General features: G+C 42.4%; 1 protein-coding gene across 1 annotated transcript; it reads left to right on the top strand.

Moving 5' to 3' along the window:
* The first annotated feature begins 46,587 nt into the window (after nt 1-46,587).
* Nucleotides 46,588-134,387, top strand: GLDC (glycine decarboxylase). The gene is made up of 25 exons (XM_063081034.1): nt 46,588-46,922; nt 47,455-47,533; nt 65,333-65,468; nt 71,616-71,780; nt 74,456-74,533; nt 75,539-75,686; nt 76,074-76,270; nt 77,936-78,032; nt 83,146-83,251; nt 84,429-84,568; nt 85,165-85,245; nt 86,919-87,016; nt 87,525-87,609; nt 87,789-87,830; nt 88,837-88,979; nt 103,579-103,654; nt 108,695-108,820; nt 110,224-110,373; nt 111,641-111,753; nt 112,856-112,997; nt 115,243-115,354; nt 128,638-128,733; nt 131,690-131,862; nt 133,120-133,200; nt 133,753-134,387. Exons 1-25 carry the CDS (start codon nt 46,668-46,670, stop codon nt 133,894-133,896), a joined length of 3,063 nt encoding a protein of 1,020 aa, XP_062937104.1. The 5' UTR covers nt 46,588-46,667; the 3' UTR covers nt 133,897-134,387.
* Nucleotides 134,388-144,179: the final 9,792 nt, after the last annotated feature.

The raw sequence follows: 144,179 nt of genomic DNA, 5'->3' as shown, positions 1-144,179 counted from the left end.
TAAGTCACAAATTAATTGGAGACCTGAAGGATAAAGAGTCATTAAGTAAGTTGTGTAGGGAGCATTATTTGCACAGGTCCTGAGGTTGAATAAAACTCAATATCTTTGAGAAACTGAAACAAAGCCAGTGCCAGTTCAGCATTCCGAGCAAAGAAGAGAGTTGCCAAGATGAGTCTGGGAAGACAGACAAAGCCCAGGTCATATAGGGATTTGTGGACAATGTTAAAGAATTGTGACTTCATCCTGATAATAGAATTATTAGAAATGTTTTAAGCTGGAGAGAGATGTGATCATATCACTGCAGCTGCAAATGTAGGATGGGCATGGGTACAAACGATTAGACTATTGTAGGTGTCTAATGACAGATGAGGGCATTTTGAACTGTAGTGATGATAGTGAAGATCTAAAGAAGCATACAGACTCACAAAGAATTTAAAAGGCAGGATCCATAGGATCCTTGGGGTGTGAGGTTGGATTCAATATGATGAGATGATCAAGAGAGCTGCCAAGCTTTGCTGAAGGAATCCAGATTCTTTTCACTTCCCCCAGGAAAAAAAGATTTTTATTCTCTCTCTAGAACAAGACTTACTGTAGCTCCCCCTTATTTGCAGTTTCACTTTCTGTGGTTTCAGTTATACCCAGTCAACAGCAGTCTGAAAATATTAAATGGAAATAAATCATAAGTTTTTAATTGCACACCGTTCTGAGTAGTGTGATGGAGTCTTGTGCCCTCTGGTCCCACTCCACTGAGACGTGAATCATCCCTCTGCCCAGTATGTCCAGGCTGTCTACACCACCTGCCCATTAGTCACTTAGTAGCCATCTCAGTTATCAGATCCAGTCATGGTATTGCAATGCTTGTGTTCAAGTGACCCTTCTTTTACTTAATAATGGCCCCAAAGTGCAGGAATAATGATGCTAGCAATTCAAATATGCTGGAGAAGCCACAGAGTGCTTCCCTGAAGTCAAAAGGTAAAAGAAAAAATAAGGAAAAGTAAAGAAAGAAAAATTATATGCAGAGGTTGCTAAGATCCACAGTAAGAACAAATCTACCCATGAAATTGTGAAGAAGGAAAAATACTTCTGTGCTAACTTTCAAAGAAGCTAGGATTCTGCCATGTGGCCTGAGGAGGGAGTTGCAGGGGACCACCCAGAATAGAGCTGCATCCACCAGGGTTAAGGGAACTACAGAGAGGGAGCAAGCATGGATGCCCCCTTTAACTATCTGCCAGGTGCATAGGGCACAGATCCATTCAGCCAGGTCAGACTTTTAGCCCCTGCCTCTCCCTCTCAGTGCTTGTGCCCAGAGCCATCAGCAGGATCAGTGGAGAGGATGGGAGGAGAGCAAAGAGCTACAGATCACTCCTCCCTTCCCCAGTGCAGGCTCCTTGGCTTAAGCCGGGCAGAGCTGGGAGGGGAAGAGGCTTAAAGCTACAACACGTGCAGATTATTTGTTAAGACACAGGATTAGGCATTATAATTACTTAATTGAGATTGTGTTTGTACCTTAAACCAATTATAGGACTCTTAACTAACCCAGGCTTGCTGCAACTTTTCACAGCAGAGAAAGAGTACCCCTCAATCACTAAAGTTTGGAGGGGTGATAAGAGACAAGAATAAAGTTGGGCGTGAATATTTTTTAAAAAGAAGAAAAATTTGTGCTAATTTTGATGTCACATCTCAAATTGCAAAATTTATGGCCACAGTATGTGACATGAGGGCACTTCAAAATGGAGAGGGCCGGCCTGTGGCTCACTCAAGAGAGTGTGGTGCTGATAACACCAAGGCCATGGGTTCGGATCCTATATAGGGATGGCCCATTAGCTCAATGGATGAGCATGGTGCTGACAACACCAAGTCAAGGGTTAAATTCCCCTTAACTGTCATCTTTAAAAAAAATTTTTTTTTAATTATCTTCTAATTCTATTTTTCCACCAACTTTTTGAAGTACCCTTGTAAGTGCTTACTTGAGATGAAAAAGCATTAAATTTGTGGGTGGAAGACATGGACAGAAACATATTCCAACTGACTGCAGTCAAGTTCAGTACTATCAGGATCCAGGCATCCACTGAGGGTCTTGGAACGTACTACCCACAGTTAAGGGGAGACTACTGCCCTATTCAGGAAGCAGAATGTAAACATTGAAAGTTTGATCAATATGCAACTTAACAGGGAAACACAGAGAGGAAGAGACAGGGGAGTGCCTCTAAAAGGAGGTAAATAAAAACTGTATAGCTTTGGAGGCTTTTGGGGAGAATCAGAGGAGTTAGAGGAATTTCTGTTGAGAACCTGTTACCGAGACCCCAAAGGTCTGTTTTCTCACTGCCCAAAAGCCAATAATCAAGAGACAAGAGTTGGTGTAAGGAAAAGTAGCCTTTAATCAGGAAGCTAGCAGCCTGGGGAAATGGAGGATTTATGTCTCAAAGACCATTTCTGCCTCTCCCATGTTTGCCAAAGGGTTTTATAGGGGTCTGGGGTGGAAAGTTGATCCATGGTGACGATGCTATAGGCGTTGGGAGAAAAAAACACCCTTGGAGACTGATATAGAATGTTGGGCGTCTCCAGCAGCCGCACGGGAACCCAACAGGTTTTTCCTTTCCCTAGAGGGTTGGGGCCAAAGAGATTGCCCTTTTCTCCCCACCTCAGGATGCGGGGTGAAGAGATTCCAAGAGATGGGTGAGCACGCCGTTGCTCTCCCAGATAGGGAACAAACACACACACACAGTGGGGGTTCTGTCACGCAGTTCTGTTTATTGTAACACAAAAGATCATATTTATATGCTTAGCAGGCAGGGATTTCCAAGCTTAGGCCAATCCTTGAAAAGGTCAAATGTGCACGTGCCTTGCCTCTCTATGCTTAGCCCTCCCCCTTAACTTCCCTTGGGCACCACCTTTTATCCGTTTAGGCCATCTGCTGTTTTTGCTTAGAAAAGAGCACAGTCCCATAGTTTCCCCTTTTTAATAGAAGGCTTGTGTGGTTGTGCCTGTCTTAGGTTGTCCCCCCCCCCCCCCCCGCCATTAGGGGATCTTACCCATCATTGACTATCCAACCAAGCTGAGGCCAAACAGGAGATTACACCTTGGTGTTAATTTTTTTTTTTTTTTTTGGAAGGGCCAAATTGACCCACGGGTCTTGGGGGTGTGGTTCATTAGCTACCTTTTCCACCACCTGGATGAGTATGGCCAGGGACCCTAGGTTGCACCTTATAAGGGCCGTTAGCCGACCCCACATGCATGGAGGGCCTGTTAAGGCAGATATTAGAGTGGTGAGCCAAGGGTGTTAAGAGACACCCCAACCCCTACTGACCTTAACATATGCATTCTGCTTCTGTACAAATCGCTTGCTAAAATAAATGGGGAATCCAGGATGGGGAGGGGCTACAGGGCTAACCACAAAATTGCTTATGTACCATTGGCTTGCTTGCATTGGCTAGATTGTGTGAGGTGTGAAAAATTCCTGCCTAGCTAAAAATAAAAGCTGCAAGAGGTTTCAACTGGGTGCTGCGCTTCTCGATTGGCCTGCATAGCCCTGGCTGCCAGAAATAAACTCTTTTCCTTTTCCTATCACCCAGTTCTCATGGACAAATTTCTTTTACCCGTCGGACGTTGGCCATAACATTTGGGGGCTCGTCCGGGATCCCGTAAGCCTCTTGAGAACTGTCCTTTTGGCTCTGAGACTTTTTGGATCTCTAGGGGGGAATTCCTGAAAAGACAATCTTCAGCCCAAAAAAGACAAACCCACTGCAGGTGCCATCGAATTTGGTGAGTCGACTCCTTGGTTGGGAAAAAGGCTAGGCTGGACGCAGCCATAGACGCCTCTTTCCCTGGATCAAACAAGACGTCGTTCTGATCCGTTGGGATTATATACGTATTGTTTGTTAATTTTGGTCTGTGTTTAAGTCCTTTTGTTTGTCTAGTTTCATTTTGTGTCGTCTGCTATAAGTGTAGCTTGGCCATTTCAGCTCCACAGGACATCGTGGGACAAGGATCCTCCAGACCAACTGTCCTCCAATGTTTTCTTATGAACTTTAACACCTTCTGCGAGAAGGCTGCAGACTTTGTGGCCCCTGTGGACCCCGAAGTCTTGCAAGTCCTTTCTGAGATTGATTGGCTGGCCTTCCATGTCAGCTGGCCAACAGAGGGCTCGCTTAGCCTCCCCTTAGCTCATCTGTGGGACAGGTCATCTTCGGAAAAGCCGGACACCCTGACCGGATACCTTATATTCTCATTTGGATTGAAATTCTGTCTTAACCTCCTCCTTGGTTAAAAAAGATGTTTTCCAGGGTTAAAGAAAAATGCTCACCACTGAAGGACCTCCGCCATTCTCCTGACAAAGCCGCGCCCTGATTCTGCCCCTAAGCATGAGGAAGCCACACCCTCATTCTACCCCTAAGCAAGTTTTATCAACGGCTCCAGAACCTGACCTGCCACCCTCCACCTTATGCAGAGGACCCCACCCAAGTGTCTAACCCACTTATCTCTTCCCCACACCCACTCTGGGGCCTCTTATCATCTCCAGAGTCCCGCCCCACCAGTGTCCCCTCCTTCCTCTGCTTCCCCTTCTTCACCTTCCTCAACTGCTTCCCCTCCTGGACTCTTCCCTTTGTGTGCGGCAGCAGGGGCAAATGGCCTTTTTATGGTATTTGTTCCCTTTACCACCAGTGATCTTTACAACTGGAAAAACCAGAACTCTTCCTTTTCTGCCAATCCACACAGTCTCATTTCTCTGCTTGAGTCGGTCTCTCATACTCACCAGCCCACCTGGGATGATCGCCAACAATTGTTACAGACTCTGTTCACTTCTGAGGAATGTGAACGAATCCGCCGAGAGACCCAACGGGCTGTCCTGGGCCCCAATGGTCTCCCCACGGATGACCCAGAGCGATTGGCTGCTGTTTTCCCCACCCGCCGCCCTGATTGGGACCCAAATAGTAATAGAGGTAAGGAGGCTCTCGACCAGTTTCACTAGGTCCTGTTACGAGGGGTTCAAGCTGAAGCTCCCAACCCACAAACCTATCTAAGTTTACTGAAGTAACCCAACAGCCCGCCCAATCTCCAAGGGCATTCTTAGAGCGCCTCCTAGAGGCGTACTGGATCTATACACCCATAGACCTGGAAGCACCAGAAAATCGAAGGGCAATTAATTTGGCCTTTGTAACTCAGTCTGCACCCGATATAAAACGGAAGTTGCAGAGATTAGAGGGATTTGAGGGCAAGGTTCTTTCAGAGTTGGTAGAAATAGCCCAAAAGGGTTTTGCAAATCGCCACCCACCTGAAGATAAGCAGCTTAAAAGACTAATTAAGGTTCTGCTGGCCACACAAGGCCAACCCAAGAAACCTCAGGCCCCTAAAGAAGCAGTCAACACGGGGGCGAAAAAATGCCCACCGTTAGACAAAGACCAATGTGCCTACTATAAGGAAAACCAGTATCATCTCTGGTGGACCCGAGGGTATATACTCTGTACTGCAAAAAAACAAACAAACCCAGAATCACCTAGTAATAAGCCCCCATTGCCATTCAAGGGGCCACAGGGAAAAATAAATTTTGTTCATGGACAGAAGGGCGACTCACCGACTTAGGCAAGAACAGTCACTCATTCGTTCATTTTAATGCCTGACTGCCCAGTGCCTTTATTGGGCAGAGATTTACTCCACTAAGCTTGGAGCAACCTGCCACCCTTTTGGTGACACTGCCTTTGTCCGAAGAATATAAGCTCTTCCCAGAACAATTGCAGGAGGATAAAACCTCCAACTATCCAAGAATTGCTAGCTTATTACATGAAACTTGTGCCCCACGTCTGGGCTGAGTCCAATCCCCCTGGGCTAGCAAGGCACCAACCTCCAATAGTGGTCCAGCTCATGGCAACTGCCACCCCCATCAGAGTAAAACAATACTCTCTTCCGTTAAAGGCACGACAAGGGATAGAACCTCACATCAATGAATTAAAACAAGAAGGGGTACTAGTGCCTTGCAAGTCTAGCTGGAATACTCCCCTGTTACCGGTCCAAAAGCCAGGGACAAATGACTACAGGCCTGTCCAGGACCTCTGGGAAGTCAATAAGAGGGTGGAAACTATCCATGCAAGTATACCAAATCCCTATATGTTGTTGAGCCTGGTTAATCCCCTCCATCAGGTTTATACAGTGTTGGATTTAAAGGATGCCTTCTTCAGTCTGCCCCTAGCCAAAATCAGCCAGCCTCTGTTCACATTCGAATGGGAAGCCCCAGATGGAAGCTACTGTGGTCAACTAACATGGACTAGACTGCCCCAAGGATTTAAAAACTCACCTACACTGTTTGATGAAGTGCTGAGCCGAGACCTCCAAGATTTGAAGGTAAAGTGGGGATCAAATAGAACACTTACAATATGTCGATGACTTGCTATTGGCTGCACCCACCCTGGAGATTTGTAAACAAGCCATAGGGGATTTATTAAAGACCTTACAATACCTGGGATACCGGGTATCCACTAAAAAGCCCCAACTTTGCTCCCTGATGGTGACATATTTGGGATATATCTTAAGCACAGGGGAAAGGAAATTGTCCCCTGACTGCATACCAGCCACCCTAAATATACCAGAGCCAAAGACTAAAAGGCAAATTCAAGAATTCCTAAGAGCCACAGGATACTTTCGCTTATGGATTCTCAACTTTGCTGAAATGGCCCATCCCCTCTATGAGGCTACTAAGGGACCAGGGGATCAAATTACTTGGACTGAGAGACTCCAATTGGCATTCAACAACATAAAGGCCGCTCTTACGCAGGCCCCAGCTCTGGCACTGCCCAATCTAGAAAAGCCTTTTACCTTATTTGTGGCCGAAAACAAGGGCATTAGAAAGGGGGTGCTAACCCAAGATCTAGGGCCATGGAAATGTCCAGTGGCTTACCTGTCACACAAGCTGGACCCAGTGGCCACCAGCTGGCCCACATGCTTATGAGCTACAACTGCAACTGCACTCCTAGTTAAAGAAACTAATAAGTTAACCTTGGGCCAGCCCCTAAATATTGTTACCTCTCATGGGGTAGAGACTATACTAAAAACTCCACTAGGAAAATGGATTTCAGATACAAGGTTAACTCATTACCAGACCCAACTGCTTGGACCCAAACATATTACATTCTCCAACCCGGGTGCCCTAAATCCAGCCACCTTGCTCCCTGACAGTGACCCTGACCGCTGCGAAGTCGCACACGATTTCCTTGAATTCTTAGCCGCCTTCCAGGGCACCCGAACAGGGTTGCAAGACACTCCTCTCAAGGAGGTGGAGCTAACTCTTTTCACAGATGGCAGCAGCTACATGGTTGATGGAGTCAGGTATGCAGATTCTGCAGTGGTTACTCCTGAACAAGTACTATGAGCAGAAGCTCTCAGGTCCCAGACCTCAGCCCAGTGGGCAGTACTTATCGCTCTCACAAAGGCCCTTCAGCTTAGCGAAGGTAAGACTGTAAATATCTACACTGACAATAGATATGCCTTTGCTACTGTACATGTACATGTGGCCCTCTACAAAGAAAGAGGGTTACTCCCTTCAGAAGGAAAGACAATTAAAAATGTTCCTGAAATTCTGGCACTGTTAGAAGCTATTTGGCTTCCAACAAAGGTTACAGTTATTCATTGCAAGGCACACCAAAAGGGAACAACTGTAGAAACTGAAGGAAATAAGTTCACTGATAAGACTGCTAAAACAGTGGCACTCCAACCAACCGTGACATCAATCATAGCACCTTTGCTACCACAACCTCATTTGCCACTAAAACCTGAGTACTCTCCAGAAGATGTGAAAAAGCACAGTGCTTCCTCTACCCTGGTCAGGTAAAACTTTGTTTCCTGGTTAATAGCTACCAGTTACTGAACATCCGCTCCCTCCATGCCATCCACGTTACTCCACATGGAAGCTATCTTATCTCATTCAGTGCTTCTAACGACTTTGAGAAAGAGGCATTATCACTGTTTACATCTCGAAGATGAGGAAGTGTGGAAGGATGAGGGTTAAGGAGTTCAAGCATTTGAGCCACGGTCATAATTCCTGTAATTGTCAGATCTGAGGTTCCAACACTGGCCCACCCAAATGCACATCTCCTACTTCACAGGGGCACTGTGGCTGGTTTAGTCTTTTTGCTTCTCCTCAGAGTATTACCTGTGCCTGTGTATGTGAACTTGTCTGGAAACATTACTTGAATTCCTGATGAGGCATTTGGCTTGCCATTCTTGGGCTGTACCCTGATTCCTTCTAACTTTTTGCCATGATGGCACACAGGAAGGGCCAGAGCCTTGCCTCAGAGAAGACAATAACTGTCAACTTAACTTGAACTGGAAAATTGAGGACACGAGGAAAAAATCCTTGGGCAGCTTTGCTGTTTAGTCTACTTTACTGTTTTGTTATTTCCCTATTGAGTCTTTGGCTTCACCCCTTGCTTTTTTCAGGACTCTGTCTTGATTAAAGCCACTTTCCCTTTTCACTGCTACCTTCCTCTGAATGTCAGTGCAAACAAATATGTTAGGTTTATGTATGCAGTTGTTTACCCCTGCATTATCTTGTATTGGTAAAAATCTGAAATAAATCAAATGTCCATATCGAGTTTGGTTAAATAAAATTTGGTTGCTGCTTTGCCTCCCATGGATTTGTCACCCCTTTTCCCCAGGGTGATGGAGCTGCCAAAGATTACTCAAAGCCCATCTGTTCTGAGCAGTGAGAAGCCCCAGAAATGGGTTAATATCCCAGAACTTCCTCAAGCACCAGACATTTCTTCCATTTGGGAAATTAACCATGAATTGGGGTTCTCTTCCTGCATTTGTTCTTCAGACCAAGAAGTTACAGGAAGAGACATAGGTGGGGTTTTGCTAAGTACAGTTTAACAAGTTTTACAATAGAAGCTGGTAACATTCAGTAAAAACAAGTCAGATGACATTCGGTTAGGCAATTAAATGATCCACTGACAAAGGCTTGATTTAGCGGACATTCCTTTTCCCTCTAGCCGCTTTTTAGTAACTTTACATATCAATTAGTAACTTGTCTGTCTTAGAACCAGCAGCCTTGCTGTGTTAAGATTTTTATCTTGCAACAGAGACTCAATGACCTGAGGGAAATTTCCTGTCCTTTGCAAGGTCAATACTTGAAACTGCAAGGCTTTGGAAAACCAGGCCCTGTGAGGTACATTTGCTTTATTAATCCTCTACATATGGTAATTTATAAAATAGGATGCCATAGAGCCACTTAAAAGTTATAGGATGATAATTTGTCTAGAAAACCAGTATATCTCAGTTAAAAAAAAAGTGAATGTTTGCATTTTTAAAATAATGGAGATATATATATACACACACACTCATGTACACTTAAGACTTTAGATGTTCATCAAAATATTGAGAAGTTATTGGACAGAGTGATTGAACACTTCCTCATTTAAAAAACTTTTCATCGTTGTGAACAAGCTTATTTTTTAAGTAAATTTTAATGTCTGTGATGTTCTACAACACAACAGCTTGTTATTTGGTTTCTATTCTCACACAGTTAAGGGTTTAGGGTTCTTTGGTGAGGGTTAATATTTTATTTATTGGTCACTTTCCCTTCAAATCACCATCATCTGATTCAGTTCTCAGAAAGTTGAATCAACAAAGTCGAATCAAGTTGATTTGCACTTAACATCTACTGTTTCTAACATATTTGAGAGTCTTGGCTCAGGTCTCAATAGTACAATTTATTTCAATGACATTAATATGCAGAGGGCTTTGTGTTTCTTTAGTGCCATGGTTCTCAACAAAGGACACCATAGAAATCTATGAGGATATTATCTAGAGTCTGTGGGACATTTCTGGGATTTCCAAAATTTAATAGACACTCCAGTATAGAGGAAAAAGCATGGAGCTTGAAGATGAAAGGCATGAGTGAAAACCGTAATTCTTCTCTTAACTAGTTTCAAAAAGAATAAAAAAGGCATTATTAGGTCATATGAGAACCCTTTCGGCCATGCCCCATCATGGCGCTGGCTACCCTTCTCTTCCACCTTCTCCTTCCCGCTGGCATGAATTGCACGCCAATCAGCACAGGCTCCCTGCTCCTGGCCCCTTAGCAACACAATCCATCCAATCCCTGAATGCCCCGTGTCCTCAGCAAACCTATCAGCTCTCTTCTAACCCTATAAAAGCAGATGTGCCCGCTGAATAAAAAACCTTCTCCGGCAAGCTGCCTTGCATTTGTGTCTCATCCTTTAACTGGTGCTGAATTTTATTCCTTTCATTGGTGCTGAAACCCGGGATGGGATTGTCCACTGTGGACCCCGTCTCCATCTCAACCACGGCGGCTCGCCCTCGTCCACCTTTTTGGGCACTGGCTCTTCGCACTCACCACCGCTTCCACCCTTAGGTAAGTCTCTCTTATAAGGCTGCCACTCTCCTCTGGGCTACAGCAGAGCAGTTATCAACCAACTAGACTCTGATGCACTTAAGAGGTGTAAAGTTACACCCCATTAAGACTTTTACAGTCGTGACGGACTCTCCGGCTATCCACTCCCTTCTCTCCAGGAGCCTTTGAGTGTGAGGGTTCAGGGTGGAGGCTCCTTTTGCTTCTCTCTCTCTCTCTCTCTCTCTGGGCACTAAAACGGGTTCTAAAAATCCTAGTACTAGGTTCCTCGTGGCCTCTGGCACTGTGCCTCCTGGGAGCTTGAACTCTGGGTGATGACCCTCACTCTCCTCCTAATCCAGTTCCTATGGAACCTCCATGGCTTACAAACTCCTCGAGGGATGCCGCCTGGATTTTGCTAACCCACTTCCGGCCTGGGGATCCATTTCCTCATTTTCTCTTTTTCTCTTCCTCTTGATTTCCTTATCTCTGTCCACTTCACAATGGGAGCCTCCTCATCCCTTCCGGAAACCTTGCCCCTCAAATGCTTACTCAGAAACCTTACTGTACTCTCCCTTACACCAGATATTAAGCCAAAGCTCTTGATCAGATTTTGCGCTCAAGATTGGCCCCAGTACTCCCTGGATAACCAAAACCATTGGCCTTTTGAGGGATCCCTAGACCCAGACCTACTTCATGACCTTTGTAACTACTGCCAGCACCTCAAAAAGTGGAAGGAGATCCCCTATGTGGAGGCCTTTCGCCTCTTCAGACAAAATCCCCATCTTTGTTCTTCATGCTCTCCCTCCCAAGTCCTCCTGGCCTGTAAGTCTCCACCCCTTCTTGACCCTCCTGCTTTTGATCCTGCAGATGAACCACCCACATATCGCCCACCTCCCTCCGCTCCAACTTCCCACTCTGCCTCAGTTTGCTCTCCGCCATCTTCCATTTGAGCTTCCCCTTCCACTCCAATTCCACAGCTGCCCCCCATTTCCCCTCCTCCCGCAAAACGTTTTAGTCCTCCACAGACTAGATCACAGGGGCTCCCTCCATTCCCTCCCACTATTGTACCGCTTCGAGAGGTGGCTGGCCCAGAAGAGGTAATCAGAGTTCATGTACCTTTTTCCATCTCTGATCTCACACGATTAGAGAAGAAACTGGGCTCCTTTACCACTGACCCCACCACCTATGTTAGGGAGTTTCAGTGGATCCTGCAGGCTTACAGTCTCACACACCATGACATTTACATGTTGATAGCTAACACTCTTTTTCCTGAAGAGTGAAGGCATGTATGGGAATTGGCCCGAGCCCGTGCAGATAAAACACACAGGACTAATCCTAACCACCCTACCAATGCAGTTCCAGAACAGGATCCCCAATGGGATTATAACACACCTATTGGCATAAATTCCCGTGATGTTTTTGCTTCCTGCCTTGTAGCCAGCCACAAATGGGCTGCTCGAAAAGTTGTGAATTTCCAAAAGGTGCAGGAAGTAATACAAAAAAAGGAAGAAACCCCTTCTGAATTTTTAGACAGGTTAACCAAGGCCCTTCAACAATATACCAATCTAGACCCAGAAACCCCAGATGGTTGTCATGTTTTAATGACCTATTTCCTAGCCCAGAGCTACCCCGACATTACAAAAGCTAGAGCAGGGGCCCACTACTCCTCAGACTGAAATTCTTACGGTGGCTTTTAAGGTTTTTCATAATAGAGAGGAGGAAAAGGAATGACGCAAGCAGAGAGCTGATCGGGCAAATTTTCAGATGCTTGCACAAATAATCCAAGGACAGCTGCAACCCAGGTGCCCACAAACCCATAAGCTGCCCCCTGGAACCTGCTTTAAATGTGGAAAAGAGGGACATTGGGCAAAAGCCTGCCCCTCTCCTTGGCCTCCAACTGCTCCCTTTCCCAAATGCCACAAAAGGGGCAATTGGGGATCTGATTGCCCTGCCACCCAAAGGGGAGAGGGGCCAATCACCCCACAATCTAAGCCGGACCTGTTGGAACTAGCAGGAGAAGATTGACGGGGTCCTGGGTCTCTGTTCTCGACCATGACCATCATGACACAGGAACCCAGGGTGCGGCTTGTGGTGGATGGGCACCCCATTTCCTTCCTCTTAGACACCGGAGCCACTTTTTCGGTCCTGAGGGAGTTCTGGGGCCCAACTACACCTTCCACCTCTCCTGTTGTCGGGGTAGGAGGTAAACAGATTTTCCCTCGTGAAACACCCCTATTAACATGCACCATGCAAGATGTTTCCACACCCTTCTCACACTCCTTCCTTGTCATGCCCCAATGTCCCACCCCTCTACTGGGAAGAGATATTCTCTCCCTTCTCAGGGTTACAGTCAGCATCACCTCCCATTCCTCGCCTACCACACAGTTTTTTATAGTACTTCTGGCCGACGACTTGGACTCACGGCCTCCTTTTCCAACATTAACTGAGCCTGTCAACACAGTTGTCTGGGACACGTCAAGCCCCTCCACTGCAAAGTGTTCTCCAATACACATTAGGCTTAAGGACCCCACTAAGTTTATATGCCAGGCCCAGTATCCCCTGACCACCACAGCCCTTCTTGGCCTTTACCTCATCATTCAGAATTTACAGAAAAAGGGCCATCTCCGGCCCACTCACTCGCCTTTCAACACCCCTATACTAGCTGTAAAAAAACCTAACGGGACCTATCGCTTGGTGCAGGATTTGCAGCTCATTAACTCCTCTGTCATCCCTATCCATTCCTTAGTGCCCAATGTCTATACCCTCCTTTCTAACATCCCAGCCACCACAACCCATTTTTTGGTTTTGGATTTAAAGGATGCTTTCTTCTCTATACCTCTAGCGCCAAGCTCTCAAGATATTTTTGCTTTCACTTGGACTGATCCTCACACCCGACACTCCCGACAATTTACCTGGCCTATTCTCCCACAGGGATTTCGGGACAGTCCTCACATCTTTGGCCAGGTTTTAGCCCAGGATCTCACTGATTTTTATGCCAACCACCCCGATTCCAGGCTTCTTCAGTATGTAGACGACCTTCTCTTGTGCAGCCCCTCGTGGGAGCAATCTCAAACAGATGCCGCTCACCTATTACATTACTTAGCTAATAAAGGATATCGGGTCTCCCCACATAAAGCCCAAATTTCCCAGTCAACGGCAACCTACCTTGGCTTTCTCCTTTCCGCAGGGAAAAAGTCAATTACGCTTAACAGAAAACTTCTCATGGACCTTCCCATTCCCCAAACAAAGGCTGAAATATTGTCATTTTGGGGATTAGCTGGATACTTCAGAGCCTGGGTCCCAAATTATTCCCTCCTGGCCAGACCTCTGTACAACCTAACTAAGGGTCCCCCTGATGAACCCCTACTCTCCTTCCCCCGCCATCCCTTTTTAAAATTGCGACAGACCCTTGTACAGGCGCCGGCACTTCATCTCCCTGATCTCTCTAAGCCTTTCTTCTTGTACGTCCATGAGAAGGGCGGACAGGCACTCGGGGTGTTGGGACAAAATTATGGACACACCTTTGCTCCCGTAGCATACCTTTCTAAGCAGTTAGATGCCACCGTCCATGGATGGGCACCCTGCATAAGGGCCCTAGCTGCCGGACAGCTCTTACAAAAGGAGGCATACAAATTAACTTTCCAGGCACCATTAACTATCCTTTCCCCCCACCACTTAAAGGATCTCCTGACATACAAGGGACTTCAATCCCTCCCTCCATCCAGGGTTTTGTCCCTTCTCACCTCCTTCCTCGAAAACCCTGACATCACCTTTCTTCTGTGTCCCCCCTTTAATCCTGCCACTTTACTTCCCATACCTTGTCCTTCAGGTATAGGCACCCCTTCCCATGATTGCCTGGAGGCCCTAGAAAACTTCCTGCCCTGTCACTCCTCTATTTCAGAAGGACCTCTCTCTCATCCTGATTACATTTGGTTTACGGATGGAAGTTCTTTCAGACAGGACTCTGCCCATTATGTAGGATACACCGTAACCTCTCTCACCGAAATCATAGAAGCCAAACCCCTACCCCCAGGCACTACCAACCAACAGGCTGAGCTTATAGCAGTTACAGGAGCCTGTATTTTAGCTCAAGGTTAATCCCTCACGCTTTACACTGACTCCAAATATGTTTTCCACATCCTGTTGTCCCATGCTGCTGTGTGGAGGGAATGGGGCCTACTCACCACAAAAGGAAACTCAATCACTAATTCATCCCTTATCACCAAACTTATAGAGGCCTCTCATCTGCCCGTCCGGCTAGCGGTAGTTCACTGCAAGTGTCATCAGAAAGACAACTCCCCTATCACACAGGGCAATTCCAGGGCTGACGCGGCTGCACGAACAGCGGCCATGAATCCCGAACATAAACCTGCTCACCTTTTAGCCGCCCTCACTGACATACCCCCCACGGACCATATGGCCCTGTTCCAGCTTCTAAATGCTCTCTTCCACACTGGCCCCCAAACTTTAACCATCTTTTTACAAACTTTCTTTACGCTCACCCCTTTAGATAAAGCCCTCCTACAGGAAATTTCCCTTACTTGTAAAGTCTGCCAGCGCTCTAACCCCAACACTCCTTTAAAATCTAAACCTTTCCCCTCCCACCAGGCCAGAGGTCACACACCTGCAGCTGATTGGCAGGTGGATGTCACTAACATGCTACCTGTATGACGCACCAGATATCTCCTAGTGTTCGTAGATACTTTCTCTGGATGGGTAGAGGCCTTCCCCACATCTAATAAAAGGGCTATTACAGTGGCGTCCATCCTACTCTCTCAGATTATCCCTAGGTTTGGAATGCCCACTTCATTACAGTCAGACAATGGTCCTGAGTTTATCTCTCAGATTACCCAGAAAGTTTCCCAAGCTCTCTCTTTTCAGTGGCACTTACACTGTCCATATCGTCCCCAGGCTTCCGGAAAGGTAGAGAGATCCAACAGAACTCTTAAAAATATTTTAACAAAATTATCCTTAGAACTACACCTGGCCTGGGTTCAGCTACTCCTGTTGGCCTTACTCAGGATAAGGGCTCTTCCAAAAAACCCTCTCTGTTGTCTCCTTTTGAAATAATGTACGGGCGTCCCCTCTTACCTCCAGGGCTCACTCCCTCACAGGGTCCAATACCACCAGACCTCAATTTACCTCTCCTTTTCCATCTCCGCTCTGAACTTTGGAAATTTCAAGATTGGCTTCTTCCTGACTCTGCTTCCTCTCAAAACTTCTTGCCTCTCCACCCTGGACAACTAGTATATTACAACTCCCCAGAAGAAAAAGGACCTCTCACGCCCAAGTGGGAGGGCCCCCACCCAGTTATTCTTTGCACCCCTACAGCCGCCAAACTCTCTTTACCTGGTAACTGTTTTACTCCCTGGATTCACATTTCTAGATTAAAAACAGACACCTGAAACCTCGTCCCCACTGGTGTCCAGGATATCTCAGAAGAGTCCCGAGGTTCCCCTGCATCTACTCCTTCTCCCTCTTATTCTTGTACTCCGGACCCATCTAATCCCCTGAAATTGCGATTTTCTCGCATTCCTGCCCTTCCTCTCCTTAACCACAAGGATGCTCCCTTTTAGTATTCTTAACACTTTTTATATCCTCCTCCTCTTTCTCTTTATACTTCCTCAAAGTTCCTCTTCTTCTCTGTCTTATGTATGGAGATTTAAGGTGAGAGAGTCATACACACACAAAAAAAACACCAAAGTCACCCATTTGGCTGCTACTGCGGACTGCTCCATCAAAGGTTGCTCCGAGGCTGTCACTATCACTCTTTCCAATTCCAAGTTAGTTAAACAAGCCAACCGCCCTTACCTGTGCTTCCTCTTTGATCAGACCCGCGATTACTGCCGCTGGTGGCCTGACACCTATGATGGCTGTCCGTATTGGTCATGTAAGATCCACTGGGGGTTAGGGTATATGGGACAGCCTACTGGTAGGAGACTTTTTCAGTGTGACAGCAAACAACAGTGTTCTTTAACCATCCAGGACCCATGGGAGAGCCGATGGGCTACCAGGGTCCTTGCTTCTGTTTACTGTAATGGCTATGCTTCACACCCCTGTGGAACTTTTGAAATATCCCATGAGTATGTTCCTCTTCACGACCCTATATCTCGTCTCTACAGACATAAAACATCATGAACAGAACATCATATCCTCTTTAGAAAATGCCCCTTCCCTTCATGCCTCAGGCTCCCCTATATATACTTGGTTACAGATCATCTCTGATACCCTGCCCTTTTTAAACCAGACTGTTCATTCCATTTCCCCCAAAATTGCTTTTTGTGCGCCTCCTTGGCTCGCCCCCTGCTTGCCACTGTCGCAGTCAACAACACTGACTCACTCCTTCATCCAAACCCTTCCCAGGCCCCACTGCTCTCTTCACCCCTACCCAATGTTCCTTTGTGGGAGCCTGAGGACGGCAACCACACCCTCCTCCCTAGAACATGCCTTTGTGGCCCCACTATTTCCAAATCTTTCAATGACCCCTTTTGCCAATACAGTCTTAACCTCACAAATACCACTCATGCATCGCCTGGAACCTTTTTTTTGCTGCAATGGAACCCTTATCACCACTTTCCTCCCCAACGTTACTTCTCCTTGCCTTCTTGTAACTGTTGTTCCCCAGCTCACCCTATACCCCAGCTCAGAAATGTTTCACCTTCTTAATCCCCCAGACTGACAGAAAAGAGCAGCTTTGCTCCCTATCTTGGTTGGTATGTCTTTAACCATTTCCATCGCCAGTGCCAGCCTCTCAGGAGGAGCCCTGGGCCACTCTCTGTGGGCTGTCAAAGATGTTAAATCCAGGTTAGAAAGGGCCCTCACATCCACTGCAGAATCTCTAACTTCCCTACAAAAACAAATAACTTCTTTGGCCCAAGTGACCCTCTAGAACAGGAGAGCCCTTGATCTCCTCACAGCGGAAAAAGGTGGCACCTGCCTCTTGCTAAGAGAAGAATGTTGTTATTATATTAACGAATCGGGTGTGGTAGAAAATAACATCATTAAACTCACTGAATTAGCTACCAGCCTGCGTGCCCCACCCGACTCCAGCCCATTCTCCTCTCTAATGTCCAACACTTTCCTAACCTGGGTTTGGCCCATCCTCGGCCCCCTCTCTGTAATCCTTCTGGTATGCCTTTTTTTACCTTGTATACTCAAGTTTTTACAAACCCAAGTGGGCAAAATCTCTAACCAGACTTTTAACCAGCTTTTACTTAGAAACTACCAGCTCCTAGCTACTGATGAACCCTCCGCCTCTTCTCAGAAACTCCTCCCCACATGCTGATGAAACCTACAGGACGTGATGGATTGCCTTCCTAGATGCCCTTTCCTCCGACGCCTGGCTACTACACCCGGGTTTTACACATCAGTAGTGGACTCAACAGACTATCGACTTATGGCTGCAGGGAACTTTCATCCATTTCACCACCCAGGAGGTTCTTTTATATTCCACCATATTATGGGGTCTCCTGACCATATTCCTCCGTGACACTCCAACCCCTTCCCAAATGATACCCGCTACCAGCAGGAAGTAGCCAGAAAGAGAAACTTCGCCCTTTTCCTAACAAAACAAAAAGGGAGGAATAGTAGGTTGTATGAGAACTCTTTCAGCTACGACCATCATGGCACTGGCTACCCTTCTCTTCCCCCTTCTCCTTCCCGCCGGCGCCACAATACCTTCCCACCGGCGCGCAAATCACACACCAATCAGCACAGGCTCCCTGCTCCTGGCCCCTTAGCAACGCAATCCATCCAATCCCCGAACGCCCCATGTCCTTAGCAAACCTATCCGTTCTCTTCTAACCCTTTTCTGGCGAGCTGCCTTGCGTTTGTGTCTCATCCTTTAACTGGTGCTGAATTTTATTCCTTTCAGACATGTTAAACTGTTTAGGCCTTATTTTCTCATCTTTAAAATGGGGGTAGTAATATTCACTGAGAAGGCTGTGAGGAGATCTGAATTAGAGTATGCCCATGGAGCAACTAGTGCATGAAAGGTGCTCAAATAAACAAGCAGCTGTGTTCTCATCACTCCCTCCACAACTGAAACCACATGCACTGGCACCTAGGAGTCACAGGATAAACCAAATCCCTCAGTTCTGTGTGACTTTGGTTGCAATTATATCAGTTCACTATGTGATCATTACTGTTAGAATTTTAGTAAAACTTCCAGTTTCTCATTACAGCCAAAAGCTCTGTTCTATCTTTGGTAATCAAAATTTCCCCAAACCTAGGATCCCATAGTGGGGAAGCACTGAATGTGTTAGGATGTAGCTAATAGTGTTAAATGGACACTAGATGGCAGCATTCAGGTGGGATTTTCTGTATCAGACCAAATAGGCTTCACCACCACCCCCCTACCCCCCAAAACACAAACCGAGTGATCCTCCTGATTGCTTCAGCTGGGAAAGCAATTGAGGAACACTTGGAAATGTGATTGTCAGAGGCTAAACTAAAAGAACTACACTTGGGAGGAGGGGAATAGTAGTAAAAGCTTATATAGTATGTACCTGTGTTATGCACTCCTGTTCTAAGCAATTTTACACATGGTTAAAGAAAGTAAATAAATTAACAAACCCCAGCCTCTTGTAGTACATGTATGAGGGTACTTCAGAAAGTTCATGGAAAAACTGAATTAAAAGATAATACAAATCATTCCATGAACTTTTTGAAGACCCCTTGTAAATACTTATGCCACATAATTATGTTTGGTTCAATGACAGACCACATATATGACAGTGTTCCCATAAGATTATGGCTATACCATATAGCCTACATGTTTAGTAGGCTATACCATCTAGGTTTGTGTAGGTACACTCTAGGATGGTCACACAATGACAGAATCACTTAATGATACATTTCTCAGAATGTATCTGTCATTAAGTGACATGTGACTATATGTATTTTTTTTCTGCCTTTTTTTGGGGTGGGCAGCTGGTAGGTACAGGGATCTGAACCCATGACCTTGGTGTTGCAAGGCTGTGCTCTAACCGACTGAGCTAACCTGCCAGCCCCCTGTTATGGCCAAGGTCCGACGGGTAAAAGAAATTTGCCCGCGAGAACCTGGTGATAGGAAAAGGAAAAGAGTTTATTTCTGGCAGCCAGGGCTATGCAGGCCAATCGAGAACCGCAGCCCCCAGTTGAAACCCCTTGCAGCTTTTATTTTTAGCTAGGCGGGAATTTTTCACGCGTGACACAATCTAGCCAATGCAAGCAATCTAGCCAATGCAAGCAAGCTAGCGGTACATAAGCTAATTTTGTGGTTAGCCCTGTAGCCCCTTCCCATCCTGGATTCCCCATTTATTTTAGCAAGCGATTTGTACAGAAGCAGAATGCATATGTTAAGGTCAGTAGGGGTTGGGGCGTCCCTTAACATTCCCCTCTGTTGTTGTAGCTATAGCAAATCATTTCTATCTTAGGGGTTGAATTTTATTTTTTTTTATTTTATTTATTTATTTATTTTTTAAAAGGTGACCGGTAAGGGGATCTTAACCCTTGACTTGGTGTTGGCAGCACCACGCTCAGCCAGTGAGCGAACTGGCCATCCCTATATAGGATCCGAACCTGGGGCCTTGGTGTTATCAGCACTGCACTCTCCCAAGTGAGCCACGGGCCGGCCCCAAGTAGGTTTTCTATTACCACAATATCTCTAGGGCCTCATGATTTATTCCTGATAGTACTGGAGTTTATTCCCAAACTTAAGTGTCTGGACCTTTCTTTGGATTTACTGCCTGCTAGAAGAGCCTCTGCCTTTAAAAAAAAAAAAAGTTTCCCTGAGGCCAAGCTCTGGCTATTGGCTATGAAACATAGCCCTCCCCCCATCTCCATCCCCCTGTCCCACCACTCCCAGTGGCTGTCACTGACAGCTAAACCTCCTAGATTCCAACCTCTCTAAGGAGTCCCACCCCCATGCCACCCCCTGAACTGTAAACTGGCCCCATGACCCTCCCCATCTCATAGGCTCTCCAGGCCCCTCTGTGGGAGGTCCCACTCTCACCACCACTAGCCAGTCCCAGTTTAATAAGGTGTTGTCATCTTGTATGTGTGAATGGTACCAGAATATGCCACCCCAAAACATGCCTCTTTGGCATATGGATTATTTTGAGCTAAAGGCCATTGAGAATCACCATATGCAAGAAAAGTTCTAAAAACAGGGCAAAGTTTTTCTTTTATAAAGGAAATTTACATTCCCCCTGTAGGGAAGAGGAAGACTCTCTTAACAACTTTTATCAATTGGGAAGGCACAGGTTTAAATCTGCATAACAAACATTACTAAACAATCCTGGTGTACTATACCTTCCTTGCTCACCTTTCCATACTTGCCTCTACCCTGCCCCCCAACCCCCTTTTCCTTTGTTTAGACTGAGATGCTATTTAAGCCTAACTCTAACCATCCCTCTGGTTTACTCATCAGGGTGTTCCATGCATACACGCAAGTTGCACATACTGATAAACTTCTGTTTGTTTTTCTCTTGCTAATCTGTTGTTTGCAAGTCTACTTACTGGGCTCCAGTGGAGAACCTAAGATGGGTACAGGAAAAAGATTTTTTTCTCCTCCACATGTATTTCACCCTGGCTCTACTCAGCCTTTGTCCTCTTCATTTTTTTGTGAGGACTGTGTTTGTCTGGGCTTCAACTTCCCAAAACATATAGCTGAGCCATTCGTCTTCTTGCAGTGTCTTTATGTCCAATGTACTCACTTTCCTAAATGTGTACAGGAGCTTCTGTGTGCTATTCCAGAGGTCATTTTTGCAGAGATAATGAGATTTGAGGGAAAACATCTATGATTTATTTGCTCTTTTCACAAGCTGGACACTGAGTGAACTTTGAAATTGACTCTGTGATACCTGTTGGTGTAAAACTCTGACCAGGGAGTGCTGGACTATACCACGATGGCCAGCACCTGCCAGGAAGCTCCATGTGGAAGAGCCTCAGGCGAGGTGACCATAGGAATGTATCACCTGACGTTGGGGATCAGGGTCAGTCCATTTTGAAACCTTTCTCTGGTTACTGTTCCCATGAACTACCACTGACTTTGCTGTCTTCTTTTATCACATGAAGCAGATGACCAGAATCAGGGCCTCCTGTCCCCATCACTCACTCACTCACTCTGTAGCCTGCCAGATCAGTCTCTGACCTGGGGTAACTGCTCTCTCAGAGGTCACAGGGACCTCCTCGGCACACACTCCCATCAATGTGTCTTTTCCTGTTTCTCTTCCTTTGACCCTCACTGAGGTGTCTGGCCACAGTGCCTCCACCTGTTCATGACATTTTCTCCTCTCTGGTCTCTAGGACTCTATGCTATCCTGTCTCCTGTCTCTCTCAAGTCTTTTCTTTCCTTCCTCTAGGGGCTTTGCTCTCTCTCCTCAAATATAGGTGACCCGCAAGGTTTAGTTGATTCTGTTTGGTTGAGTCCTTTCCCAAAAAGCCTGTTGGACATCAGTAAACTAACTCTTCTTCCTCCCACACCTGGAACTCGATAGCTCTCAGGCCCAGACTTGACCTCTGACCTCTACTCACATTAGCATTGCCTTGCTCTGTCCTTCCTCTTGAGTGCCCCCCTCTCAAACTCACCTTTATGGAGCTCAAGTCAGCTTCCTACATCCTGAGCCCCCTCTCTTCTTGGACAGCCCTTGTATTAGTCCGTTTCTGTTGCTTATAACAAAATATCTGGAACTGAGTACTTTGTAAGAAAATAAAAACTTATCACTTACAGTTTCAGAGGCTAGGAAGTCCAAAGTCCAGGGAACACATCTGTTGAGCGTCTTCTTTGGTGGTGGTGTTACAGCAATGCAGGGGTCTCACATAGAGAATGGTGGAGCAGAGAGAGATTGTTCCCCATGCTCTCTCCTTTTAAAGCCCTCAGAACCACACCCACACCCACCATTAAACCATCAACTTAATGGTCCTCTTCAAGGACCCACCTTTCAATTAATATAATAGGATTTCCCTCCCTCACCAGTGGGAATTAAGCTTCTAATATATAAAATTTGGAGGACACAATCCATATCAGCCCTATTTCCACTATGTCTGCTTACATCCTCCCATTTTTTAGAATCAAAACTCAGGGGTAGCCTTTGATTTTTCCCTTTCTCTGGTCTCTTATCTGTAAATAGTAAGGGTCTTTTTTTTTTTTTTTTTTTTTTAAATTTTATTTTGTCGATATACATTGTAGCTGATTATTGCTCCCCATCACCAAAACCTCCCTCCCTTCTCCCTCCCCCCCGCCCCCCCAACAATGTCCTTTCTGTTTGCTTGTTGTATCAACTTCAAATAATTGTGGTTGTTATATCTTCTTCCCCCCCCCCCGGTTTGTGTGTGTGTGTGTGTGTGTGTATGTGTGTGTGTGAATTTATATATTAATTTTTAGCTCCCTCCAATAAGTGAGAACATGTGGTATTTCTCTTTCTGTGCCTGACTTGTTTCACTTCATATAATTCTCTCAAGGTCCATCCATGTTGTTGCAGTAAGGGTCTTCATTATATCTTACTAATACCAAGTAATATTTTGCTTTTAAAAAAAGTTTAAACATATTTTCAGGAGTGTATTCCCCCACCACAATGCCCCTACTAATATTAGGTTTTTTTTTTTTTTTTTTTTTAAAGATGACCGGTAAGGGGGTCTTAACCCTTGACTTGGTGTTGTCAGCACCACGCTCAGCCAGTGAGCGAACCGGCCATCCCTATATGGGATCCGAACCCGGGGCCTTGGTGTTATCAGCACCGCACTCTCCCGAGTGAGCCACGGGCCGGCCCTAATATTAGGTTTAATAATATTATACATTTTATTTATTACTGGGTCAAGGTCTCCTTTCTAAGGTAATTGAATTATTAGCATTCAAATATGTAACAATATTTACTTTTTATTCTGCTTGAGGGTGTCCCAACTCCCTTCTTCTTGACCTGTCTATAAATACAGGGGCTGGAAAAGCAGAGCCTTCCGTCATGTAGGGGAGGCCATGAGACCCAGTTCTGACCAGTGAGATACAGGAGAAAGTTGGCTGACTCATCTATTAAGTGAGGGCTTAAATATCTGATGACTCAATTTCTTAATCCAGTTCCTATATTTTCTTATCAAAAAACAGAATGAATTCCCGCAGGGAGGTATATGATGCAACCATTTCTTAGTGTGGTCTACATCTAGTCTCTCACTTGAGACCAGAGAGAATTTCAGAGCATGCACACCTCCATGGATTTTGTAGGAGTGTTGCTTTGTGTTGCTTTGCCCCCCATGGATTTGTCACCCCACTTCCCCTGGGTGATAGTGACGCAAAGGATTACTCAAAGCTCATCTCTTCTGAGCAGTGAGAGGCCCCGAAGTGGTTAACTTTCCTTGGGAATGCTCAAGCAACAGGCGTCCCTTCCTTGAGAAATTAATCCCGAATTGGGGTTCTCGTCCTGCATTTATTTTCCAGACCAGGAAGTTACAGGAAGAGACATAGGTGGGGTTATAGTTTAACAATATAGGCTGGTAACTTTCAGTGAAACAAGTCAGATGACATGCCATTAGACAATTAAGTGATCTGATCTTACAGCAATTTCTCAGTATCTTTACATAACAATCAGTAACTAGTCTGTCCTTGAGCCAGCAACCTTGCTGTGCCACAAACCTTTATCTCACACCAGAGACTTTATATACTGAGGAAAATTTCCTGTCCTCTGCAAGGTCAATATTTGAAACTGCAAGGCTTTGGAAAACCAGGCCCTGTGAAGTACATTTGCTTTAAGAATCCTCTACATAGGAGGATATGACCAAGCAAGAGTGCCGTGGGCACAGAAAGCAGATTGCGATTACCAGGACTGGGTTGGAGGAGAGGGAAGGAGTAACTGCTAAATGGGTATGGATTTTCCTTTTGGGGCGATGAAAATGGTTTAGAACTAGTTAGAGGTGGTGGTTGCACAACATTGTGAATGTACTGGATGTTGCTAAATTGTTCACTTTAAAATGGTTAATTTTATGTTATGTAAACCTTACCTCAATTAACAACAACAACAAAAAAGGTTGCCACCAGCAGAAGCATTTATTCTGCTGCACTCTCTCCTCCCAGGAAGAAGAGGTATGGGGAATGGTGTGGCACCAGCAGCAGGTAGGTACATGAATCACACTAATGAAGACCAAGAATTCTGCACCCTTTTCTCTCCCATATTATTTAGAGTTATTGACTGTGAAATGGACTGACGTTATATCAGACCCATGGGAAGAAGTCTGTAGTGACTAAGGAAAATCACGTAGTAAAAAATATTTTCTTTATGATAAAAGGAGACATAAAATATATATGGATAAAGTAGTTGACATGAACAAAAAATTCATTGGTGTATAGTTTTATTTATTTTTTAATTTTTATTGAGACATAATTGATTATACATACTTTTGGGGTTCAACATTGACATATGTTGATCAAATCAATATTACTAGCATATTTATTGTTACAAATCGTACTTATTCTTTATGCCACTTGTCCAACCTCTCCCTATGCCCCTCTCCCTCCCCTCTCCCACCTCTAATTACCCTAGATTTCTTCTCTCCTTCTGAAAGATCAATGGTTTCTCTGTGGATCTGTTGCCTAGATGATTTGTCCAATGCTGAGAGGTGTGTATAGCTTTTTTTAATTATTAAAAATAAAGTTCCCAAATAATGCTATGGCTTATGTAATTCTGAGTAAGAGAGATACAGCAGTTCACCCAGAAAAATCACTATCATGACCACTTTCTTTTTATTCACACCATGAAGACCACTCTGTAAAGCCCTCATCCTTTGAGTCATTATAACAACTCTTAATGGTTCCCCAGCCTTCAAGATGACTACCTTTCACCAAAAGACCATTTGTAAACATGTTCCTCCATGCTGAAAGGAAGGTCCTGACTGATCTGAAATTTGTGTGCCTCTTCTCCCCACAGCTGGAACCAGTCACCCATCCCTGAAGGTTCAGCCTGGCTGCCGTGGTCCCTGGGACAATTCTAAAGTTTGGGCAAGAAGCAGGGCCTGCTGGAGACATGGTACACTCCACTTAAGCTAATAATTCGGAATTCCTTTTCATGTTTTTCAACATTTAATGGGAGCTACACTGGTGCCTTCAGGGAATGTTTGCTATTGTTCTTTTAATTTTCCCTTGTAGGAGTGGAACAAGGTGGGTTTTGGCACGTGTGTAGATGTTTCTTCATGGAAACCTGAGTAGAGGGGGGCCCTGGTGCTGGCTTATTTCTGAGGATTCCCTCCCCTAGGAAGAGTGTTCACGCTGGGGCTTGAATGGCCCATCCCATTCTAGATCTTGCAGGAGGAGTTTGGAGAACTTTTACATCTTTTTCAGTACCTAAGCAACTCAGCAGCAAATCAGCTTTGAGGCTGCTCATGATGGTATTTAATAATGGAAATATGTATTAGGGCTTAGGGGGTGGCTAAAGTACCCAAATATCCTACTAAAGCCTCCCTGACTTCTGTTATCCTGTTCCTGTCATTACTCTAAATTTATCATACTCTCAGAGCTTTTGAATGTTATGGATTTCTTTTTTGGGGGCAGCTAGCCAGTGAGGGGATCTGAACCTGTGAACTTAGTGTTATAACACCGTGCTCTAACCCACTGAGCAAGCAGCCAGCCCTCCTGGCTATTGTCATTTGGAATCCTGTGGGCATTTATGACGAGATTTTGGCCCAGTAAATGGCCATAGAGGTCTTGTTCCTATTGCATCATGTTGATTTACCCAAGTTAGGAAATTGTAATGAAAGCAAATAAAAATAGCAATCTCTTTAGATATTGGAGTTTGTGAGGATTAACACTTTGGTAGTACAAGAAGAGGAAGGGAAGGAAAATGAAGATTTAGTCATAACTCACAATGACTGTATTTTACAAATGAGGAACAGAGACAGAGCAAGGTTAAATGATCTGCTGCAACATATACTTTCAGTAAGTGACAGAGCCGGGACTCAGCCATAAGAATCTCTGTCAGAGAGCTGAGCTCCCCCTCTCACCATAATGGTCATTCACTTGGGGTAGCCTCCTCACTGGGCCAGAGCATGAATGTCTTCTGTGTGATTTTTCTTCTATTATAAAACATATTGTATTTTTTTAAATAAGTTTTATTTTTAGAACATAAATCTTCAGAGAGGAGAAATAGAACAAGAAAAGTCTATTTTCTATTGGATCTATAGAAAGAGCAGTACTTACTATTTAAGCAATGAAATTTACAAATCTGAACGAGGCAGTTCAGAACCCAGCAGTTGTGCTGAGCTGGTGGCCAGCCCTGCATTAAAATCCTGTTACATATACAAGAACAGCCCAGGTCTGGAAGCAAATGCTGCACACACATTGCCTGTCAGTAACCATACAACCAGTCTTTTCCTCTCTGTCTTTTCACACTGCTGTGTTGGTCAATGAGGACACAAAAGCCGATCCTCTTCCGATGCATTTTCTCTACCACCCATATTATCTTTCTGAATCCGCCTTCCTTCTGTAATCATAATAAATAAAGACAAGTAGGTATCTATTTCATATATTTACTCTTTGGTAAATCCAGGGACTCCAGCCTGACGCTTATAGGTCCTTGGTTGAGAGATAAATGGATTGTCTGTTTAAAGAAATTTGCACTGATTTGTTAATGAGGCTTGGCATGGAACTAATTGCTTTTAAAGGAGAAACTAGTTAACACAAATGTATCGCTCATTTGTGTGGAAAGGAATATTTTTGGATGGGGGCTACTGCTCCCTTACCCCACCCTTATAAAGCCAGGGGGAAACCTTTATGTACCAACCTTGCATCTAAATCCCTCTATAATTCTGCTTCTCTTGGGAAACAAAGCATCACCTGGAAGCCAGTCCTGCTTGGCTCTCTTATTGGAAATCAAGAAACTACATATGTCATAATCCCATCTTTAGTAAAAGAATCTGTTGTTTCACAGTATGGCATTATACCCAGTACTATAACATGGCACTCACTTAGAATCTTCCTCATTCCTGGTATCTCACACTCATTTAGGAGGACTCTTGGAAAAAAAGAGTAATGTGCCAGGGATTGTAGGGCTTAGGATCTAGGTGCTAATCCTGGCTCCCACCCCTCCTTCCTAGCTTTGTGATCTCAGACAAGTTTACCTCTCTGGGATTCATTAATGTATGTGAAAGTACTGGGCACACAGTAGTCCCTCTATAAATGTTATTTTTTTCCTGCCTATGATTGGGATCTGCCGAGAAACACATGCTCAACTCAGGGAAGGGGGATTCGGTGAAGAGACTTTCCCTGTTGAGTGCTGTAGGAGAAAAAAAAATTTTTCTCTCTACTCTTCATAGTTCTGTGTTGGGGTGAACCTTTGTAATAAAAGACATGTAAACAAGAGAAAAACAGACAGAAGTTTCTTAACCTGTATACTTCATGTATACACAGGAGATAGCCAAGAAAAAGTGAGTAAATCTTCCAGAATAGATCTCAAAGAAGTGGCCTTGAATTCAGGCTTAAATACCTGCGACAAAGAAAGAAAGTCATGGGAAAGATTATGGAGGAAGTGGCCGGGAAAAGCACCTTGAAGAGAAAGGCTTGTTAGGTAGATTTAAGTTCATGCTTTCTTTGTTGGTTGAGAGTTTCTAGTGACTATTTATTTATTTTATTTCTTATTATTATTTTTGCAGCTGACAGTATGGGGGTTGGAACCCTTGACACTGGTTTTATGTGCTCTAACCAACTGAGCTAGAGCATTTCCACTGATTTACAGTCATCCTTCTTGGTACAGACAGGAGCTACACGTACAAATGAAGATTTCCTGTACAGAAGAAGTACATTTCCCTTATAAAAGGGTCACTTCTACTCTATTTTCAGAGCTTCTGCTGTTTCCAGAATAACCAGCTCAAAACAATCCTTATGCCAAAGTGGCATATTTTGAGGTAACATATTCTGGCCTCCTACAGTCATATTTTGGGGTAATGTGTCCTGAATCCCATTAGTGCCCAATGTTCCCTCATCCCCCTCACTCCCCCGCATCATTGCATTGTTGACATGCATGTTTACTGGTCCAAATGTGTCTATGTGGAAGAATTCTTCACTTTAGTATCAATTATCTACTCCATTTATAATGGAACCCCATTTTTTTTTTTGCCTGGGCACATGGCCATCTCAATCCAGCTTACGTTTCCCAGCTTTCTTTGTAGCTGGGCATGGCCACTTCACTTATTTCTGGACACTAAGATGCAATGGAAGTTTTGTGTACATTTTTGGAACTGTCCCTAAATGAAGAGGCATACCCTATTTCTCTCATCCCCCCTCTTGCTGGATTAAATGCAGAAGTAATAGCTGGAACTTGGGCACATGTTGGAGATGTCAGAGCAAAAAAATGGAAGGAAGCTGGATGCCTGAAAATGGATTGTGGCATCCCTGGCCCGGACTGCCAATCTCTAGCACTCATTAGGAGAAGAAATGTTTATCTTCTTTAACCCACTGTTATTTCAAGTTTTCCATCACTCATCATCTAGTCTAATCCTAAATAATAATGTCTATATATCCCCAAAGACAGGAATTTTGGCGTGGTGATTCCGTAAAGCAATACAAAAGCAGTTCATTGAAACAAGATATTCGATGCTAAATCGAGTGTCATTTAGTTCTGACTGCAGAGCAAATCCTCAATATGTCTCCAAGCATATGCTATTTGAAAGTCTAAGCATCCTTAAGATTTAAAGGAAGAAGGAAAAACACACTTACTGAATGTTGATCATGTGCCAAGCTCTGTGCTAGGCAAATTAGAGATCTTCTCTGCATTTATTCTGCTTTGTGATTTCTTTGACTTTGAGAGCAAGAGCATAATAAAGAGGAGGGAAGGAGGGAAATGAAAACTTTAAACTATTTGTCCATGTGCTTCTCCTTAAGCCCTTTAAACCCAAGTAGTGTATTGCCTTTCTATTTCTACACATAACTTTCCAGATTGATTTACCAAGTGACCATGATTGGAGCTCCAGCTCCTACCTCTGTCACCCATTATAACCTCCCTGGCCAGACTGACAGGCCCATTTTTGTGGTAATCACAGATCTTTCAAGGTTTCTCCTCCCAATTGCAAAGTGGCTTTGTGCACAGAAATGCTCAAAAGAAACAAATTGCTCTTTGCTCTCCACCCCATTCCTTCACCCAGTCACACTAATCACTGCAAAATAAAACAACTTCTGCATCTCTCAAATGCCTCACCCATATTTATATAATTTAGTTTCATCAACTGCTCTTACTGCACCATCTCATTTACTTCTTACAGTAACTGCATGAGCTGGATACTATTTTTTATCTCTGCTTTATAGTTGAGGTGAGGGGGTTTAAATTCATCCAAGGTCACCAAGCTAGTGAACAGCAGTGGCAGGATTTGAATTCAGGCATCATGACTCCAAAGCCCGCACATGTGATCATGAGGCAATACTGACTTCCCAATGAAAGTGCTGAATTTCTGTGGATATAGACCCTCCAGGTCTCAGCATTACTATATAATTTAGTTTGGAAGATACTAGAGGATGATAAAATACATGAGTTTTTTTTGGTAAGAACACTGTTAGAGGAGTTAGGAGTTAGAGTACATGAGTTTCTAACAGTAATAAGTGAATATTAACACTAAGTAACACTAATATTAACACTTAGTGTTAACACTAATTATTAACATTAAGTAATATGTGAATATTAACACTAAGTATGTAGTTGGAGCTGATGTTGAGCATATTTTCATATACCTGATGGCCATTTGTATGTCTTCATTTGATAAATGCCTATTCAGGTCACTTGACCATTTTTAATTAGGATTATTTGGTTTTTTCGCTGTTAAGTGGTTTGAGTTCCTTGTATATTCTGAATATTAACCTCCTGTTGGATGAATAGTTTGCAAATATTTTCTCCCATTCTGTGAGTTGCCTCTTTATTCTGTTGATTGTTTCCTTTGCTGCACAGAAACCTTTTGATTTGATATAGTCCCATTTGTCTATTTTTGTATTCCTAGTGTTCTAAAAGTTCTACCCTTATTATTCTTTGTTAAAAAAAAAAAAATCCTGACAATTCTTACTTATAATTTCAGATAAAATTTAGAACTATTTTGTAAAACTCTAAAAATTACTACCGGATTTTTATTAGACTTCAATTAAGCCTACACATTACTTTGCATAGAAGTGATAAATTTTACTCTGTAGGTATTCCCAACAGAATTATATGTCTCAATGTTTATTAAAATGTTATTTAATTAGTAAAGTTTTATGTTTTTATAGTATAACTCTTGAATATTTAGTGTTAAGATTACTCCCAAGTATTTTATCATTATATTGCTATTAAGAATGCAATTTTTGTTTATTGTATTTTCTAAGAGATCATTGCTGATATGAAAGAAAAGCTATTGAAACCCTTAGAAGCTGTCTTGGACTCATTAGTTTGAGTAGCTTTTCAGTTGATTGTTTTGATTTATTTTTATTCTTATTTTTATTGAATCAAAATTGATTATACATATTTTTGGGATTCACCATTGAGATATGTTGATCAAATCAATATTCCTAGCATATATATTGTTACAAATCATAATTATTCTTTATGCCCCTTGTCCAATCTCTCCCCGTCCCCCTCACACTCCCTCCTCCCCCATCTAATTACCCTAGATTTCTTTTCTCCTTCTGAAAAAGTAATGGTTACTCTGTTGATTTGTTGCCTAGATGATCTGTCCAATGCTGAGAGGTGTAGTCAGGTCCCCCAATATTACCATAGAGCAGATACTTCTTCTGTCACTCTGAAATGGGCTTTGTGGAGAGAGAGACCCTTTTCTTTTCTTTGGTCTCTGCTGTTGACTCTCCTTGTGTCAATGCACTCTAGTGGCTGGCAGACCATCTGCATGGTTGTTGTGGCGTCTAGCCACTTTTGTGGCAGCCATGGTTATTGTGGTGGCTGTGGTGGGCTACCCACATGGAGGTGATGTTTTTGGCATGCTCCTTGGCGCTGGTGGTATGCCTGGTTGTGAGGAGTGTCCAGTCCCTGGCTCCATGCCTCGGGTCACCAGGCTGGCCCCAAGGTGCTGGCGTGGTGTGCCTGGTTGTGGGAGAGGGGTCTGGCCCACTTCTCCATTCCTCGGGTCCCTAGGCAGGCCCTAAGGTGCTGGCACCATGTGCCTGGTTGTGAGAGGGGGTTCTGGTCTCCAGATCCATGCCTCGGGTCACCAGGCTGGCCCTGAGGTGCTGATGCAGTGTGCCTGGTTGTGGGGTCTGGTCTACGGGTGCATGCCCCAGGCCCCTGGGTGGGCCCCAAGGTGCTGGTGGTGTGCCCAGTCACTGCCTCATGTCCCCTGGCAGGCTCCAAGGTGCTGGTGGTGTGCCTGGGCCAGAACTAATTTTTTGTCCTTTGCTTACTTCTTTTTTTTTTTTTTTTTTCTTTTCTTTTCCGTGACCGGCACTCAGCCAGTGAGTGCACTGGCCATTCCTATATAGGATCCGAACCCACGGCCGCTGGGAGCGTCGCTGCGCTCCCAGCGCCGCACCCTCCCGAGTGCGCCACAGGCTCGGCCCTTTGCTTACTTCTAAAATGGGGGAACTTCCTGTGGGAATCAGTACTTGAGCTGTGTAGTTGAGCTAAATTACTGTTTTACTGCTGTTTCCCTAGGGAAGGCATTTTGTGCAGCTCAGGGTTTAATGGTTGACCTTATAGGTACTTCTGGCTCTCCAGAGACCAGGTGGATCTGAGTTGTGTAGAAACTCTGATCTGGGCCTGAGTTTTTTCATCAAACTGCACCCCATGCAATTCTGCATTCCGGACTAGTCTCCTCTGAGTGGTCCTGCACTGATTGGAGAGCAGATCAGCTTTCCTTGCTGTGTCCCAGTGTTCCCCTGGTGGGCCCATCTCCCCCAGTGCCCGTGCTCCAAACACTTCTCATAGGACGGGCCCTGCGCAGGTCCCTTGTGATGACTAACCAGCCTCTGAATGGCTCCCCTTTTAGCGCTGTTCTGGCTCCTTGCTCCTGTGTGGGTCCATGGGAAACCTATTAGTGGTCTTGCTGTCCTGGGGGCCGTCAAGGCTCTCTTCTCCCCTGTTGCCTCCAAGTAACCATCTGAAGGGCACAGCTGTGGCTTCTGCCGGCTCCTGCTTTGTGTGCTCAGCAGTTCCAGCCTTAAAGCAGCTGCGGCCCAAAATGCTCGGAGCAATTCTTTCTTTCTCTCATCGTGGTTTCTCCTGCCTTCATGAACTTCATAGGTTTCTCTTCCTCTTCCCCTGAGCTCCATTGGCCCCAGCTTGGCTGATATTACACTTTTATAATTGTAAATTGGTCGATCTGTGGGAGAGAGTGATGCTGGGGACCGTCTATTCCGCCATCTTGACTGGAACCAGTTGTTTTGATTTTTACAAGTAGTTGTTCACAAATAAATATTTATTTCTCCTATCTGATACTTTTTATTTCTTAATGAATTTTCAAGCATTAAGATTAAATTTTCAAGCAATTAATGAGAGGTCTTCAAAAAGTTCATGAGAAGATTTGTATTACCTTTTAATTGTATTTTTCCATGAACTTTTTGAAGTACCCTCTCACAGGGCTGTGGTTTCTAAAACAATGTTAAATAAACATGTTAATTGTGAGCATCCTCGTTTGTTTCCAGATTCATTTCACAATAATTTACGATGTCTCTTTGTGACCAGTTCTTGTTCTCTCCACTCCATCCAGGATGCCTTTCTTTGGTAAAAACATCCTTTTATCTTATTGATTAGTTTACAAATACCTTTAGTTATATTTCAATTCTGAGAAAAGACATGACTGAACTTTTATGTTTCATAGGAATGCTACATATATGTCACATTCAAACATCGTCTAGAGCTGAATTCAAGGAAGCAACTAACAAAAGGTGACCAAGATGGGTCAACATTGAGATATTTTCTTCTAGCCATAAGAACAGTCTCAACTGCATTAGGATAGTGATCAATGAAAACTACATGTATTTTTATGAAAAACTCATGTCACTTAACATATTGTAAAGTTATGCTACTTTCTTCTAGAGTCTTAGATACATAAGATCCCTACCTAACGACTGTCGGTGAGGGGCTGTTAGAGTTCAAACAGTTCAAACCAACCATGCAGATACGATTTTGAAACTTATGCAGAAACTCTCAGCTACTAGGAATTACTTCTCAATTCATGGCTGGAATGAGCTTTAGGTGAGCTGGCTTGACATGCGAGAGTAGATCCATCAGGGTTCATCCAGGAAAACAGAAATCACTGTGTGTTTCAAACAGAGGGTTAGTATTGGGAATCAGGTGTTTGCAACAACACTGGAGAAGAGGAAGTCAAGGGAGGCTGCCACTGTTTTCCAGGTTTGCACTGTTGCAGTGATCCTGAAAATCAGTCAGTTGTGGCTGCCACACAGGTTAGGGATAGTCATTGCTGTTTTGTTGCACAGTGGCTAGTGACTAACAGTGGAATACCTGTGGCCATTACAAAACTTCCCACATGCCTCATTCCTCACACCTGCCCACTGCTGCCAGAGAAGAAAGGAATGGCTTCTGCCTCTCTTCTGCCTTACGAATATTGTGGGAGTGTATCCTGTGGCTGACAGTAAATCACATCCAGAATCCTGCAGGAACCAGTCGGAGAAACATACTTCCAAGACTCCACCCTTTGTGATATAGAGAAGAGCTTAGAAAGGAGTGAGAATGAATCCTAGATAAATAAAGGCAGCGCACCCCTTTGGCTACTCAGCAGCCATATAGACCTTTATGCTTATATTTAACATTACAAACAACAAGCACAATAATAGCACACTTCCTCCTAATGTAATACAACTATTCCTTGGACAAAGAAAGGCATACCTACCTTTTCCCCTAGAAGGGGACAACCAAAGTCCTGTCAGACATTGTCAAAAGAAAAAACAAAGTGTTGTTTTCCTACTCTTACATTCCACGCAGAACACTTCTGAGGCCAGGTGTGTGGGGTTTTTACCCCCACAAACCAAGCAATTCTCCAGAAGCGGATACCAACTGGGTATTCAATTCAATTCTGACCCTATCTACCTGGAGATAGTATCAGATTCCACAGGTTGAGGGCTCACCCACAAGACTGCCCGCACTTTAGATGCCAATCGCAAGTCCAGGTAACCTGTACTTTGGACGGACTGGCTGAAAACCCGGGTTTCAGTGATTCCCCTGCTCCCAGGTTTAATTAATTTGCTAGGATGTCTTACAGAACTTGGGGAAACATGTTTACTGGTTTATTGTAAAGGATACAGATGAACAGTCTAATATACAGGGCAAGGTCTGGAATGGTCCAAGTGCAGGAGCTTCTTTCTCCTTGGAATTAGGGTGCCCCACCCTCCAGGGCATGGATGCCTCCACCAACCTGTAAGCTCAGCAAATCTTGTAAGAGAGTTTTTGTAGAGCTTGATCTCAACCCACTTCCCCCAATCCTTGCCAGAGGTCAGCAGGGGGGATGGGGGGGTGGGCTGGAATTTCTAATCCTCTAGTCCTCTAATCACTTGGTCTCTCTGGTGACTGGTCCACAGACCAGGCTATCTCAGGACTCCACATTAGGTCATCTCATTAGCACAAACTCAGGTGTGATCAAAAGGGGCTTATTATGAATAACAAGAGACTCCTTTCACTCAGGTAATTCCCAGAGTTTTATGAACTGGGAATACAAACCAAACATTTTATTATACTCCAGTCCTTATATCCATCTGCGAATGACATTATAGTTGGTAATCTGTAAGGATTAATTTTTTTTTTTAAAAGATGACTGGTAAGGGGATCTTAATCCTTGACTTGGTGTCATCAGCACCACGCTCTCCCAAGTGAGTTAACCAGCCATCCCTATATAGGGATCCGAACTCGTGGCCTTGGTGTTATCAGTATCACATGCTCCCGAGTGAGCCATGGGCCAGCCTCAAAAGGACTAAATTTTAAGGATAACTACCACCAACACACATTATATAAAATAATATTGGAAGGGTAGAAGGAAAAAGAAATAGGTTGATAAATAAAGTATATACATGACAAAACATGGAGTATACACACACACTTCATCCTTGTTTCTACAACTGGCTATTAGACTAACGTATCTTCCATCATCCACTAGCTATACTAGTTCTGGATACTCTGTTCTCTTTTTCCTCAGCCAGCACCTAGGCTGGTCCTAGATCTTTACCTCTACTGGGATGACTCAAACCTCCATTTTTGAAGAGTCTGATCCCTTGGTGTCTCTATCTTTATTGGGTTACTATAGTTTTCCATTACATTTTTTACCAGTGGACATGAAAGTACTAAGAGGAGCTTCAGAAAATGCCTTGGATTCTGAATATACTCCTCCTTATTCCCAATGTAAAGGAATAAACCTTGGGGCCAGCCTGTGGCTCACTCGCAAGAGTGTGGTGCTGATAACACCAAGGCCACGGGTTTGGATCCCATATAGGGATGGCTGGTTAGCTCACTGGGTGAGCGTGGTGCTGACAACACCAAGTCAAGGGTTAAGATCCCCTTACCGGTCATCTTAAAAAAAAAAAAAGGAATAAACCTATTTTCCATTTATAATCAGCATCAGTTGTTCCAGCTGGTAAAATAATCACTTTGTTTGATGGTTGATTCAGTGGCATGAAGAATATCAAATGTCTAGGTGACGGTCTTATCTTCTAGCTCAATGGAGTCATTTTTATTTCCTGGAAGAAGCATTTCTTTCTTTGGAACTAAAACCTCTAAAATAGCAGAGCCAAAATCTGTGGAATGAGGGTGATCCCATGTTAGTAAGCCCATATTTAAGTTCATGACCATTTCAACATGAGCTCATTGAGCAAGCACTGGAGTGTTTGGGGAATGATTCTGGTTAACATACACAATGGGTTGTCTTGTTCACTTGATTACTGGGAACCTCGTCTGCAGGAATGGTGAATGTTCACATGGAAAGCTAGTATCTTCTCATTCTGTGTCATTCAAGAGGTCCACATACCTCTTTTGTTACCACTGATCTTCCTGTCTTGTTATGCAAAACCACATTAGAAACAAACCACTAGCCACTATACCAGAATGAGTAAGATCTGTATCTCTGGCCATTTCTCCTTCCAAATGAACTATTTCAAGTTCTGCCTACCTGGAGGATTTCTCTTTCCCACTATCCTGCAATAATATACAGTCCCTAAGGGAGACTATAGAGTAATACAAGTTCCTTTTGGTTTGTGTCAAATATCATGAACAACCAACTCTACATCAAGTCTAAATTTTTCCTCTCATGAGGCAATACATGCGGGTTGAAGGAGCGGAGGCACTGCAGCACAGGCAGGCACCGGAGTCTGAGCACTTGTTCGTACAACATTCTTGAGCTTTCAGAACCTGCCTCAACCCAATCTCCCAGTGGATGATGGAATGCATACCACTTCCACTGATGATGGAGTGCTGCTGGGCATGCCCAGCTTTAAAGATTCATGAGTCAGAAACATCTGGCTTATGAGGTAACATGGTTTCTTAGTGACTCTGTTAGATGTTTAATTTCATGGCCTAGTATCAACCCAAAAGCTTTTCCTCAAAAAGAACATTTAGGGGCCGAGCCCGTGGCGCACTCGGAAGAGTGCGGCGCTGGGAACGCAGCGGCGCTCCCACCGCGGGTTCGGATCCTATATAGGAATGGCCGGTGCGCTCACTGGCTGAGTGCCAGTCACGAAAAAGACAAAAAAAAAAAAAAAAAAAAAAAAAAAGAACATTTAGTTGCAGAAAAGGCATGACATTGGCCGACCCGTGGCTCACTCGGGAGAGTGCGGTGCTGATAACACCAAGGCTCCGGGTTCGGATCCCATATACGGATGGCCGGTTCGCTCACTGGCTGAGCGTGGTGCTGACAACACCAAAATCAAGGGTTAAGATCCCCTTACCGGTCATCTTTTAAAAAATAAAAATAATAAAAAATAATTTAAAAAAAAAGAAAAGAAAAGAAAAGGCATGACATTGCTTCAAAACCTTATGGGTCTACTCTGTGATTCTTTTGTTAGTGCTTGCTGGAGGCTCCATACAGCATTCTTATCTGCCACAGACTGACCACCGCTGGATTTACTGAGTCCTAAGTCCTGAGGGTTAGCTCTACCCTTGAGTGGGTTCTTTGGCTCCACTCAAAACTGGCAACCTTATGGGTAAATGAGCTGAAGCAGTATGCAGCAGTCCCCCTTATCTGTGGTTTTGCTTTCTGCAGTTTCAGTTACCCTCACTGCAGTACCATAAGACATTTTGAGAGAGAAAGAGAGAACATTTACATAACTTTTATTATAGTATATCGTTATAATTGTTCCATTTTATAATTATTTTATAGTTATTGTGGTTAATCTCTTACTGTACCTAACTTATAAATTAAACTTTATCATAGATATGTATGTATAGGAAAAAACAGTATATATATGTGGTTTGGTACTATCCTTGGTTTGGGGCATACATTGGGGGTCTTGGAACATATCTTCCATAGATAAGGGAGGACTCCTGTACATAAATATGGAATGTGCTGCCTCCAAAATCCAAAGAGGCCCACCAAGCATTGTGCCTCTTTCTTAGTTGTAGGGGGTTTAAGGTGGACCAAATTGTCTTTTACTTTGAAGTGGATAGCTCAACATGACGAAGACCACTAGAGTCCTTGGACCTTTGCTGAGGTAGTAGATCCCTGAATATTCAGGAGGTTTATCTCCCACTCTCTGGCATGAATCTTACCAAGACATAAAGCAAACTTGCTATATTGTGTTCACCAGGTCCTTAAAGCATGATGTCATCAATGTAGCAGACCAGCATCATGTACTGTAGGAGGGCAGGACAATCAAGGTCCTGGCACATTAGATCATGACAGAGAGTTGAAGAGCTGTCACAGCTCTGTGATAAGACAGGCAAGTGTACTGCTTGTACTGACAGGTGAAGTATAGTGCTTTTGGTGGTCTTTACTAATTGGAAAAAATAGTTTGCCCCGATTAATAGCCACATATCTGTTGCAAGAGGCTATGTTAATCTGTTCTAATAATTGGTAAGAGCAGTTCCAATTGGAATCACTACCTAAATAAATTGTTACAATCCATTATCAATATCTAAAACTGTGTCTTCTGTACAGATCAAGCAGGAGCATTAAAAGAGATAGAAATCAGACTTTTGGAAAAATGAAGTAGATGTACTTTCCCCTCTTCTTTCTCATGATTATAACTAAAATCCCTGGCTTACCAGAAGACTCTGAAAGGTGGTGAAAAGAAGGTGGCCTGGCTAGGCACTTTGGGACTTGAAAAATGACCCAGCAGTGGTTCTGAGGTTTTTATTTTGCCTCCTACCTATCCTGACCTCAGTGCAAGAGAAGCCTGTTCATACCAGCCAAAGGAATGGGAAAAGGGTGACCCTGTAGGACAAAACCCATTTGACTAAACCCACCCTACTCCGGGTGAACACCATGACAAAAGCCACATGCATCCCCGTTACTGGGTCTGGCCAAGACTGTGGGATGGAGCCCTGTGGACCATACCTGCCCTTCACTAACACAAGGAGAGGCAGCACACCCCTAACTCCACATTGTGGAGACTTTGGGGTGATGCACTTTTGGCCATCCATCCCGACCCTACTCTAAGTGAATATCAGCGAAGAGGCAACATGCCACCCCATCCCAACTAGAGATTTGGTGAGGGTTAGAGAGAGAAGGAAATGGGAGAAAGAAATTCCTTAAATCTGTGGAGGGAGTCTTGAGCAGATCCTCAAGCAGACCATGCATGAAACTGAGCATAATCAACATAGCAAATTGACACACATGTCGACTCCCACCCAGGTTTCAGATTGGCTTCGGGTAGCAGCCAAGTGGGGTAGGCCAGCATGACAGTGCAGAGGCCTTGAAAACTAAATTGACTTTGAACCAAAGCCTACAAAAGTGGGCCAGAACATGTATTCTGAGCCTAAATAGTTTAACTACTGGGAAAAACACACTCCTCTGCATTCTTATAGAACACTTGTGACACCAGATATATGGAGATTTACCCCTCACTCCAAGTAGTTCTCCAGTGGACACCAACTAGGTGTTCTATAATTCAGCTCAATTCTGATAATAACTGGAGATAGTGTCTGATCCCCCTGTTAAGGCTCGGTCCCACAAGTCTGCCCCGACTTCAGATACCAGTCTCAAATCCCAAGTTGTGACCTGTGATTCTGACTAACTGGCTATAAATTTGGGATCCCATGACCCACCTCTTCAGGTTTAATAATTTGCTAGGATGGCTCATAGTACTCACAGGAACACTTTACTTACATTTTCTAGTTTTTTACAGGATATAATAAAGGATACAGATGAGCAGCCAGATGAAGGGTACAAAGGCCAAAGTTCAGAATTGTCCCAAGCACAGTGGCTTCTGTCCTTGTGGAGTTGGGGTGTACCACCATGTCAGCAATGCCACCTGTTCAGCAACCCAGACGCTCATCAAATCTTGTTTTTCAAGAGTTTTTGTATGACGGTACTTCAAAAAGTTCATGGAAAATTTTGTATTACCTTTTAATTCTATTTTTCAATAAACTTTTTGAAGTACCCTCGTAGAGCTTAATCTGTAGACCCTGTCTCCTTCACCCCTTCCTGGAGGTCAGTGGGTGGGGCTGAACGTTCCAACCATATAATAACCTGGTTGTTCTGGTGACCAGCCCCATCTGGAGGTTATCTAGGGGCCCACACTCAGGTGTGATCAAAAGGGGCTTCTTATGATTAACACAAGACACTTTCAGCACTCAGGAAATTCCAAGGGTTTTAGGGGCTCTGTGCCAGGAACCAGGGACAAAGACCAAATATATTTCTTATTATATCACAAATGTCAAGATTTAAATAAGAACCACAGTCTCATAATACTCAAAATTATATGAAGAACCAGGAAAATCTCAACTTGAATGAGAGCTATAAAGAAGAACAGAATGGAAATTTTAGAACTAAAAAGTATAATGAATAAATAGTTTGAAAACCAATGGCTGGACTCAACAGCAGAAAGGCAAGGACAGAGGAAAGATTCAGTGAACTTGAAGGTAGAACAATAGTGACTACCTAACCTGAATAAGAGAAAGAAAATAGAAAAAATGAACAGAGCCTCAGGGACATGTGGAACTATAAAAAAAGATCTAGCATTCAGGTCATTGAAGTCATGGAATAGGATGATAAAGAAGGCAAGCCTGAACTAGCACACAAAGAAGTGATGGCTGGTACTGCCCCAAATTTGGCAAAGCAACAACAACAAAAACACACCCTTTAGATTTAAGAAGCTAAGCAAATACTAAACAAGATAAGCTCAAAGAAATACATGCCAAGGCACATCATAGTCAAACTTCTGAATACTAAAGACAAAGAAAAAATACTGAAAGAAGCAAAAGATAAATGGTATCTTATCTATAGGGATTAAACCATTTGAGGGACAACAGATTTCTCTTTAGAAACCATGGAGGCCAGCAGGAAACGGCACAACACTTTCAAGTGCTGAAAGAAAAGAACTGTCAACTCAGACTCCTATACACCACATAAATATCCTTCAGAAATGAGGGAAAATCGATTCATTCTCAGAGGAAGAAAAACTAAGTGTGATGTTTAGTTTTAGGTGTCAACTTGACTAGATTAAGGAATACCTAGAAACCTGATAAAGCATTAGTTTTGGGTGTGTCTGTGAGGGTGTTTCCAGAAAAGACTAGCATGTGAGCCTGAGTGGAATAGGTGGAGAAGATCCGCTGCCAATATGGACAGGCACTATCCAATCTTTTGGAGGCCCAGAGAGAAGTAAAACAAAGAAAAAGGTGAATGTGTCACTCTATCTGCTGGAGCTGGGATATACTCTTCTCTCCTGTTCTCGGACATCAGAACTCCAGACTCCCCAGCCTTTGGGTTCCAGGACTTGTACCAGCAGCTTTCTGGGTTCTCAGGCCTTTGGCTGAAAATTACACCACTGGCTTCATTGGTTCTGAGGCTTTCAAACTTGGACTAAGACACCTATCAGCATCCTGGGGTCTCCAGTTTGCAGAAGGTCTATTGTGAGATGCCCCAGCCTTCATAATAATGTAAGCCAATACACCTAATAAATACCCTCTCATATATCTGCTCTATACATCCTATTGATTCTGTCCTTCTGCAGAATCCTGACTAATACAGAAATTTGTGCCAAGAAGTGGGATGTTGCTTGTAACAAATATCTGAAAACACAGAAGCGGCTTTGGAACTGGGTAATGGGCAGAGGCTGGAAGAATTTGGAGGAGCAGGCTAGAAAAAGCCTAGATTCTGGTGAGGGCTTGGAAGACAAGAAAACTAGAGGGAGTTTGGAAGTTCTAATAGCTTATGCTGAATTATGGCAGCAAAGGCAAGGTGCAAAAGTGGAATTTATAATTAAAAGGGAAGCAGAACATAAAAAATTGGAAAATTCTCAGCCTGATCATATAAAGAGTGAAAAAGTGTTTTCTGGAGGGGAAACCAAGAATGTAACCCATGGCCATCTGCTAAGAAGATTAGTAGGAAGACAAGGGATTATCAAGAAAAAGGAAGAAAGACCTCCAAGGCACTTCAGAGATCTTTGAGGTTTCCCCTCCCATCACAGACCCAGACACCTAGGAAGAAAGAATGGTTCCAGGGAACAGGCCAGAGGCTCCTTCCAGGTGAGCTGGCTCCCCAGGGCCACCTCAGGATGCTGCTCCCCACACCCTGGCTGCTTTGGACACTCCTGCTATGGTTAAATTGGCCCCAGGTGCTGCTGGACCTATGCTTTGGAACATATAAGATGGAAAACGTGGTGGCATCCACGTGGTGTTAACACTGAAGGTTCACTGAATGCAAGAACTATGGAGGCATAGAAGCCTCCACCGAGATTTCTAAGCATGTATGGAAAAGCCTGGGGGCACAGAGTAAGCCCCCCATATGATTCCATTTCCTAGGGTGATCAGCCAGCTACTTGGTGGCAGGTTGATTATACTGTACCACTTCCATCATGGAAGGGGAAGCGTTTTGTTCTTACTGGAATAGACACTCTGGGTATGGATCTGCCTTTCCTGCATGCAATTCTTCTGCCAAAACTACCATCCGTGGACTCACGAAATGCCTTATTCACTGTCATGGTATTCCACATAGCATTGCTTCTGACCAAGGAACTTCTACTTCACAGCCAAAGAGGTGCAGAAATGGGCTCATGCCTACTGGTCTTACCATGTTCTCTATCATCCTGAAGTGCTGGCTTGATAGAACAGTGGAATGGCCTTTTGAAATCACAGTTACAAAAACAGCTAGGTGACAATAATCTGCAGTGCTGGGCAACGTTCTCCAGAAGGCTGTATATGCTCTAAATCAATACCCAATACATGGTACTCTTTCTTCCATAGCCAGGATTCACAGGCCCAGAAATCATGGGGTGGAAATGGAAGTGGCACCACTCACCACTAACCCTGGTGACCCACTAGCAACATTTTTGCTTCTTGTTCCTGTGACTTTATGCTCTGCTGGCCTAGAGGTCTTAGTTCCAGAGGGAGGAATGCTGCCACCAGTAGACACAACAATGATTCCATTGAACGGCAAGTTAAGGCTGCCACCTGGCCACTTTGGGCTACTCATGCCTCTGAGTCAACAGGCTAAGAAAGGAGTTATGGTGTTGGCTGGTGTGATCGATCCAGACTACAAAGGGGAAATTGAAATACTCCACAATGGAGGTAAGGAAGATTATGTCTGGAATACAATAGATTCCTTAGGGCATCTCTTAGTATACTACCCATAGTATAAGGTCAATGGGAGATTTATAACATCCCAGTCCAGGCAAGACTGTGAATCACCCAGACACTTCAGGAATGAAGGTTTGGGTCACCCTGTCGGGTAAAGAACCACAACCAGCTGAGGTGCTTGCTGAAGGCAAAGGGAATACAGAATGGTTATTGGAAGAAACTAGGTACAAATACCAGCTACAACCATGTGACTACTTACCAAACTGAGGTCTGTAATTGTCATAAGTATTTCCTCTCTATTTTGTTAAGAATATGTCTCTCTGTGTGTGTGTACACTGTCCATATATTAAGTAATTATCTTTGTTTTGTTTCCTCTTATTCTTTTTTTTTTTTTAAAGATGACTGGTAAGGGGATCTTAACCCTTGACTTGGTGTCATCAGCACCATGCTCACCCAGTGAGCTAACCGGCCATCCCTATATGGGATCTGAACCCGTGGCCTTGGTGTTATCAGCACTACACTCTCCCAAGTGAGCCACGGGCCGGCCCTGGTTCCTCTTATTCTTTATCATGTAACATAAGATCTATTGACTTTATATCAGTATTTAAGTATTGTTCATTTGGGGCCAAGCCCGTGGCGCACTAGGGAGAGTGCGGCGCTGGGAGCGCGGCGACGCTCCCGCCGCAGGTTCGGATCCCATATAGCAATGGCCGGTGCGAGCGCCGGTCACGAAAAATACAAAAAAAAAAAAAAGTATTGTTCATTTTACATCACAGGATTTGTATTTAAGTCATGGGATAGCAGGAGAAGAGTAAACATTACCTAAGGACTTCACCTCCTCTTCTGGAGAAGGGACTAATGCATTTCAGGAGAGTGGCAGCATGTTAGGTGGAACTATTGCTTTGTTATTGTCTCACTTGGAGATTAAGTATGGTTGAAAGAGATACATATGGGTGCCAAGTTGACATGAAGTGGACTTGTGATGGCTAATTTTAGGTGACAACTTGACTAGATTAAAGAATACCATGAAACCTGGTAACATTATTTTTAGGTGTGTCTGTGACGGTGTTTCCAAGAAAGATTAGCATGTGAGCCTCAGTGGAATAGGTGAAGAAGACCCGCCCTCAATATGGACAGGCTGGGGGTCTGCAGAGAACAAAAATGGACAAAAAGTTGAATCTCTATCTATCTGTTGGAGCTGGGATATACTCTACTCTCCTGTCCTCAGACACCAGAACTCCAGGTCCCAGGCTTTAGGTTCCACTATTTGTACCAGCAGCGACCTGGGTTCTCAGGCCTTTGGCCTCAGACTGAGAATTACATCATTGGCTTCCTGCTTCGGAGATTTTTCAGACTTGGACTGAGCCACGCTACTGGCCTCCCAGGGTCTCTAGCTTGCAGAAGGCCTTTTTTTTTTTTTTTTTTTTTTTTGTCTTTTTCGTGACCGGCACTCAACCAGTGAGTGCATCGGCCATTCCCATATAGGATCCGAACCCGCGGCGGGAGCGTCGCTGCGCTCCCAGCGCCACACTCTCCCGAGTGCGCCACGGGCTCGGCCCCAGAAGGCCTTTTGTGGGACTTCTCAGCCTGTATAATCTCATGAGCCAATTCCCCTAATAAATTTCCTTTCATATCCTATATAAATATCCTGTTGGCTCTGTCTCTCTGGAAAACCCTGACTAATACACAAAGAGAATTAGTTGCCAACTTAAAAAAATGTCTACAAGAAGTTCTCTAGGCAAAAGGAAAATGGTAAAAAAAAAAAAAAAAAAGGTTCCTATCTTTGGGGGTCAGTTTCCTGAAACCACTTTTGTCTTCAGTTGCAGTCTCTGTTTAGGTTTACTCAGGAAAACAAACAGAAAATACTCAAAAGTGTTTCAAGCAGAGGGGGATTAAACGCCAGTAATAGATGCATAGAAAACTCCTGGAAAGACTAGAAGAGCAAAAAACAGGAAATACCATCACCATCTTCAGGTCAATCACTGAAATTCTACTTCCGTACAGCAAAAAATTCCTATTGGGAAACTTCAGGGCATTTCCATTCAGGAACACAGTTTCCCTGCTGTGCCAAGGTGGGAGGCTGGTAAAAAAGCACATCATGTCTGTTGCAGTCCATGCATCTGTTTCCCTTGTTAGGGAAAGAAAATAGTTTCTTGCCTTTATTCCATTTCCCAATTTTCACATAAATATATCTTTTTGGCAGAAGGCAGATAACATCCAGCAACATGGAGGCAAAGGAATCTGGGAGTTTAGTTCCCTGGCCTCCAGTACCTGCAATGCCTAGAAAGAACATAGACAGAAATGGGGATAAATGCAGATTAGCTTCCCCTTCCTGCCTCCCATGCATCTAGCACCGCAGGCATCTCCAAACTTTTATGAAGGCTATAATTTCAATTCCAAATGAATGAGAAACTTTCCAGAGACATTCAACCCAGCCCTCCTAGCTCACCACCCACCTCCGCCTGCCATACATACACATTTTTGCCTATTGTTCTTTGTTGTATACTTTCCTGCCCTCTTTTCCATTTTTACTTTTCTGCCTCTCTGGCTAGTCTTTGTGCCTCTGAGCTTCAGAACCCAGAGTATGCAGAGGATGATTGAAGCGGGAAGCTAAGGGGAAGAGAAAGAAAGAGGATTGGTTCTAATTTTCTCAAGTCTAAGTACAAGTAATGTTCTGATGACTCTGTCCTTCTCTCTTCCCCATGTTAAAATAATGGGAATTTTGAAAGTTCATTATCTTCCTAAAACTCTCATGAGCCAGCTAGAGAGCTTAGATTTACCAAAAATCCAGGTCTAGATAGTTAATTTTCCAGCTAAGATGATAGATGTATCAAATGTATGATATCTTAATATCTTTTTCATTTTTACACATACAAACAGTATATATATTCACAGTGTACATATATATATGAATACATACCTACGAGGATATCTCCCAACTTTTTTGAAGGCTGTAATTTCAATTCCATATATATAAATAGAGAGAGAGTTCAAGTCTACTGTTGTGCCGGTGAGTTCCATGTGTTTTTAAAATTCCGTCCATCTCTGTGAGATGATAAACTGAAGCTCAGAGAGGTTGAGTGACTTGTCCACGATCTAACAACTATACAAGAACCCCTATCTGCCCATTTTGGTTTCCATGAACTATGACAGGACAAGATACCCTAAAATTAGTGAATAGAGACTAACCAAATCTTTCTGTCTGGCCTCCCTGTGAGAACCACCTCCCGTCTTGACAGTGTCCCAGGAACTTCTCCCGAAGTGTTCGGGCTGCCCGCTGTGACTCCTCGCCAGTGCGGATCCGCACCCCGGCAGGGGGCGCAGGGAGCATCCCGGCCCCCGCACCGGCCAGCGATGGAGTAGGCGTGACCGGGGGTGGCCCGCTCGGGGCTGGTGGGAGCAGGACTCCACCGCCGAGGGGGTGAGAGGGGGCAGGGAGGGGGAGGGCGGGGACTGCCCGCCCCCTGGCCCGGTCCCATTGGTCGAGAGCTTCCGGGCATTCCCATCCCACCGCCCGCCTCCAGGGAGAGGCTTAAAGTGTGCGGAGCAGGTGCCTCGGGGGGGCAGCAACTTTGCGCTGGTGTCCAGGCCGAGCGCGGCGCCCATTCATTCTCCCGAGAGTCCACCCATCTGCCCGGCCGGTCGTCTACCTGGGGAGCCAAGACCAGAAGAGGGGCCCAGAGCGCGGCTGAGCCGCGCGGGTTGGGCAGGGGACGGTGGCCGCAGCCATGCAATCGTGTGCCGGAGCATGGGGGCTGCGCCTGGGCCGCGGAGTCGGGGGCGGACGCCGCCTGGCTGGGGGCGCGGGGCCGCACTGGGCGCCGCGGAGCCGGGACCACAGTAGCGGCGGAGGGGACAACGGCGCACCTGGGGCCTCGCGCCTCCTCGAGCGCCTCTTGCCTCGACACGACGACTTCGTTCGGAGGCACATCGGCCCCGGAGACAAAGACCAGAGGGAGATGCTCCAGGCCCTGGGGCTGGCGGTAAGGATCGCTACCCGGCCCGCCCGGTTATGCCCGCGGGGCCTCCCGCCCCGAGCTCTGCTGCGCTCCGCGTGGCACCCGGCCCGGGACCCGGCCCTGGCGTGGACTCCACGCGAGCTCGCGCTCGGGGCCCCCTCCCTTCTCCCAGCAGCGTGCTTTCTCCTGCACCTGCTCTTCGTGCCTCAGAACTGTACGTTTCTAAACCGGCCCTTGAGCCCCGCGGATGAGCCCTAAGTTTGCAGGAGGAGAAGGGAGATTCCCTGGTTAGGGTGGGTTTATCCGGTTATCTCCGGTTGCCGACTGAAACCCAACCCGGAGTAGCCGAATCACCACCCAGCTCATGATTTTCTTTCCTCCAAATGATTTCTGGTTTGCTCAAAGTTTCCTTTTCTCTTGAAAAAGAAACCCTAATTAGGCGATTTAAATGAGGTTCCCACAAGCCTTTGTGGATGCAAAACACAGAGGCGACTCTTTTAACTCAGAGGCACTTTCCTCTGATTTTAGAGTTTACCGATTTGCGTTTTAATTTTAGAGCATTGATGAACTGATCGAGAAGACGGTCCCCGCCAGCATCCGCTTGAAAAGACCCTTGAAAATGGAAGACCCTGTGTGTAAGTGGGCCGGAGGGCTTTCTTACACTCGGCTTGCTCTGGCCTGTGTGCCTTCTGTGGTCTCTGCAGGTCCGATTCTGGGGTAGGATTGGCCAGGATTGGGGGTACATTGATTGACAGAAAACAGCAGTGGGTTTCGGGGTCCGGGAGAGGGTGGGCTCTTTGGTTCCCCGAGCAGCCAGTTCCGCACTCCAGGAGGCCGTGCAAACGAAGGGCCGTGTACGAGGACCCCCCACTTCCCAGGCACCCCTCTCACGTGCCAGGGGCTCGCATCCTTTGGCTTGAGAGGTGTCATCATCTCTTTGCAGATCGAGATACACCCAGAAAGGAAAAAGTAATTGCCTACGGTCAGGCAACTTCAGAAGTGACAAACATGGGAGTAGACCCAGACATCTGGCCTCCCTAGCCCAAGCTTCTTTATATCTCAGTAGCTTCAAAGTGTTCTCTTAGCTCACATCCAAATATTACTACTTACCTGCTGAAAGTTAACTGTACTTTTCAGGTCCAAATGGTACTTGTTGGTTATGAAAGCTCAGTTTATTCAGACCTTATTAGAATTTTATTTTATTTTAAAAATGTTTTTAATGATCACCCTTCAGAGGTATTTTTATGTGGGTACCTGACTACCATGGAGTGAGCAAAGCTGAAGAGTCTTTTTTTTTTTTTAATGGGAATGAATTATCTGGTTATCTCATTTTCTTTTTCTTTCTTTTTTTGATTATCTCATTTTGGGGGGGACCAGAGGGAGGGAGGTTGGCCGGGATGGGGATCTGAATCACTTTCGATCACAGAGATGCTTATCCCTTTTATTTCTGGAATCAATGCAATTGTTTTGTTTTTAGGATAGAAAGGATATGTAGATGGCAAGCTTTATTTTGTTTTAAAGTGGGCAACTTGAGGAATGGAGCCTGTCTGGCACCAGTTGGCTAATGCTGTACCTCAAGTCTGTTGAGAATTGCTGCCCTTGTTGGTTTCAAATCCGATGGCAAACTTACACATAGAAGAAAATTTGCACATTTTGTTGAATTGAACTGATTGAGACCAGGGTTGGCTGGAAGTCTTATCTATTTAAATTTTAGGAAATCAGAATCCTGACTCATTGGATGTTTAAAGAGTGAAGGGTTGTGTATTTTTAAAGCAAGCCTTAGGTGAGTATTTGAACAAGAAGATGACTTCCTGAGAAAGTCAGGGAATGTTTAGTTTAGCTTGTTTCACAGTATATCTAAAATAAGATGTTCTTTTAAGACCATTAGAGCTTGGGAAACATGTCAAAGTTGTCTGTCCTTTTTCTAGTTCAGCTACTTGGTTGCAGCTGAATAATTTGAACATCAGAGGACTCTGTTTCTCCTCTCTCTTTGGAAGCAGGCTCTTGATAAGTAATTTGCAACTTGAGTGTAAACTTTAAACCTAGCAGCTTCTGTGAGATTTGGGGCTGGTTCTATCTGGTTTGTGTGAAGTGACTATGAGAAACTATTGTCAATCAGAAGCCCCCCTTTCCCCGAAATGGACTGGCTCTTCAACAAAGCTTGCTTCTTGTAATAGTGAGCTGGGGTGGTGAGAGAGTGGGGGAGGATGTGTCTGCAAGGCATGAATATTTTACTCTGAAGTATGCACATGTCCTGGTTAATAAATGTTCTCCACGTGGGCACAGCAAATTGGTACATGTTACCTCTAGTAATCACATTTCCATTTAATAGTGGCACAGCATTATTAAACTTGGTTTCATGTTTATCTGTGTTCTATTGTAGTCAGAGAGGAATTCTGGACCAAATATTTATTTGCCACATACAGAGAAAACTGTAATAAGAGCTATTTATACAAGTCTTACATGCTCTTATTGCTGAGTAAAAAGATAGTGAGAGTTGTAAGCAGTGTGGAGACACTTGGGTTAGTTCTTGTGCATAACTGAATAATCTCAAACATTTACATAGGGCTTACCATTTGTCAGGCACTTTTTAAAGTGCTTTTCATGTGTTAATTTATTTAATCCTTATTACAACCCTACAAAGTAAGTACTGCTGTCACCTCCGTTTTAAAACGAAGAAACCATGGTATACAGAGGATGTAACTTGCCCAAGTTCACAGCTAGTAACCAGTAGAGGCAGAATTCAAACCCAGGCAGTCCAGTTATACTGTACACACTCCAGCCACTAGTCTACATTGTCTTCATTGTATCATCTGCAAAATAGTGGGTGTACGAAGTAGAAAACTTACGTCCTGACTCATCTCAAGTATCTAGTTTACAGATGTGGTGCACAAACCCAGTCATGCTGGAATCACTCTGCCAACTGCTCTGGTGAAAATATGATGGCATGCTGAGTGTGCAGGTGTGGGGCTGGAGGGGCGGGACTGAGACTGGGAATATTGAGGCGAGCTGGGGTAGGCTGCTACAGGCAGAGGGACCAGCACGTGCAAGACAGAGTGGCTCGGTAGAATCAGGCAAGTACAGGGGGTTCATCAGTCATGAAGGATGATCCTCTTCCCTTTGGACACTTCAGGAAGTGCCTTGAAAAAATACCTTGACTATCAGTTGGTCTCTCAGTAGGTCAGAGAAACCAGCAAAGCTACTCAGTTCAAAACCCTATTAGGGGCAGGCTGGTTAGCTCGGTTGATTAGAGCATGGTGCTGATAACACCAAGGTCCAGGATTCAATCCCTGAACTGTCCAGCTGCCAACCAAAAAAAGGGGGAAAAAAAACCCCTATTGGTTTCATCCTGTTCAAGTATATCCCCACCCCCATCCACATACACTTGCAAAAAAATAAAAAATAAAAAGACTAAAAGGATATATGTCAGTGGAAACATTGATTTCTCTGAATGGTGCCATTATGGGTGATTTTAGCTTTCTTTTTGATACTTTGCATTTTCTGGATTTTCTACAGTACTATGTATTCATTCTGTAATTAATACAAAATTAAAAAGTACTTTATGAGCCAAGGCAATCACTTTTAGCTGTGGTATGCCTTGCTGTGAAGTCTTCTCAGAGGAGTGAGCTCTGGGTAGCCAGACTGAACAAGACTGAACTAACTTTACAGAAGCTGCAGGGATTCAGTTTTACACAAAATTGCACATTGCTTATCATGAGCATGCTCTGGAAGAGAGAATAGAAACTAAACCCCCTAATGTTCAAATTATTCAGCTAGAGCTGAGGAGCTGAAATGTCAGAAAGAGATTTTGACGGACTTCTGAGAACAAAATGTTCTGAAGCAATTGTTTTAGAGTGATTTGTAATAAATGGTTAATGGAGGGGGCATTATGTAATGCAGCTGCAGGTAGTGACTTTGTCACCTGAGTCGGGTTGAACACTCCTGAATTGACCCCAAGGGCACCTAGAATGGAGCAGCTGTTCTCCAGCCTGTGGCCATCAGTTGTCTTCCAGCCAGATGACGTCCATCCTTGGATCCTGCCTGTAGACTCCTCAGTCTGGGACAAGGCTCTCCTTTGGCTGTGCTGGCTCCTTCAATTCCCAGCTTATGTGAATTATTATTTTATCCTTGACTAGGATGATTCCAATAGACTTTCATTAAACAACTGTGGAAATAAATGAAGACCAACCAAATGAGAAAAGCAAAAGCTATTTATTCTGAACTTGCTATGGCAAGGGAGTCCAACCTGCATTCTGGTAGAGGACAGGAAAGCTTTATAGCGGAAGAAAGGAAAAGCACTAGGTGTGCCCTGATTGAAGGCTGTTGACATGGGGACGCTATATGAGGGCTCACGAGACGTGGGGCATCTGATGTATTTGGTTAGGGGTACATATTTGGCCTTGTATTGTTGGTCCTAAGTTGGAAGTAGGACAAAAATTTAGGGAAGCTGCCATTTATTAATCAGCTCCTGGCCATTTTGGGCTGATTGTTATGGTAGTTATTGTTCAGTTTCCTGAATTGTCACTAGAGATAGAAATCTGGCTTTCTGCAAGTTTAACTTATAGCAGGCTAGCTTCCTGGGTTGTTTATTGTAAATAAAAGGGGTTAGTTTCCTGCACAGGTTGTGGATGAAAGTTCTATTTTTAAATACAGTCTGGCCAGTGCCCTTGTGTATATTCAGTCTCTCACAACAGAGTCTGTCATGTCTTTATATTTTTATCATTAATTCTTATCAGATAGAGAAGAATCTGTTGATCTGACATACCTTGGACAGTCACCCTGTTGCCTAAATTGTTAAATGTCAATTGACTATTATTGTAATCCACTGTGGGTACATACATATGAATAACCGTAGTCTCTATCCTCAAGGAGCTTAAATCTTACCTTCTTAATATAAATTGAGTCACAAGGTTAAAAAGTCCCAGGTGCCATGAGAACTCTGGATAAAATGTCGTGAGTGTTCAAAAATGGTGTGAAAATGAATGGAAATACAGGATTTCTGAAACAGAGTTAGAAATTGTAATATATCTTCTCTTCTTAGAAGCAAAGATAATATCTTTACATTGAGTTTGTTTTGTGTGTGTAAATATGTTACAGAAGAAGGAAAAAACTCAGAAAGGCAATACCTTCTTCACTGAGAAAAAGGAAATGGCAAAATGCAACGTGCAAAGCATAATTAGGGAAGTACTTGAGCATGTTGTGTATCATGCTTGGTAGAATCTTAGGGTAATTATGCTATCAATCATTTGGGGGTATTCAGAAAAATGTGGACTATATCCTGAGGGAAGTGGAGAGGTAAAAAAATACATGTATATTTTTTGGTAGCTGGCCGGTAAGGGGATCCAAACCCTTGACCTTGGTGTTATAACACCGTCCTCTAACCAGCTGAGCTAACCGGCCAGCCCAACATTTTTATATTAAAAGAGATGAATCCTAAAATAAATTATAATCAGTTTTTTTCCTTCCTTTTAGAATTAGAACACCAAAATAGAAATTTCTGTCTTTATAAAGTATTATTTTGAGCATTAACATTGTTTTGGGTTTTCTTATTTTTTGACACACAAAAGATACAAACATGGCAGACATATGATGATGAGGGGCCAAATAGGTCATGCGATTGGGAAGAAGAAAATGTAAAACTTTTCCTCTTCATCTTGTTAAAGGATCATTGGAATTAATATAGCGTCATTAAAGATATTTTATATAAAGGCAGTTACTTCTATAAGATTATTTATTAAATTGACTCTTTTTTTGGAAAAGCCATTGTATTATCTCTTGCTGCATAAGAAATGACTGCAAAATGGGGTGGCTTAAAACAATAATAAACGTTTATTATCCTCATAGTTTCTTCGAGTTAAGCATTCCAGAGCAGATTAGCCGGTGGTTCTGACTTGGAGTCTGTCGTGAGGTTGCAGCCACGTGCTGGTCGATGCTCAACCAGGGCTGGGGGACCCCTTCCCAGGTGGCTCACTCACATTGCTGGCAAATTGGTGCTGGTTGTTCCTCACATGGGTCTCTCCACAGGCTGCTTGAGTGTCCTCACAACACAGCAGCTGAATTCCTCCAGAGCCAGTGATTCAAGAGAGAAAGGCAGGCAGAAGCTGTCTTTTTTATGAAGCAGCCTCAGAAGTCCCAGAGCATCACTTACACCACATTCTATTAGAGTCAGCCACTAAGTCTGGCCTGCATTCAAGGAAAGGGGAATTAGTTTTCACCCTTTGAACTGAGGAAAGTAAACAAGTTTGCAGATATAATTTTTTAAAATAGACTTTAGTTTTAGAGCAGTTTTAAGTTCGTGGCAATTGAGCAGAAGATACAGAGATTTACCATATAAACCCTGCCCTCAAACTCCCCCATTACTAACATTCCCCTCTAGAATGGTACGTTTGTTACAATTGATAAACCTACATTCATACATCATTATCTTCAAAAGTCTGTAGTTTACGTTAGTGTTCACTCTTGGCGTTGTACATTTCAGGGATTTGAACAACTGTATAATACCATGCATCCATCATTAGAGTGTCATACAGAGTAGATTTCACTGCCCCATTTACAATTCTCTGCATATGTATTTTAAAACTACCACATTCGTTCAAATTTGTACATACTTTTTTCTTAAATTAGAATTTATTTTATTTTATTGTTTTTCTTCATAATGAATTTTATGTAACATAAAAAGTACTCAGTGCTATCAAAATGAAGTCAATTATACTATATTGTAAATATAGTGTTATGCTTAAGGACTGTTAAGGTACAAAGCACCATTTGCCCATACGTGAAATGCCCCAGACTACTCAGCTTTTTGGTTTTTGAATTAGTGTTTCCTATCACTTTTGTTACCAGTGAGTTATTGAGCTACTATTATCAAATTTGCTTCTGCAGTTTCCCCAATCTGCTTCCATTCTGCATTTATCAAGAGGTTTCTATGGAATATAAGATACTGTTTTATTTAGGCACTGGGTGTACAAGAGTCAGGAGGTAAAAGATGATAAAGATATGGTCCTTACTATATGTTACTACCGATAGGGAGATAGATATTGAATAGCCCTATGAGTCTGCAAATAGGGTGGATGCTTTGGTTGAGGTTATGGTATGAGCACAACATACAAATGTGGAAATACGGGGTTATTTGAAGGATGGTGAACAGACCATGTGGGATCATAATGGAGGGCTCAGAACCATAAGGGATTTGGGGTTTTTTTAGTAGTGGGGAGGCGTTAAAAATTATTACAAAGGGAAGTGATAGGATTTATCTTATGTTTTGCAGAGTGCCTCTGAGATCAGAGCCAGGGAAAACAGCTGGGAGACAGTTGGAGAGTTTAGATGTGAGATGTTAAATGTGCATTAGTTCAGGTCCACCAGAAGCAGGTGCCAGGACAGTATTAGATATGGAAGATATTTATCGGGGGTGCGAGCAGGAGAAGGCAGGGGAACCTTCAGACTAACGCAGTTCTGACCCTGGTGGAAAGGGAGAGAGATGGAAGGAAGATTGGGCAAAAAGACTCTAACACCATAGCACAGAGCTCAGAAAGTTTTGGTCAGGCCAAGAGGGGGGGACCTTGAGCTAAAGCTGTTCATGGGAGGAGTCCCATGTTTCAGAGTCTGCTTTAATTCTCCTGGTGGGCTTAGCAGGAGCCCGTCAGGCAGCCCATGGGAAGCATGGTTTGGTACAAACATGGTGGTTGATCCAGAGGGGCAGCAGATGGGGCTGTCAGTTCCTAGGCTGGGTTTCTTGGGGTGATGGTCGTGTCATTAACAGAGAGGGAATAGGGAAAAAAGAGGGTCCTGGAGGAAAGAGAGATTGAGTCCTGCTTGAGCAGAACTGGGTTGGAGGTGCTTGTGGAACATGCATTTGGAAAAGTTGAAGCAAGTCAAGGGGATACATTTTCAGGCAGGGGGCTGTGGACCCCACTGTCATATTCTGGACCTTTCTTAGGCACAAGAGGGAAGAAAGTCCACATAGAGACATAAGGACCCTCTCAAGTGGGAGGAGCTGAGAAGCTGCCTGCCTGGATCTCTCTGCATGAGAGACAGGAAGGGTGAGACTGAGCATTAGGGAAAAGTAGAGTTTTGGAAGAGCTATTGAGCACTTCTGGATGGTGAGGAACCTAGTTCCATCTGTATGGAGGACCTTCTGAGACTGAAAGGCATGAATCTGTGGGGTCAGTTAGGACCTCCTCACCCCAGCAGCATTTAGTGACCTGGAGCAAGAAATGAGGTGATTGGTTCAGCCGAGGTTGAGGATTGGCGAAGTCAAACACCAAAGACTTCAAGGTCCACTTGTCAGCTCAGGTCAACTGAGGTTTGGAGAGAGGTGTGGTGTCACCTGGGTTCGGAGAGAGGTGTGGCAGCCCTGTCCACATTGTGCCTGGAGGCTCAGTGACCAGCCTCAGGAGACCAGGAGTGAGGGCTGAGCCGCTTACTGGGAATCGATTCTAGAGCTTTGGGGCAGGTGTGAGATGGCAGATTGTGAGCTGCTTGTGGACAGGACTGTGTTCTGACTTCTATTCTTCATGTTCTCTCTCCACCCCACCAAATAGTCTCAGTTATACAGTGATTGAAGAACTGTGATCTCATTTTTACTGCTCAGGTTTGTTTTACATAGTAAGCCTAGTCTATTTTTACAAAAATGCAAACTGAGAATTTTAGTAAGGATTACCACTGCCTATATCATCAACATATTGATTGATTAAACAATGAGGAAAATAAAATTTCTGAAATTATTGTAGGCACTGCTTTATTTCACAGAACTTTCTTAATAGCTGTAGATTTCCATCTATAAATTTCTCTGAGGCTCATGCTCTTAGGTTGAACCAAATGTGAGAACATTTTGTGTTCTGTTTGTTTGAACCAAATGTGAGAACACTTTGTGTGTTGTTTGGTCATCATGGGTTCTGTGATGAGTGAGTTATTGGGAATATTGACCAAGCTGTATGTGAGAGTTCAGGTGAATTTTCTTTGCAACACATTGATCCACCTGTGTTTTCTGAGCTCCTGCCATATGCCTAGAAACCCACTATGCCCCAGCTCACAAAGAGATTATAATTTACTTGGGAAGATTCTGGACTGGACTGCAGATTTCTCCATATGCCTATTCCTTTGATCTGTAAAAAATCATCTTTCCACCAGTCGTGATAAATTGTTTAACTTGGACTCTTAGAACATACCCTTCCCTTCTTGTTCTTACTCTGCAGGCCATAGCAATATATCCACAGGGTAGCAAAGAGGAAAAACAAATACTCCAGGACTTCCATGGATTCTCATTTCAAACTAACCATTTGGCCTGATTACATAGGTCAACTGGTATTCCACATAAATATTATGAATTGCAATGCTTCTCTGTACCTTTCTTTAAAAACATTCATAGAAGCCTGGCTGGTTAGTTCAGTTGGTTAGAGCACAATGTTGTAACACCAAGGTTGAGGGTTCAGATCTCTGTACCAGCCAGCCGCCAAAAAAAAAAAAAAAAAAAAAATCATAGATTAAATAAAGAGAGGCTGTGTAGGAGTACTCCCACAGAGAAGAGTATGAGCCAAGTCCAGGAAATGAAACAACAGACACAGTGCCCCTCATCCCTCCCACTGTGGATGCTGTCCTGGTTTTCCTGCAGCTGGTAGATCCTGAAGCTGTGTGTCATTCAGGTGAGCAGGAAGAGCTGCAGGGATTGCTGCTCACCCATGTGGAGACAAGAGACCATGGAGCCATCAGAGACACAGCTAGGACCTGCCTCAGCTCATTTCAGGTGCAGATGTCCTGAGGAGGGCTCTAACCCAAGGGTCATGAAGGAAGAAGCGGGGTGGAATATTCATTGGCTGAGCAAAAAAACAGGAAAGAGCCTGGCAGTATTAGGGGAGGGGAGTAGGAACCCCGCATGATGCTGCCCTGACCACATGCCGATACCTGGTGCCCCTCAGCTAGTCTCCAAGGGCTTGCAATTCAGTTTCCATTCTACACTATGTAGAACATATGGATTGGCTTGGCTCTCTGGAATGAACAAATTCTGTGATCGTCAGCAGACTTTGGCTGTGACACCCTCCTCTGCCCAAAGAGGATATTTGACAAATAACAGGGTGTAGGGCTTATGGGCTGAGGAAGTGGGATTAAGCCAGGCAGTTATAGGGGAGGGAAGTGGGTGCTGTAAATGACTAGGTGATGTTAGGGAAAGGCTAAGCATTAGGATGGAATCTGTACTCAAATTCTGGCTTTCATTCAGACAAATCAGAAAATTCTAACATATGCTATCATTCATGGCTGTTTATCTTGATTGACACCCCCACCCCATGGTTCCTTGTGCAGTTTTGAAACCAAGGATCTGCATGTTGGCAAGAAAAATCTGCCCAGGCGGTCTCTGTCCTCACATTCTGGCCCCAGCTTTCCCCTTCAGCCTCTGGCAGAGAAAGGCCTTTCTCGAACTGGTGACATTGTCTGGGCAAATTCAAATATGTGTGTATTGGTTTTCAGCCGTGATGATTTCCTTGGAGACCTTTTCCTAGTGTCGTGCCAAGTGCATGGAGGGCAAGGAGTGGGAGGGAGGCCCTGACACTGGCTACCTACTGCTCTGTGCAAGGCGCTGCTGGCTGGGCTGCCCGGAAAACACCCTGTGGATTGCCCTCCAGTGGTGGGGACTGATAGGAGTCTGCACGCCTATATTTCACAAGGAAGATTTCATTCTAGGCATACATTTTAATTCTTGAATAAATAATATAGGCGCGTTGTCCAAAACTCAAATGCATGAAAAGGTATACAGGGAAAAGCAAAACTCCCTCCCACATCTATCATCAATTTCTTGTGAATCATCTCAGAGCTGTTCTGTTAATTTGTAAGCACATGCATATATCTGTTTATTCTTTTTAAAATATAAATGATAGCATAATATGTACACTGTAGAACTGTAAGCATAGCATTTTTAGACTGTCAAAGAAGCAAAGAATAGATAGATTTATCCATATAATTGAGGCAAAAAAAAAAACAAAACAATAGGGCTGTGTTTGGCGTAATGGATTAAGGATAGGGAACAAGGTGTGTATGTGTGTGTTTAGCGTAGCAGGAGTCTTGACTCATACAGCCTGCCGGTCCATTTCAATGACATTTTTCCAGTTATGTGCAAATTTACGTATATGGGAAATTAAAACCTAACTTTAGCAATGCATTGAGTATTTGAATCATCTTATTCCTGTTAAAAGGCATTTATGTGGGGTAGTGGTTGGTGCAAAATTCTTGATATTTTTAGTGAAAGTGGCAAGAGAGTTGCTATTAGAAAAGCTCTTACGTGGAACTAGGTAAGGAGAGGCATTCATTCTGAATTCTGAGAAGCAGGAGCAGTGCGAGTCGTCACCTGCGAATTCTTAGGGAGCAGTGCCAAGAGGTCACTGAACTCTGTCCTTGGTACATGAGGGCCAGGGCATTATGCAATGCTCTGAGGCAGAGGAGTAAATAAGGTCAGAAGCAAGCATTTATTCTGCAAGAAAAGAATCTACTGCTTAGGTTCCTGAAGGATTGCTTGAGTTCCTTCATGGCTGGGAGTGCAAAATAGCGCACAGCACCTGGCCGCCCTACAGAGCTGTAGGCAAGGAACTGGAAAATGACAGCTTGCCTCCAAGTGTTTCTTAATGCATGTTCCTTTTCTCGTTCTCTCTCATTGTCCCCGGGTTAGTTTCATTGTAGTTCACATTCAGAAAGATAGTTGTAGGAATTAGGCCTATGCACAGTAGCAAGCTGTTTTTGTCAAGTTGAAAGGAAACACTTGAGGAATGTGCGCTGCTGTGAGGCTTGCTCTGGGGGAAATCTGGTCTTCTTTTTCCTCTCTTCCCTTTGTCCCCACAGCTTCCTAGGGCCAGGCTGCCCAAGGTTTGGATGGCATAATCACCTTTTTATAGTGCTTCTCTTACTGGGTACGGGGAAAAGGCTGCCCCTTTTGGGATTATGGACCCCCACACAGTTTTCTCTAGAGTTCTTTTCCAAGGGAGAAGAGAAGTGCAGTGGTGGATACTCTGTGCTTAGGATTTGGAGTTTTATTTATTTATTTTTTAACTGGGGTTTTACTTAAACCTGAGCATGCGTCTGAACATGGGCTTAGAGACCCAATTCTGCTAAGTTCAATGTTGGGTAGGTTCGGCTGGTAGATCTCTGACTGTGGGCTTTTCTCCCCATCCATTGCTGTATTAGTCTGTTTCTGTTGCTTATAACAAGATATCTGGAGCTAGGTAATTTATAAAGAAAATAAAATTTATTGCTTACAGTTTTGGAGGCTGGGAAGTCCACAGTCTAGGGAACACAGCTCATGAAGAAGGCTTTGGTGGTGGTGACAGTGACCCAGGAGTCTCACATGGCAGAAAATGGTGAAGCGGAAAGAGAGATAGTTCCTCATGCACTCTCCTTTCAAAGCCCTCAGAATCGTGCCCCTGACACCATTATTAATCCACTCACTATGGCATGGTCCTACAATCTAATCACCTACCTGTTCAAGGCCCCACCTTTCAATGACCGTAATAGAATTTCCCCACCCTCAACAGTTACAGTGGGGATTAAGCCTCAATGAAGTTGGGGAGAGGGGTCATTCAATCTACAGCAATTGCCATCATGATATCTAAGTAACAAACTCTGGGCTCCTAAATACATACATTGGGTTTGTTCTTCTGCAGAGTTGGCCAAAATGAGATTTCATGAGTGGGTATGGAAATGGCAACGAGCAATCAAATATTTGAAACAATTCAGATACTCAATAAGCTGTGAATTTGGGGAATACTTTTCACGTGGTGGAGGAAGCCTGTGGTCTGAGATTTTATCACAGTAAGAAACAGCTTAACTCTGTCCATCAAGTCACAGACTGTCTTGATATCTGGCTGGGAAGCTTGGTCATGATGAGCTTCTCCCACCATGCATACTTTTATGGAAGGCAGCTATGCTCACCACTATACCACCAACGCACCATGCATACTTTTAGAAGCATGAGTAGGTACCTACCCTACTCTTGATGGCTCAAGAGTGTCGATTAGCTTTTTGTCCAGGGGACAGTTCATTCTATTAATTCACTTTTTTCTAAGCAGAAGGTAAAATTGGGCATAAAGATCAGGCTATGTTGAGGACCAATCAGGGAAAATTCGTATTAGCCCCATGGACAGGGGCAGAGTCCACAGGTGCTTGGGAAGTTTGCCTGGTCCTTTAGAGACTAGAGTACTGTACCTATGTATAAAATTAGAAACTTCTGTGTCTCAAGTTTGACCATTTTTTATGCTTCTGGGTCTTATCTATAGTTAACTTATTTTGTTCTTCATTTATACTAATTGGCCTTTAAAAAAATTCCTGGTGTTGGATTCGAGTGTGTGAGACATCAGTGGCTGCTCTGAGGGATGCTGATTTGTATCTAGAGACTGTAAACTGAGGTGGAATGTGCCAGTACGTTCTTGGCTGGTCCGGCATGGTGTCTTCTCATCCTGCTGTTGAAGGATAGGGGCAGGGCAGGACTGGGACCTGGGTGGCAGAAGTCAGCTGAAGGAAGGGAGACAGGAACTGGGCTCTAGTCAAGGCTCTCTCACAATGAGACTTGACCTTTTCTATCCCTTCTGGACTAGGAAGAATGAGAGAATTGGTTTTCTCGCAAAAGGGAAATTCAGAATCCTCCACCGTTCTAGTTGAGAGTCTAGGGCCTCCGGACACATCAGCATCCCCCATAGTAGCACTGATGATTTTCACACTTGAATGAAACACTTGAAATTTTTAAAAGGCCAATTAGCATAACAAAATAATTAATTATAACGACTCAGAAGCATAAAAATAAATGGTCAAGCTTGAGACACAAGTTCCTAGCTGAGAGAGCTCCAGAAAGAAGTTCTTAGGAGCAGAGGGGCAGCACTGGGCCCACTGCAGCCACCTCCTCGTGCCCCTGGAGTGGCTACCCTTTCTGAGGTTCCCATTAACTCACCTGCCACAGTTTGATTTTTTTAAGGGGGAAAATGAAAAACTTTTAATCACCAAAGGAAATCATAATAGAAAAAAGTCAAGCACAGAAGTAAGGCTTGTTGATCCTACAGTGTCTGTGCCCTATCCCACCAAGCTGGGAAAAGTTTATAAATATTTTGTGGGCTCCTCAGGCCTCAACTTCCCACCGGCTTCCAAGGGGTAGTTGCCATCTTGGTTCCTGAGCTTCTTCTGTCAAGTGGACAAAGCCCTGCAAAATCGTCATTCAATTCAGCTTCTTTTTTTTTTTTAAAAGATGACCAATAAGGGGATCTTAACCCTTGACTTGGTGTTGTCAGCACCACGCTCACCCAGGGAGCTAACTGGCCATCCCTACATGGGATCCGAACCCATGGCCTTGGTGTTATCAGCACCGCACTCTCCTGCATGAGCCACGGGCCAGCCCCCAATTCAGCTTCTTGACTGAGACATGTGGAGCGGTGGAGCTGACTGTCAGGACTGGGGTGGTGCCCTAGGGATCCCAGCCTCCCTCTTCCCTTGGGGAGACCTACCTACCTATCTTACTCCTTCCTCAGGAGATGGCCTGTGACAGACCCATAATAGAAACATTAACCCTACCTTTCATAGCAGTTGTAATTAGCATAGGCAGTGAGGGCTACTATCACAGGAGCAGGAAATAAAACAGTAGTAAAGAGAACTTCTAAAGGTCTACAAGCAAAATCAAAGCAATATGTTTGAGTACCTCCACATGGGCAAAGAGAGTGGATTTTTGTTCAAGAAAGGCAGAAGGGTGGTAGCTTGTGTTCCCATAGGGAGGATACCTGGGGTTTGGTTTTAATTTGGGACTCTTCTCAAATTCCAGCACTGAGCTGTATGGCTCCTGTCACCTCCGTGATCTGCTCCTGAACCTTGAACTGAATTTTTCAGATGACTTGACACAAGGAGGGACCATAATTGTGGCTCTCGGCACAATAGCTAAATTCCTATCTCTCTGGTTCCAAATGTTCTCTCAGGGTAGAGGAATGAGGAAGGAGGTTTCTGCACTGGAGGATCATGTTGACAGTTTGATTAACTATGAGACTACTGGTCTAAATAATCCTTTTGAGTCCCACCGATTTCTACTTAGCTATTTCTAATTATCTCATCTACCATTATATTATTTTTCCCCAGGCGTGGATCCAGTTAGAAACGAGCCATTGAGTCGCTCCAGCCAGTGGCAGAGCAGCAGCAAGACCAGCCTTTCCTTTCCCAACTCAGGCTATGAGCATGAGCGAGCCATGCCCTGCACAGACCGCTGGGCTGGATAATTGGCTCTGACATCTGGTCGGGTCACATTGAGGAGCTGTGGGGAAGCTACTGCTCCTCTCTGCACATACTTTCAGCACATTCCAGAAATGTAGTGCCTGCTCTCTTGTGCCAGTGGACAAGAAGGTTGTTTAGTAAAGACACTGGTACGCACTATCTGGGTTGATTATTTTCAGTAGTGGGATCTAAACAACGTATGGAAAAATGTCTGGCTCAGTGCTGGAGTTCACCTGAGCTTGTGAGCATGGTTTAACTGGCCAGCAGGGCCCAAAGGTAGCACAGCCTCTCCTGAAAAATGCTCATACAGCTCCCTTTATTAATTTGCTAGGGCTGCCATGAGCTATTACCACAAACTGGGTGTCTTAAAACAACAGTAACGTATGTCTCTGAGTTCTGTAGGCTAGAAGTCCAGAATCAAGGTATTGGAAGGGTTGGTTCCTTTTTGGAGGCTCTGAAGGAGAATTTGTTCCATGCCTTTCTCCTGGCTTCTGGTGGTTGCTGTCCATCCTCGGCGTTCCTTGGCTTGTACAAGGGTACTTCAAAAACTTCATGGAAATGGGCTGGCTGACTGGCTCAGCTGGTTAGAGCACAGTTTTGTAATGCCAACACCAAGGGTTTGGATCCCCGTGCTGGCCATCTGCCAAAAAAAAAAAAAAAAAAGAATTAAAAGGTAAAACAGATCTTTCTGTGATTTTTTTGAAGTAACCTTGTAGATGCATCTCTCCAATCTGCTTCCATCATCACATGGCATTCTCCTTGTGTGCGTCTCTGTGTCCAAATTCCCCTCTTCTTATAAGGACATCAATCATTGGATAAGAGCTTGACCCTAAGCCAGTATGATCTCATTTTAACTTTATCTTTGGAAAGATCCTATTTCCAAATAACGTTACATTTACAGGTACCAAGGGTTAGGATTTCAACATGTCATTTTGGGGAGCACAATTCAACCCAGAACACTCCCCTTTCCCATCTCCCTACTGGACTGTCGTGCTGGCCTCTTACCATATCTCCCTATGTCCAGGGTCTCCCTCTGTGACGTCTCCACCATTAATAGAATTATCTTTCTATAATGTAGAAAGAATCATATTATTCTCTAGCTTGAACATACGCTATGAGACTTGCAAAGGCTAAAACTCTTGATCTGACAAAGCCCTTCACAGACTGTTCTCATTTGAGAGCTGGACCTTTTGTTCTCACGGCATAATGTGTAGCAGTGAACCTGTCGCTCTTGCACAGGATCTTAATTGAAGCTGGCCCTGCCTGCCAGGCACTGCTAATTAATCTCCCTCCTACTGGGCTTCTGAATCACACTGCCCCTAAGAAGATTAGTTTTTTCCAAATAAAATTTTGGGAAAATAATCTTATTATTTATTATATATTTGTTTACATATTTATTTATTATATTATTTATTTACTTGGGAAAAATCTTGCATGATTTTTCTTAAGCTTGCTGTCCTTGCCTATCTCCTTAGTTGTTGATTTATTGTACTTTCACTTATTTCCCAGACTTTATTGGAAGAAGACAAGATGGTCTTCCACAGGCAGTTGGATTATATTTACTCGTAAAACTGATACTTACTGAACTGTCCTCTCTTTACGTAATCTGCTCTGGCCAAGTGACATATCACTTGTGAATTTATTTCCTTTGAAAGTGTGCGGAGTGGGAGAGGGGTATGTGTGTGTCAGCTGGGCGGAGGGTGAACATGTTTTCATTGAAGATAAAGAAGAATTAATGAGAGTAATATCCAGATAGAGTTCAGTAGGGTTAAAACAATGTGAAGCATCTTCCTAGCCAGCTGGCTGTCTTAGATTTTGCAGTACCTAGATTTTTCTCTGACATAGTAACAATAAAATCAATCAATTCCATTTCTCCAGTCTCTCCTTCCATCATCACATGGCATTCTCCTTGTGTGTGAGTTTGTTTCCAAATTCTCCTCTTCTTATAAGGACACCAATCATTGGATAAGAGCTGACCCTAAGCCAGTATGATCTCATTTTAACTTTATCTTTGGAAAGATCCTATTTCCTGAGTCCTTAAGAAGATCTTAAAGACATTTGCCTAAGTAGTTCAATTGCAGTTAAATTTTAGTAGCATGATCTGTCTATCTGCAGAGGGACACAGAAAGAATCGCATAATGTCATTTGTAACTAAAAAGTATTTATGTAGCAGGTCTCAACGTCGCTCTATGGGTTAAAGTCTGGAATCTGGAATTAGAGAGACTGGATTAGTAATCCTTTAACATAAAGCCTTGTGACCTCAGGCAAGTGATCCTCTTCAAGCCTCAGTTTCCTAGGCTGCACAGAAACTATTTGGTACAATTCCTGGCAGAGTAAGTGCTCAATAAATGTCAGGTGCTATTATTATTTTGTTGTTATTATATGAATGATCCCCAATATGGGGTCTTACCTGCATCTAAGAACTTTTGTAATTCTTACTTAATTACCTAAGTGCCTTGATGGGAATGCTGGTTAAAACGGCATGTGGGTCTTTTATTACAACTGATTTGTTGTTGGCGGATGGGCCTTTTATCAGTAGCCCTTTTTAGTGACACAAAGGAAAAATGTCTGACTCAGTAGGACAATTTTAGAGAAAATGTGGATTATGTGTTATTTAATACTGAAACCTTGCCTGCTTCCAGAGAGCATAAGGCAATTTAAAAGGGGAAATTCAGGGCCAGCCCGTGGCTCACTCGGAAGAGTGTGGTGCTGATAACACCAAGGCCATGGGTTCGGATCCCATATAGGGATGGCCAGTTAGCTCACTGGGTGAGCGTGGTGCTGATAACACCAAGCCAAGGGTTAAGATCCCCTTACCGGTCATGTTTATAAGAAAAAAAAAAAAGTGAAAATTCAATATTTTGCTGAAAGTAAGACAAAATTTTTTGTAGAGTAAATACAACAGAAATGTAAAGGGAACAGAAGAAACCTGGAATAAGACAAGTGTTAAAATTGGGCAATTTTGGCAAACGAAGAGCCAGAAAAGAGTCAAAAAAGTTATGAGAAGCCAACCTTGAGGAGAAATTGAGTCCTGTTCTGGTTTTTTTTTTTTTTTAAGATTTCTGCATATAGTACTTCGTGTTGGTTGGACCGATGATTCTTGTATTTTCCACATAGCTGTTCTTTTCACATAAATATTCATTTTTTTAAACTGTAGTTACAGCTCTCTTCTGAGACGTTTTCTCTCTGTAACATTTCTCTCTTTCCACTATCAGGTGAAAATGAAATCCTTACAACTCTGCATGCCATCTCAAGCAAAAACCAGATCTGGAGATCATATATTGGCATGGGCTATTACAACTGCTTAGTGCCGCCCACCATTTTGCGGAACTTACTGGAGAACGCGGGATGGTAATGTATCTCTTGATAAAGAACAGCAGTTCTATGATTTGCATGATTCTGCCCATTCTCCACCTTTCCCCGTGGGGTCTCAGAACCTACACAGTAACACCGCACCCCACCCCCGTGCCGTCTCTAACCTTCGGGAGCCTACCCTGTGTCTCTGGCTTGGGCACATGTCCTTACTCAAATGTTGAGGAGGTAGAAGCTTCTTCCCATTTTCATTCCTATAGAATCTTCTAGCACTCTAAATTGTGGATGCTGGTAATCTCTTCCTCTCTCCAGCTTATTTTTTGTGCTGTCTTTGAGCAAGATGTCAAAGTTGCCGGGGGGCATATTCAGGGCTTTATTCCTTTTTGGAGACCCTGGGACTTGAGGTCACGTCGGCGCTTACGCAGTGAGTCAGTGTTGGAGTCTGGGAGGGAGTCTCGGTCCGTTGTCTTCTATCAGGATTTTAAGGGTAACAGATAATCATGTCCCCTTTCACCCTCATATTCTGGGTTCGCAACCCACAGTGTCAGATAAATAGAGATCATAATATCAGCTTTATTACCAGCACTTTGTAGAGATTACAGAACGTGTGTATTCTGTGGAGAGTCTCTTCTAGAAAAGAGAAGGGCCTGAGCTGTGCCTGCTCCGTTACGTGTCCCAGTCTTGTCTCACCGAGCAGATGAGTCATTCTCACGCTTCTGACGGCGTGTGTGTGCGTGCGTGCGTGTGCGCATGTGTGTGTGCGTGTGTGCGTGTGTGCGTGCGTGTGTGTGCGTGCGTGTGTGCTCATCCGTGTCTATCCCCTGCCCACTCCAGCCCTCACTGACTGAACAAAACTGAAAGCGCTTCTCCTGTGCTTGAGGAAAAACCACTAGTCCACTTGCATGCTGTTTTGTTGTTTTCCGTTGCTGTTTGCTGTGTGACATAAAGAACCAAATAGAAGTTTATATTCCAGTGCTAAAAAGGAAAGCACCTTGGACATCTCTTGACAGGCAGAGGCCGTGGCTCCAAAAGTATCTGAGGGCAGATCTGAGCATCTGCTTCTTCTGTCTGTTGAGAAATAATGTCTCACTAGGAAGGAGGAAAGGTGGGGATTCCTGGCTGTTCTTTCCTCCTTTTTGAATTGGTGCCATTTTATGTATCGTTTTTGAATTGGAACTTTATTTCAAATGATGCCTTAGTCTCTAAAGGAAGAAGTCTCATTTGAGAATAGGTGTACACTTATCCTTTCTAATAGAAACAAACCAGATAAGGGGGTACTGATGATAGTTCCGTTTCTAGGTGATTTTTTTTATCGTAAGAGGTAACTTTAATTTCTAGTTGGACCATTATGATGTGAGAACAGTAGTAAGTGGTCACCTCTGTAATTCAAAGACATTTATTGCAAGATGCAGAGATTGTCTTTCAGTTTAACATACATAAAATAACTTCAGTAAAGGGAAGGTGGGCTTCCCTAAATGCGAAATAATGGAATTGTCTCAACGGGAACTTTTGAAATGCTCAAGTGCATGCTCCAAGTCAGTGAATCCTAAAAATTGAATCAGCACTGTGCATCTTTTGGCTTCTCTTCCATAAGTGCAGATGTAGTCGTGGTGGATGAGAATGCTTTGTCCTAGATGCAGTCACTTGCGTCACATCATTGTGTGAGCCAGATCTCTCGGCACGATCACTCCTGTATTGACATTCCTGTATGTATATTTTAGTTTCAATATGTTCCACTTCCTTATTAATAAAAGAACAGGAAAGTGGAGCCATCAAAAAACTAGTTTTCTGCATTTGGTGTGTGTGGGAATGCATTTGCATTGCAGAGGGCTTCTTTTTCACGGTGGTATTAGGAAAAGTTCGAATGGTAAACTCCAAGGTTGTTTACAAAAGCAAATGGCCTGTCTCTCTTCCCCCTTTGAAAGAAAAAGCCTCAAAAGGACATGAATGGGCTGCAGCATTCCAGCCATCTCATACCGGCCAGCAGCAGCCTTTGCTCTTGGTGGCCATACAGAATAGTCACCATATTGCTTCCTGGCTGTGAACGGACGTGTTAATTTACTTCAGGAGCGGCCGGTGTTTTGAGAGGGAGACAATGTTGTTCTGTGCTTTTTTTCAGCCTCTGTTTTGGGGCACATTTGAACTATTGTTTCTTTCCAATCTCCAAAAGCTGATCTAAACTAGAGAATGATACTGTACCCCACCAGCACTGATAGGGAGAGCTGTGCACACGTGGGTGGTAGACTTTACTTTATTGTCCTTCTGAATGGTTTCCATAGAGATGGAACCAACAAATTCCGGTGACGTGAGGTGAAAGTAAATGGACAGCACAGCCTCGAAAGAATACAAACATGCGGGTTCTTAAAAGAAAATTTACATCAAGTCTAGAATTTATTTTATGGGGTCCACTGTTCCAAATTTTCAACTGCTGATAACATCAGTAACTAATATCAGAACATTCACATTTTCTTTGTGGCTGTTTTTGTTTCGTATAATTTTCTCACCAGGATTACAATGACTTGATCCCATGAGTGTTTGTCCTACTGAAAACCCCCAATACCTCTCTCTTCCCCAATTCCAAAAGAAAGTCAGAGTCGAAATGACAGAGAAAGTTGATTATTTTGGAATAAATGTTAATGCCATGTTGAGTATATCAAGCATGCTAATTGAGCTGAACTAAATGCCTTCTTTTGAGTTAGGCATTTGCAACATAGACATTATAGATCACAAACACATTTTCTTAATTATTGTTTTACCTAATTGAGGCAAGCAAACTGTCGTATGCATGCTGACAGGCCCTTTGATAGCATTTTTTCCTGAAATGAAGCTTTATTTACTATCACCAGGCCTGAGACTCACTGACCTGAGAGTCCTTTTATAGATCATTGTTAAGAGCATTAACCTGTTTTTATTTCAGTATAGTAGTATAAAAACACTGTAGACTAGAAAAGAAGTTTGCAAGCAAAAGGAGCAAATCATGTATTTGTCATCTTTGCAAAACAACCATTTTATTTTATTTATTTATTTATTTATTTAACAGATGACCGGTAAGGGGATCTTAACCCTTGACTTGGTGTTGTCAGCACTACGCTCACCCAGTGAGCAAGCCGGCCATCCCTATGTAGGATCCGAACCCGTGGCCTCGGTGTTATCAGCACCACACTCTCCCGAGTGAGCCACGGACTGGCCCTCACCCAGCGCTTCTTAATATTTAGTATTTTTGAAGATGCAGGGAAATCTGTGAATCACAATACTGCTTGAGGGAGTACAGATAGGCATTAGCTTTCTGGAGAGGAACATGACAATATGTACTGACAGCCTTAAAATTAGTTATCATATACAATTTGAAATTCTATTTCTAGGAATTTATCCTAAGGAAATAAGACAAAATAAGGACTATTATGCTATTTCTAATCAAAAGTAATATTTAGGGCTGGCCTGTGGCTCACTCGGGGGAGTGTGGTGCTGATAACACCAAGGCCATGGGTTCAGATTCCTGTATAGGGATGGCCGGTTAGCTCACTTGGGAGAGCGTGGTGCTGAGAACACCAAGTCAAGGGTTAAGATCCCCTTACCGGTCATCTTTAAAAAAAAAAAGTAATATTCAACTTGAAGGAACATGTTAAATAAATGATGATTTAAGTGAATAAATTATGATTTAAACCATTTATGAAGTAAATAAAATGATTTCAATACCACAGAACAATTAAAATTATTTTATTTAATAATATTTAAAGCCATTAGAAATTGTTCATGGAATAGTGTTAGGCTGAAAAAAGCAGGACACAAAACTTTACATAGAATGTAATCCTACTTTCAAATGTAAATATGATTACTATCTAGAAAAGAGACTGAGAAGAAGTGTATCTAAGTGTTAACTGTAGTTATCTTGAAGTTTGGGAATTACGAATGATTTTATTTCCTCAGTAGTTCGCTGGGTTTTCCAGCTTGTTGCAATGAGCTTGTATAACATAATCATAAAAACAGATAGTAAATGTGTTCCTGAAACATAGAAGATGTTTAAATAAATGGTAGCTGATGTCTTTACCATTTGGAGCATACGATAAAAAGGAAGTAAAAATTATTGTTAGTCTCATCACCAACAGAAAACCACTGTTTACATTTTGAGTCACCTACTTGTTTTCATAAATTTTAAAAAATGAGATAATAGTATTTTATGTTTTACTTTGTAAATTTATATATCATGAGCATTTTCCACATCAGGAAATATTCTTCTATAGCATCATTTTCAATGACTGTGTAATATTATATGCATGTTGTCTAATTTGTTTTTTATCATTCCCCTTTTATTGGACACTTAGTTTATCATTCCCCTTTTATTAGGCACTTAGTTTGTTGCTTATTTTTCCTGTTATATTCAGTGCTGTGATGAATTCTTTGGAGCATATTCCATGCCTATCTTTGTGGATATACTGAACCTTTCCTATTTATCAGATGGGCTGGCTGATATATGCACATAGGCGTGTGTGCACGTGTAACAGTGTGTGTGTCACCATGTTAAATAATGATTCTGAGTAAAATGAAAGTTTCATGTGAGCCAGGCAGTCTAAACGTATGGCAGGAGTAGTGCTGCATGTCTTCATGGCGGTGAGCCATGTGTGAAGGTCTTGTCTGATTTGCAGTCACAACTGCCTGTTGTCTGTGCCTTTTGTGTGACCCCATTTCTGCTCAGATTTCCTTTCTACTTGCCTGCACCATGTATTGTGTGCCTCATTCATTCCAGTTCACCACCCGCTTAGAATTTGGCAAACTAATTTACAGTTGCTAAGCCTGGCTGTTCAAGAAGTTAATTGAAGCAAAAATTTATTCTGATGTATACACACACACACACACACACACACACACACACACACACACACACACACACACACACACACACACATATTGTTACACCAATAAAAGTTTCAAGAAATTATTTCAAAGTCTTGCCCTTGTACTGCTTGGTAAGGCAACCTCCCCATCACACTCCCCGTCAAAGATGAGAAAATGTTGATTTCAAAGCCTTGCAAAAAGAAAAGAAAGAAAAAAAGATGGATGGAAAGATCCATGATTACCAGAAAAGGAGAGCAAGGAAAAGGGCTTAAAAAATGAAAAGCAAAGCAAGACAAAATAAAACATCTAAAACTTTCCCCTAAAACTCTGGCATGGATGTATGAAAGCAATAGAAATATGACCCAATGTCAGTCCCATGCAGCTGCGTGGACCTAGATCTGACCCGCTCTGGTGGTAGTCAGAGTGAATTTTGGATTTTTGGTGAAAAGGGAGCAGTTCTCTCTCAAGTCTTCAGTTATCACTTTGAAAAGATTTCATTTATTTACTCTCTTTTCCCCCATTAGAATGTATTCTCCTTGAGATCAGGAACTGTTACCCTTGTTGCTTATGAACCTGTCATAGTGCCTGGCACTTAGTAGGCAGTAAATATCTGTAAGATGGGTGAATTAATGAAAGACTGAATAAAAGTATGAAGGAACCAAGTGGGTTAACTCACATATCCAAAGCCACATTCTTGGCTAATAACTGGAGGACATAAAATTAGAATCCATGTCTGTGCTGCATTCTAATCATTTGTATCCCTGAATTTTGATAGTTGAGGAGTTAGCGTCCACAGACTCTTAGTAACTGGACAATGAGAATCCTTAAATAGACCTCTATTAATTTCTTAGGAGCACATAGAACTTCTCCTGGTTACTATAGAGCAAAGATTTTTTTAAAAAGTTTTGAGTATTAGTTATTAGATGCTTGGATGCCTTCTTATTGTGAACTGTGCATGAGGTATTCTTTTACTCTTCTATCTAGAGGAAAGATAATAGAAAGTGAAATTTCTGTTTATAAGATCATAGGTAGGCTCAATAAAACACGTGTGCAATAAGATCATTAAAATACAATGTAAGATTAAAAAAACCACAATGTGAAATAAAAAAATAACATGAGGGGATAGAAAAATAATTACTGATTATTCCCAAACAAAGGATCATATTGTTACTGTGATTTAATTCTGAGCATCTTCACAAAGGCCAAAGGGAAGCTTACTGCTGTGTTTTGTGATCCTCCTCAAGAGAGGTACACTTAATTTTCTGTAAATGAATTCTGAAATGAAGGCATTCCATGAAGTTCTCTGAGTAAGCAGAAACACAGTTTGGTCACAGCCTTTTGCTTCCTTCACAGGATCACGCAGTATACTCCGTATCAGCCAGAGGTGTCTCAGGGGAGGCTGGAGAGTTTACTCAACTACCAGACCATGGTGTGTGACATCACAGGCATGGACATGGCCAACGCATCCCTGCTGGATGAGGCGACGGCGGCTGCAGAGGCCATGCAGCTGTGCCACAGGTGAGGGGGAGGCACATGCTCCAGTCTCTGTCCTGCTATGAGGCAGACTTCATTGGCCCGCTTGGTGCCAGTGACTTGTCACACATATGTGCATGCACACATGCATGCACACACCTTTGTATGTATGAGAGACACTGTATCAGCGTCATTGCACCAGTCAGCTGAGGTAACAAGAAGATCTGAAATGGTAGTGGTTTAAGAAGAGCCAGCATTGTTTAATGTTACGTAAGAAAGACATTTCATTTTCTCTTACATGAGGTTAAGTCTAGAAGTAATGTTAAGTTCAGTGATATTATGTGGGTGTTTTTTTTTTTTTTGGTGGCTGGCTGGTATGGGGATCTGAACCCTTGACCTTGGTGTTATAACACTGTGCTCTAACCCATTGAGCAACCTGCCAGCCCTCAGAGTGTTATGGCAACCCCGAGATGCTATTAAGGACCTCCCTTTCTGCATCCTCATGGTCAGAAGGTGACTGCTGGAGCTCTAGCCACGACTTCTACACTCAGCCAGAAAGGGGGAGGTTAAAGGGGACTTCTAGCTAAACAAAGCCTCTTTAAAGAGGTTTTGGGAAGCCGCCTGTTCAGCAACTTTCACTTACACTTCATTGGCCACCCCTTCCTACAGGTGACCTGGGGACAGAAGTTTTTCAGATGGCCACATTGCCACCCCTACATACTGGGGCTCTGTCACTAAGCGTGAAGGGGAGAATGGCTATTGGGTAGGGACTAGTAAGCTGTAATGTAATTTGTGAATAACTGTCACCCTCTTTTATGAAGAATATTGTTTTTAGGTGGTATTTAATGTTTTATAGCTTGTTTTCTTTTCCTATTTTACAATATATTGTAATCATTTCCCTATTTTTAGTCAACTTTCTAGACTGTGGCTTTGATTGTATGCATGGTAGCACTCGCTTGCATGGAAGTACCATGGTTTATTGAACCTCACCTCTGCTGTTATGCATGAATCTGTTCCCATCTTTCACTGTTATTAACACTGCTTCATTTGCATCCTTATAATAAATCTCTGTTAAAACTTCTGATTATTTCCTGAGGATACATTTCTAGAAGTAGAATTACTGGGTCATGGTGTACAATTAACAATTGCTTTCCAGTTCCTCACCTTCCTTAATTCTTTGCCACATGAGTACAGTGGAGCATACTTGCCTTCCTGAATTCTCATGTAGATTGTTGTCTGGTTGGGAAATCTGCCTGCATTCATGGTGTCTGTCTGAGGTTTTGTGTCTCTGGCCACAAATGCCCATGTAAGCCTCTTTCTTGGCTTCCAGAAACTTGGGGGCAGGGAGATGAGCCCCATACATGCTGGACAGGTGTGGAGGCCTCTCTGGTGCGTTCCAGCCATAAGGTCCAATGCTTCTGGGGCTGCCTTTGTGGGTAGGTCGGTGGGTTCAGGCTCTTCCTCCTGTCGGGGATGGACAGTCACAAAGGAATGCCACCCACCACCTCTCTGGTTATGACTGTCAGCTTGTCACTAGTTTTCATCTTATCACTTTCTTGTCCCCACCTCGCTGCTCTCCCACTGCCCCTCTGTCTCTTTTTCTAGGTAAAAGCTTTCGTGTCACGCTTGCAGCAGCGGAGGGCTTTTACTGGGTGGTGCAGGATTTGTCCTGACCACTTAGTGTTCGTGGGCTGCTCACCCTCTGCAAATGCCCGACTTGCTTCCTCTTGCTTCTCACTCCTTTGGAACTGCATTTAGATTTACCTTGAAAAGCAGCCTAAAGAGCTTGGGTGTGTGCTTTTTGTCTCCAGCAAAAAATTAAAAAATAGCAGTGTTTTTGTTTTCACCTCAGGTTATTTAGGCTTATATAGCTCTTTTCTCCAGATTTATCTGTGAAGGGCATTGTGAATTGGATAGTTAATCACTGTTGTACCTGCCCAATTCTACTTACTCCTCTATGAAATTTGTGTTTAATATAAAAATAATACCTGTACATAGTGGGGAAAAAAATTCAAACAGTTGAGCAGGATATAATGAAAAGTAAAACCTGCTGTTTCCCAGTTTTAGTCCCATGAGGAAGTGACTGTTGACTGTTCATTGTGTATTTTTCTGGGAAATTAAATGTATAGCACCATATATATATGTACCCCCTCCCCTTTTCCTTTTATCCCTGTGTGCTCCTGATACACCAATTGTTAAGCATCCGTATCAGTTTTGTTTCCCGAAGCCGTGGACTGCTGCAGAGCTCCCAGGGCCTGGGGCTCAGACCCAGCTCTGCTCCCTTAGCAGCCGTGTGGCCTGCACTTGTCACAATCTATGAGTCCTTTCCCTCTTGCGTTGAGTGAGGACAATAGGTTTAGATAATCTCTAAATGCTCCTTTGGCAATAAAATGCTCAGATGTTTTTATTTAGAAGAGTTCATTTAAATTTGTTTTTACTTGTACCTAATCATCATTGCCCTTTGCTTTTCTTTCCTTTTGCTCATCGTATATTTTCTTAAAATTTGAACCATTTTGAGACCGATTTTGTTAAATGGGGTTAGAATGGAAATTGGATTTAAGTGGAATTCCAGTCTGTAAGTAAATGCCATTAGTCGTTAATGACTCAGTGTTTTTTAAACTATGCTCAGACTTTTCTCTAGTACCACATTTGCTTTGCATTCTTAGAAGATACTGATTTCTTTAATGTTCACATTTGAATGTGCTTTTTCTTTTCAACAGACACAACAAGAGGAGGAGATTTTTTGTCGACCCCCGTTGCCACCCACAGACAATAGCTGTCGTCCAGACTCGAGCCAAGTAATTTATTTTATTCATGTTTTGAACTCAGGGTATTATCATGCTAATCTCTGATCTTTCTCTCTCTCTCTCTCTTCCAAAGTGGAGGTGAACTTGGTTTAAATTGGGATTGTTGAGTTTTACTTTCCCTCCCACTTTCTTGCAGGGATTTCCCTGGTAAGTGAACTGTGTCAGAATTGAGGGGAAAATTGGGGCTGGCTGGTTAGCTCAGTTGGTTAGAGCACTGTGTGATAACACCAAGGTCAGGGGTTCAGATCCCCAAACCAGCCAGCCACCCCAAAAAACGAAAGACTGAGGGGAAAATTGGCAGTGGGTTTAGCTGCTTTTGCCTGATAATAAGTTTTGTTTTAAAATAATTTCAACAGTGTTTCAGAAAGTTTGCAAAACAGGGGCAAAAATGGAGCTCACAACGGTGAGATTTTGTGTGTATCCTCTGCAAGCACAGTTGACAGGGCATCCATATAAAGCTTAGGTGTAGTGAGATGTAGATGAAAGCGTATTGTATTTGTTTAGCTCTGTACTCAGGTAAAACAAACAGCACAACCACCGCTTGTGTTTGCTTCCTTCTTTGTGAAAGCTGGACATTCTTCCCCCACTTCCCCCACCTCTCTTCAGAGGGGTCTTCTGACATTTGATCGGATGTTTTAGGAATCTAAGGAAGTTTCTTCTCCTGTCTTGCTGATGGTTTTCCAGTCGCCTAAGACTGACTCCAAGAGAAAAGTGGTGATGGCTTTGCTGTTACAGGTTTCGGTTCTTTAGCCCTAGGAAGCGATGTTCCCGGCCCTCTCCCAGGAGCAGATTCTGGCAGGAAAGGGGGAGGGGTGGTAAGGGTGGAAGAGAGGACAGAAGGAGCTGTGGCTCGCCCTTGACAGGTGTGAAGCGTTGTGACCAAAGGGCCAGGTGTGGGATGGGTGGGGTGGGAGGACACTTAAGAGAAACTTTAGTTAATTTAATTTTTCCTTGTAAACTGAAAGCATGATTGTTTTTTGTCCTCTGTCTTTTCAGATATACTGGAGTCCTCATCGAGCTGACGATACCACATGAAATGGACTTCAGTGGAAAAGATGTCAGTGGAGTGTTATTCCAGTACCCAGACACTGAGGGGAAGGTGGAAGACTTTACGGAACTCGTGGAGAGAGCCCATCAGACTGGGGTAGGCAAACCTCCTTTGTGGTGGTCCACAGAGGTGCGTCCCAACTTTTATCTGTCTGTCTGTCTATCGGTCTATCTGTCTGTCTATCCATCCATCCACCCATCCATCCATCCATCTTTTGGTGTGTTGTCACTTCTTTACCATCATCACATGGAATGGTAAAACTCTTCCTTCTTACCTCCTTTCTTCAAATTTGTTTTGTTCACTGATTCCTGACACATAGTAGGCACTCAGTAAGTATTTGTTGAATGAATGACTGAGGAAATGGAGTTCACAGAATATGAACCAACTCTGCCAGTCTGCCTGTCATTGAGAAAATTTCCTACTTTGCCACCACTGTCAGGGGAAATTAACAACCTTGTCCCTTTTCTCCTGTTTCCTTTCTAGAGCCTGACCTGCTGTGCCACTGACCTTTTAGCTCTGTGTATCTTGAGGCCACCTGGAGAATTTGGGGTAGACATTGCCCTGGGCAGCTCACAGAGATTTGGAGTGCCCCTGGGCTATGGGGGGCCACACGCAGCCTTTTTTGCCGTGAGAGAAAGCTTGGTGAGGATGATGCCTGGAAGGATGGTGGGGGTAACGAGGTAAAGCAGCTCATGTTCCTCCCCTGTCACTGAGGTTATGATTTTCCCTGTTCCTCTCTTGATTGCAAATGTTGTTGATTTCTTTCTGAATTTAACTGGGCCATGTTGGATCAAGTAAGGTAATGTGCAACATAGATTCACAAGAGAGAATCTTTTTGGGGTATGGACTAGTGCCTCTTCTCACACACAATAAATTTACAAATTTGAAAAAGTGTGTGTGTGATTTATAATGTATTTATATTGAAGTCCTATAAGTAAATTTATTTAGGTCAACGGAATCCTTGAGAGACTGAATATTTTAGGTGTGTTTGTTGTCTAACCATTTTCTAACTCAAAAAGGAACTAATAATTCAACCATGTAGTTGAATTATCATGCCACACAGTTATGTAAAGAGAAGTGCACCTAGAGATTACAAAACACACACTGAGTGTGATCCACGTTATTTCCTAGATGCCGCTGCTGCTTGGCTAGCCAAGTAATTTCCAAATATACTTTCTTGAGTGTTTCTCGTTGATGAAGCTTCTCAGATTAAGACCTTAGATGAATGCCAGGATTATTACTGGGGAAATTCAGCATGATCTTCTTCACCTGTGATAAAAGCTGGGCTATTAACATTAGTGAATAGTCTGAGTTAGTGAATGATGTGATGGTGATGTGAAGTTTTGAAATGCTCTCAATTTGTGACATAACAATAAAAGGCCCTTTGCTGTTTAGTGTAAAAGTAATAGTTTCTTTTTTTTTTAAAAGATGACTGGTAAGGGGATCTCAACCCTTGACCTGGTGTTGTCAGCACCACACTCTCTGCAGTGAGCAACCGGCCATCCCTATATAGGGATCTGAACCCGTGGCCTTGGTGTTATCAGCACCGCACTCTCCCAAGTGAGCCAGGGGCCGGCCCTAAAAGTAATAGTTTCTTAAAGTAGTCGTACATTAGCTTCTTTCAGTGATGTGTCTTCACCAGAGGGGATGAGGCAGAGGGCTTTCTAATTCAAAAAGTTTAGTATATTACCATCAGCTGAATTTTGGGGTTTTTTTTGGGGGGGGGGTGACTGGCTGGTGTGGGGATCCAAACCCTTGACCTTCATGTTATGAACAACACACTCTCCCAAGTGAGCTAACCGGCCAGACTTCAGCTGACTGTTATAACAAACTTCTTACCTTTTTGAAAAATCAACCCCAGAGATTAATGAAATAGAGGTTAAGAATTCTGAATTTTAATTGTATTAGGGAAGGAAAAATGTTATTTTAGAGACGACTGGTAAGACTATTAAGATTTTTTTTTCTTTATAGCCATATGGTTCCTTTGTATTTCTAGTACAGAAATTCCATTTTGTCAGGTATTTCCCTTTTTTCTGTTTGCCAAGACAGCTCAGAGTAAAACTTAATCCTCACTCATCATCATTATATTAGTCTGGGCAATTCCTGGGATATTTCCTTCTAAGATTCCTAGCCTTATTGTATGTATATCTAGGTGCCTCAAAGTGTAAACTAAAAATCAGAACTCCTGTTTAGCAGAGGAGGGTTTGGAAATTATTTATGACCTTACACCCAAATAAATTTGCTAAATTCACTTCAAGGCAGGAAGAAACTTAGGTCCATTTGTGGCAACTCCTGGTGCTATATATGATTATGTGTGCTAACTGGATCCTTTATTCTCGGTCCAGAGATGCCACCGGGAAAGAAGTGTATCGTCTTGCTCTTCAAACCAGGGAGCAACACATCCGGAGAGACAAGGCTACCAGCAACATCTGTACAGCGCAGGTAAATCATATATCTGACCTGACCACGGAATGCCTTGCAATTTACAGAAATGAGCTGCTCATTCATTCACTCATTTCTTCATTCATTCACCACCTGCTGAGCAGCATGCATACCAGAAATGGCAAGATCTTATTGGCAGAGAACCTTGTGGTCTTGGCAGAACCAGAATACAGTGTATTTTACTGGTCTTCTTTGTATGCACACACTTTACCTGTGCATTCACTTCATCATAAGCGTTTAATATTAAAATGAAAAGTTTCTGTTTTACCTAAAATCACATCTTCAGATCTTAAACAGGCTAAGCTTAGAGGAAGACAAAGAGGCCACTCTTTTTATTCGCATATATTTTAAGTGTGTGTGTAAAGCAGGGAGATCAGGGTCTCTAGCATTCTTCACCATGGGACAAATCCATTATGGGTGGTGGTCCTGACATGTTCTTTTAGGGCTGCAATAGGGGCTCTCCAGGAATGGGGTGAGGAAGGCAGAGTGAAGGTGCTTAAGGTGATTGTGCTTGAGGGGATGGTCCAAATTGGCCAGCTGGGGTGGTCATGGGGTGCTCTTTCTGGGAACTAATGATAGGCATTCTTGAAATGGATGGGATATGGGAGGATGAGCTGCCTGGGCCTCTGACCACCTCGAAGTTTCTCCTAGGCTTAGGTCAGAGGGTTTTTGAAACCCAGCCAGCCCCTAGGATCAGGTGGAGGACTACTCCTGAGCATAGGAGCCATCCATTCTAGGTGCGTTTCTTCCACTAGGATTCAGAGGAAGAGGGAGATTGCACAGACACCTCTGTGGGAGCTATACTGCTCTTTCCTCTCAGGGCATTGGCTCCACGGTCTACCGCTGGGTTTTATTTAAAAAGCCTCACCAAGGAGGGCAGTGGTCAATAAGTTTTTCTTATAGTTGTTTCTATAGCCACTGGTGTTTGGAGCAGTTGCCTCGGTTGGTTTTCTTGTATTATTTTTTGCCTCAGGAAGGTGGCTGCCTCTTTTCAGGTAAGAACTCTTCCAGTGTTACAGGAAGGAGACAGTTGTTTTAGGCTTTTCCTCTGTTGAGTAGCAAATGCTTGTTACATGATGCCTTTACTTTCTGGAGTTTACCTTCCATGTGCTGAAGTCTCTGCCTACGTGTTTTACCTTCCTCTGCAGCCAACTGGGCCTGCCTTGCCCTTTCAGCCCATGTTCTTCCAGAAGGTGGCTGATCATAAGTCCATTTAGGGCTACAGTGTTTTGCTTCAAGGTTTGAAAGTCATTTTCCACGTGAACTTGGGCTGTCTACGTTGAGTAAAAGTTATGTTCCTCTTTCTTAATTTCTTCCAGTTCGTGTATAGCTGATATTTTGTCATTTAGCTTGGGTGGTAAGAGGTCTGTATCTTTTGCAGCAACTATGCAAATGCAGTGTCCCGGCTATGGCCGTGCACTGTCTTGTCTAATTCGTCTTCTCATTTGGGTGATCTTCTGACTCTCCATTGTCTATTTTATTTCATGTGTTCCTTTTCGTAATTGGTTACGTAAAACAACGACTCTTAACTCCAGTATCATTCTCTTTGTAAGCATGAAATTATCCTTTTTTGTTAGGACATGGCTGGTAACTTCTGAGTCTTTCCTCTTGTGCTGTATGTCTTTGACCCCAGGCTTCTGCTTCTTGTAGCACCTGTTTCATGTTCTTCTCAATTCTTCTCTTTTCCTTTTGCCATTATGGGGCTGCACCATTTTACATCCGGACTTCTCTTAGCTTTGCATCATTGATAGAGCATGGCTACTTTTTTTTAATCGATGAAAGTGTGTTAATGAATATTTTTTTAAAATCTTTCTGTTAACCCTTGACATTTCAACAGATGAATTTTCATCATGTCCTTTTCTTTATATTCGCTTATTTCTCAGTTTCTACCACAAGTAGCTCTTTCATTAGCTTTTCTAAAGTCAGGTCTATTGAGGTATACTTTACATTTCATTAGCTTTTTTATTGATATATGACTTATAATAAAAATTCACCCATTTAAAGTATTCAGTTTAATGGTTTTTAATACTCACACTCCATTCCTCTCCCCTTCCTGCAGCCTCTGACAACTACTAATCTATTTTCTGTCTCTGGATTTGCCTGTTCTGGATACTTTATGTAAAGGGGTTCATACAACCTGTGGCCTTTTGTGCTTGGATTCTTTCACTTTGCATAATGTTTTCAAGATTCATTCATATTGCAGCATGAACCAGCACTTCATTCTTTTTTATGACTGAATAATATCTCATTGTATGAATGTACCACATTTTGTTTACCCATTCATCAATTGATGGACATACGGATTGTTTCTACTTTGGGGTATTATAAATAAGGCTGCTGTGAACACATCTGTGTAAGTTTGTGGGTACACATACATTTCAGTTCTCTTGGGTATATACCTAGGGTTAGAATTGCTGGGTCATATGATAACTCTATGTTTAAATTTCTGAGGAATTTTCAGACTGAGCTCCAAAGTGGCTGCACCATTTTACACCCTCACCAGCAGTGTATGAAGGTTCTAATTTTTCCCCATTTTCACTTGTACTTGTTACTGCCTGTCTTTCTGGTTACAGCCATCCTAGTGGGTGTGAAGTGACATCCCACTGCGGTGTTCATTTGCATTTTCCTAATAACTAAGGATTTTGAGTATCTTTTTATTGTTAATTTTTGACACCTTTCTTTAAGTATCCTGATTGTATTTTTAAGTTTGCCCGATTTATCAAAGAAATTTGAATTTTCTTAGTTTCTATCTGTTTCTTTGATCTTCTTTTGATATTCTAGTGCCTTTCAAAGATTTTTAAAGTGATTTTATACATCTCATCAATTTGTTGTTTAGTTACTTGATATTGTCTCCTAATTGTGGAAAGAATTCACTCTAGATTAAAAAGGGACATGAACCAACTTCAAAGCTGTTGTGATGAAGGCTTCCAGGGCATTCTGTGAACATCAGGCCTGGGTTTCTGTTCCCCAGCAGCATAACCGTGAACATTTGGGCACAATGTGTCACAGATTTGTGTGTGTGTGTGTGTGTGTGTGTCTGTCTGTCTGTCTGTCTGTCTGTCTGTGTCTGTCTGTCTGGCTAGTACGGGGATGTTACCAGCACCAGGCTCTCTCAAGTGAGCGAACCAGCCAGCATGTCATGGATTCTTTACTTCAGACTTGCCTTCTGTGTTGTGGTGCTTCTGTATTTATTTCCAGTTGTTGTACGGGGTTGGCAAGAGTGTCTACACTTTCTCTGGAACTTTTCATCCAAGAAGGTCTATTTCTTTGTTCTCTGATATCTTCTTTTCCTTCCAAGTTTTTAGTTGACTGCTGACTTCACCTTCTGGCATATTTTGGAAACTGTTTCTTGTTCTGCAGTGGCTTCATAGAAATTTCTTCTGGCAGCTTCACAGAAAAGGTGTACCTAACAAAATAGATCCAGTGTTGAGCACCATCCAGCTTTAAAGCACTGTGTTTCTCAGTTGAGTGGAGGGTCTGTTCTGTGAAGTGCCCCTTCTCACCCTGGGGCGATGGCCATGAAGGTGGACCTTGAGCTGCTGACCTAGCGCTTTGGAGACCACGCTGTCGGACTCATGAGATGGGAGGGACTGTGGGAGAAGAGCGTGGGCTGGGCGGGCGGTGAGTCTGAGGCTAGAAGTTGGACCAGTTCCCTGGGCTGCTAGTGAGTGCTTAGAAGGCTACATTGGCAGGTTCGAGGGTGAAAAGGCAGGTGAGGGAATGAGATCAAGAGGAGGAGAAGCAGGAGCCATCATTTCCCCCCAAGATGTCACTCGTTTTGGTTTCTGACCATAGCCGTCCTCTTTTTATCTCTCCCCACCAGATGCCATTGCAGTGGGTCCTTCCCTGCTCCCCATAGAGGACCCCCTCATGGAAGCACCCTTATCTCAGATGCTTCTTTCCATTTATGGTGACACTAGAACACACACTTCTCTGTAGCTATTTTTCCGAAACGTCAATCCAATGATCAGGAGAGATATCTTTACCTGAGAAAGGTGACCTTGCTGTCATCAGGGATAAGCCAGGAAGTTCTGGCTTTCTCTTTCTAGTGTGTCTCCTGCCAACTCATTTTGTTTTTTTTTTTTTAAATTTGACCGGTAAGGGGATCTTAACCCTTGACTTGGTGTTGTCAGCACCATGCTCACCCAGTGAGCCAACCGGCCATCCCTATACGGGATCCGAACCTGTGGCCCTGGTGTTATCAGCACTGCACTCTCCCGAGTGAGCCACAGGCCGGCCCCTGCCAACTCATTTTGGGTTTCGGTTTTATTTCCTAGCATCCTGCGTTTTCATCTTTGGCAGTCCTTTGCCGCCGACTGTCCGTTCATCTCTTGGTTGACTGAAATTCAGCTTCTAGTGTTTTATTTAAGGTCTCAGGAGAATGGTATTCCCTGAGTTCTTGTGTGTTTGAAAATTGCTTGCTACTTTTATTTTTGAAGAACTGCTTGATTGAGAATAAAATTCTCAGATCTCCCTTTTTTCCCCTGAGATCTTTATTGCTCCGCTGTCTTCCAACATTATTTTTTAACTCATCTTTTTTTAATTGAAACATAATCGATTATACATATTTGTGGAGTACAGAGTTGACTATTGGTATTTGTGTACAATATGTGATGATCAAATCAGGATAATTAGCATATTCATCATTACAAAACATTTTCATTCTTTGTGTCTGTTAACCAATTTCTCCCTTACCCCCTCCCCCTTTTCCACCTCTGGTAACCACAGTTCTTCTCTCTCTTCCTGAAAGTTCAAAGTATTATTGTGATTGTTGTTTTTTTCTTTCAACATTAAATGTTGTTCCTGATGGCAGCCTGATCTTCCCCTTATAGGTGGCATGTTTCTGTTGCATGGATGAAACCCCTTCATAATGGTCAAATTCAAAGGTTTAGTTTAGTGACCCCAGGGTGCGTTAGATGCTGTGTTTCTCCTCAGGTAGTCAGGCATATTATAAATGGTCTCCAACTATCACAAAGAATGCAGGAAATCAGATCATTTTGTTTTATCCCTTTTTTCAATTTTGGCAACCCGAGTAAAGTAATTACTCCTTCCCACTAGCCATCTTCCATCACATTGTTTAGTGTGATTCTTTAAATGCTCTCTATCCTTTTAGGCCCTCTTGGCGAATATGGCTGCAATGTTTGCAATCTACCATGGTTCCTGTGGGCTGGAGCACATTGCTAGGAGAGTACATAACGCCACTTTGATTTTGTCAGAAGGTGAGTCGGGTTATCTGTTTTAAAACTTTGGGGCTCAGCCAGCCACCAAAAAAATTAAGATAAAAATAAAACTTTGGGGCATAATAAGACTGATAAATTCGAGTAAGTAAAACTGAAAACTTGATATATGTCAAATACTGTATGCAGAATTAAAAGTCAGATGAAAAACTGGGGAAGATATTTTCAACATCAATGATAGACTGAGTATTAATATTTTTAATATGTAGAGATTTTACTCTCCTCTCACTCCCAGACACAGAAAGGATGAACATCTTGATAGAGAAATGGGCAAAGAGGGTGGCCAGTTAACTCCATTGGTTATAGCTCAGCCTTAGACCTTGGTTTTTTTGGCGAGCTGCCCCCCCCCCCCCACAAAAAAAAAGAAAATGGGCAAAGAACATTAAATGTAATTTTAAAAGAAATAAGCATTCAAATAAATGGCAATGAATGTATAAAATTTCAACCTCACTATTAGTCAAAGGCATGTAAGTTAAAACAGAAAAATAGTATTGCTACCATTGCATTGGTAAAGGTTAAGAAGAATGCTGATACAATGTTGGTATGACTCTTATGACTGGCACTTGAATGATACATATCAAAAGTTTAAACAATTTGATTCAGAAATTCTAGGTATGTATCTAAAGGAAATAATCAAATAAGGTTGTAAGGAATATCCATTGAAACACTGTTTACAATAGCCCAGTGGTAGGAACAGCCTGACTGTCCAATAATAAGCAATTACAGTATGGTATATCCATATGTTTGGCTATTATACAGCCACTAAAAATAATAATATGAATATCGATCTATAAAAAGCAAATAAGTTTATGATACATTAGTTATAAAAAAGTGTAATGAAATATATATATGTATCTGATGTAACACACACACACACACCCCATTTCTAGATGAATATACACCAAAATGTGAGCAGTACTTTTTTGTGGGTGGTGCTGATGCTGATTTTTCCCCCTTTTTATATGTCTTTTATAATTTTCTATAGCATAGTAATAGACACACAATTTTTTTCTAAAGCAGCCACCAAAATGCTGGCCGCAACCAGGAACAAACTGTAGTAGAAGTTGCTTACCTCTTTGTTTCTCTGTGAAATGGCAGTAACCCTAACCGAGGAGTAGGTTTCTGTGTCAGAGATTGGTGGCTCTCCCGTCTCATTTAGGTCTCAAGCGGGCAGGGCACCAGCTGCAGCACGACCTGTTCTTTGACACCCTGAAGGTGCAGTGTGGCTGCTCCGTGAGGGAGGTCTTGAGCAGGGCTGCTCTGCGGCGCGTCAATTTGCGGGTCTTCATGGATGGCACAGTAAGTCAGGCTTTCAGTATTTTTACCAGTTCTCTAAATTTTCATGACTTTTCTCATTAAAAGCTTTCCTCTTTATTTAAAATAACAATAATATTGTAACTTTGGGCATAGTCTATTTTTTGGTAAACATTTTAATTACCAATTTGGAATACTGTGACCTTTTCAAATAAAGAATAATTCGTCCTCAGCTTTCCCCAAGGTTTTGTGTTTTCTTATATGGGACTCAAAGGCACATATTTTGCTCATAATTCCCCTCTCTTCACAGTATGACTGTTCAAGGTAAAGGCTCTTGTAAGTGATGTAATACAGTAAGCAAGGGAAGAAAAAGGTAAACACCTACATAGTTCTGATAGCAGTCCCCTGCAGCCCCCGGACTGTTTGAGTTTAGAGTTGGCTTGCAAAACTGCACCTTGTGAAATCTCATACTGGCCTAGTTGCCTTCCCCTAAGGCTCAACTTGCATATAACATTACCCTGATATTTTGGAATAACTCTGAGATTTTGTTCGGCACCTTCTTCCCTTTGACTTTCTTGGGGTTCCTCCACTGATCTTGGAGTTTATAGCTGGTATTCTGCATTTCATTTTTGTTTCTGTAGCTTGGTATTTCTCTTGATGAAACAGTCAATGAAAAAGATCTGGACGATTTGTTGTGGATCTTTGGCTGCGAGTCATCAGCTGTAAGTAAAATAAAAACATGCATTCCTTTTAATGACTATTTGAGGTAGTGTCAGGGGTGACCTTGCCTCTTGTGGGCCTGAGCATGACAGAGGAGGAGCCCAGGTGTGACATTGGGAGGCCTGCTCTTAAAATGATGCCTCTGACTGTCCCTTGCTACTGTGACTGCTGACAGCTGGAGGTCACTGCTGTAGGGCCCCAGCCAGGACCAGGCAGCCAGGATAGTTGGAAGGATTGTTAATGGTGTTTAATTGAAACTGTTTCTAGTACAAAGATTCATGACATTCATGAAGATTTGTGTCATCCTGGTTATGTCGATTCTGGGAAAATTATGATACTCATTCACTTAATAAATAATTATTGAGGACCTAATTTGTACCAGGTACTATGCCTTGCCCTGAGGACATAGTGGTGAGTTAGTCGTGGTTCCTGCCCTCATGGAGCTTATGGTCTGATGGCAATCTAGACACACAAGCGCAGGATTACAATCCAGGTGACATGTTATTTTATTATGGGTGATGTGTGAAGATGCTCGGTGAGCACAGAGGACGAACTCCTCACCAATGCTTGAAAGAAATTGTCCTAAGCTGGGATTTGAAAGATGAGTAGTAGGTATCCAGACCAAGATGGCACAATGGAGAAAGAGGATGGGGTCAGGGGTGTTCCAGACACTGGGAAAAGCAGCCACAAAGGTCAGGAGAAGACAGATACCATGAGAATTAGAAGCACTTCAGTGTGACTGAGTTGGTTTCTGAAATGATGAAGTTGAAGCAGCAGGGACAAGTAAGGGAAGAATTACCAATCCATGAGATGAGAGTGAAAGAGAAAGTGGTCAGTAGCTACCTAGGCCTGTGACAAGGTGTTAATCACAAACTCTGCGCTGCCTGGTACGTAGTAGCCACTCACGAAATGTGTGGAATGTGTCAATGAAAGGAAGCCTTTACTCCAGACGTAGAAATACCTTCCAGAGTTCTGAATGGTGCTGTCTTGGTTGTCTGCACCCTCTTTGAGAGAGCACTTCAGTACCAGATAATAATTGTAAATCATCAGAGAAGCATCACAGTGTTCTCTTTTAAACTTTATTTATTAATTAAACAGGACTGAGTAAGCTCCTTCCTTCTAGAATTCTGCACTAAATTTAATCACAGATATTCGATCTATGCATTTGAGGAGTATTTCTGGAGCACCCACTGAGGGATCAAGATGCCCATACTATCAGCCTGTTGAGGAATGAGGAGCAAGCCACGTATTTATTTACATTTTCTGGATATTAAACCCTTATCAGATACATGCTTTGCAAATATTCTCTCCCATTGCGTGGGTCATCTCTTAACCTTCTTGATGATGTCCTTTAATACACAAACATTTTTAATTTTAATGAAATTCAACTTATCTATTTTTTTCTTTTGTTGCTCATGCTTTTTTTTTTTTTTTTTTTTCCTGGCAGCTGGTCAGTAAGGGGTGTTCCTCATACTTTTTGTGTCATATTTAAGAAACCATTGTCAAATCCAAGCTCGTGCAGATTTGCCCCTATATTTTCTTCTAAAAGTTGAATAACTTTAGCTTTTAAATTTATGTCTTTGATCCATTTTGGCCCAACCATCCTGAAGCCTGGGTGTCCACCCTTGCTGCAGGCACGGCTCTGCCCTTTAATTTCTGTGGTCTTTCCATGCAGGAACTGGTTGCTGAAAGCATGGGAGAGGAGCAGAGGGGTATTCCAGGGTCTTCATTCAAGAGAACTAGCCCGTTCCTGACACATCAAGTGTTCAACAGGTTCGTGTGGCTGGGGTGACATCTGTATTTGTGATGTGGCCATAAGCTAAGGAGATTGATAGTGAGCTGCTTCTGACTCCACCTGTGGTAAGGCCTGGGTTATTGTGGCTCAGCCATGGCTCATTAACAAATCACCACCGGAAAGATCCCTTTCCTGACTCGGGCAAAGCTCACCTGTTTCCTGGTGGCTCTGCTGCCTTGGCACTGTCAGGAAGAGGGGAGTTTGGTTGGATAGTTGCCAGGCTGAAGTTTATACCCAGGAGCCTTGTATCTTCTTCTTCCCAACTTCCTGTCATGCCCACAGGCAGGCAGTTTCTTGTCCAGAGCATCCTCTGGGGTTTGTGGGGGTTTCCGTGCCCATCTCTCTGATGGATAGTTGACATGTTGCCCAGGGCTGAAATTGGTCTGCATTCTAAAGGTAGATCTCAGTGTGTCTTATCTTTCAGGAGGATATGTATGGACCCTTATCTAATTTGATTGGCTCTAATCATGTGTTTTGTGTTCACAGCTATCACTCAGAAACCAATATTGTCCGGTATATGAAGAAACTGGAAAACAAAGACATCTCCCTCGTTCACAGCATGATTCCGCTGGTAGTTGTTTGTGGCCTTTCCTCTCACCTCCAGCCCTACCGTGATCCCAGCTCTTGGGTTGTATCTAACGTGCTGCAAGAGGGACAAAGGGGCAGCCATGTGGGGAGACATGAGGGTTAATAGATGGATGGGCTGTAGGAAATCACTAACACGATACTTTTTGGATATGCTTCTTAAAGGGATCCTGCACCATGAAGCTCAATAGTTCATCCGAACTCTCAGTAAGTAGGTCACTTCTATTACGAGGGTACTTAGTAGGGGCAGTGTTCTCGCTTGTCTAGAAGCCAGTAACTAGTGAAAGCTACTGGGACTGTGATTTAATAATTACTTTAATAACCTTTAACCTCGCTGTTCACCAATCTTGGGAGAAACTCTTAATATTTCTCACAATTTGATCACTTAAATTTATAGGTAAGATTTTTTTTTTTTAAGACCTGCCATGTAAAAAGCTTTTATTTTATTAATTTGTAGTTGTTTATCTCAGGCAGAATCAAGAACCTCAAGCCTTCTCTGTAGAAATCCACTCACTGTCAGAAAGGCAGGGATTTGAGGTATAAATTTATTGCTTGAATCAACAGAAGATTTGTGTAACTTGCTGTTGTGGTTGGCAAATACCTCTATTAGGTCAAGATCCATTTTAGTTGGCTTTGCTAACTTGTTCTTTTATTTTTATTTAGGTTTATCCTAAGGTGACATCACATCAGGCAAAATAAATCACTTCATATTGTGATAGGAAGGGTTTTCCCCATTCACTCTTACATTTATTTCTTGTTCTGCTTAATGAAGACAGAGAATAACATGTGCTATGTAAGAGCTTAGGTAAATCATACCTAAAGCAACTCACTGTTTTTCATGGGTGCAAATCTATTTTGGGACCTTTTATTGCATGAAAAGGTAGAAAAATATTTTTGTATTAATTCTCCTTTGGGGCAGCTATGTCCCACTTGTAAAATGAAGATAGTAATAGCACTTACCTCATAAGATTATGGTGAGACTTAAGTGAATTAACATATTTAAAGTGCTTAAAATGGGGGGGGTATAAAAAATAGGTAGATAAACTGCTCAGAACAGTGCTTGACACATTGTAGGTATTCTTTGCATTAGCACTTGCTGGTATTGTTATCACCATCATTATTAAAGTTATTATTGTTACTGCTATTACAATAAGTACACATCCATTTTTTTTCTCCCCCCACATCCATTTTTTTCTCCCCTCTTGCTTTTTAGCCTATCACATGGAAAGAATTTGCAAATATCCACCCCTTTGTGCCTCTGGATCAAGCTCAAGGATACCAGCAACTTTTCCGAGAGCTTGAGAAGGATTTGTGTGAACTCACAGGTTATGATCAGATCTCTTTCCAGCCTAATAGGTAAGAGATTTCTTTTCCTGTTGTTTCAGCTATCTATTGTTGTGCAGTACCCACCCCCAAACTTGGAGGCTTAAGACAACAATTCATTATTTCATATCATTCTGTGAGTTGACTGGATAGTTCCACTCCACTGACGTGGTATGTCTAAAAGGTGCAAGGTGACCTTGTTCACACAGCTGGCAAATTGGTGTAGAGCTGTTGGCCAAGAGCACACTTGAAGATGTTGACCAGGCCTTGGTTCTTCTCTGTATGGACCTCTCCCCATGGTTCCTTGAGCTTCTTTACAGCACGATGGCTGGTTCATCCAAGATGAAATATGCACAAGAAGCTGCAAACCTCTTATGGCCCAGCCTCCAAAATTACACAACATCACTTCCAGAGCATTCTGCCTATTCGAGCAAGTGACAGGCCCAGCCTAGACTGAATATGGGAAGGGATAATGCATGGGACATGTGGTTCACTGTGGGCCGTTTTTGGAAACTAGCTACTGCACCTGTCAATGGCATAGCGTAAGAGTAAGGATCAAGCACACATGTTAATGCCTATCAAGCAGCAGTGTCTCAATCTAGTAGGGCCAGGAGAACCTGGATCCTGCTTTGATTCTGTCACTGACTTTGAAAGGTCCCTTTCCCTCTTCCAGCCTCGGTCTCTTTGTAACGTAAAAACTTTGGACAAGAACAGTGATTTTTCAAAGCAGAAGACTCCATTAAAATCTCCTGCGCTCTGGTTAAAAATACAAATTCCTTCCTGAGTCAAGGCTCAAGGGTGGGGAAGATACAAATTCCTGGGCCCCATTTCATACCTACTGATTATGATCTCCCAGGGTTTAGACTAAGAACTTTATTTTTAAGAAGCAAACAAATGGGGCCATCCCGTGGCTCACTCGGGAGAGTGCGGTGCTAATAACACCAAGGCCCCGGGTTCGGATCCCATATACGGATGGCCGGTTCGCTCACTGGCTGAGCGTGGTGCTGACAACACCAAATCAAGGGTTAAGATCCCCTTACCGGTCATCCCTTAAAAAAAAAAAAAAAAAAAAAAGAAGCAAACAAGTGATTCTCATATGTAGCCAATTTGGAACCCCCTGGATTTGTGATCTGTCTGCCTTCGTGGGGATAGATAGACAGACATGTTAGTGTGTGAGTTAACATCCCAGGATGTCATGAGAACATGAGTCATGGTGTCTGCCCCTAGGTTCTCCACCTCCTATCACTCAAAGTGTGGCTCTCCACCAGCAACCTCAGCATTGGCATCATCTGGGAGCTGGCTAGGAAAGCCTCATTTCTATCTCAAGATGCCCCCAAAAATCAAACGATTTTAAAACTGAGATGTTTATTGTCTCGCTTTCTGAGACAGAAAGCAAGCAGATCTTAATTAAATATGACTAAGCCCTACCTCCTGCTTGGTAACAGGTTACATACACAGCACAGCCATGCACTTTGTACAAACAATATATCCTATAAAATACAAACCCTTTAGGAAGATGAAAGGACACAGCACTTTTAATAGCCTCTCAAAGTCATTTCATAAATAGGAAGGAACTGATATCATGAAAGTCAAGTTTTAGTATACCTTCATTAAACCTTCATCATTCAGCTTTTTTTAAAAAAGTGGAATGTACCTGAGTGACTTAACCTGAGGCAATAATGCATTTATTAAATGTCGAAAATGAAGTAACTTCGCCCTCTAGTGATGGAATATGATCACATCTTGACTGTCATCTTGGAGAGTAATTTTTTAAGACTATTCTACCTCTAAGCCATCAGCTCTTGCAGTAATTTGTGATCCCAGCCAGGGTCCCAGAAGGCTGACCTAAGAATGAGGACATTTGCCTTCCCTTAAGTCAACAGTTCCCACCAACCTTGGTTGGAAATTAGAATCAGATGATACGGTGAACAGCACCGGTGAGGGGACCCAGGTGTCAGTATTGCTTGCTTTCTTACTTTTTTTTTTTTGGTGGCTGGCAGGCACAGGGATCCAAACCCTTGACCTTGTTGTTATCAACACTGCTCTAACCAACTGAGCTAACCAGCCAGCCAACGAATATTTCTTTAAAGCCCCCCAGGTGATTACAACTTGCAGCGGAGGTTGAGAACCACTTAGAAGTTTCTCCGTTGTTTTTCTCAGTATACCTGTGCTCTTTCTCTGTCCTAATTTCCTCATTCATGTGATTGACAGTGAGATTCAGCACCCGTCCTAGTCTTGCAGGAGGGTAAGAGATCTTTATCAGCATATAGTTCCTGGAAGTGATGCCTACTCTAGCTCCAGAGATTCCAGATATAACACCCATTTCTAAGAGCTGATTTGAGAATGGCAGACACTATGTATAATATTTAGGCTAAGATGAGAGATATTTCTGGCCCACGGAGCAGAAGCTACCGTGACAGATGGAGAAATGCCTTATTCTTTGTTGGGAAAGTACAAGGGCCATGCTTCCAGCGAGTAAGGAAATTTGATGTCTAAATTTGGGAAAAGCAGAAGGGATGCACCACATATTCTATATGTAAGTGATTTTTTTTTTAACCGTGTTACAACCCTATTTTGGTTTATTTGTGCTAATCTTTTCTGCACAAGTAGATTGCAAATTCCTGGTCTTATAATTATTCTCTGTCTACCCCAGGGCTCTGTCTACATATTGGTTAATTTATCATGATTTACTGCTGGTTAGTGTCCAGTCAAATTTAAGGGACTTATAAGAGCTTCATATTTATTATAAGAAGAAACACAGGGTCTCTTGACTATTCTGCACAGAGGAAAATTTAAAGTGTTATGTCAGCCACTAAAGTTATGTTCACAAAGTAGAGGTTGCAGTCACTATCATCAAGGGACCATTTCCTGCTATTTTCATTTGTACCTAATTACCTGGAGTTAGTGTTTTATAGTCTAGTCACAAAAAAGTTTTGAATCTGAATGTTTCTTTTCCTTTTCTGTTACTGTATGACATTTCAAATATAAATATGGCATAATTTTGCGAAGTAGCCTCAGTAATATTTTAAAACTTTAAAATTTTTTTAATTGTGCTAAAATACTCATACAACATACATTTTATCATTTTAACCATTTTTAAGTATACAGTTCAGAGACATAAAGTACATTTACATTGCATAGCCATCACCAGCTTCCGTCTGCAGAACTTGTTTATCTTCCAAACCTGAACCTCAGGACCAATTAAATACTGATTCTTCTTTCTCCCCTTCCCCCAGCCTCTGGCAGCCACCATTCTACTTTCTGTCCCTGTGAATTTGACTACTCTAAGTAACTCATATGAGTGGAACCTACAATATTTGTCCTTTTGTGTGTGGCTTATTTCAATTAGCATAACGTCTTTAAGGTTCAGCAATGTTGGAGCATGTGTTGGAATTTACTTCTTTTTTAAGGTCGAGTAGTTAATTGTATGTGTATACCACATCTTGTTTATCCATTTATCTATCGATGGATATTTGGGTTGTTTCAGCCTTTTGGCTAATTGTGAATAATGCTGCTACGAACATTGATGTACAGGTATCTCTTCGTATCCCTGCTTTCAGTTTTCTTCGGTATATATCCAGAAGTGGAACGGTTGGATATATGCTAGTTCTGTGTTTAGTTTTTCGAGGAATTGGCCATACAGTTTTCCATAGTGGCTGCACCATGTAACGTTCCCACAAGCAACACATAAAAGTACAATTTCTCCACATCTTCACTAACATTTGTCATTTTCTATTTTTTAAATAATAGCAATCCTGATGGATGAGTGGTATCTCATTGTTGTTTTAGTTTGCATTTCCCTAATGATTAGTAATGTTGAACATCTTTTCAAGTGTTTATTGTGCATTTGTATATCTTCTTTCAAGAAATGTATATTCGGGTCCTTTGCCTATTTTAAATTGGATTATTTGGAGGGTTTCTTTGTTGCTGAGATGTAGGAACTCTTTATATATTCTGGATATTACTCCCTTATCAGATATCTGATTTGCAAACATTTTTTCCCATTTCAAGAGTTGCCTTTTCACTCTACTGATACTGTCCTTTGATGCACAAAAGCAATTCTAAACTTTTTGATTAATAGAATAAACATAAAGAATTTGTATCTTATCTAGTGCTCTGTGTCCATGGTCTTTCTCTGCTAAATATTATTCTTTTGTCAACCTGGATACTCTCTGATCCTTTCCTATTACTAGTCCACTTCTATTTGCATCAAGTTTTCATCCTTACTGTGGTAAGTTACCATCGCTCAATTTAAATTTATCTTCTTCCGTGTTATCTGCCCTGATGTGACCCTTGGGTATCTAGAGAGAAGAGCTCTGCATGGGAAATGTTTTGCTGTTGACCCAGGTACTAGCTGGCCCTGAATGTTGATAACTGTCTGTCAAAGATGCAATTATTCCTCTTGTATGCTTGTGTCTTACTTTGGGTTTCCCAAAAGCAGACCCTGAAACAGGGACTTAAGTACCAGAAGTTTATCTGGGAGCTGATCTCAGATAGCATGGTGAGGAAGTTGCTGAAGTGAGACAAGGAATTGAGAAAAGTCAGAAAGGTTTAGGGCTGGCCCGTGGCTCACTTAGGAAAGTGTGGTGCTGATAACACCAAGGCCACGGGTTCGGATCCCTATATAGGGCTGGCCGGTTAGCTCACTGGGTGAGCGTGGTGCTGACAACACCAAGTCAAGGGTTAAGATCCTCTTACTGGTCATCTTAAAAAAAAAAAGAAAGAAAGAAAAGCCAGAAAGGTTTGCGTTAATGAGCAGGTTATCATATCACTGTGGGGTTCTGGAGCACAGTCCTACTGGGGGAAGCACCGGACATAGGGTGGAACATGCCTCAGATTAGTCCTAATGAGAAGTGAGGAAGCTGATGGTTTCCCCATCAGCTGAGGCATCATGAAGTCAACAGCTTGCCCTGGGGCTGGAAGCAAACCATCCCACTTCAGTCTTCTTTAGCAGCAACTCAGTCGTGAAGGCTCCCGGTTCAAGTTTTGTGGAACAGAAAAATACTTAAAATCAAATGGACTCATAATACAACTCTCTCTGTTTGTAAAATGACCAATTAGGAGAATAAAATGTAATTTTCAGGCCTGAAGCAGAATTTTCCTGCATGTGGTCCCAGTGGCTCAGCCTCAGCGGTGCTATAGGACGTTTTTTTCCACCCTGACTTCTGATCAAGGCGTTTCTACGTTAAGCTCACAGAACGCGTTTATTCATTCTCTGGCTGCTCCCTGCCTACTCGTTTACTGCAACAGGACCTTTCCCTTCAGTGGATTTTTTTTTTCTTTCTGGGTGGGAATTCAGCAGCTAAAGGGAAAGGTTAGAGCCCAGAAAATGTGAGGCCTTCATAGGCTCTGTTGTATGGCTTCCTGCCCAGTCATGATGTAGGCTTCTCCCCCGTGCAACAGAGAGGTAAATGAAATTTAATTAAGAAATAATCAGTAAATATGGGTGATAAAAAGATTTTACAACTGCTATGGACTGAATGTTTGTGTGTCTCCCCCACACCCCACCCTCTCAATTCATATGTTGAAATCCTAACCCTAGTGTGATGGAATTAGGAGGTGGGGACTTTGGAAACTAATTAGGTCATGAGGGTAGAGACTTCATGAGTGGGAATAGTGCCCTTTTAAGAAAGACCCTGGAGAATTCCCTGGCCCCTTCCACCATGTGAGGACACAGCAAGAAGGTGCCATCTGTGAACTGGGGAGCTGGTCCTCACAAGACACTGAATGTGCCGGCGCCTTGATCTTGGACATCTCAGCCTTGAGAACTGCTGGAAATAAGGTTCTGTCGTATGTAAGCCACCCAGTTTTTGGCATTTTGTTATAGCAACCCAAATGGACTAAGACAATAACCATAAGTTTTGGCAAGAAAATTTAGCTTGATGTAGCCAAGCCTCCAGTTGTCTTTCTAATTCCTTAGGACATTTAGATCCCAAGTGTGTTTAAAGGGGCTGAAAGAAAAATATCAAGAAGCTTGACCCTATTTTCTCCTATTTATTTGATCAACCCCCAAATCTGCAGAGGACTTCCAGCTTGGTGGGGAAAATAGCCAAATAATATTTAATTAGCTTTCCATCTCCCACTGAGCCCAGCATGGCTACTTCGGCTTGTTCCCATAACACTTGGCCACTCTTAACCGTTCAGCAGTTCACAAATACACTCGAGGAATTGCTGGTTTAGAATGATGGTATGATAGTTAAGGCAGACGGAGACAGTAATTAACACCTTCCATGGATATCCAAAGTGAAAGATAAGCTGGTATTATTATTAGTTCACTTGGCTTATAAGACAAAAAAGTTGTTTCTGTCTCTAAGAACTGCAAACTGTGATCTTGAATGTAGATGGAGCTGGCCACTGCTTTTCCCTGAATCTTGTTCCTGGGAAGCTTCTTAAACTAAGATGTGAACAGGGCTGTCTATGGTTGTCCATATTGATTGTGCATGAGAATCACCTGGAGAGCTTGTGAAATTGCTAAGCCCCACCCCTAGAGTTTCTGATTCAGTAAGTCTGGAGTGGGGCCCCAGAATTTGCATTTCTAACAAATTCCCAGGTAACACTGATGCTGCTGGTTTGGGCACTACACTGTGAAAACTGCTGGGGTTGCAGAGGTTCTCAGACCTGGCTGTGTGTTAGAATTCCCTGGGGAGCCTTTGAAGACTACAGGTGCCCTACCCATCCTGCAAACCAGTTACATCAGAATCTCCTCCATAGGTGGAGCCCAAGCGACAGAGGTTTTGGACAGGTGATTCTAATGTGTGTCATTGGGCTGGAGAGAGTTGACCTGGAGCAATACCGAAGAGGGACCGTTTAGCTAGATGACAAATATCTCCTCATGGAGGACTTCTAAACTGGCCATTGAAGCCTAAGCCATGACCGTCATGTGTATATCACAAATAGTTTAGAGAAGGGATGGTCAAACATCTGCTGTTTGTCGCCTCCTTCCCTGAGCCCATGGTTGAAGTCACTGAACATCTCTGATATGTTTTCCTGCTGAGCCTAGTGCAGCTTCAGGAGCAGAATGTCCTAAATACGAGAGACCTGTAAGCCCTCTCTGATTGGAGACTGATTTCCCAAAGCAATACTCGGAATGCCAGGAAGAAGGGAAAGCAGTGTGAGGGTTGGAGAGAGCCATCTTTGGGGAAACGAAATGCAGTAAAAAGAACTTCCTCTTCCCCAGTTTCCTTAACTCTCAAAAGTATATTTTGATTTGTTTGCAGTTTATAAGACTTTAGGGCAGTGGTTCTCACACGTGGCTGCACCCCTAGAATTTCTGGTTCAGCATGCCTGGGGTGGGGCCTAAGAATTTACATTGCTAACAAGTTTCCAGGTGATGCTAATACTACTCTCAGAGGACCAGACAGATGAGTTTGAGAAGCACTGCTCTGAGGCACTCTCCTGATCGCAGCTGGATTTATCCAGGTGTTTCTTGACCAGATAGCAAAGGTTAAGTATATAATTTAACATGTCAAAGTAGATGCAGGTTGGTAAGAACATTACAGAATGGCATGTTGAAAAGTTTTTAAGCATGTAGAGGTAGAAACCCAGGTTGTATTTGTGGTGCTTGAGGTTTCAATGAATGGAGGTAGATTGGTTAAAATCATATTGCTTCCAAAGGTATTTGTACTGTTAAATTGTCAGTCACCTATTAATTCCACCTGTAAGATAGGAATCAGCACCAGTTTTTACCCTGTTTTCTTGGGAATTGTCTTCTGAGGTTGCCATGAACTGAAGTGGGTCATGCTGACAGTTTACTGCAATTGGTTTTACCATAATGTCAGTTTAGTTAATGTTTTACTTGCATCACTTTCGTTTCTCACCACTTGATGGTGGTATTTTTTAAGTAAATGAAGGTTTAGATAAGGGGAGTTTAACATCAAAGATGTCCAACACCAAACCATTACCTATTACAAGAAACTGTCAAGTGTTTCCTTCTGGAGATTGAGACTGGGCAGAATAGATGGGAGTTGTTTTTTTTTTTATCTTAAGCTTTATACCCTTCTGCACTAATGATTTTTCTTTAATCACATAAATGTATTACTTTTATAATAAAAAATGTAAATTATCTGTGAATTAGGTAGCATTATCTCCATGTGACAGATGAGGTAAAAGATCCAGAGGAATAATTTGCTTGGAGCCAAACAGTTTTGAAAAGGGGGAGCAATCAACAATGGCTTTGACATTAGAGGCAAGAGAAACTCCACGAAGGCCACAAAGGCCACGGGAACCATCTCTTGCTAGATCTGCCTAGGAATGAGTGACTAACATGCTCACATCATAGGAGAAATTTTGTAGTACCCACCACGTAAGGGCTCCTGGTTACAAACAGCAGAAAATGGCTGGGGCTAATTTAAGCAGAAAAGTAAATTACAGGGAAGTTATTGGGCAGTTCACAGAATTGATGAAAAGCTGGAGAACTGGGCTTCAGATATGAGCAAGACCCAGGAGAGGATGGCAGCTGAAAATGAATTGGAATCACGTGAAGGAAAGAGTCACCATCCTCACTGCGGAAAGTCTTTAACTGTCTCGTTCCTTGGGTCAGTCCATCTAGATTCATGAAGTCCCAGGCTGGAGTATCCTGTGGGCTGGATTGGATCACATGTCCACACCTTATTAATGGGTAGTGACAGGGAGTGTCTGGTCCCTTTCTGCTTTCATAAGGGAATGTAGGACCCTGCCTCTCCCCTAGACTCACACAAAAGGAAGAATTCCACCAAATAATAAGGCCACTCAAAGGCTCTCACAGGCACACCCCTAAAAACAGCACCAACAGAAACCCAGCCAGTCTCCGTCATCCTCATGTAACCTTCTTTTGTATTTCTAAGTACATTTGCGTTCCATCATCACAGCCTCCTTTTCCAACTGGGTTGCGTTTGTTTTTACTGTTTGTTGGCCATGTCATTCGCAGATATTTTCACCCATTCCATAGCTTGTCTTTTCAGGTGTCTAACAGGGTCTGTTGCCTAGCAAAAGTTTTTATTTATGATGAAGTCCGGTTTATCAGTTTTTTCTTTCACGGATTATGCTTTTGGTTTCTAGTTTACCCTAGATCCCAAAGATTTTTGTTGTTTTTTTCCTAAAAGGTTTATAGTTTTATGTTTTCCATTTAAGTCCATTATCATTTGGAGATAATTTTTGCATAAGCTGTCAGACAGGTTGTGCTTGTGGATACCTAATTGCTCCAGCACCATTTGTTGAAAAGGCTCTCTTTCCTCCATTGAATGTTTTTCACAAGTTTGTCAAAAGTCAGGTTGGGCATGTTTGTGTGGATCTTTTTCCGGATTCTCTGTTTTATTACATTTATCTCTGTGTCTGTCCCTCCACCAGTAACACACAGTCTTGATTACTGTCACTGTACAATAAGTCTCGAAGTCGTACATAGTAATTTCTCCTACTTCTGCTTTTTAATGATGTTCTAGTTACTTTGCCTTTACATGTAAATTTTAGAATAATCTTGTTTATATCTATAAGAAAACCTTGGGCTTTTTTTTTTTTTTTTGAAAATGATATGTATTTGAGCTTCCAAATGTTAACAATTTGTACAAAGGGCTGGATGCAGGACGTTATAGAGGTTACAGAGGGTTGAAGGGAACAAGTTTACTTCATATTTAAACTTATAATTTGTCAGTCATACAAGAAATATTTTTCATTACATTTTTTAAATGTAATAAAATATATTTTTAAGAACATACCGTAAGTAACTTTTTAGGAAGTTCAAATATTATTAAAAGTAAAATAGGCTTGCTGACTTATAAACAGCCTCAAAGACGACTTTCCTGAAATCACACACTTAATGTGGCCATCAGTGCACAAACTAGGATGGTGTGTTAAAAACTATAAAATGATTTTTCAGAATATCTCGAGAAAATTAAAATAAAAATAGACCTATTAAATCTAGATATCTGATAATTCAAAAAATGTATGAATCTTAATTTCCTGGTACTAAATTCTTAAAAATGTTAGAATTCATCACATTCTTTAGGGCACATTTTTCTTCCTTTTTTTTCCCCGCCTTTTTTTGGCAGCTGGCCAGTATGGGGATCTGAACCCCTGACCCTGGTGTTATACTACCGCCTTATAACCAACTGAGCTAAGCAGCCAGCCCACTTAAAGGCACATTTTTAAACACCTTTTGACTTGTACAAAAATGCAGCATTCTACTTGAACACAAATACTGTTTTCTCAGTATAATTACAATATGATTCAATGGGAGTTTTGGTGACTGCTGGTGTTCAGCTTAGATTATTTACAGCATATTCTGCATTCTTGCAAAATGGGTTCTATGTTACTTTTTTGTAAATATAAAAAAGCACACAGAAATCTTTCTCTTAAAAACAGCAGCTACAGTGACGCATCTCCAAATATTCCAAAGCAGCCACTGTCTGAGAAATTTCTTATGGCATCTAAAAAGCCAGCCACCATGTTCTTTAGGCAGAATAAAGTAGTTATTTCATGACTGGTCGAGGATGACCTCTGCAACCAGTGACAAATATATGCATTAACTGACTAGAAATGCCTCCTTTTCAGGATGCAATTAACTTTATAATTTTAATCCATCTAATTTTTCTGCTTAAAAAGTGCTGTGCTTTCCACCTGTGAATGCTGGCCATCCATATTCTGCAAAAATCTTTCGTAAAGGCAGGCCATGTTCTTCATGGTAGTTAGACATATCATCTGCAATCATATTTCTAAAATCTAGCAGAAGGTTCCAACTGTCCCTTAAGATTGCTCTCGTGTTATGTTCCAATGAAAATTTTTTCCAGAGATCTAAAAATTTAAACCTTCTAGATAAAACTAAATTGCAGTATGCAGCAGCCATTTCTTTCTTTCTTTCTTTCTTTTTTTTTTAAGGGGGAATGCTTGGTCAAAACATTTTATTTTTTTGTTTGTTTGTTTGTTTGTTTTTAAATTTTATTTTGTCAATATACAATGTGGTTGATTATTGTGGCCCACTACCGAAACCTCCCTCCCTCTTCCCTCTCCCCCCTCCCACCCAACAAGGTCCTTTCTGTTTGCTTGTTGTATCAACTTCAAGGAATTGTAATTGTTATGTCTTCTTCCCTCCCCACCCCCGGTTTTTTTGTGTATTTATTTATTTTTAGCTCACACCTATAAGTGAGAACATGTGGTATTTCTCTTTCTGTGCCTGACTTGTTTCACTTAATATAATTCTCTCAAGATCCATCCATGTTGTTGCAAATGGCAGTATTTCATTCTTTTTTATAGCAGAGTAGTAATCCATTGTGTAGATATACCACATTTTCCATATCCACTCATCTGATGATGTACATTTGGGCTGGTTCCAACCCTTAGGTATTGTAAATAGTGCTGCGATGAACACTGGGGAACAGGTATACCTTCGACTTGATGATTTCCATTCCTCTGGGTATAGTCCCAGCAGTGGGATAGCTGGGTCATATGGTAGATCTATCTGCAATTGTTTGAGGAACCTCCATACCATTTTCCATAGAGGCTGCACCATTTTGCAGTCCCACCAACAATGTATGAGAGTTCCTTTTTCTCTGCAACCTCGCCAGCATTTATTGTTCAGAGTCTTTTGGATTTTAGCCATCCTAACTGGGGTTAGATGGTATCTCAGTGTAGTTTTGATTTGCATTTCCCGAATGCTGAGTGATGTTGAGCATTTTTTCATATGTCTGCAACAGCCATTTCTAAATCTCAATTTTTTTGTCTAGGGTTCTTAGCAAAAGTTATAAGTAAATTAATACCAAAAAACTTTGAAGTTTTTCGTGTCCTTAAACTCCTGGCAAAAGAACTTTTAGCTCTTCTGAACTATCACCCTATCTCTGCCATGCCATCCATACATTCTTTTTTTGTTTTTGTTTTGTTTGTTGGGTTTTTTTTGTTTTTGGTGGGGTTTTTTTTTTGCTAAATTGACATTAACTGAACTTCTACACCTATGATGATATGCTGATGCTGATAGGACCTACGTTTTCATCATCACAAAACTCTTGAATCCCATCAACTCCAATTTATTTTCACCTTGTGGGCTCTGGTACGTGTTATACAGTTGCTCTGTTTTCTTCTGGTCTGTTGAATTTCTCGTGTCTGCTAGTTTTTCCTCATTGTGCGTTACACAGTGTAATACACAGCAGTGCCGTCATCAGCCTGAGTAAATGCCACACACTGGAGGGCCTTGTTTTTCTAAAACAGTTTAAGCTTGTGCTCACTTAGCACTTCTGTGAGTTTAAGACTCCCCATCCACTGGCCTTCTCCTCACTGCAGCTGGCCCTGTGGCTCCGAGCCACTAACCACTTCATTTTAAATTGATGTTAGAAAACCATCATCCTTGCTTCCCCTCTATATTAGTAGTTTTCTGATGATCTTCAAACTGAGTTATGCAGATAAGCAGTTATTTTTCTTAGTACTTTTTCACCAATAGGTGGCACTAATAATTCTTCTTATTTTAATAGTACCCCAGTAGTAAGCCTTGTGTGCCATTTGGACATACCATTTGCACTTTTTGAGTTGAAACGTAGCTGATTTTAAGAGTGTCTAAGGCAAAAAAAAACTTTCAGCGTTTCTGATCATATCAAGCATGTTGTCATCCTCTTGGATTACTGGCTCATTGCTCTGAACGTTGTTTTATTTCATTCCTAGTAGACATCTTAATTGGCCTTCCAACAAAACAAGGTGAATAGAAGTCATGAGAAAAACGTAAGGGTAAATATAAAATGCACTTGTTGAGGTCCCTTACCATAGAGGAAAGGATGACATTCATGTTAATTGCCCAGGCTAGAGGGTGGAATTCAATTTTGAACAAATTTACTAAACATTTATTGTAGAGCTACTACATGCAGAGTACTGTTCTACATAGTCCCTGTGGGAGATTGTACAGAACTCTGAGTCCCAGATCCTACTCTCAGCCCTTACACTCTGAGATAAGACAGGCACACAAAGTAAACGAGAGATCTGTAATAATTTCCCATGTACAGTACATGTATAGGATGAAATTATCAGATGAGCATAAAGAGTAAAATGCTGTGAGAGTTGGGAGAAGGCAGAGAGTCATTCATTCAATCAATCTGCATTTATTGAACATTCTTGATGTCACAGTTCTTGGCACCGAGAATACAATTGTGAACAAGACAGACAATATTCTTGCCTTCAGGGCAGGCCTCTCTGAGGAAGTGACTTTTGAGCTGAGGCTTAGACATTGGCAAGTCAGATATGTAAAGATCTAGAAGAACTTTCCAAGCAGAAGGAACACCTAGTGCAAAAGCCCCAATGCAGGAACTGGCTCTCTGTGTTTCAGGGAAGGAATAAGGCCTGGGTGGCCGGAAGATGGTAGAAGACACGGGTGTAGAGAGACCGCAGGTCGTGTGGGGCTTTGTAGCCACAGCAAAGAGCTGGATTGCTGGCTTTGGGGAAGGCTTTGCAGAGTTGGCACTAGCTGAAGAATGGGTAGGATTTGGCTGCTAAACCCTGTACATGGCTTATCTCAGTACTCTTCGCTTCTGCCCTATGAGGTGGGTGCAGTTATTATCCCCATTTTACAGATGAGAATACAGGCGCAAGAGAATAAGTAACTAGTGATGTGATTGGCTTCCGAAATGTGGTGTGTTCATTTTCCTGTCCTCAAAACAGAAAACATTGAAGGGGCTAGAACTGATTTTTCAGAAGCCAGGAAAACAGAAAAGTGATCTTTGCCTCTCTCTCTGGAAGAGAATGGACAGGTAAAGCTGTCTCAGTGCAGGTGATGAGGGGCTGGGTGTCTCAGGTCTTGTGCAACAGGCTTTTTTTTTTTTTTTTTTTTCTTTTTAGCTAAACCTCCTAATTCTATCAAGCAGACAAAGATCTGTGAAGGAAAATCAGTGTTTGCTCCCAGGGCTGGAACTGAAAAACCTATCACTCCCATTTCCTCTCTGCACGGGGTACTGAGAACATTAAATAACAGTTTACAGTTGACTCTGCATCACTCACGGAATGTTAGTCCTTAAGTTTGCTCTAAAGGTGGTGCCTTCAGGGACTATTGAGATGAGTCCATCTGCAAGTGGGGCCTGGAAAAGCATCCCCGAGACTGACAGGAATGGCACCACATAAAAGTGCAGGGTTGCTCTGGACACAGTCTGGCCCCCAACTCAATATTTGGTTGATACTAAGGAATTACAGTTCATTGTTCTAGTTATGATCATTGTGTTGTAGTTACAGTTTAGGATACGTATTGAAGTTTGAAGTGATGAAGTCACGCTTGACGTTTTCTTCAAAACAGTCCAGTTAAGCATGAAAGGGTCGGTGAGAAATATAGTTGCAAACAAGATAGACCATACACAGATAATTGTAAAAGTTGGGTGATAGGTATGTGAGGTTTCCTTAATTTTGGTATAATTCCAAAGTTTTCCATAATAAAAAGAAGGCTTTTTCAGTGCACAGTCCTGAGAGGGGGCCGAAAGGTCCATCTCTGGATAGGAATGGGTGAGCTTTAGTGCACAGACCGGATGCTATTGCTTTGGGCTCATGCAGACAGAGATCATAAATGAGCTTTCCTCAGTGTCTGGGACAGTGACTATGTGTCACACATTGGTGAATGCATGGCTGGTGCCCAGTGAATATTGAATGAGTGAACGAAAGCCAAGAGACCGAAGTCCTGATCCTTTTCTCCTCACCTTTGCAGTGGAGCCCAGGGGGAATATGCTGGACTGGCCACCATCCGAGCATACTTAGACCAGAAGGGTGAGAGGCACAGAACGGTAAGTACAGACAGGTGGCGCTTGCTCCCCATAGGATAGCAGAGGGCTCAGCTCTCAGGGTTCCTTTTGTTCTGTGGGATACTCCCTTCGAGACTTCTTGGAATCAGATAGAGAAACATATAATCAAGAAACAAATTTCTGTGAACAGACCATTACAATCCTTGCCTCCAAGACATCCCACTTGACCATTTTGAGGGAAAACTTTAGAGATCAAAAGCTTGTGCTCAAACCCAGAATGTGCAAGTCAGCCAGTTGGCTGTGGAACTGCTCTCTCTAGGGAGCGACGGGAGGGAGGGGGCGGGAATGTTGCCATCACAGGCCTCCTCTCCTGGGCTCAGCCCTGGCCCCAGGCCTGGAAAAGGGACAGAATCCACACTCGAATTCTTCTGTAACCCCTACTGTGCCTAAGCACAGTTCTGTCATATGCATGCTCAAAAATATTTATTGAACAAATAAATTTCCCATTAGGTGATTCTCAGTTCTAAGCAACAAAAAAGAGACATGAAGCAGAGTTCATGTTTCTGCTTCATTGTTTGCTTTGGGTTTGAGCATCTAGTCTCCAGGACCCAAACTGCGTCTTGGGGCCCTTATGGGGACCAGCAGGTGCTCATAGGCACTACTGATCCCCAGGCAGTGTCTTTAGCAGTTGGTTTAACAAAGGCCTCAAATTGTGGCTGAAGGAGGCACATGTTCCTGGTTCCTTCATTTCGGTGGCCAGCGCTATGTGAGGGTTTCTGTGGAGTTGGAGGTCTTAGCCGGAGCATCGGGTAGGAGCTGGGAGCAGGGCAAAAGTGTTTGCCGGTCCCAGGAGAGTTTCAGAAAAGGGTGCAGGGCGGTTCTGGCTGCCCAAGTAAGTGGGGTGTGGTGGGTGGTGGCCCAATCTTAGCCCATTTCTGGTTTTATTAAAAGGGAGAGATTGCTTATGGCTAGTTGCCTGGATTTTGTAATGAATATTTTTGAAACTTTCACTTCCCATTCACAAAAGAGATGTTTTCCCTCCCCTTCCCTTGCTTATTCATCCTGATTCCACAGGTGTGTCTTCCCAAGCCTTTGTTCTGGTTGGGGAAGAGGACTGATTTTTAAAGATCTTTGAAAAACAGGCCATTCATGAGTTCAATAAACTGTTGAACCCTGGCCATGGTCAAGGCAGTGTGTGCCTGTCCAGGGAGAGATTAGGTGATAAACCAGACAGACACAGACCCCGACACTCCAAATGGGCTTTGTTCACTTGGGTTTTTTCGTGGTTTTGAATTCTTAACTTTCTAAGGAAGGGTTAGTTTAGAACTGTAATTGTTCTTGGGACCTCAGCATCTCAGCACTTTCATAGAATCAGGAAGGAAACTTTGGAGGTCCAGTCATCCAGTGAGAGGAAGCCAGATGACCCCTCTTCTGTTTTTCCTTCATGGCTTCTGTGTACTGAGGTAGCCCCGGAAACTACTTTGTCATTGCCCACTTTCACCACAAGATGCCTGGGGACCTGGGGATCCTGGAAAGGGAATGATTTGTCCTGGGAGACCCCGTCTCCGTGCAGCTCTCCTAGTGCTTGATGGAGGGGTGACCAAGGTCCACAGTGGTGGAGTCTGTGGAGGGCCAGTGATTAACTAATGACAAAGGGCCAGCTAAAATTCAGGTTCTTTCCATTCTGTGATGCTTCTTACCCACACTGTTTCCCAGATTCCCAAGACTGACACCAGGAAATAACTCTCAATGTCCAAGAGGTGGGGACCAAACCAGAAAGGTCGAGGAGAAAGGAGAGACTTTTTGATTTGGCTTGGGCAGAGTTCTTCTGTGACTGATTCTTTCTGGTTCTGGTTCCCTCTCTCTTGTTTTCCAGTCCTCCCTTCTCTCTCCACTCGCTTGTGTATGATGTTTCTCCTGGCACCATTGTCCAGACTGTTGTCACTGAAGTGTCACGAGAGGCCCTGGATGCTGCTTTTTAGGGAGGGGGCGGAGGAGGGAGAGGCGCAGAAGGCCACCCAGCCACTGAGCTGGTAGAAATACAAAACTCATTAGCTGGGAAGTGTTGGCATCCTTTTGGATCAAAGATTTTAATTAGAGCCGACTTTTTTAGTTAGAGAAGAAGAAAATGGCTTATTATTCATATAATCAGGGAAGATTTTTCCACATCAGTGATGTCTGAGGCATCTGCTCTCACACAATAGACTCTAATGGAATCCAGTAAAATATATCCTTTTTTGAAGAGGAGTGTGGGGAAATCATATGCTACAGAACCGCCTGGGTTCTTGACGTTTTTCTTTTTTCAAGCTGCTTTCAAGCTGCTTTTTAAAGCTATTTTTGCATTTGCTCTTAGGTTAAATTTTAGAGGTTCCTAAATAGAATGCCCAAGTTCTTGATTTACTAGTTTAATTTGGGAGAATACAAATTTATTTAACAAAGACTTAAATAGCAATTATCATATTCCAGGCACTGTCCTACACACTTTGTAATTAATAATTCAGTTTGTTAGTCAAATATTAATTCAGGTTCGCTGACCAGAGACTGTTTCCTACACAGAGGGAAGACAGTGTATACATATAAACCCAAAACCTGTATGGGAACATTTTTTTCTCTTCCCAATTTCCTGAAGCAAAGTAGTGGCCTTTGGTTGGATTTTACCAGTGGTAAGACATTGATCTGCCATGCACAGGAACACGCCTCCTTATTCTTTACTCGTCTCATTCAGCAAGTCTTTGAGGATGATCTGTGCCAGGCATATGTATGCCACACACCCTGGGGAGTTAGAAAAAGTAGCATCCACCTAAATGGGCATAAATGTACTAACAGCTGAATTTGATTTGGATAAACCAAAGCATCAAATCTGGGTCCTGTTATTCTCATGTCCCTTATAACACTACAACTTTAAAGTGAGGAAAAATTAACATTATAAAAAATAATTAGTGTTCCCTAAATTTACACAGAAAACTGGAAATGTCTAACAGCAACATATAAATGAGTCATTGACAAAACCACTGAGACATTTTCTCTTTCTTCTACTCTATTTTTTTTTTTTCCTGGCAGCTGACCAGGATCATAGGGATCCGAACCCTTGAACTTGGTGTTACAAGGCTGCTTTCTAACCAACTGAGCTAACTGGCCAGCCTCTTTCTGCTACTCTTTATATCAGGATGTGTATTAGTTTCCTATGGCTGCTGTAACAGCTTATGGCTGTGGCTACTACACACTTAGTGGCTTAAAACAACACACATTTCTTTTATAGTTATGGAGGCCAGGATCCTGAAATTAGTTTTACTGGGCTAAAGTCAAGGTGTAGGTTCCTTCTGTAGGGTCTAGGGGAGAATTCATTTCCTTACCTTTCCTAGTTTCTGGAGGCCACCTGCATTCCCTGACCCATGGCCCCTCCTGCCATCACTCCAGCTTCTTGCTGCAGTCAACACATCTACTTCCTCTGTAGTCAAATCTCCTCTGCCTCTCTGATAAGGACACCTGTGAATACATGTAGGGCCCAACCAAAAATCCAGAATAACCTTCTCACCTCAGGCACTTCCATAACTTGTCCTTTTTGCTATATAAAGTGACACCCACAGGTTCCAATGATTGGGACATGACGTCTTTGGGGGCCCATTATTCAGCCTACCACAGGATGGTCAACATTTTAAATTTGAATGTTTTTGTTTTGGCAGAACTTTCCTGGTATTAATTCTTAATTTTAGCCTTTTATGAATATTTCATATTCATTTTTAATATTCACTTTTCCCCTCCTTTATCAATACTCTGCCCTAAAGGGATCCTTTCATCCAGCAATCCTTTTATAGAATAAAAATACCTTGTGAGAGAGGACAGTGACTCCAGCTTTGGTCCTGAGAAATTAAAGAAAAAAAATTTAACTACAAAAGGGAAGCATTTAAAAAGAAAAAGGATTTGAGGACAACACAGCATAACCAGCTTGAGACCAGCAGCCATTCAAAAGGAGTACAAACCTGTCAGCAGAACAGTGACCAAGTAATTCCATGTTTGCCTTTGGTTGAAATTCTATGTATTTTTCTTAAGTAGCCTACTTTGCTGTTTTTGAGGAAACAGCTGGAAGCTAAGTTTTCCCTTCATAAGCCCATTTTTCATAATACCCACCCATTTCTGTTCTAAAGGGGTTGCAATATTGCTTTGGGAATTTAAAAAAAAGAGGATTATTTTTAAGGTTCTCTTGTTGCTTTCTGTTGGGGAGAACTTTGTGATGTCCTTTCCTGTTGTGGTGCATCATCAGATCTTCAAGAGCATGTGTGTTTGCCCGTGTTCACATAATTGTTTGGGGGAAATAAAAAATGACTTGAATTTGGAAGTTCTAACCTTGCACCTACCATCCGCCTTCCATAAAAATTCAGTGCAGTTTTAAGCCCTCACTTAGGCTCTAGCTCCTGAGACACTTTCCCCTGACCTCTTCAAGTTGAAGCTGTACCCTCTTTTTTCAAGTTCCTACTGCACCTCTGGACTCCAGACATTCATTTCTACATATGCCAGCATTTTCAGAGAGTGAGTCGTGTGACCACAGGGCTTGATTAATTTTCATGCTTAGGTTATGATTCGTATGGCAACTAACAATTTGCTGCAGAGTAAGCATCCAATAAATGTTGACGTAATTGGTGTACTGGCACTGGGAGGCCTTGGACTTATGTCTGTCATCCGCATCTGTCTTGGATAAGCCACAGCACTGAAGCAGTGATGTGGGTATTTGAGTCCTAGATTTTAACTTCCCATCTCATGTTCTCATAGATGCTTTCTATATATAATAACAGAGACAGGGTTAGAAAAAGCACAGGCCTATTTTTACTATGCTGGGGATAAGGGAAGAGTATTAATATCCTGAACATCTTTAGGGAACAGCATTTGAGGATTCGAGTGGAAACTCCTCTTTTGGGTATTGTTTTACAATAACAGTAATAATTAAATTGTAGCAGATTTTCAGGCACTAGTGATCAGTTTAAATAAAAGCATGTGGTACCTATTTAATTGTGCTACAAGCATTTTAATGGACTTTTCTGTCATTATTAATAGCTTGGTGATTATTTTTTCTCCTTCCTTCCTAAGGTTTGTCTCATTCCGAAATCAGCACATGGGACCAATCCAGCAAGTGCCCACATGGCAGGCTTGAAGATTCAGCCTGTGGAGGTGGATAAATACGGGAATATTGATGCAGCTCACCTCAAGGCCATGGTACTCATGGGAAGAGGTGGTGGGGATCAGGGACCGGATGCATTATGTAAACATTATCTTCTTTTGCATTCTAATGAAAACACTGCAATGTCTCCTCTGTATGTGTCTGGAGGAACATTGTATAAAATTGGAAAACCTAACAGTCTCTATAAGAAAAATGAAAAGCAACATTCACATTTGCGGTCGCCAGTAAGGCTGGCCATAGTCTATTATACCTCCCTTCACCAACAGGAGAAGGTCCTCTAATTCGTGCCTATGTAAGAAACGGAATGAATTATGCATGGCAGCAGGAAGTGTACTCCTTGCAGGACATGCCTGCCTCTTTCTGCCCAACCTTCCCTCTCTTTCCTTTCCTTCCCCTATTAATAATCAAACCGGCAGTCAAACTGATACTCAATCTTTGTGTCGGGAATGAAAACACAAATGGCAATTTTGCAAATGTCTGTGACTGTCCTAGCTGTGCTATGCTGAATTTCAGGCAGCATTCCACCCTGTTTCCTCGCACACCAGCCCCCACTCCCAACCTCCCATCCTCCAGGAAGAGGTTGCTTAGCAACCGTATCTGCTTTCCACCAGTGGACTGGAGGCTGCATCTTAAGAGGGAAGGAAATCCGTGGAATAGCAATGTGATTTTGTTGGGGCTATTAGGCATGGAAACTGAGAACTTCATGTAACTACCTTCAGAGGGAAGCTGAAAATACACAGCACGGCTCATCTCTTCCATCCACCCCCACCCTTCCGTCGCCTTACAAAGTATTTTCTGACAAACATTCTAGGCCAGTAGTTGTAATTATTAAGTCTCCGCAATATAGGAAATGACTCCCATCTCGCCTCCATTTCCACATGTGCCTGCTCTGACTTACTTACCAGAACAACAACAAATCCAAGAATGTGCCGTATGTATGTATGTGCTTGCCTTCTGTAAAAAGGAAAAATGAGGGAGATTTTTATCAAAATAGGAACACTCCTTGTGGGAGTTCTAATTTCAACAGGATGGGAAGGAAATGGTGGGGATAGCAAGATGGGCAGAGAGAGATTAACCGTGAGAACAGACATGTCTAGAACCAAAAAGGCCTGAAATAATGACTGAGATGACTTGAACCAAAGGAAAGCACTCTCACCTTCGAGAGTCAGGCCCAAAATATCCCAAAATCTTCCGAACGGTCTTTTTGCCCTTGACCATAAACACTTAGCCTGAGAAGATCTTGCTATTTCCTTGGGATGGTTCGTGAAGGGAGTAATGGCTGTGGATCTTTATTGCTGTCGTGGTACTTTAAGACAGTTCCAGGAATGCAAAGACCAAGACTTCATCTCTCTTAATCCTTTCGAATAAAAAGCAAGCGTTTGGCCAACAAAGAAATATTTCCTCCCTTCGTGTCCCTCTCCCTTTTGCTCTCCCACAGGTGGACAAGCACAAGGAGAACCTGGCAGCGATCATGATTACGTACCCATCCACCAACGGAGTGTTTGAAGAGAACATCAGCGACCTGTGTGACCTGATCCATCGACACGGAGGACAGGTCTACCTGGATGGGGCGAATATGAACGCTCAGGTGGGGACTGTGAGTGGGGCTCCCTTAGGTCCTGCTGAGAAAAGGAAGTCAAAAAAAATTTGTTTTTTCTCTGACTTCTTGAGAGTCATCTTAAAACACGACACTGATGTCAGAACTGAGGCTGACTTTCTTTATTTCCAGCTTCAAATGAAGCACCCAATTTCCCTGGGATTTTAGATTCTGGAGGAGGTGATAGGGGATGCTGGAGAGGAGGTAGAAAGGTGGAAAGGAAGCAGGGAGTGAGGTGAATATCCTTAGGTTGTCAGTGGATGTTACCAGGCAAGAAGGTCACCCAGATCCCTGCCTGAGGGCCCCCAGACCCAAGTTCTGGCCCCTGGTGGATGTTGATCTCCCATGGCCTTGGACAAGCCACTTAACCTCACTTCTCATCTGCTATAAAACAGGGGTGCAAGGGGTCCAATCCTGACTACCTGGGAACGGAGGGTCTGTGTAATGTGAACCTCGGAGGAAATGCTGTTGGGAACCACTGGAGGAGAGGAGTGTCCCACATCTCCTTGAGATCTTCTCAGCTTCTTGGTGTTTTGCAGTTTTTTCTTTTTCTTGTTTTTCTTTCTATTTTAATTTTTTTTTAATCATTTCAGACTCTTTCTGCTTTACTTTGCTTCTGTATGATTCCTTTCATAAGTATAGTCCAGGGATTATCTTTTCCTTCAATAGCATAAATGTGGTTCCGTATCTTTGGCCACAATCAAAATTAACCCTAATGCCAAAGCGGCAGGAATGCCAGGTGAATGCTGTGGCTGCTATCTGGATCATCTCAGGAAAACTGTCCGCCTCGTTCCATCTCCCTCAGTTCAGCATCCACCCTGGTAGCCCTCCGGCCCCTCATGTCAGTGTGCCCAGAGGGGCCATTCAGTAATGAACATAATACCCAAAGCTGACCGTGCAGGGGAAGGTAGAACGGCCAGGTCAACGTCACCTATATCAGTAGAAACGAGGCACTGTCCTTTCTTGTGCCAGGGACACTTCCCCATCTCGTGGTGGATAATTTGGAATAGGCTGTGTATTCAAATCTGTATTTTTAAATGTAAATTGGGCTAAATGGTCAGTTGCTTTTTCTATGGAAACCATCAGCCACTCACTCTGCCTATGGGATAGGATTTGGCTGCAGAACTGGGCCGGCATGGAGGAGATTTCTGTGAAGGCCGGGGCCATGGCTCCACCTGCACACACAGCCATGGCCTGTGCCCTGGAGGGCCCTTCCACACCCTTGACTTTCGCTTTTGGCTCTTTCCCTTTGTGGAAGGTGGGAATCTGTCGTCCTGGAGACTTTGGGTCTGATGTCTCGCACCTGAATCTTCACAAGACCTTCTGCATTCCCCACGGAGGTGGCGGCCCTGGCATGGGGCCCATCGGAGTGTGAGTTCTGGGCTGCTGCTCTCAGGATGGCTTTGGGGGCAGAATGAAGGAATGGCCCCAAATTCACTGTTCTTTCCATCAAGGCTTCAAGAGTCAGGGATGCCTTCATATGTAGTTGTACTTGCAGGGGCTGGGTGAGGAGTGTTTTAGGGTGTGTCCAAACAATAGCATAATTAGATTTTACTAACATAGCATTTGGCCTCACTGAGGTCCCAGTCGTGTATAGACACAGCAGGTTCATTACGGAATATCGATCAGAACTGGAATATTAGCACTGGGTAGCGCCTTTCAGACTTTAACTTAAATTTCCAAGCAGCTTTTCTTTTCTTTTTAATCAGCTAATGTTACATTGAAAGTGAATTGGATGTACAGGTGTTGAATACTTTACAGCCTGAATTCTTGTTACATCTGAGATAAGTAAGGAGTAAACAAACCATGTTCCTACAGATAATTGGATGTAGTTAGAATAAGACTAAAGGACTATTTCTTAGCTGTTGGTGATTTTATACTGTGAAATGAAGTGAGATGATGGTGACAGCCCATTTCCTGAGCTTCATGAGTTTTCTGAAAATTTCAAAGGGGCCAGTTTTCAGGCTCGCTGGGAGTTTGGCCTCTTTTTGCTATTTTTCTGTTCAATTAATATAGTTTATGGTAAGTGGGTGGCCCCAGTCCCTCAGCTGGGGGGTGGTGAATGCAACTCAGGTGCTGCCTGCCAATGTACAGCCTCTGGGGCATCTTTCCTGTGGGTACCTTGGGAAAGTGGGGGGGCCAGGGAGTGGGAGGAAGGGGTGCCCCCAGTCTTGGTGAGCCCATGGCTCTACATGCTGTTCCATGGCTGCCTGCCTCTGCCAAATCGTCCACCACAGTTCTTGGGGCACGCTGAAGGGGAGGGAGCACACCTCCAGTGGAGGAGGAAGGAAGGAAGGAAAGATCACTGCCTGAACATCTGCCTCTTAGCAGGTGTCAGGTCCCTTCCATGGTCAGAGTTCCTCTGCTAAGAATAGAGCTTCCTGAGGGGGCTCAGAACTTGCCTGTTTTGTTAGACTGGATCTTTTTACATCTTCTGAATTTGTTCTTTAATAATATATATATATATATACAGGAAGAAGCATCTTGCCCCCTTTCTGCCCAGTCATCCCATCATTTCAGTAAAGCCGAATGAGGATACCTGGCCTGTGGGTACCATCAGCGCGGCCCCGTGGGGCTCCAGTTCCATCTTGCCCATTTCATGGGCTTATATCAAGGTGAGGCCTACGACGTGTGTAGGGAGCAGGAGATGTGATGAGTGGGTGGGGAACTGAGACTGCAGACTTCTCTCTTGGCTTAAAAACAAAGAAATCCACAATCTGAGATGTGTTTAAATAAATATTGCTGATGACTTGGGTGGAGGAAACCTTCCTAAAGAGAGTAGCTAAAATTCATTTCATCTCTTCTTCATTACACTGTTTCCTTTGGGTTCTCGTAGTGGGTTTAACATCAGAAAGACTGACGTGCCAGATATGTTTTTCCAGACACCGTTAAGTTCTGTGAGTCATGGATGTTCTGGCCACGTCATTTGGTTTCCTGTAGGATTTATATAGCCCCTTGCAAGTAAAAAGCAATGCACATACTAGTAATTACACTTTGTGGAGGTCCTGGGATAAATTTTAGGAATACATCACACTTCACTTTGTGTTTATTTGGGGCCTGGAGGATAAGATGAAAAGTAGTGGAAATTTGCTTATGTGGTGGTTCGCAAATGCTCTTTGCCCTTTAGGGTTTGCAGAGCTGTTCTCTCGGGGGTAATTAGACTTTGTCAGAGAACAGGCTTCCTTCCTTTGTCTTTCTCCAAAAACCCTAGGGCCAGAGTCTATTTTATACAGCTCTTGTTCAAACTGGCCTGCCAACCTCCTGGACTGACAAGACAGTAGTGGGTAGGAGCCCTTGCTCAGCTGCTAATGAGCACAGCCTCCCCAAACCAGTGCCCCTCATTAAAGGAAGGGTGGCTCCTTGTGAAATAAAACCCCAGAACTCAGCTATGCAAATCATGCCAGATAACACTGTTTTATTCTTGAACAGTGTGGCATTTATGATTCCTAATGAAAAGTTTCTTGGAAGCTAGGACAACAGTCCTATACCACAGAGACTAAAACCTGCCTTTAAAAATGATACTCCAGTTGTTTTGCAAATAGTAACAACATAAACAATCAGAATAAAGGTCTACTTTTTAGCAAACAGAATAAAATTCCCATTTCCTTTTTGATCCCTGGGTTCTGTAAATCTTGGTTATTTGTATGGACATATTTGGGTTGGAGATGATTTCTCACATGTATAAAATAAGTGCCTTGAGGCTGGTTTGGCCATATGCCTGGAACACCAGACAGAGCTTCAGTTTAAAAAGTAAATACATACAGTAGGGTTTAAGCCACCCTTCTGACCTTGGGCCTTCTCTTATTCCAGGCTGTTGTTACTTATCCCCTGGACTCTAGCACGAGGCTCTTTTCTGTCTGCTGCAGTCCATCTTGGACACTTCTGCAGCACTGCTAGACTTCCCCTCAGGGGCAGAAACCTCCCCTGGCTTCCTGTTACCTTTACTGCTGGTTCTCACAGCCTACACAGAATCTTTAGAGGATTCTTTCAGAATGCACCTGCCTCAGCCCCGTCCCAGAGAGAATCAAATTCACCACATGTGGGGTTGGGCTTGAGCCATTAGCATTTTGAAAAAGATGCTCAGGGACTCTGATACTTAGGTTGAGAGCCAGTGGCTGGCGGTACTATGTCCACATCCTTCCTAGCAAAGGTGTGAAGCTTGCAAGTCGTGGTCATAGATACCTTTCCCTATAGTGGCTCCCAGATGACAGTCGTGTGCCTTCCCCTTCCACACGTTGGTTTTTTCCATTCTTCTCACCTGGGGTACTATTTGCCTACCCAAATTCTATGCATTTTTCAGTTTACAGTCAACTTCCAATTTTTACTCCAGGAAGCCTTCTTTGACCAACCTGGGGAAATGTGTCCCCTCTTTACTTTGGAGTTTCATATCACTGTTGTTTTATTTGATGCTTTCTCATTTGCTTTACATTAGTTACATATTTGATATATAATCGATCTCCATTGTATACGAGGTACTCTGGGAAGAAAATAGGCAATAAAAATTGGGGCAATCTTCATTTTTAAGCTCTTTGCTGGTGATAATGTTTACCCCATAGCATCACAGGGACTAAATTAACCGCCAGAATAGGATAAGATTGAATCTGGCAGTTATTAAATATAAATAGCCTTGATCTCATGGGATTCCTGGCAATTATTAAGACATCCCAAATTCACAGTAAACAACCCAAAATACGTATAACCTAAGAACAATTCTTTTTCCTCTTTAGAGAACACAATAATCTGCAGTCAGCTTTGCCCTATTGTTAGCTTTGCTACTACAATAAGGAATGTAGAAGTTAGTGTCTTGACCATTGGGTTCACCTGTTCAGTGGTTGATGGCTCTTTCTCCCTCTGTTGCAGATGATGGGAGGCAAGGGCCTTAAACAGGCCACAGAAATTGCTATATTAAATGCCAACTACATGGCGAAGAGATTAGAGAAACACTACAGAATCCTTTTCAGGGGTGCAAGAGGCAAGTATGAACTCCAATCTACCATCACCTTGGTTTTTTCTTGGCCAAACCAAGTTTGACCTAGATGTGGTTTTCTGACAGGAGTGGGAGACTTCTGTTACTTAGCACATACCAGAGAAAAGTGTAGAGTTCTTGGAAATAACTTCAATGTAGTTAACAGTGTAGGGGTATCGCTACATGCAAGGCTATCCTAGGCACTTAGTCTACACAGCACATGTCAACAAGGAGCCCACACCACTGAGAGATGTGCACACCAATATCCCGAGCTAGTTACAAAGTGCTATGGGAATGCCCTCAAAAGAGTGCAGAAATTCAGATGGGGCAGAGGCAGTGTGGAATAGTTGAGAGACCCTTTTTGGGAGGGTCGTTTAAGATGGGCCTGGAAGGAAGCATAGCAGAGGAGAACCTGAGTGAACAGAGATGCAGAAGCAAGCCAGAGAAAAAAGAGTTGTCTGGGTGGCCGGAGTGCTGAAGGGTTGGCTGGGTGGGATGGCAGGAGAGGGAGAGAATGAGGATGAGGCTGGGAGGTTGGCAGGAGGCCTTGAAGGTCTTGGAAGGCCCTGGACTTTACCCCTTGAGCTGGACGATAGCCCTTAGAAGGTTTTGAGCAGGGGAGCGACAGGATTTATTGATATTATTAAAATGATTAAGACAGTAGCAAGGGATGAACATGCTCTTAGAAGTGGAGTGAGACTTAGTTACTAGTCAGTTGAGTGTGAAGGGAAATTTTAGGTCAGCCTCTTCAGCTTACAATTGAGGCACAATAGAGGGAGTAAAAGATGGGAGAACAAAGTCACCCTGGAAGTGATGGGAGGGGACGGAACTAAGAACCAGGTTATACAGACACTCAGAGATTTGGCCGTGGGCACGGAATCCGAGAGCTGAGTCTTGGACATGGTGAGGCCTGAGGAAAGAGTGCTGAGAAAGCAGAGCAGACACCTCAAGCAGATGGCTGCATTAGGTGGGCTGCAGAGAAGGGGCGCCTGGGGAGGGGCACCGCATGCCCAACGCAGCTTGCGAGCCTCGCAGCAGTTGTCCCAGGGCCTCTCCCTGGAAACCCCCTGCCTGTCTTTCCTGCTTCAATCTGGCCCCTTCTCCTACCTGAAGCCTCCCTTCCTGGTGGAGAGAGCCACTCCCTCTTCTTGTCCCCCTCTCTCCATCACACTTCAACCTCCAGGAGGGCAGAGACTGTCTGCTTCATTTCTCAGATGCCCATACCTGGCCTGTCACCTGCGGTCAATAGATACACAAATGTTCATGGTGTTGTAGAACACAGAGAGACAGACTGTGAAGAGCGGGTGGCTGATGTTACTTTATTTTATTTTTTCCTTATTTATTTATATATTTTTTCCAGCTTTAATGAGGTCTGATTGACAAATCTGGTTTTATGATGTGAGTCTTAAAAAGAACCTTCGTCTTTAACAAGTAGGAAGCCTTCAGTAACCTTTGAAAGTAGTTTGGGCAAAATAGTGAGGCAGGTGCCAGGTGGGAATGGGCTGAGAAGCGGACGGAGGCTGCAAGGAGAAGGGAGAAGCGTGCGTGGCTCAGGGAAGCTTGGTAGTGAAGAGTGGCAGGAGCTGCTTTGATAGCATGCGGTCATGTTTTCTTTTAAAATACGGAAAGACGGGCCGGCCCGTGGCTCACTCAGGAGAGTGTGGTGCTGATAACACCAAGGCCCCAGGTTCGGATCCCATATAGGGATGGCCAGTTAGCTCACTGGGAGAGCGTGGTGCTGACAACACCAAGTCAAGGGTTAAGATCCCCTTACTGGTCATCTTTTAAAAAATAAAAAATAAAAAAATAATAAAACAAAATATGGAAAGAGAAGGATTTTCAGGTACCAGGGAAAAGGCTGTGAAGATGGAGAGTGAAGCTACAATAGAATAATAGATGGAGGAACCAAGTCACCCTGGCTGGGAAAGGCTGGAGCTAAGAGCCAGGTAGACATTGGCTATGGGCTCAGGTTGGGAGCAGAGCAGGGACCGGGACGTGGAGCTCGGAGCAGAGACAGCAGCCAGCAACCAGCGTGCCCGGCCCTTGGGCCACAGCTGCGAGGCCTCGCTTGGGCTCTTGGTGTCTCTGGCCCAGGCGGAGTGTTCATCTACATCTGTGATCTTTCATTTAAAGGCTGGTCTTGACTCACAAACATGTATCCAAAGGGGTGGTTCTGGAGTTTGAAAATAGAAAAGAACTAAATAACCAGACGCTTTGGTTGGGAATGCTCCCCTGAGAGTAGAAAAAAAAGTTGTGGGATTATGTCTCTATACAACACAATAAAATGCTTCTGAAGTGGGTGTTAAAGAAGCTTTAAGAGCTACAAATTAATTCAGGTAGAGCTCTGTGCTGTGAAATGTACCCTGCTTATGTACTGGCTTCAAGGATTAGCTTCAGCATTTGTTTTGGCTGATTATGCTAGGGTACTTCAAAAAGTTCGTGGAAAGATTCGTATTACCTTTTAATTATATTTTTCCACGAACTTTTTGAAGTACCCTCATGTAAGTAATGTGTATATGCACAACGTGAAGATTTTGGAAAATTAAAAAGCCTGAGGAGGAAAACTTAAATGACCCGTGGTTCCCTCAATCAGACATAGCCACTGTTAATGTTTTGCTGTTTTCCTTCTCATCTTTCTTTTATACAATTGAGATTGCATTACAAATACAGTTTATTGTTTTTTGACTTTATGAGCATTTTTTTTTTATCTTTACGAACGTTTTTCTATGTCTTTAAATACTCTTTGAAAGTGGCTGTGGTGATTTCATTGTATGGATGTGATACATGGAAACCATGTATCCCATCATGGATATAGAACCGGTTGTTTGCATTTCTAGCAATGCTGCAATGAGTATCCTTTAGATTTTTAAAATTGTTTTCATTTTTTTAAAATTGAAGCTTGATTGATTATACATATTTTCTGGTGTACCACGTTGACTACCATCACCTGTGTACAGCATGTGTTGGCCCAATCCGTATTATTAGCATGTTCATTATTACAAATCATAATTATTCTTTATGTCCCTTACCCAGCCTCTCTCCACCCCTGCCCTTTCCCCCTCCCACCTCTAGTAACCATAGATTTGTTCTCTCCTCCTGAAAGATCAACATATTATTGTGGTCTTTTCTTTCCTTCCTTCCTTCCTTCCTTCCTTCCTTCCTTCCTTCCTTCCTTCCTTCCTTCCTTCCTTCCTTCCTTCCTTCCTTCCTTCCCTCCCTCCCTCCCTCCCTCCCTCCCTCCCTCCCTCCCTTCCTTTTCTTTCTTTCTCCCTCCCTCCCACCCACTTATGAGTGAGGACATGTGGTATTTCTCTTTCTGTTCCTGGCTTATTTCAGTTAACACAATTTTCTCCAAGCTCATCCATGTTGCTACAAATGGCAGAATTTCACTCTTTTTTATGGCTGAGTAGTATTCCATTGTGTATATATACCACATTTTCCTTATCCAGTCATCCATTGATGGACATTTAGGTTCTTCCATATCTCAGCTATTGTAAATAGAGCTGAGATAAACATGGGAGTGCAGGTATCCCTTTGACATGATGATTTCCATTCCTTTGGGTATATACCCAGAAGTGGGATTGTTGGATCATATGGTAGTTCTATATGTAGTTGTTTCAAAATCCTCCATACTGCTTTCCATAATGGCTGTACGATTTTACAGTCCCACCAACAGTGTAGGAGAGTTCCCCTTTCTCCACATCCTGGCCAGTATTTGTTATTCTTGGTCTTTTTAATACTGGCCAGTCTTGTTGGGGTGAGATGATAACTTAGCATGGTATTGATTTGCATTTTCCTGATGATTAGTGATTTTGAGCATCTTTTCATGTATCTGTTGGCCATTTGTATGTCTTCCTTCGAAAAATGTCTATTCAGCTCCTTTGCCCATTTCTTAATTGGATTATTTGATTTTTTACTGTGAAGTTCCTTGAGTTCCTTATATATTCTGGATATTAATCCCTTGTCAGATATATAGTTTGTGAAATTTCTCCCATTCTGTAGGTTATCTTTTGGCTCTGTTGACTTTCTTTGTTGTGCAGAAACTTTTTGGTTTGATATAATCCCATTTGTTTATTTTTTCTTTTGTTGCTTGTGGTTTGGGGGACTTATTCATAAAGTCTTCGCCCAGTCCTACTTTCTGAAGTGTTTCCCCTATGTTTTCTTCTAGTAACTTTATGGTTTCAGGTCTTATCCTTAAGTCTTTAATCCATTTTGAGTTGATTTTGGTATATGGCAAGAGGTACAGGTCTAGTTTCATTCTTCCACATATAAATGTCCAATTTTCCCAACACCATTTATTGAAGAGGTAGTCTTTTCCCCAGAGTATATTCTTTTTGCCTTTGTCAAAGATGAGTTGGCTGTAAGTATATGGGTTGATTTCTGAGTTATCTATTCTGTTCCATTGGTTTTAGTGTCTGTTTTTATACGGTACCATGCTTCTTTGGTTACAGTAACTTCGTAGTATAATTTGAAGTCAGATAGTGTTATGCCTCCAGCTTTCTTTTGCTCAGGATTTCTTTTGCTATTTGTGGTCTTTTGTTGTTCCATATGAACGTTAGGATTGTTTTTTCTATTTCTGTGAAGAATGTCATTGGTATTTTGATGGGGATTGCATTGAATCTGTAGATCACTTTGGGTAGTATGGACATTTTCCAATCTAAGAGCATGGAATGTCTTTCCACCTTTTTGTGTCCTCTTTAATTTCTATCAGTAGTGTTTTGTAGTTCGTATTGTAGAGATATTTCACCTCCTTGTTTAAATTGATTCCTAAGTATTTTATTTATTTTTTTTGGTGACTATTGTAAATGGGCTTGCTTTCTTGATTTCTTTTTCTGCTAGATCATTATTGGGGTATAAAAATGCTGGCTGGGGCTGGCCCGTGGCTCACTCGGGAGAGTGCGGTGCTGATAACACCAAGGCCCCGGGTTCGGATCCCATATATGGATGGCCAGTTCGCTCACTGGCTGAGCGTGGTGCTCACAACACCAAGTCGAGGGTTGAGATCCCCTTACCGGTCATCTTTTAAAAAAAAAAAAAAAAAATGCTGGCTGATTTTTGGGTGTTGACTTTGTATCCTGCAACATTACTGAAATTATTAATCAGCTCTAAGAGTTTTTTGGTAGAGTCTTTAGGATTTTCTATATACGGGATCATGTCATCTGCAAACAAGGATAGTTTGATTTCATTCTTTCTAATCTGGATGCCCTTTATTTCTTTCTCTTGCCTGATTGTTCTGGCTAGTACTTCCAATACTATGTTAAATAGGAGTGGTGAGAGTGGGCATCCTTGTCTTGTTCCCATTCTTAACGGAAAAACTAAGTTTTTTCCCATTCAGGATGACACTGGCAATGGGTTTGTCATATATGGCTTTTATTGTGTTGAGATATTTTTCTTCTATACCTTATTTGCTGAGGGCTTTTATCATGAAGGGATGTTGAATTTTGTCAAATACTTTTTCTGCATCTATTGAGATAATCATATGGCTTCTGTCCTTGATTTTGTTGATGTGATGTATCACATTTTTTGACTTGAATATGTTGAACCATCCTTGCATCCCTGAGTTGATCCCACTTGATCATAGTGTACAATTTTTTTGATGTGTTGCTGTATTCTGATTGTTAATATTTTGTTAAGGATTTTTATGTCTATGTTCATCAAGCATATTAGCCTGTAGTTTTCTTTCTTTGTTGTATCTTTGTCTGGTTTTGGGTATCAGCGTGATGCTGGCCTCATAGAATGAGTTTCGGAGAATGGCCTCCATTTCAATTTTTTGGAATAGTTTGAAGAGAATTGGTATTAATTCCTCTTTAAAGATTTGATAGAATTCAGCAGTAAAGCCATCCAATCCTGGACCTTTCTTTTTTGGGAGACTGCTGATTATGGCTTCAATTTTGTTGCTTGTTATTGGTCTGTTTAGGTTTCTGTGTCTTCTTGATTCAGTCTTGGTAGTTTGTATGTGTCCAGAAATTTATCCTTTTCCTCCAGATTTTCATATTTGTTGGCATATAGTTGTTTATAATAGTCTCTAATGATTCTTTGTATTTCTGTGGTATCGGTTGTAACGTCTCCTTTTTCATTTCTGATTTTTTTTATTTGGGTCTTCCCTCTTTTTTTTTTTTTTTTTTTTATGGTTAACCTACCTAATGATTTGTCTATTTTATTTATCTTCTCCAAAAAACCAACATTTTTTTACATTGATTTTTTTGTATCGTTTTTTGGGGGTCTCTATTTCATTTAGTTCTGCTCTGATCTTAATTATTTCTTTCCATCTACTGCTTTTAGGATTGGATTGTTCTTGTTTTTCTAGTTGTTTGAGGTACAGCATTAGGTCATTTATCTGAAGTCTTCCTATTCTTCTGAAGTAAGCATTTATTACAATAAACTTCCCTCAGTACTGCTTTTGCAGTATCCCACAGGTTTTGGTATGGTATGTCGTTATTTTCTTTAGTTTCAATGAATTTTTTGATTTCCTCTTTAATTTCTTCTTTGATCCATAGGTCATTCAGCCTCTTGTTTAGTTTTCAGATATATATATAGTTTCCAGAATTTCGCTTGTTACTGATTTCTAGTTTTAATCCATTGTGGTCCAAAAATATACTTGAATGATTTTGATTTTTTTAAACTTGCTGAGACTTGATTTGTGACCTAACATGTGGTCTATCCTGGAGAATGTTCCATGTGCTGATGAGAAGAATGTATATTCTGTAGTTGTTTGATGAAATGTTCTGTAGATATCTGCCAGGTCCAGTTAGTCTAAGGTGTAGTTTAAAACTTGTGTTTCTCTGTTGATTTGCTGCCTTGATGATGTGTCCAATGGTGAGAGAGCTGTTGTTCAGGTCCCCCACTATTATTGTATTGGGATCTATCTCTTTCTTTAGGTAGATAATGTTTGCTTTGTATATCTAGGTGCTTTGTTGTTATATTTATGATTGTTCTTCTTTTTTTTTTTTTTTTTTTTTTTTTTTTTTGTCGTTTTTTTCGTGACCGGCACTCAACCAGTGAGTGCATCGGTCATTCCTATATAGGATCCGAACCCGCGAGCGGGAGCGTCGCCGCGCTCCCAGCGCAGCACTCCACCGAGTGCGCCACGGGCTTGGCCCTATGATTGTTCTTCTTGCTAGATAGATGCCTTTATCATTATATAGTGGTCTTCTTTTTCTCTTTATGGTTTTTGGTTTAAAGTCTATTTTATCCACTATAAGAATAGCTTCTCCTGCTTATTTTTGGTTTCCATTTGCGTGGTATACCTTTTTCCATCCTTTCACTTTTAGTCTGTGCGTGTCTTTACAGGTGAGGTTAGTCTTTTGGAGACAGCATATAGTTGGGTCCAGCTTTTTAATCCCATCAGTCAGTCTGTGTCTTTTGAATGGGTAGTTTAATCTGCTTGTGTTTAGGGTTGTTACTGACAGGTTTTGTTTAACTGCTGGCATTTTATTGCTTTTTGATTAGACGTGTTAAATGTCTTTTGTTCCTTTCTTCCCCTTTTATTATTTGCTTTTAATGTTTGCTGTTTTTTTGAGGTGGTATGATTTAGTTTCTTTCTCCTCTTCATTTGCATTTTTGTTTTAACAGCAGATTTTGTTCTCTCTGTGTATTCATAAGAGTGATTACTGTTTTTTGGATTCCAGATGTGGGATTCCCTTGAGAATTTCTTGCAGGGTTGGTTGTGGTGCTGAACTCCCACAGCTTTTGTTTGTCTGGATAATACACTATTTCCCCCCTTTTCTGAAGGAGAGCCTTACTAGGTACAGAATTCTTGGCTGGCAATTCTTTTTCTTTTGGTATTTTGAATATATCATCCCATTTTTTTCTGGCCTGTAGAGTTTCAGTTGAGAAGACTGCTGTTAGTCTGATAAGGGCTCTCTTATAGGTAGGTGACTTGATGTTTTTCTCTTGCTGGTTTTATAATTCTCTCTTTGTCTTTGAGCTTTGCCAGTTTGACTATAATGTGTCTTGTAGATGGTCTTTTTTGGATAGAATCTGTTTGGGGATCTTCAAGCCTCCTGGATCTGAAGGTCTGTGTCTCTCCCTATACCTAGGAAATTTTCCACTATTATTTCGTTTAATATGTTTTCAATGTGTTTTTCTTTTTCCTCCCCTTCTGGAACACATATGATTTGGATGTTTGTGCACTTCAGGTTGTCTGCTAGCTCTTTTAGATTTTATTCGTTTTGTTTAATTCTTTTTTTGTCTGCCTGGGTTATTTCAAAAAGACCATCTTCAAGATTATTTCTTCTGCTTGTTCTAGTCTGCTATTTAAACTCTTGATTACATTTTTTATTTCATTGAATGAATCTTTCAGCTCCAGGAGCTCAGCAACTTTCTTTTTCAGGGTATTAATCTCTTTGCACATTTCCTCCTTCAGGTCCTGTATACTTTTTCTCATTTCGTTGTGTCATCTAATTGAATCTTCTTGTATCTCATTGAGTTTCCTTAAGATTGTTGCTCAAAATTCTTTTTCAGTCATTTCAAGGACTTCTTGCTCTATAGGATCTGGTACTTGAGAATTATTATATTCCTTTGGTGGTATCATATTTTCTTGCTTTTTCATATTTCTAGTATCTATGTTGGTACATATTCATCTGGTAGAGCAGTTGCTTATTCTGGTAGTCTGGAGTGAGCTTTGAGGAGAGAAAGTTCCTCCTGTACATGTGTTTAATAATGACTTTTGAATGGGGTGTTTTAGTCTTGATTCCAGGTGGATGCTGTAGTGCAGTCTCCATGTAGGTACTTTGGCCAAACTCAGTGTTGGAATTATGTGTGAGTGCCCCCATGGCCTAGTTCCTGGGGCACTTAGTAATTCCTAGCAGAGGTTGGTGATGCTATGTTGGTTCACCAAGACATGGGCAAGCTCTCAAATTCTTGGGGGACGTGCCTCAGAGCCCTGTCACTCTTTGGCTATGGTGGGTGACCTTGGGCAGGCCTGTTGGCATCCTGGCTAGCTTCTCCTGACCTTGAGAGGTTCACTGGGGTATATTGGTGCTCTTTGAATTGAATGAGTAACCCTGGAAAGGTTTTCTCTTTCTTCTTTCCTTCAGGCAGAGGTTCCTCCTGGGACCTTGCTTCCCCCAATGGGAGATGGGTTGGTGGTGATAGGGAGTTTTTTTCCTTGCTCTATTTGAGTGTCCTGGGTTTCTGTATTCTTGGGGGGTTCTGTGTGTGCCTCTCACCAGATGAACACAGTCCTGTGGGCTGCACATGTACCTCTCCCCACCAGTTGTGCTACCATGTAAGGCAGCATAATTCTCCCTGTGGGTTGGGCCACTGGGTCTCAGGTCTGTGCTCACTCACCTCTTTCCCTAGGTTCCACTGGTGACTTTCCTTCTTTCTATGTTAATGAGTGGCCAGCAGACTGCTTATGAGGCAGCAGTGGCTGTTGTTGTGTCAGTGAGCCACCCTTGCAGCGGCAGTTGCTATGGTGGTATCTGACACAGACCACTTGTTCAACACTGGTGTCTGTGGCATTGGAAGAGAGTGCTGCTCCTGGCAAGGCAGCAGGTCACTCTGGTTTCCTTTAGATGAAAAAAAAAACAAAAAACGTTTCTGATTATTTCCCTAGGTTAGAGTTGCAGAGGAGAAGTTATCTCAGAGGATATGAATGCATTTAAGTTCTTGATACGTTTGGGCCTCAATTTTTTCCCAAGGACTTTGTGCCAATTTATTTCACAGTAAAAGCTTATGAGGATGACGGTAGCACCTGTGCCTAGTGAGGAGCGAGTACCAGACTCAAACACAACACAACAAAACAAAATATCTTTGCCAATTTGATACATGAGAAATGATCTTCTTGTTTTAATTTATAAGGCTTAGATTTTTTCCTAAGTGCTTATTTTTTTATATTTTAAACTTCCTCGTGTTTGACAACTTTGAGATAGAATTCATATACCATACTATACAATTCACCCCTTTAAAGTGTACAATTTAGTCATTTTTAGTATGTTCACAGAGTTGTGTGATGCAAAGTTTAGTTTTTTTAAGCAGGGCTGAATGTGATTTTAAAAAAGGGAGGTAGGTGGCACCCCGGGAGAGAGGGAGAGGAACCTCATGTGCTTAGCATTTAAGTGACTACTTTAAGCAGAGACTGTCCCGATTTTCGGGGATTTGCAACACAAAAAGATGGATGAAATTTCCATTTGTTTTGACGTTTTACCCCAGAATTAAATCATGAATAGTATTTCTCATCCCAAGCAGAAATAGGTTGATGATTACAGACTTTATTACCCAATTCCAAAGTTCATGAAACCAAAAATTGTGTAATGTTTTGTCTGGTAAACACATTCATTACACAATTTGACTTAGTATTTTAGGTCCTAAAAAAGAGTCACCACTGTACCTCCTGAGCCCCCAAAATAGAAATGTTTTTAATAGGCATGTTGTATTCCAAAATGTCTAATGGCAATATTAGAAGACTGTCGTTCATCTTAATCATGTTTACCAGATCTAAATAAGACTTTGGAATTACAGATGACTATGAGACAATTATTTTAATGAACTCCAGACTTGCTTTTATGGACCATCTCTTTGAGAGACTTGAATACCAGCTAAACTGTCAAGGCTTATGGTTTTGTGAAGCTAAGAAATGACAGGCAAGAATTGGGAGGGGGAGCAGCAGTAGTATGTATTCTGCCGGGATGGGAAAAGAAAGGCATAATCTCAGATAAGATGATACATTTTTTAAGGAAGAATTTTAAAAATTCACAGGTGTCTACTCTTGCAGGAGGCTAAGCTCACTTTTTGATCCGAATGGAGTTCCCATCAATAGGAGTAGTATCCCAATGTTTTAATTCTTATACGCCTATTTATTTTTACTTTTATTTTTATTTTACCTTAGACAAACCCAACTCTGCCGGAAAATTCCTGTCCCTGAAGGTGTTTCCAGGTGGCCCTTGCATGATGGGTGGGCACGGGCCCAGGGGCTGGGCCCTCTCATCCTGGCCCAGAAGTGATCCTGCTGAGACGGGGGGCCCTGCTTACCCGACCTTGTTTCAGGGAAATAGTCAGGAATGTTGATTCTGTTAGTCATGGCCTCCGGGTTGCAACTGAAGAGCTTGAGCAAGCACCAATCGCCCATCTGAGCTTTACAGAATAATTATTTAGTCAGGTCCATATATTCCCAGGTGTCCTTGAGGATATGGGATAAGTAAGGTCCAGTCCTTGCTCTCAAGGAGGGTTTTGAGAAGCCCTGTTTTCTATAGCATGTTCCCATGTTGTTTTCAGCCTCAGAAGACAATCCACATATGGGCAGAGGTGGTTCCAACTCAGAGCCAAGCCACTTACTTTGCTTTTCCATCTTGCCATCCCCCAACTCTCCTCCTGCTCCTCTGACTTGGTGTCTCTTTGGACTCTCAGCTGTAGCCATGGTGAGACCCCGCGGAAACACCTACTCAGTGAAGATTAGAACTTGCCCTGATTAGTTTATAAAATTTCTACTTCAGATTGCCCTGACTCACCATAAGCAATAGAAGGTTTGTACATCTTTCTCCTAAAAGCTGCAAACGAAGATGAACATCTTGGGATCTGGCCTCTGATAGCCACCAAGTTTAAATTTCTTCCCTTTCAGGGCTCAAGTAGAGAGAAAAAGGTGCAGAAATTTCACTAGTTTCCATTTGAATATGGTAGAGTATGGATTTAGAAAATAACATCTGAACTTCATTTTGAAAATGGAGCTCTCCCCAAACCACTTGGCGGTGGCGGGGGAGTTGCAGATGAAGTCGTGGTACTCGCAGTACTCGGCTGGGCTTGGCTTGATGGTGCCTCTGCTTGGAAGACTCTCGTCTCCCACTGACATGTGTGCCTCCCCCCCACCCCTGCTGTCTGAGCGTCCTTCAGCCCAGTGAGCTTCCATTAGCTTCTTCCTCTCCTCATTGCCCCAGCGCTCAGAGTGGTGGCCAGAGGCTCAGAGGAAAAGCGCAAAGGTTACTGCTGGGCTCCCAAAGTGGGGTAGCCTAGCAGGTTACTTGAGAGTCCGGGAGTTAATAGTTGATAAGAACGTAAATATTCTCATGATTTGCCCCTTGAGCTTTCCCCTGGTTATTCTTTTTCAGCACTTTTCTCCTGAGTTTACTTACCCATAAATAGTACTTTCTGCTTTTTAATCACACTCCTTACAAATTTATTCTCCATCATTGTTAGAAAGCATGTTTTTAAAATATGCAGTTTCAGTGTATTCAAAGTCTCAGGCTCGCATACTCTTATTTTCAAACAAAACCAGTCCTTTCATATTCATTGTATAAGAAGCAGAGCAGTTCACAGACTGTCTTCAAGGGCTGTGATGACTGGGGCTGTTCTTCACAGACTTGAGAAGTTAGGACTGCTGTGTGTGTAAGTGGATTCACTGTTTGCTAAGAGTCAGGAAAGCAGGTTAAGAAAGAGTCCATTATTGGCACACGAGTTGATACTTTCCTCCAAGGGAATTCATCAGTTGGTGAACTATGGAATTTGGAAAGGCCCCTGGAATGTTGTTCTGTTTATCAAGATGCTGGCTCAGTGGTTTGTTCTTGGTGATAACGGGTGACCGACAGCTCACACCGGGGAGATGGCTGCCTGGGCCTCGAGAAGCAGACTGTTCAGTGTAGATCAAAGTGAACTGACCCACACAGGCTTTACTCGTGAGCTCCTCGCCACTTCTGCGGGTGTTTAATTAACAATGCCGGGTTCTGGTTCTCCAGCTGCAGCCTGAAACCCAGACCTCAAAAGCTTCTTTGAAGAATCCTGTAAAATTGTGCGTGTGTCTTATATGTTTTATATGTATTTATACAAGGGCACTTCAGAAAGTTCATGGAAAGATTCATATTATCTTTCAATTCTATTTTTCCATGAACATTTTGAAGTACCTCATGTATGCACAAAAGAAAGTTATTTGATGTTAAGGATAAAGTTGCTGGAAAGCATCAATGGACTTTTAGCTTTAGAAATATTTTGGATAAAAGGATCAGGACTGTGATGACATGTTTAACTGTTGCAAGTAGATTTTGATCCTTAGAGTAGACATAATCTCATTTCTAGACACCTCCCATGGAATGTTCCAGTAATGCCTCCCACCTCTCATCAGCCACAAGCAGGCTCATGGGTGTGTAGTGAACTAAGATCAGACATGTTGGCCTGATGTGCTAAAAAGTTTTATTTGTAATAAGAGTAAATGAAGTCTGTATTGCCAACTGTAAACTTACTGAGTGCTGATGGCTTCTTGGTCCTCATTGATAAGCATAAAAAGTGAATTATTTGTTCATTTGTTTGGATGAAACAACAAGCTGATGCTAATCTTAAGCTGGAACAATTTTTCTAAGCAGGTTTTGTGGCTCATGAATTTATTTTGGACACAAGACCTTTCAAAAAGTCTGCAAATATTGAGGCTGTGGATGTGGCCAAAAGGCTCCAGGATTATGGTAAGTGGCTTTTGACATTCACGCATCTGCCCAGGCAGACTATGGACTACTTCCTCTAAGCACAAATGAAGTACGCAGGTACCAGGCAAGCTGATCCACAGGGTAAATGGGGAGCAACCTTCAAAATACAGAGAAAAAAACTTTTTTATTGACTGCTCTGGTCCTACCTTCAAAAGATATTAGAATGTGCATCTTGAATCCATCAGCAGCCCAGAATAGAAGTCTTTATATAGTTAAAGTTTTAAATCCCAAAGAAAGTGATTGCTGCTCTTTGCCTGAATTTCTGAAAATTCTTACTCCTATCCCACTCCTGGTAAAACGACAAGTGCATGATAAAGTAAGCCGGGTAATGGTGAAGGGAGTGGAGCAAATCAGCTGAGGAAGTGTTAGAGACGGTGCACTGGAGTTTTATAAGCCCCTGGGTCATGCAATAGCTGCTTCGCTGCTCCTAGAGATGAAGAAATAGGCATTTTGAAAGACATGGGCCCTTTATCTGTGTATTACTGGGTGTTCATTTAGCACAGTCCTTATTAAAATACACTTTCTTAGTGACTTTTTTTTTTTTTTTTTTTTTTTTTTTGTCTTTTTCGTGACCGGCACTCAGCCAGTGAGTGCACCGGCCAGTCCCATATAGGATCCAAACCCGCGGCGGGAGCCTCGCCGCGCTCCCAGCACCGCACTCTCCCAAGTGCGCCATGGGCTCGGCCCTCTTAGTGACATTATTAATAATATCAAGGATCCTTCAACTTTCAGAAAGGTTGAGTTGGGGAGTACTGTGCCTTTCAATGGATGTGGAGTCCTATCTGAATCTTAATGATTTGTTTTAAAAAGGAAAGTGAAAATTTATAAAATTTAATAGTTTTACTATTGCATCATAATGGGAGTCCCACCTGTGAAATTAGCAATCACCTTCTCAAAATCTCCTTTTGGCAGCTCCCATAACCTGACAGTAAAACTCCTTTCTCCTGATTCAACTTCCCAGCTAATGACTGAGTGATGGCTGATTCAGGATAAGACTTTCAGTTCTTGGATCTGTTGTCTATGTCACACATCTAACTGCAGCAGCATTGGTAGGGAGGGAGATGGTAAATGTCAATTACCACCAGTATTTCCAAGTCATATTTTATCTCCTAACCTCAACATTATTTTGATGTTCGATAGAATGATTTTCACACTTATCCAAAGCCCAGAGTTGTCTAGGTACCTGGCACATAGTAGGCACTCAGCATGTATGTGTTAATAAATGAGAGATAAATGAGAGAGTCAATGGATAACTAAGTAAAAGACAACAATAAAAATGACAACACAGGTTCTAGGTCTTTAACCACAGCTACTGAATCCGAATTTTCAGGGAAGAGGCCTAGTAATCTGTATATTTAACAAGCACCCTGGAATAAGTCTTCTTAGACAAGTTTGGAGCATACTGCCTTACCACAGAGGTTTCCAGACTAATTATTGGGCTAATTATCAGAATCACTTGGGGAGTTTTTAAGACTCAGATTTCCGGGCCCTTCCCTCAACTTCCTGAATTAGAGCCCAGATGCAGAATCTGTGTTTCTAAAACAACTTCTCAGATGGTTCCAGATATGGGAACCACTACAGAATATGTTGAATTGAATTTGCTCACACATGGAATTGAGGGCAGACTTAATAGGTAAGGAGATTAGCTTGTTCTTAAAAAAAAAAAAAAAATCCCTTTCTGGTTTGGGTAACACAGGTCAAAACTCATTAAGTAGTATAGTTGAGACTTGAGCATTTCATGTAAGTTTTGTCACAAAAACAGGTGAAGAGATATTAAATTCTAGTTAATGATATGCATGCTGAAGTGTTTAAGAGTAAAGTGTACTGGTGACTGCAATGTACTTTGAAATGCACAAAAAAATAATATGGGTGGATAGATGAACAGATATGTGATAAAGCAAACAACATCATTGTAGAGTCTAGGTGGTGGGTATATAGGTGATCACCTATAATTCTTTCAACTTATCTGTATGTTTGAAAATTTTTATAATAAAATGTTGGAGAGATAATCCCTAACAGCATGCAGGTATGGCTCTAAAGCACCCCATGATGCACACCGGAATCTGGGAACCATTGCACTCTGCAGCAAGATTAACTGACAGGTCTGTCAACCTGGGAATAGTTCATCATCTTTTAAGTTTCACAGAAAAAGTGTAAGAAATAGGAAAAAGTTGTTTTTGGCTTTTGTTCAGGAAATCTCAACCACATATCAATTTATTTCACACGTGAAACCTTTTAGAAACATAGAAACACCTTCAGCCTGTGTTCATTGTAAAGACAAAAGATTTCCACATATTAGCCAAGCCTCAGTTTCCAAATTTGTGAAACAGGGACAATAATAAGATTTAGCTCAGCCTCCTTAATGCTTTTCACCTCATTATTTAACTTTTGATAAGCTATAATATTTTCATTTCTCTTAATTGCAAGTAATACATGATCATTATAGAAAGATCCTAAAACATAATCAAGGTGAAAAAAAAATTCCAGTCACATTTTCTGTTGATAACCCCTGTTAACATTTTAGTATATATTCTTCAAGGCATCTTCCCTCATAAAATATACTTGTATGTAGGTACTCTATCTTGTTTTTATTTTTTTACAAAAATGGAATAATATCATTATGTAGCTTCCCTTTTTTTTCTTAATATATTTGAGTGTTTACCCAGTTCAACAAATTTACATGCTTTTGAATGGTTGCATATTTGTTGTATGGGTGTTCTGTAAAATTTGCTTAACCAACTCCCTATTGTTGGATATTAGGTTGTTTCCTAAGTTTTTCTTTTATAAACAGTGCTGAGATGAATCCCCTATACATATATTTGCAAATGTGTCTGATGGTTTCCTTAGAAAAATTATAAGAGGGGATAGGGTCTTTTTTTCCAAACTAGAGAGGCCAAAAAGTCAGTGAGTCAAGTCCTTCTGTCTCCCTTTGCAGGATTTCATGCCCCTACCATGTCTTGGCCTGTTGCGGGGACCCTTATGGTTGAGCCCACTGAGTCAGAAGACAAGGCAGAACTGGACAGATTCTGTGATGCCATGATCAGCATTCGGCAGGAAATCGCCGACATTGAGGAAGGCCGCATCGACCCTAGGGTCAATCCACTGAAGGTGTGTAGGTGCTGGTCCTTTATTCTAAATGTCCCTTAGAGTAAAAAATGGTGTCTGGACATTGTGCCGGCAACCCCTGAGCTCTCATTTGAAGATGATAGTCTTGCCTAGAATAAGAAAATTCTGAGAAGATGCAGTCATTACTTAGAAGTTTAAATTGTCTTGAACAACCTAACAGCAGTTACTAAAATACAATGTGGTTGTGGGAACTATACCCGCCACATGCACTCAATTGATTGCCAAAAGAGGAGATGGAGGCTGTCTAGTTGGAGAATTTTTATTATTCTGTCTCTTTTGATGCACCGTATTGAGATTATAGCATAATACCAACTCCGTATAAACACAAGTTCTTCTATTGGAGCAGTTACCTCTGAGAACTGGATTGTTATTTGGCCCATGTTGGACAAGGGTTTGTTAGGCATTACCCTGCCTCTTCCAAAAATGTTAATTTTATACCTGGTCAGAGTCCTAAGTTTCTCATTAGGTCCAGACATTAAACTGGAGGATCATGAAATGAGAACACCGTGAAGACTGTGGTTGCGTTTTTCTGGCTACAAGCCAGGGAACAAGTCTGAGATTCTGACAGACACTAAGGAAAGTTCTAAAACTGCCTAGCTGAAGGTAGAGTGCAGGGGCCAGGGGCTAGCAGGAGGCAAGAACCTTGCTAAATGTGAGTTTCACAGGCAACGGAGGCATACGATATGGTCATTTATTTCTCTTTTCCATGTGGATACTGCTGATTCTTTCAGGATTTAGGCTATTTTTTAAAATGGCAATAGACATGTCAAAGTATGCAATATTGAGTGACAAAATCAAGTGGAAGATACTCCTTGAAGGATGATACAAAGTTTTTAAATGTACCAAATTATACTATATGCTGTTTATTAATATGTTCAGTAGTACTATAAAAATACGATAAGCATGGGCAAACATCAAACTCAGGATAGTGGTTATCACTGAGGAGGAGGATGATACACAGGCAGCTGTGACTCTTGTGTTTTATTATTTTTAAAGGTGAAGCAAATGTGACAAAATGTTAATTTGACTTTGCTGGATGGTGGATGTGCTTATTATATTATTACCATAACTTTCTGATATTTAAAATATTTTGTAATAAAAGATTTCTATCCCCCAAATTGAAACAAAAAGACAGCCTTCTCCCCAGGGGTTTCCATCAGAAGCTCGATGGTTGTGAAGTGTTGGGGGAGAAGGCTGTGTATTGCTCTGACCCTTCTTCCATCTGTGTCTCTGTCTCAGATGTCACCACACTCCCTGACCTGCGTCACATCCTCCCACTGGGATCGGCCATATTCCAGAGAGGTGGCAGCATTCCCACTCGTAAGTTCTCCTCTGAAGCTGAATGTTCCCCCTGGGACGGTGCTCATGTGCGTAGGCCATCACCTACTTTGTGGGGTGCCCCATCTTCCAGTCTTCTTGTTATAGAAACCATATGTGGGACAACTTATGAAATGCAGTCATGAAAAGGAATGTAGAACAAAAGACTGGCTTTCAGAAGTCTGAAGTCAGAGTATCAACCACAGTTCTAGGAGCCCCCAGAGAGCACAGTGGAGGAAAACTGAAAGGAGTCCCTGGCAAGTAGATCAGCACGTTCTTTACCATCGTGCAACAGGGAGATGGCCCCCAATGCAGTATTCCTTTCCTTTCTGATTCTTATTGGAGGGGAAGGTGCTCTGCAGTCTTTTTGAGTTGGGTAGGGATGAAGGCTCAAAAGCTGGATTTTTTTGACTATAATGCAGTGTTGGCTTTTAACTTCTCAGTATTTGTTGGGTTAATGTTATCTTAGGCTGTGGGAATATCACTGCAACTTCCTTTCCCCCAAGAGAAACCTCTCAGAACATCCCACAGTATTTCCATCTTTGTCCTTGGCAGCCCTTCGTGAAACCAGAGAACAAATTCTGGCCAACCATTGCCCGGATTGATGACATATATGGAGATCAGCACCTGACCTGTACCTGCCCACCCATGGAAGTTTATGAGTCCCCGTTTTCTGAAGAGAAGAGGGCCTCTTCTTAGTCCTCACTTCCTTAGTTCAAGGGACTGATTTAAGGCCTCTCCCTGGAGCATTGGATAAGCAAGAAGTATTTCATCTCCCACCCCAGACTGAAGTAGGGGTTTTATATACTGTGTATATTTTTGTAATCTCTGTCAAGGTAAATGTAAATACAGTTAGCAGAGTGAGCGGAGGCTGATCACTGGAAGATTGATTCACTTTGGTATTCTGCTTCCACACGTACCAGTTGATGTTCTAGTTGCCTTGATTGGGAGCCATTTAGTTTTTTGCATAGAAGTTTTTGGATGTGATGGGAACTTAACTTTCAATGTGGCAAGTTTGCAGACGTTATAGAGGCCATACTGGAGACTCAATAGACATATTTTTGTTCCAAATAAGTCCTTGTGGACTGTGCCATCTGTGGGAAATCCCAGGGGAAATGTTTACATTTTGAATACACTGAAGAACTCTTTTTCCTCTAATTTGCCTAATCTATAATAGCATTTCGGAGTGTTTTTCTTTTTTTCTGGGTGTGTGTGTTTTTTTATCTGCATTTATTAGTATTCTAATAAAAGCATTTCAATTTGAAGAATGCCCTTCTCTCGGTCCATTTTACACTTTTACTGCCATCATACCCTAGATTCAGAGGGAACTGAAGAACAGTGAGAACGCCCATACCAATAGCCATTGTCACATTATCACTTTTGCCCTGGACTGGCTAAAGAAACATTCTGTGTGTCTTGGTCAACAGTGAAGGCCACTCTGGTCCTTTTCATTAGAATTGTGTTAGGCTGCATGTAACTAAAACCCAACTGTAGTGGATTGAATTATGTCCCCCCAAACTCATTGAAGCTTGAATTGTGTCCCCCAAGTTTAATATACTAGAAAGTTGGCCCTCACTGTGACTGTTACGAGGGTGGGAAATCCTATTATGGTAATTGAAAGGTGGAGCCTTGAAGAGGTGATTGGATTGTAGGACCATGCCATAGTGAATGGATTAAAAATGGTGGTCAGGGGTAAATGGACTAATACACCAACTATAGAATTTCAATCAAATAGCTGCTTCTTTTTTCTAATTTAACAATAAATCCAGAGGTAATAACTCCAGGGCTGCTGTTCCTACAGTTTTCCTGTTCTGTTCTCCTTTACAGAAAGGAGAGTTTTCATCTTCAGGGTCTCAAGATGGCTACTGCATATCCAGGCATCGCATTTCCATTCTAGATGGAAAAAGGGAGAAGAGCAAAAGATAAAGGCAGATTTCATCCAAGTCGACTTCTTTCGAAATACTTTCCAAGAGGTTCCACCCAGTAATTTCTGCTTACTTTTAGCTGACCCGAATTGGTTTAAATGGCCACTCCTAGCTACAGGCATTATGGGGAGGTCTTTTACCTAGGCATTCTACTGTCCCAAACAAAATGTTTAATTACAGAAAAAAAGAATGGGTTTCAGATAGGCAAGTAACATGCCTGCCACAAATAACTTTCCCCCAGAAATAGTAAATGCTTCAGATGTTCTTACCCGATAGTTATGGAGTACTTTCTCTAACCCTGACTACTCGGTTTCTTGCACGGCAGCTTGCTCAAGCAAATATTAGTATCATTAGGCTTTATGCTAGTGATTTGGACAGAAGTTCTGAGTGCTGTACTGAATTCTCTGCAAATAGTCTACTTATTCTCAGACTTGAAAAGTTTGTAGAACAGCCTTTAGCCTAGAAGAGCAGTAGAGAAGTGATGGGATCCATCACTTTTTTACATAATAACTAATGATATCTATTGAGGCCATCTCAGATGTCAGTTACTATTCTAAGTGTTTGAAATATATTAACCTCATTTGACCCTCACAACATTACACTTTTACATATGGAGGGAAGTGTATGGAGAGATGTCTGAGGTCACATAGCCGGCAAGAGGGAGAGTCAGAATTTGAACCCAGGCTGACCAGCTCCAGTGCCTGTCAGCCAAAACAGGATGCCACACTTCCCTGATAACTGCAGACCTGGAGACTCTGCCCTTCCTGAGCTGGAAACCATGCTCTCAATACAGGCGAGCCATCAGGGCTTGGAGCAGCCTTTTCTCAGAAGGACAAGCTATGAAAACAAAAAACTGAAGCAAACAGCAAAGTAAACTTTTTCACTTTCTATCAAAGTGTTTGTAGTTGAGTGCCAAAGTTGTTTCCACAGCTAGTCTTCCATTGCTTGCCCCCAGAATATATCAGAGGCAAGCATAGGCAGTTAAGAGAGTGGAAGTGAATGCTTTGTCCTTCACTGTGAAATCGCTCAGATATTACCTAACATCTGTGCCAGTCTGCTTCCCGCCTCTGGGTCATGGCCACACCGTAGCCTCCACTTGCAGCGTCTCCCTGGCTACCTTTGCTTTGTGGGCTCCTGTTCGTTCCTCATGTTTTAGCATCTCAAAAACATTTTCCTCAAATCTCCAAGAAATGTGCTTTCTCTATTTTCTTTCTTGGCACTCAGTTGTTTCGTCCTGTATGCTTAGCACAGTTTGTAATTATTTTTCACTGTTCACTCAGTTTGTGTCTCTCTGCCTCATTAGACTAAGTTCCCTGGGAGCAAGGACCACAGCTCGTTCATCATTGGATTCCCAGTGCTGAGCCAGGGCCTTCCACGTAGTATATGTTCAACAAATAAAAAGAAATATGAATTGGGCCAGCCCGTGGCTCACTCGGGAGAGTGCGGTGCTGATAACACCAAGGCCCCGGGTTCGGATCCCATATATGGATGGCCGGTTCGCTCACTGGCTGAGTGTGGTGCTGACAACACCAAGTCAAGGGTTAAGATCCCCTTACCGGTCATCTTTAAAAAAAAAAAAAAAAAAAGAAATATGAATTGAATGAATAAAGAAGTGAACTCTGGCCTCAGAGGCATGCTGCCACAGAAACCAATATTTCCAGTGTCTGCTGTGAGCAGTTCCGTTAAAGCCATGTACAAAATGTCAGGCCTTGAAGAGGGGGCCTCTGGACAGGCTTTGTGTAGAATGTGTCCCCGATTTAAAAAACTTTTATTATGGTAAAATATACATAATATAAAATTTAGCACCTTAATCATTTTTAGGTGTACAATACAGTGGGATTAATTACATTCACAGTGTTGTGGGGTTTTTGGGGGGGTTTTTTTGGCAGCTCATGGGTATGGGGATCTGAACCCTTGACCTTGGCGTTATAACACCACTCTCTAACCAACTGAACTAACTGGCCAGCCTAAAATGTGTCTTTTAAGCAGAGTTCTAAAGACTAGGAGTCTGAGGTACGCACACGTCCTACGAATCGGGCATACCCTCTGCCTCCTTATAGCCCTGGGCTCTAGCCTCATCCACCCGGGACAGAACACAGGCCACTCTTAGAGCAGTCTTCACCTTGAAGCCCAGTGTGATAAAGGGTGAGGGTTCCAGCCCAGTCTGGAAACCCATGAAACCTATATTCCTAGGAAACATCTCTGGCCCTTGCCTATGTCTGATCCAAAAGGTTCTGTCCCAGAACCCTGCAAACCACTGAAAGTGCTAGCATTTTAGCTTCCAAACTAATTGTCTCAGATGGCGTCATTCACCCAGAAGTTGCACCAAAATCCTTTATCTGGATGAGGGGCACCAGTTTTGTCATCAGGTGCCCTTCATCCAGATAAAGAATCGTCTCTCAGCTTTCTTCGTTCACATTTTAAGGAACTTTCCAGAACTCCAGGCCTTTAAGGGATGGCTTTTGGAAGGCTGAACTTAATCAACCTTGCATCTCTTACACAAATATTACCATTTTGAGAGAAAACCCCCTTTTCCCTGGCTTTGGCTGAGGCTCCTACAATTGTTCCCAGACCAGGTACTGGAGCTTTGGCCTCACACTCTTCTCTTCTAGGCTCGCTCCTGCCAGCATGGAGTCAATGAAGCTGAGCCCCCCCAGACCAAGTAGGCAGCAAGACTGTTCAACTGAGGGGACCACAGAGGAGCCCAAATCTGAGGCTGGAGGTAGGGAAGTGGGAGGGAGGAGACTGAATGCCCCAGGGGTTAGGATATCTGCAAAGTTGAAAACTGAGTCCAGAGAGCAGCAACCCCTGAGGGCAGGGCAGGTAGCAATGTCCCAAGATCATTATAGTAACCCAGGATGGGAGGCTAAGGGCAGAACCCTCTGTTCAATACCTGCTGTGAACGTAGGCGGGTACCCCAATTTATATCATTAATGTAGAGCATGTTTGTGTGCATGAATGTCTGGTTTTCTTTTCCTTACTGCTGCCTTTTTCTTCCTTCACTTCTCCAGTTCATATGTCATTGTCACCTCTTGCTTACTGCATACTTCATGTCACCCTTCCCTATGCCTGCTCTCGTCTGTCTGGGTCAGGCATGACTCCCAGCTGTTGCTTCACCTTGCCAAGCTGTTAACTTCCTAGCCTTTGGACATGTCATTCCTCTCGTCTGGAGCTCTTCCCGCTTCTCATCCCATCCACAGGGAGGTGGGGAGAAGTCCCCGATAGTTTAGCAGTTACAATTGCTGTCAGACCACCCATACCAAAGTATGGAAGATGTAGTCGGTCGGGGCCGGAGGTAGTCCCTGGTGCCTAGAACTGGCAAGGGTTTTCCGTAAAAGCAGTGCTGCTAAATCATGGTTTAATATGCTTTTATAGGCTAACCTGGTCACCTCCCCCTTTCCTCTATATCATTGTTCCTACAGGGAATATTCATTCAAATTCATATAAACAAGATTGTTTAATTTCCAACTTACATTAAGTCAAAGATCATGGCTTTCATTCTTTTACAAATTAACTTTTGAAATGCAAGTTGGGGATTTTCTGTAATTTCTTCTGAACTCAACAGAATCTATGGGGGTTGAAAAAAATCTACCCATTTTTTTTAACAGAACTGCATGAAAGGAAACAACTCTCTGGGTGCTGTAAGAGGTCTAGAGTTTTCATAACTGACACAAGAGAAATTTTAGTGTGCTTTTGATGTGTTTGTTGCATTGTACTTTAACCTCACTAGTAAAAGTATTTGTATAGTTCTGGGTATGACATTTTTAATTTCCTACAAAAGCACTTCTGAAGATCACTTGAAAAAACAAAACAAAAACCTTGGTAAGACTCAGAAGATTTAAGTGCTTTAAATAACAGCCAGAGTCATAAATTCCCAGAAAATAGGGTGGAATCCAATGGCACCAGGAGTGAGGTCAGTCATCCTAAAAAAATGCAGACTTTCCCCCAACGGTGCTGCCACTAGGAACTTGATCCAAAACTGTTACTCGCTGCAGAAGGAGCTAACAGCCAAAGTAGAACTAGATCAAAACAGATTCTTTCTTAAAAAGTCTGGCATAAAGAATGGGGGGGAAAAAGATAACTTGCTTGTGTTCAAGACTTTTTATCCAACATGAACTACACAGGAATATTAAACTTCCTCAAAATAGAAAATCTAGATGTTTTTATTGGTTAAAAGAAGCTAGTTCAAATGTATTCCAAAAGACAATGAAGAAAATACTTTCCATGGAAGGAGACAGTTGGGCAGTCTGTTAAATAAACTTGCAAATATCAAAAGGAGTATAGTAATGTGGTCGTAGCCATGTTGGTGTGTGGGAGTGAAGGGCTAGCTAGCAACACTATTTCTTATTACTATAGTGTTTCTATACAGTATTTTGTCAAAAAAACGCAGCTTTTATCCTGGAACACTGTCTGCCATTCTGAGAAGTGCTGTCGATCTGAAGCCTAATGCTACTGAACATGGGGCAGTTCTGGGAGGAGAGGCTGAATGAAGTTGCCATAGTTAAGCAGGCGAAATATAGCCCAAAGAAATTTTTTTTTTCATTATTTTCCAGAAATTAGCTGTATTTAGGAATGAAGCTGGTGGATTTTATAGTATGAAAATGAAGAGAGTCTCTAAAAGAAATATGTGTCATGCAACAATCATTGCCAGGTATTTTCAGATGAAATTTAGTCAGGTTGCATGTTGATTCTCTCTGGAACAGTATCCAAACATGGTTGTCAAAGGGCCGAAAGACATACTATAAATTAAAAGTAAATACTTGAGTAAAAAAATCAAACAACATAGCAAGGAAGAAGCAGCAGCGGAAAGTAACACACAGCCTTGAGTTTAAATTCTAGCCCCACTACTGACTAGCTGTGACTTTGGGCAAGTAAACTCTCTGAACTGACATAAGAGAAATTGTAGAAAATGCCATTTGCCTGACAGCGTGTGTGTGATTAATAAGTGAAATAATGTATGAAAAATACCAACAGCACTCGCTTCTTTTTTAGATACAAACTGAACAGGTATGGGAACTATTCTTATCTCTGCTACAAAGACATGGACATGCTGGTGGAATACTCCTCTTACCCTCATTTAATAAAATACAACTTCCACAGGAATACAAGGAAATCTCCAGATGGCAGAAATAAGAGGGAACTCACAGAACTTGAAAGCACGTGGCCCACGAAGGTGCCTGGGCTGAGTATGTGCCTCAGGAATTAGGGTGTTCAATGATATCAGGGAATGGATGTTAGGAACTGAGGCTGGCTGCAGTCATAATGGAGAGTAAGGAGCAGAAATAGGGTACATTCAGAATTGAGAAAGTCCTGTTCCAGTATGAGGACTAAAAAATCAGTATCTACCTGCCTAGGCTCATAGCAGGAAACAAGTTTCCCATCCCAGACCATGGATTGAATAAAGTCACCCAACAAGGCTGCATGTGAATGCAGAAGCCAATCCATACTGTCTACATGGTGAAGGAGTAGCATTCAACGAAATAAAACATCTAGTTCAATTTCAAGAAACTAAGCAAGGCCCCAGCAGAAACAATCCAAAAATTTCTCCAGAGGAAGCATTTGTGTCCATAATCAAGCCATAAACAAAACCATCTCAGAAGAAAACTCCCATAGAAGATAAGACCACAGAAACAAACTTATAAAACAGTGAAATTCAATGTTAATGTTAAGCACCAACAAATGGCAGAACTCTTACTTAAGGAATCAGAAAGAGAGAAGAAATAAGTATGTTTAAATGCCCAAAAAGATCATGAAAGGACTAAAATCCACTTGCAGGAGACTACAAAAGAAAAACAGATAAATTTGAAAACAAACTTAGAATAAAAGAGTCCTTGAAATAAAAGAACTTACTTAGATGGGTTAAACAGTGGTCTAGATTAATGAGAAAATTTAATGAATTGGAAGAGAGAGATGAGGAAATCACCTAGAACACAGCACAGAGGGAGTAACAAGGATGTAAGATATAAGAGATAAGTAGAATGAAAACTTCTATGAAGTCAAGAAGACAGAAAATGGGAGGGGAGCAATACTTAAAAATACAATGAAAAATTTCTGGAAATGGAGATACACATTCTCAATTTAAAGGAGTATGATGAGTCCCAAACAGAACAAAAGAAAATTAATACACACCTACAGACACTTTAGTGAAACTCAGCAGCTATTAGAGAACACATCCTTCACAGAAAATACAATCAAATTGAGGTCCAACTTTTTTCAGCAACAATAGATGCCAGAACACAATGAATATCTACAAGATGCTGAAGGAAGTAACTAGCAACCTAGAATTCTAAACCCAGACAATTTATCTTTCTAAGATCAGAGGAAAAAATAAGGACATTTTCAGACCTGTGAAGATTGAGAAAATTTACCATTCATCAACTGTCACTGAAAGGTCTAATGGTATAAAAACATCTTGTATTCAACAAAAAATAGTGAGCAAAAAACCAGACAAAACATGACAGTAAATCAGTAAGTCACACATTTAAAAAGTAACAAGTTTTTAAAACAAGTTATAACTAAAATACTAAACGTTAACATGGAAAATAGGTCAGAAAAGGTAATTTGGAGGGAAGTAAAAATAGGATGAGATACTTGTCTTAAAGAAACTAGATTTACCTATTAAAAGAGAAGACTATTCTAAAGGATAAAGCTGAATGAAAAAACCAGTTTAGAATACAAACGATAAATCATTTGTATAAATTTTCATTATAACACTTGAAATACTACATTTTGTTAATGGATACCTATATATGAGTGCATAAGTATAAAAGAGACTGAAAAGTCATCACAAGTCACGATAATTTCTTGGGTAGGAAGGGGGGAATGGGAAATGTGACTGAAAATATGTCATCTTCATTTGTATGTCAGCTTTATTTTCTTTTGTTTAATTAACAAATATGTTAATAATGATCAGTACTGGACAGTCTGTATGCAGGTTGTTTGCTATAGTATTCTTGGTCATTTTCCATATTTTAAAAACTAACAAGTCCCAATAGGAATATAGTGTGGCATAGGTGTTACTTTCTTGATGGCTGAGCATGTTTATCTACAATAAAAAGGAAATACCTTCTTTGTTGGGTTGTTGGAAAGTTTAAATATCACATATAATAGACACATAAGTGTTTAAGAACTATTAGTTTCCTCTCAAATAGAGTTCCTTTGCGAATTGTAAATAAAAACCCTGCATGAAATACAGGAAGCAACTGTCAAGCCTGTAAAAGATAGAAAAAAGAAGGTGGTCTGGTTAGGCACTTTGGAATGTTAGGAATGACCTGGCAGTCACTTTCCCGGAGTTTTTCTTTTACCTCCTTTTTGCTGCTTCTGCTTTCTTTTGGCCTGGGTGCAAGGAAAGCCTACAAACGGAAAACATCAATGGACCCAAAGAAAAAATCCTGCTCTCACAAGACGAAGGAACAGGAAAAGGGTGACCCTTTAGGATAAAAACCCATTTGATTATACCCACCCTACTCCAGGTGAACACTGGGGAAAAAAACCACACCAATTCCCCTGGTCACTGGGTCTGATGGAGACTGTGGGTAAAGCCCTATAGACCATTCCTGTCCTGCACTGGCTGACCAGCAGCAAAGACACAGCACCTGACCCATCCCAGCTAGAGACTGAGGGAAGATTACAGAGAGGAAGGAGCTAGAGAAAGGGATTCTTTAAATCTGTGTAGGAAGTCCTGGGCAGACCCTCAGTAAAGTATGCGTGACACTGACCATAAGCAACACTGCAAACTGAACTATGAATGGACTAATGCTCAGATTTCAGACTGACTTCTGGGTAACACCCAAGTTGGGCAGACTAGAACTGCCAAGGCTTTGAAAACTAAATTGACATTGAACCAGAGCCTATAAAAGTAGGCCAGAACATGCACTCTGAACCTAAAGAGTTTGATTTCCTTATTAAATAGAAGATTTAAATAGGAACCAGAGTCTCCTAATACTCAAAATGTTCAGGATACAATGCAAAATTACTAATCACATGAAGAACCAGGACAATCTCAACTTGAATGAGTGCTGTAAAGATGCAAATGGAAATTTTAAAACTGAAAAATACAACCACCAAAATTAGTCACTGGGTGGGCTCAGTAGAGATAACAGAGGAAAGAATCAGTGAACTCAGTCTTTAGAAATTATCCAATCTGAACAACAGAGAATGTAAACTGAATAAAAATGAACAGAATCTCAGAGACTTGTAAGACAATAATAAAAGGTCTAATATTTATGTCATTGGAGTTCCAGAAGAAGAGGAGAAGAATGGAGGGCTAAAACCATATTTGAAGAAACAATGGCTGGAAACTTCCCAAATTTGACAGAAGACATAAATCTATATTCAAGAAGCTGAGTGGAACCCCAAACAGGTTTAACCCAAGACAGTCATTCTCAGACATACTATAATCAAATTTTTGAAAATTAAAGACAAAAAAACTTGAAAGAAGGGCTGGCCCGTGGCTCACTCGGGAGAGTGTGGTGCTGATAACACCAAGGCCACAGGTTCGGATCCTATATAGGGATGGCTGGTTCGCTCACTGGCTGAGCATGGTGCTGACAACACCAAGTCAAAGGTTAAGAGCCCCTTACCGGTCATCTTTAAAAAAAAAAAAAAAAAAACTTGAAAGAAGCCAGAGAAGAACATTACCTATAGGGGAAGAACAATATGAGTAACAGCAGACTTCTTGTCAGAAGTCATGGAGGTCAGGGCTGGCTGGTTAGAGCATGGTGTGATAACACCAAGGTCAAGGGGTGTGGATTCTCATATGCCAGTCGCCAAAAAAAAAAAAAAGAAAGAAATCATGGAGGTCAGAAGGAAGTGTCAAGACATTTCCAAGTGCTAAAAGAAAAGAACTACCAACACAGGATTCTATATCTAATGAAAATATCCCTTAGGAATAAAGGTGAAATGAAAACATTCTTTGATGAAGGAAAACTAAGAGAAGTTATCACCGGCAGACCTGATCTAAAAGAATTGCTAGAGTAAGTTCTTCAGGCAGAAAAAAAAAAAAAAATAGCAGAAAGAAACTTGGAAAATTGAGCTTGGAAAGAGCAATGGCAAGAG

Source organism: Cynocephalus volans, chromosome 16 (genome assembly GCF_027409185.1).
Source record: "Cynocephalus volans isolate mCynVol1 chromosome 16, mCynVol1.pri, whole genome shotgun sequence".
Lineage (NCBI taxonomy): Eukaryota > Metazoa > Chordata > Mammalia > Dermoptera > Cynocephalidae > Cynocephalus > Cynocephalus volans.
Note: the sequence above shows the minus strand (reverse complement) of the source record. Positions and strands in the feature narration are given on the sequence as shown.

Coding starts and splice junctions, on each gene's coding strand:
- GLDC (XM_063081034.1), top strand. CDS start 46,668: ATGCAATCGTGTGCCGGAGCATGGGGGCTGCGCCTGGGCCGCGGAGTC. Junction 88,980..103,578: donor ATCTCTTTCCAGCCTAATAG/GTAAGAGATTTC, acceptor TCACCTTTGCAG/TGGAGCCCAGGGGGAATATG. Junction 128,734..131,689: donor CAAAAGGCTCCAGGATTATG/GTAAGTGGCTTT, acceptor CTCCCTTTGCAG/GATTTCATGCCCCTACCATG.